This window comes from Strigops habroptila, chromosome Z, assembly GCF_004027225.2.
Source record: "Strigops habroptila isolate Jane chromosome Z, bStrHab1.2.pri, whole genome shotgun sequence".
NCBI lineage: Eukaryota > Metazoa > Chordata > Aves > Psittaciformes > Psittacidae > Strigops > Strigops habroptila.
Window position 1 is genome coordinate 50,356,657 of NC_044302.2, and position 123,821 is coordinate 50,480,477.

A 123,821-nucleotide genomic window follows, 5' to 3' on the forward strand; every position below is an offset into this window, starting at 1 on the left:
TTAGCAGTGCTGATCCTGTCAGAAGAAAAGAAAAGGTGCTTACTAAGGCCAGTGGAAGAGACACAGGGTAGACCAAGAGAAGGCAAGGTAGTGAAATCTCTTCTTTGCATGGAAAACAAATCTGAACGACTAAGGATGAAAAACATCCCCAAAACTGCCAGACACAAGCATCATCCTTGTGCAGCGTCAAGCCTCATGCACTTGCATGTGCAAGAGTGGTGCCATTGGTTGGGAATTGGCTGGGGCTTGGCGGGAGAGGGCTGTCAGAGGAGGACATGGAGGGCTGTTGGGACACAGGGGGTTTAATATGCATTCTTACTGCAAAGGGCTGTGTCAGAGGGAAAGGAGCCCTCCATGGGGTAGCGCATCTGTCCACAACCTCATCAATGCTTCATACTGTCCGTAGGCAAGTATCTGACCTGCCTTGTGCCATCAGGAAGGAGAAGAATATAGCTTTGGGTGGAAAATATTTTTGATTGCAGCAGTCCCTGTGGCACATCTCTTGCACACAGGCAATACACAGATCTGTAGACAGAGCTCTGGGCAAAGGCTGCATGACCCCTCAGTGGCCAACGGACCAGTGGGTGCTGTATTTTTAAGTAGGTCTTTCCCGGCTCAGGCATGTACATCTGCTGTCTGAGATGTCATTCTTTTGCTAGATTGTTTTGACCCATGGACCTTTGCTGCAGTAAATCAGATGATGTGCCTACTCGTTCTTGCTTGGTGTTTCTTAGCAAGCAAACATGGTATGGTGGGTGGATGCAAAGCTAGTTTACATTTTTACGCTAGTTTTACTCCTCTGTAAATCCTACTCAGTAATGACTAATCCCCAAGTTGATTCCCCTTTCCCATTCGGATTATTTTATTTTCACTAGATTTTGGTACTTAATAAAGTTTAACTGTTTAGGGTCTACCTGTTGTGATTTTTCACATGCTATAAGGACAAGTGGCTGGCTCTAAGGCAGTACCCCCATATGCTTCTGTGTAGCAGCAAACCCGATGTCAAGGGCAATAGAGATTATAGGACATAGCCCCTCCAAGAAATCATAAATACTTAAGTAAAATGCACAGAAAGAGCAGATTAGAAAAGAAACTATGGCAAATGCCTACAGGAGTAAGGTGAGACACCAAGAATAGGTGCACTGTCCTGAGGAGCCCACCCATCCTGGGCTATTCATGAAACTTCCCATAGCGGCAGGGACAGCTTGGGCCATGCAACCTCTGCTTACCTGCCATCATCTTTACCAGGAACAACGCTATCCTGGAGCCACTCCCCTGGGCCGAAGCAAGGAGGACACAAGCAAGCTGATGCTATGCTCCTTTATGAGGAGCTGTGCAACTAGTTCATTCCTGCTGGGCTCAGGTCACTCTGTCTGGAGCAGCTCAAAAAAGGGCAGCAACAGATGCCCTGAGAAGCTGGTGGCCCTCAAAGAAACTGGAGAGCCTTGCAGCCACATCAAGGAGCACAGCGTGAGAAGACTCACCCTCTAACAAACAGCCCCACTGGCTGGCAGGGGTGCTGGGCCAGCTACCTCCTCAGCTCGGCCCTTGCCCCAGGGATCGGCTTGCCTCTCTGGTGTTGGGCGAAGCTGCTCTGCGGTGCTGAGGGTGCAGCAGGGCAGGTCCTGCCTTTCTGTGGCTTCCCTTCATCAGCTTGCCAGCACTGGGACCCATCGCCCAGGCTGCAGCTGCACCCTGGGCTTGCTTTTTTCGCTGTCTCACACACCTCATGGGATCAGCATGGGCCTCTGTTAGGACCTGATCTCGCCACCATTCGCTAGGCAACATACCTTCCTGGGGCTGTCCTTCTAGGCATTTCCTGGAACAGGGGATGGTCCCCTGGCTCCCTCTGTCCCTCCCTCTGCTCCAAAGGGTAAAGATCAGCCTACTTCCTTCTCCTGTTCCTGGCAGCAGAACACCAGCAATTTCCTGCCTTATGAGGAGATGTTTGGCCTCTGCCACATTGCTCCAGATTTACCATGGTGTCTGCAGTGCCCCTGCAAATCAGTGAGAGCAGCATCCCACTGCAGAGCAGGAGGTAGGACAGGGAAGGGTCTGCTGGGACTGGGCTAGCGTGGCTACTTCTGCTGCTGATCTAACATCTAAAAGTAGTGCTATCAATAGCATGTTTCTTCTGAGCAAGGTGAAATGAATCAACAGCAAAGAGCGGAATCCAGGAAGGGGTCTGCCTAGGAGCCCGGAGTGGGAAGTTCATGGGATTTCCAGAGAAGCAGCTTTGCCAGCACCATGTTGCCAGTCTCTGTGGTTTTAATCATGTGTCTTATATGTTGTGGGTTGGGTTTTTTTTGTAGGGCTCTTGCAATTGCAATAAAATTACTGAGTTCTCTTTTCTTTTCATACTGAGACAATCCTTGCTTGTGGGAGCTGTGAACAAAACCATGAGAACAAGAACCCCAGGGGCTCAAAATACCTGTATGTAAATAAAGGGTAACGCCACAGAGATTATGTTCAAAGCAATGCCTTGTTTTTCATCAAGAAAAGACTTGCACCCGTCAACCTCGGCGACAGAGAAAACCAGTCTCTCCACCCATGACTGAAACTGTGTGCAATAGCTCCTTAGTACACAGGTTCTTCTCCAGCCTCCCAGGTGCAAATACAGCCCTGTCTAACAGGAGGTTTGCTTTGATGCCGTGCTTCTTGTCTTCATTCTCCACTTGCAGTTATCAAACCAGGAGGCATTGCTGAAAGAACTTATAGGCATAAGCCAAAAGGTTGCTGAACTTCAGGTCCTTCATCCTTCTTGGGGAAAGGCAGCAGACCCAGGGTGCCCAGCTCCTTGTGTGTGGAGGAGGCAGAACCACAGAGCTGTACCACTGAGCTGTACTGAACTGTCTTCTTCAGGTTGCTCCATGAGGAATTTAACCATTTAAACAGACACATTTCTACATTCCTTCCTGATGCATGGCCTATGAGGTGCAAAACAGGTTGCCTGGAAGGGATACTCAGGTGCGAACTGTTGTCATATACAAGCGATTCATCAAAATTTGCTTTGTGATCTTTACCGTGGTCATTATGCTCCCCAGTAAGAGAGTGGAAGGGGAATGAGCAAAGCTACAAAAACCTGCAAGGAAAAGAGAAATGAGATTAGAACAGCTTCATGTTGGTTGGTTGGATGCTGAGGATCCTCAATGGGATGAAAACATAAACCATAAACTGTCATAAACCAGCACACTGATGAGGCTTATTATAATAGCTATTTTGGGTCATCCTGCATTAAATTGAATATCATGGCCCTTGTTACAGCCCAGGCACAAAGGCAACTGCACCAGGCAACCTGATGAAGAAGGCAGTAAAGGCAAAAGTGTGACCTTTGGAGAGTAAGGAGATGTCACATAGGGTGATAGGAGGCCTTGCCCTGAAAAAGGTGATTTACTCAGGAGTGCTGGCACTGCCCTGTGTAAAGTGCAGCATGGATTATCTTCAGATTCTTCTGCCTCCCCATCTCGGTAAAAGAAGAAATAATTTTCCAGAATAAAGGCAGAAAGGGGGAGAGGGGAGAAAACAATTCTCGCCTGCGAAGCAGAACATATGCTACAGTGAAACTGAACAGCTTTCCATGCAACAGATTCTAGCCAAGCTATTAGTAACACCTGATACACCCATGGTTCCCCATCAGCTACCTGCCAGCAACGAGCAATTGACTCAATATTATCAATTATGTTCCTTTCCCCCCCTCTTTCCCTCCCACCAATTAAGCATCTGTTAGTCATGAGAAATAATCCTCCTCTTGGAAAACATGGGACAAACAATGAGTTTTTGTAATAAAATAAAATATTATTGTAAATAATAATTAAGGTGTTCTGAAATAAGGTGGAGCCATATCATTACCCCAGGGATAACACTGCTATTCAGCAAAACTCCCAGGGAAAGGTAAGCTAGCCAGGTCTGCCGTCTGATGTATACAGGTGACGTGTGTCAGAAACATCAGCAGCAAGACAGGTTTGGTCAGATCAGGAGTTCTCTGGTCCCATGTCTATTAAGGCCTGGACCAGCTGCCTTGAAAGTAGCCACCTTTCCATTCATCTGCCCCTTCCCCAGTCAGGGCTAGCTGTGCAGACACCAGTCCCTGACTTCAGAAGCATCCCAGCGAGGTTCCATCAATGCACCAGATAATATCTTCTTCCAATCCACTTCAGCAAGTCTCTTCTAATCTGTATCTAATTTCCTGCAATTTGAGATCACTGTTACTTCCTTCAGTCATATCTAATGCAGGGAATAGAATCCTCTTTCAACATATTTAAAGACTCGTGTCTTCCTCATGTCTCTCTCTTCCCTTGGAGAGGGATGTTTTATAAAAGCAAGTCATGGTAAGATAAGGGGTAATGGTTTTAAACTAAAAGAGCGTAGATTTAGATTAGACATTAGGAAGAAATTCTTTACTGTGAGCTTGGTGAGGCCCTGGCACAGGTTGCCCAGAGAAGCTGCGGCTGCCCCATCCCTGGCAGTGTTCAGGACCAGGCTGGATGGAGCTTGGAGCAACCTGGTCTAGTGGAAGGTGTCCCTGCCCATGGCAGGGGGTTGGAATTAGATGAGCCTTAAGGTCCTTTCCAACCCAAACCAGTCTATGATTCTGTGATTCCTCTGTCTACCCTGTAGACAAAATACCAGTCTCTCCAACCTTTCCTCCTAGATGTATTTTCTAGAGATTTCATCATTCTTGTGCCTTTGACCTATTACCAGCATAAACATAGAGAGCAAGATATTTAGCTGTCCTCATACAAGGCCGTACAGTACCAGTAAGAGTAGATCAGACAATTAGGAATTTTCGTTAAGAGGACCCTTTTTGTTCCCCCCACACTCCATGCACCCTTTGATTTAATCTAGTCAACTAACACTGGAGTACTCATGGCAAGATCTAGAGATTACCTGGGCATGGAAGAAATGTAGCTATGATAGACTTTTATACAGATACTGAAGTGACAAACATCTTTCTTACCCAAGGCAATGTGGTACAGAGCGGCGGAACACAAAGAAGTTGTAGTGTAGGAAACTCAATGCTAACCTTCTGCTTGTCACGTTTTGTGGGTTTATTTATTTAGCTTATTACTTAGATTGACTTCTCACTCCCTGAATGAACAAAATCCATGGCTTACAGAAAGCACCTCTACAAAACACAGTGTGTAATGGTGTGCTGTCCACATGGGAACAGCACCTGCAGCGCTATCTCTGCCCTAAACACCTGCAGGTCCCTGAGCTGAGGGAATCATAGATGGAATGAAATTTAGCAGTTCCTTCCCCAGGTCAAAACCCCAGTGCCGCAACAGGGAAAAGGACAACACACTGGGATGCTACACCTCAAAGAAACTGCACCTCAAGCCCTGTGTTCAGCTCTGAGTCCCTCACTACAAGAGAGACATTCAGGTCCTGGAGCAGGGCCAGAGAAGGGCAACGGAGCTGGTGAAGGGCCTGGAGCACAAGTGTGATGAGGAACGGCTGAGGGACCTGGGGGTGTTTAGTCTGGAGAAGAGAAGGCTCAAGGGGGGACTGCCTGAAAGGAGGATGGAGCAAGGAGGTGGCTGGCCTCTTCTCCCAAGTAACAAGCGATAGGACAAGAGGAAACGGCCGCAAGCTGCACCAGGGGAGGGTTAGATTGGATGTTAGGAAAAATTTCTTCACAGAGAGGGTGCTCAGGCATTGGAACATGCTGCCCAGGACAGCGGTGGAATCACCATCCCTAGAAGTGTTCAAAAACCATGTAGATGAGGCCCTCAGTGACATGGTTTAGTGGTGGCCTTGGCAGTCCTGGAGTAATGGTTGGACTTGGTGATTTTAAAGGACTTTTCCAACCTACTTGATTTTATGATTGTATGAAATGGAAATAATGAGACTTACTGCTCTGTTTCATTTGAACAAACATTTCCACTACTGGTGACTAACAGGCAGTTGTCCATTTGGTTGGTGGCTAGAAGCAGAAAACCAGCCTACACCTGCAACTGTACAACCTTCTAGAACAGCCATCTACTCTGGCAGGTTTGGCTGAGGGACTCTTTAGTGTTTAACTGAGCTTCCCACAGCAAGCACAGAGGCATCAAATGGAAGGGCAAGTGTGTACCCATCAAACTTTAAACCATATTTAATAGCTTCTTACCAAATATGTAATTACATGTTTTTCCCTAAACACTGGAACCATGTTTCAAAGCAGGCTACAAAGTTCACCTCTGCATCCAGAAGACTTTGGCCCAACTTGACACTGGACTTCCAAGCTAAGACTTGTTGGTCATTTCTTAGCAGAATGGATCATGCCTTCCTGATGCCCAGAGGGGTTTCATGGCATGAATCAGGAAAAGCACAGGATTGTAGCACAGGCCAGTCACATCCAGTTCTTCCCTGCCCCACCCCAACCTTTATCCTTCCTGTAAATTTACAGAGATTATGTGCTGTTTCCTTCAACTTGCTTCACTAACTGAATCTAATCCATCTGCTTCTCTTTGCTTGGAGGATTGATATGTGGAGGTGCTAATTAATCATCTGTACTGCTTTATCATCCTGAAAACTTAGTGCCCACGGATCTGAAGGTACTGATTGGACTGCTCAGGTAAAAAACATCTAATGTACAATATACTTTTGGGACTAAGATCTCAGATCCTTGTAATGTAAACCTTATAATGACAATAACGATGGTGAAAACCACTGAGTTACCTCTGAATATCCTGTCCACAGACAACATTGATCAAGGCTGCAGAAGAGCTACCACCAACTTTAGCCCAGGGAAGGGGGATAAGGGGGATTTAAACACTTACTCATCCAGAAAATCAATAAAAAAAGTAAACAGAATCTTTTACTTTAATAGCAATTTATTATAATTAAAAGTAACAAGTAGGTTTAAATCCCTTTGTCTTAAAAGTCTAGTGTAACACACAGGTCACTGCTACAGTTCTATGAAACCTATGGCAAAATTGTATCCCCAAATCACACCATTCTGCTTCATCCTCACAGACGTCAGTGGTGTGGGACACAAACAACACAGAGAGAGATCACTCTATACAGCACTTGTCATAAAGATAAGGATGACCATTAGGCCTCGAAATGCTACAAGTTATTCTGTAAGAGCTATTAAGTATAACTTAAATTTTCTCCTTTGTTAATATTGCTGGAAAAAATAAAATAATTCACACAGGTTTTGGTGAAGCCGTAAGAATATTTTAAGAACTGTATTACCCCCTGTATGTCTTCTTTGCTGCTGAAGATTTCTTTTCTTTTTTCTTTTCTCCCCCTTAATGACACGGCTGCCCCAATCCAGGCGACAAATCTGCAGTGATGTTTGCAGTCACTCTCCACACAGCATGACACATTTCCTTCACATTCTGAAGCCAGTGCTCAGCTCTAGCACTTAACCTTTAACAGTACTGCCACAACAACCTGGCAGCAGACTGTTCAGGAATACTACATGCTCATGTACTAATCTCCAGCTTCTTGGGAGCTCTAGAGCTTAAGTTAAGCTCCAGCTAAGTACTCAAGATAGCTAACTTACTAGCTAGCTCAGATTTGTGTAAAGCAGCAGCAGCCAGATGCTGCAGGGCAGATGCATCTTCACATCACAGCTGTTCACAACAAGCCCTGAGCAAGTCATAATACTGTTCATCAGTGGCTTGGAGGACCAAAAAAAAAAGTCTCCACAAGCAAGCACACATACTGCTGAAAAGGAAGAATGTTCCTAATTTTGTCAAGCATTTAATGTGTTGAATTAAAGCTTACAATGTTAGTCGATATTCAAGAGTAAGCAGAAGCCCATGAGTGAAACCTTTCTGGCTAGCACAAATGTAGTGAAGGAAGAAACAGAACACAGGTAAACTTTAAAAAGCACGTAGAAGTCACTCAGATGTGGCTTGTACATGCTTCCAGGTACACAAGAAGGTTTGTTCTTCAGGAGCAGACCCCTTAGGCAGATATATCTGCATGAACTTCACAGTAGCACATGGAATTGGGAAGCTCAGTGAAAGCAAATCAGTAAGCAGTTTCACATACATCTATATCCACTCTGGACTTGGAGAGTCATGGAAAAAAACATAAACACAATCACAGGATAAACATATGGAGGAGGTACTAGATCGACAAACTCCATGAACAGACTCCAGTTGTTCTTCAACAGCAGTTCACACTCTTATCTAAGCAGACATACAAGTTAAACTCCAGGAGAAAAGGTGGTGTTAAATTTACTCAATCGAAACTTTTTTTAGAGTTTGCTGTCAGCTGGATATCTTGGGGAATAAAAACCAAAACCAAAACAATGCTTACAGCAAAACTGCAAAATCCTGTCATACCTAACATCCTGAACTATTATGTTGCTTTGTGAATGTATCTAACAGTTTATGAATATCCACACTTACTCAATAATACCTTAATGACTTTTAACTGAGTTAACCACTAAACCATCACCATACAATAACAACCCCAACACAAAAGGAAAAGCTCAACTAAGATGCTTAAGAACAGATAGTTTGCCAAACCAAATAGTATTTGCTTCCAAAAAATGCCATTTTCTGTCTTGCTCTCCTCCTCCCACCCTTGTTTCACTTCCTGTTTCTCCTCTTGCCCATCTCTAGCAACCAGCCACAAGGAAAAAATCAGCTTTCCAGTTCACTTGTAAAATGTCTTTGGATTTTCAAAAGCAAATTTTCAAATCAAGAGTCAGTGAATTTACCTTTAAACTAATGTAAATTAAAACACTGACACTGAAGGACATTCTCCAACACCAGCCTCAACACCCAGCCAGTGACACTGACATCTCAGGTGTCAGTGCTATCATCTTCCTGCACAGGCCTAGGTGTGAGAAGCTGTGGAAAGATGCCCACATGGGCAAACACAGAAGTTGTGAAAAGGTCCCTTTCATTGTAAGTCTCATCTCATGCATGTAAACACACAAAGAATCAACTGTCTAATCACTGTCTTTCAAGTACACAGGAAGTTCAAATAAAATGGCTATTATCATTCCTCTAACTAAAAAGTACATAGATCTATCATGTCTTTGACTTTTCTACTGGTATTAATTTTTTAAAATGGAAATACTTTCAAATTACTTCTGTAGCTATGATAGCCTATATTCAAATTCATCATGAAAAATAAAGATCAACTTTAAGGATAATTAATAACCTGTTATTTTTTAAAATATTTCCAGGATTTTTTTGTGGTCCCTTATCACAGACCATTTTCAAGGTAATTCAGAACCCACTCTACCCACATCCAAGTCAACCAACGAACCAACCAAACAAGGAAACCCCAACTGAAAACCAATCACCCCAATGTCTAAGTTGTTTAATACTTGTATTGCAGAATGTACATTCAGGTAAAGTTCTGTAGTGTAAACATACAGTTCTGACTTCTTTTCTTCAACCACTATCTAAAATTTGAGGGTTCTTTCTATTAGCTAAATGCTTAAATGCAACTACAGGGATGCAAACTCTCACTTCAGATACACTGCTCTGACCCAAAGCAGCATAAACCCTCTGCTTCCAAGATACGTACCTACCACATAAAGAAGCCTGAAGACTAAAATCATGCTCCCATTTAAAAACAGAGCACTAACCAGTGCATAATATTGGTTACTCTATCTAGATCAAATACTGTGTGTATTCCCAAATATAAAAATAAAATTGTACAAATTGCATGCAACTGTACACAGTGCAGTTCAAGCAATACTGAGGCATTCTCCTTGTTTTTGTGAAGCATGTAGACAATAACAAACTGCAGGGTGGTAATTGTAATGCAGTCCTTGGGTTTCTTTTTCCACAGAGACGTACAAAGCTACTGTTATTTTAAAAGATTCTAGCTCACAACAGGGAGACTTTAAAAACTTCAGCTGTGACAACTGTACTGTGAAGAATTCCTGGATTTCCTTATACATCTCTGCATTACCTAAACAGACTTTTCATTAGTTCTAGTCCTTTACTAGAACTCCTTTTTCACAAACCACACACCAAAAGAGGTGTTTTCTCCTTTGATTACATACAATTGTTAATCAGGTGGAAGTAGAGGAAGGCAGCTTATTATATTATAAATCTAACCTCATCTTATGAAGCGTATGTAATACACATAATTAAAGGGTCCAGTTAAGCATTACCACCTACTAACCCTTCGTATTTGTATAAGATGACCAGCTACGAAGTTATAACTACTGAAACTGTACACAGGCGCCTTGGTATACCGTACTTATGTTACATCCCACAATTGCCTCTGCTTTTGGGTAACTTTCCGTTTCATCTATTCAGCCGCTGTGTTACCACTTCCCGGTACATGATAGAGATATATATCAGCAGAAGAAAAATGACAAAGAAATCATCCAAGAAGCCCAGAATTCCAAAGAGAGCTTCAGGAAGAAAATCCAGAGGTGAAGCCAGGTAGAGCAAGGCTCCAAGCAAGCAGAGGAATATTCTGATGCGAAACATCCAGAAGAGACCCCCAACGGAAAACATCTCTCTGAAAGCATGCCGCAATAAAGTGGGCAGATCCATAATTCTTTCCATAATCTATGAAGAGAGAAACCAAAAGTTAGCATTTTGCTTTAACAGCAGATCCATGCTAAATTTGTCTTCTTTTAGTCTGAATTTTCTATTACCACATTACAGCTTTGGAATCTGTTATTTTGTAAGAATTCAAAAAAAAAAAACCAAAACCAAACAGTAAGACAAGACTTCCTGGATTTAGTTTTGCTGGGTAAAAAGTGAGATTTAGAATACATATGTTTTCAAGAAACAGTCAAATTGTGTTATTCTATACCATAAAACATACGTTTAACTCACTGCAAAATACATTGGTATCTATTAAAAAGGAAAAGCAGTGATTACTAGAGTAGACTAAATGACTGACAAAGTGAGAACAGGTTAACTGGAGTGAAATATTGATCATAATAGAAGACAATTAGGGATTGGAAGAAAAAAATAATAGGCAAAGTACAATAAGTGGCAGTTCTTTAGAAACTGACTCCCTCTCCCCTGGCCTATAAGCAGTGATTCACATAACTTTCCAAAAGATGGATCAGGCTTCAAAGTAAATTAAAGAACTTTTAAATGAATCTATCCCTGCCTTCTTTCCATTTTTCTACTATGATTCTGTCATCTGACTACTCAGTAGAAAATATTCACGTTTTTGTTGTGTGACTTTTTTTAATGCTGGTTCCTTTGCCTACTGTACACGGGTTTCTACACAGAGCCATGAATTAAAAAGAGTTATTGGCAAGGCTGCAAAAGTTCTCTAGAAAGGAATTTTTTATGCGGTTAAGGCAATACACCATGTATAAATCAAAGACAATTTATCTAGTCTGATTAGGGCTTTAATGCAGACTTCTGGCATGAGCTCAGGCAGGTCACTGGGGACTAGACAGAGGCCACAGAGAGGTCTAATGGAGCCTGAAAGGTAGTTTGAAACTATTCTGGATCAAAAGTATAACTGTTTTGTGGTTTAGAACATGAAAAAAAAAAAAAAAATAAATCTTGTCTTGCACCTCTTTTGTCTCTTTGGATTATAGATTTTTCTTGCTAATATTTTGTTACTATATCCAAATTCAGTGAACAAAGACAAGCAGGGAAGTTACTAGTATGCGAGTGCATGCATTCACCTTGCAAATCAGAACATGCACACAGAAGACAGGCTCACAAGGCTGACTTTCTAAAGTTCATAGAACTTCAACCATCTCGCTCGGCTATTTATAAAAAAAAATATCCTGTTTTCTTCACTGAGGGAACAGAACAAAAGACTGTAAAATGTGAGGAAGAGCAGAACTTCAGATTCTTCTAATTGATGTAAAGAGCGCAATCAAGTGAATATTCTTTCTTGCATGCCATGTATTTCATTAAGTATTTTTACTGACTAATCCTTTCAAAGTTATAATTAAAAGATATCTTAACACATAAATTGAGAACTCAAGGCTTATTAGAAGTTCTCACTTACAACAAAAATGCAAGTTTCCATACTTTTTCACATGGGTCATGAGTTTGCCTTAACTATATAAATATGAATATCCATAGTCCCTAAGTATCGTGAAATGAAAAGTCATAATGTTGGTGGGCGGGGAGAGGAGAAAAAGAAATCACAAAAAAACCTGTTAAACTTCCCTGAAATCACTGACTTCCACCTAAGTTTACCCCAAACTTACAGATCTGGGCTGTCCTGAGAACCTCCGATTGTAATCGTTAACATCTTGAAATACTTGGGCTGCATCCTGCTGATCTTCACTGAAGAGCGGTAAAAACAATGTTACCTAGGCACAGCAGGAAGATTTTATTACATGTGCAATTGTCTTTTAAATGCAGACATTGTAAACTACCAATGAAAACACTAATCTTCAGTTAACAACACAGTTGTTTAGTTGAATATTTAGTAGCAAAATAAAATGCAAAAGACTAACATAGATACTGCTGCTAAGTTTTAACAAACTAATTGCTTGCAACTCTCTACAGAATATTAATTTTTTTTTAAAAAGATTGTTAAAAACAAGCATAAGAACCCTCTTTCTAAGACAGGATTACGGGAATTCTTATAAACACCTAAGTTTTTTCTGCTTCAGAAGTGGGATAGATGATTTGGGTAAAAAGGTTAATTTACCAAATTAATCTAGTTTTGTTTCTTAAACTGAAAATCTAATAAAGAAACTAATGACGCCATTCTTCTTCTATCTTTAGAATGGCCTTGCATTTCAGCACACAAGCAGCAAAACTCATACTTTTCCACATGGGCATTCATACCAAGACCAATGAGAATGAGAAAGAATAATAACCAGAAAAAGATTTTAACCTTCAGCTCTTCTGTAAGCACAGAGAATTCTTCTATGTTCTTGAGCTAACTTTCATGCAAACATAGAAAAACATGTACAGTCATATTCACATATATCTTATGTTACCTTTCTGTATAGGAGTTTCTGAAAACGCTTGTATTTGGAAGCAATGTTCAGGTATCAAATGCAGATTATCATAGGAAACAGTTTAAATTTTTACAATCTTCAAAAAGCCTGGCCTCTAAATATTTATATCTGTGCAACAGTCACATTTAGCAAACGACAGCATGGGCAGATCTACATTCACCTCTTAGCCCCACCTTCTGCCTTCATCAAACCTTCTGTATGACTCATGTTGTTCATGTGTACATACTTCCATCCCCTATTTATAAATCAGACTTGACTTTTCCTATGTCACAGAGTGAGAATGAATGCATAACTGTGCCACAGTACCATCCAATTTACCTGTTATTCAGAGGAAGGTAGAAGAATATCTATATAAGGACACACACACACACAAAAAAAATCCATTATTTTCCCCTTTTCCATCTTCATCATCTTTATTTTTTGTGTCCCTCACCTCACTGGCTACATTCCAAACCTACTCATTCATCCTGTAGTCATACCTATCTTTTCTTTCTCTGTGTTCTTACAGTCATTTGTCCTGCTGATACACACAACTAAAGCAGGATATAATGTATGGGTAAGGGCATCAGGCATGTTATATAATTCATCAGAAGGTACTAGCTCTGTAGTTGTGCAGTTAAAATAAAGACGTACTTTATTTTTTATATATATACTGTATCTTTTGTTAAAAGATACAATATAAGACTCAGAGATCCTATGTGTTAATGAGTTGCAGGGACATATTTCAAACTGACAGTGTAAGTAAGCTGCGTAGGAAGTTAATGCTTGCTCTACAAAGCTCATATTAATAATACATACAAACTAAAAATAGGGACAAAATAAGAAATTGACATGGGTAGGGTTTTTTGCTGGGGAGAGAAGGAAGGGAGAGGGTACTTCTGAGAAACCAGTAGTATACTGCCTATGGCAGTCTTCCACAACAGCCAGGTCTTTCAGATGCAAGTTCTGGTGAAGAAGTTATGTAACATTCAACACAGAAAGCAGGAAGAATCATAGTTAAGATCCTATGATTTTATATTTTCATATATTCCTTTACAGAAAAATGGCTGAGTTATCAGTGCTGCTCACTTTTGTGGGAACAATCTGCATTTTTTAAGCCATTTAAACCAATCTGCATTTAAGCCATATAAGCAAAGTGTTATAAAAAAAAATAATGTCCACCATTTGTCTCACATGTCCATATTCTTGCAGCTTTTCAGCCTTCTGTCAGTCTCCCTATTGCAGTTCACATGTAAGTGCTGTTTTGGTAAGCTATACTAAATAGCCAAACTATCAGGTTCATTATTACTTAAAATATTACCGTTTGTCTGCAGATTGGGCAACGGATGGCACCAAGCCATGAGCCATACCTCCAGTAGGCAATAATGCAGGAACCTGAAGAAGGTAAGTTACAGACATTTAAACTTCTGACTTGAAACATCCACTGCTTGAAATAGCATGCTACACGCAAAGGAAAAAACCAGAAGTGTATAAGCAGTTAGGTTAAAGCTATCTTTGCTGGTATAATTTTGTATATAGCATTCACTGAAGATACCAACAACCAATATGTTCAAATTGAGTGCTGTTAATGAGAAAAATCCTGAATAGGTTCAATTGCATTATTAATTTTAAGGTAGTATTTCCTGAAAAGACAGAAAACTTCTTAATCATTAACTGAAGAAGCAAATAATTAAAAATTTTACAAGTTTAAAATTTAGAAGTCACAAGAATATCAAGAGACGTAAAATTTATCATAAAAAACTGGCTTTTATATTATAGGAGTTTTAACAGATGAAGGAATATATAAAAATCCTAATACTTCAACTGTTTTCCAAATTTGTAAGTTCTTTTGCGTAAATGACTAGGCATGCTATGCATTATATACTCCGTAAAACCAGATGAGCGCAGTTGAAGAATCCTCCTGGGAACACGAAGAAGAGGCAGCAAAATGCTACACAGGGCATTTATATATAAATTTGAATAGCAGGGCCTCAAAGAAAGAGGCAAACACTTTAAGCATTGTGAACTTAGTCTTAATTCTTCAGGACTTTCAAGAAAAAAAACCCAACACTCAGAGATAAAGATAACACCAAGCAGAATTTTTTACTCTTTCTACACCATTTCTTTTAAATTGTGCATTTCCAAATATTTTTCAGCGTCTCCATTTTTTTACTAACTGGAAATAAATTACAGTCTCTGCCCTTGACAACTTTACATTAACTGTGGGTTCAATCCTGTGCTGCACAGAAAAACGTGCAGCACATTCTCAAACTCAGTGTTTATTCACAAATGTATTTTCTCAACAATTTATGTAAAAATTATTTCTAATGCACATTAGAACATAAGCAGTTAAAATCTAACGAAACTTTGCTACAGTGACTATAGTAGTGCTAAAAGTTCGTATTTCTGTTCTGGTTTTATCTTTGCTGCTTGGTTGTTTTTTGTTTTGTTTTTCTTGCTTACCACAGAAAAGATGTCCACAGTTTGTTTCTATAGGAAATGTAGCCTGCTGTAAACATACTGGACAGGACATATCTGTATAGAAGCGAAGCCTATCATCAGCAGAAGCATCCTGCTGGAACAGAACAGAAATGCAGTGTTAGAGATACTATTTTTATACAAGTCTACGGGGTTAAAAAAAAAAAAAAAAAAATAAATCTAGCGTTCATTCACTAGAAGTCAAACAATCAAATGCAAAACTATGTGAAAGAAAAATGTTTAAATCAAAAAATCAAACATACTTATAAGTAAAAACCAATACACTAAGGAAGTTCTTCTTGTGACAAGCCCATTATTTTCCCTTCATCTGTTCTGTAAGTGTGTGCTTCAATTTAGTTAAAGACCACAAAGAAAGAACCTCCTTGGTCCTTCACATTACATTAGGTTAGACATGCTGACACATCTGAACACAACTCAGATTCAGACTTTTACTTCGTTATCCCAAATAGTTCTGTCCAGAACCAGGTAACTGAACTGCATTGCTACCAGTTGCAATATTCAGTGTTCCCAAGCTCAAGGACAGACATCAGCTTGTGTGTGTCAAGGCCATGAAATGTATTTTCTCCCAATTTTGCCATATTTATCTTCCACATAAATATGCACTGTAGTTAAAAATCTGTCATTATTTCAAGAAGTATTATGATGAAAGACTCTCCTCAATACTCTCCAAAAATATGGCTTGTCAGTCTTGGGCTGGGACTCAGCAAGTTCCAGTAACCTGGCCTAGACACCCATCCTCTCCTCTACATGTCAGAACTGGATGCAATCATAGAAGGGTTGAGGTTTGAAGGACCTTTGAAAATCATGTAGTCCAACTCCTCTGCCATGGGCAGGGACACGTGTCACTAGCTCAGGCTCTTCAAAGTCCCATCCAACCTGACTTTCAGTTTAAAACCATTGCCCCTTGTCCCGTCAGTAAACGCTTTGGTAAAAGTTTCCCTCTGCCAATCTTTGTTCACTGGCTCTTATTGCTGTGCCATTGGTCTGCTACACACAGGTTATCAGTGTAAACATCTAACCCCTGTCTTGTGGCAGCAAGCTGTGCTCCAGATTTCCTTTCCTTTACCACTAAGGTCCCAGGAACATTGAAGAAGCGCACAGCATAATCTAACATACTCCACCTTGTGGCAAAAACTTGCCTGCAAAAAGAGCCAGCCAAATATTTAATTTTAATTACTTAATCATTAAAAAAGCCTACGTTATTTCATTACTTGATAGAGTTCAAAGATGCATCTGTACAGTAAGTAAGCTTCCACAACTTTCAAGACTAGCTTCTTCCAGAACCTCACAGAAGTCTACACTACCCGAAATGAGATAGTTAAATGACGCCAACATTTGGCACACCTGCTCTGTTTGAAGCTGCTGACGAAGAGCTCGCACTAGCTCTTGATTTTCTGGATGTATGTTCTGATGTTCATTTCTACGAAAGGAAATACAAGCAATAAGAAAAACTGAACACTGTGACCCAACATTGAAAAATAGTTGATTGGGGAGAAAAAAAAAAAAAAGGAACTTGAACAAAGGGCAAAAGTCATTTTTTCCTGCTATAAAAGATTGTAAAGGAAGTACACAAATAATTAAGGAAATAGGACATGTATTCTAAATCATGAAGTTACTCCGGACATTTAAAGCTGTACAGCAGCAAGATTTTTCGGAGAGACTCCATAATCAATCATTAAATCATGTTTAAACTGGATTTTCACTTGAAACAAAATCAAGCTATTATCATGCAAAAAATCACATTGCCTAAAAGTTTTATATTTATCATGTATAAATATTTTTCATTTTTGCCTCCACTGCTAGGTTTTGAATTGTTGGTCTACTCATAAATTTCTTAAGTTTTTCAGTCATTGCCTAAGTTATAGTATTGAAAAATCTTAATTATTTCATCTGCTACATGAAAGATTCAGACATAGATTTTACATAAGAAGGGGTAGGCAAACTCTTAGATTTAGAATGCTGAATTTATGTAACTATCAGCAGACTGGATATAAAAAGAAATCACTCCTTTTAAATCACTCTTTAAAAAGACTCTATGGGCTCTGCAACTCTACCATGAAGAAAACTCCAGGTTAGAGGTGCCAAGGCGAATCATAGGGAAGGGACTCACTGAAGAAAGAAGGCTGCATATATTACATGCTTGAAATTCAAAAGCACAATGGGAACAGAATTAGAATTAAAAATTATGGTAACAACATTAAGAGGTGTTGAGTTATAATAAATATGAGTCAACAGCATCATATTCAAAACTCTGAATCTTTATGCTTTATTTTTCATACGGATTTCAAAGGTGATACATTCTCCTCAGCACTGTTGAGGTCTCAGCTGGATTCTGTTTCCCATTTTGGGCTAAATGCATAAAAACATGTAGAGAAGTTGGAGGAAGTTCAGAAGAGAATAAAAGCCACTGCCCACATTTTTTAAACATTACAGAAAGAGTGAAGAAATGTCAGTTCATATAAAGACTGCTCATGGAGAGAAAAGGGGAGAGGATAAGGCTTTCATTCTATAAATATGAGCAATTATTTCCCACAGTTATCTAAGGTTGGTGGAAAAACATTTCTAACCGCTAAGTGCACAAAATCAGGAAAAGTTACCTCAGGGTATTATGATCTAACTTTGACTGAAAGTTAAATCAAAAACCAGGTTGCACTGCTTCCAGGGATGATCTAGAAAAGTTGATCCTCTGTCAGAGCTGAGGGCTGGACTGGATGAATTTTTAGGATATTTTCTGGCTGCAGTTCTATTTACATAATTTCCTCAGTGGCTCTGGCAGCTTCTGCAATATCTTCCTTCATTTGATGTGGGCAGTCATAATACCGCCTAACTGCTACCTTTAACTTTTTGTGTCCTTCATTCTTTCTTCAGAGGAACAGACAAACCCCATATTTCTCATGCTAATAATTACATGTTTATCTGCAAAAAGTAAATTTATTTAAAACTAATGTGGGTGACATATATGGAAGTTACATGATGGGAATCTTACATTAAAACCCTTCCTGCCCATCTTGTGTCTCCATGAGTCAGACTTTGTGGATGTTGTCTGTCATACATGTTATATGTATGAAAGTATTTTCCTGTTCAGATATTACAAATGAGCATATTTTTCACCTTCAGTTTGCCAGGACTTTAATATATATTGAAATTCAATCAAAATCACACACAAATAGAAGGTGTGAATTATAAGCCAGTTTATCCTGATTCCTCCACAAACAACTTATTGCAAATTTTCTGCTAAAGTGTTCATTTTATACTACATTGAATATATAAGAAAATTTGTAGAGCTGTAGAGGTACAGTATGTACAACATCTGTCACTTATGCATAAGATGCTGAGGTAGGGAACACTGTGGGGTGTCCAGGAGGGGACAGACATAGGCGAAGACATATCAAATTCATAACTTCTGTCATTTAGTTAGTGTGAGAAAATAAATAAATTTAAAACAGTATGGTTCTATGTAATTAAAGGCATTATCAATGCCAGAAAGAAATAAAGTTATATGTGGAGTCTTTCAGTTTCCCCATTTTTGAGGGTTAGCACTTAAGGGGAAAAAAAGGACTTAATCTTTCCATGAAGTGGAAAAATGTAGTATGTATCACAAAGACCTCCACCAATCTATAATTACCAGGAGGAAGGCTGCCTACAAATTCAGTGTGCAGCCTCAGACAGGGAAGGTGAAAGACAGTACTTATGGGGACTGGTGTATTACTGTGCAGTGATGACCATTGTTAATTTCTAAGGATTAAGATCTCAATTCTGCTGAAAGTACCAATTTAATCTTATAATCAAACCATTTGATGGGATAGAAAAATAAGAGAAAAAGTTTTAAACCTGCAGATTAATAAACATGGGTTAGGTAAGTAATCTGGGACAAGTAGGGAATCTCCGATACAAAACACTGGAGAGACAAGCTCCCTTTAATTTGATTGATAAACTAAATTTTCACAGTCTCATTGGTAATGTGACAACCTACCCACAAGTTTAAAAGATGATGGGAAAAGCTAGCTGCATTTTATCAAAATTTATAACTGAAAGACACACAGGCTTCGCAAAAGTACCTTATAGTGACTGAACTAAACATCTGCAACTTGGTATATATGTTAATTACTCCTAATAAGTTTTCCCAGCAAAAGCACAGAGACCTGCAGCTCATGCCCTGATGTGATGCTTCATTGAGTTCTCCCTGCTGGAAACAAGTACAGCAGCCACATCCCTTAACGGTTCTTCCCACATTTCACTTCTGTCCCCTAAAATCCACTGCAACCTACACTCCTTGCTGCTACTTTAAGTTTTCATTCAGTTGCTACAACCTTATTCATTACCCTAAGCCTTCTTTCATGTGTTTTTACCCAGGACCTATGCCTACCCCACTGAAGTATTTCAGATGTCACATACTGAAGTATGGGTGGTAAAGAGATTGGGGTAATGGGCACAGTGTAAGGAATACACAGACCACTGTATTGCCTAACATAACTAGAGAAGAAAAAGAAAATGCAAGTTACAAATGCTAAAAATGTCAATATAAGGGGTAGAGGAATTGTAAGAGAGCAGAGCGAAAAAAAAAAAGGCATTCTTGAAGCCATCTGAATAACTGAAACAGCGTTGGAAAGAAAAGCAAGGTGAAGAGCATACGCTTCTCTTAGATTCCTTTGATATCTCCTGGTCCTGAACAGCAGCACAGCCCTGCAGTCCAACCAAGCATTCACACTCTGATTTCTTTTGTAGCTTGCTCTCAAATGCTTCCTACTTGGCTAATACTTCTGATATGGACAGATACTCCTTAGTAAATTCTATAATATAAGTGCATTGTTAAAATTGAGTTCCCTTAGTTGTTAAAATTCTTCTGTGTTCAGAAGTCTACAGACATCCATTAAAAAAAAAAAAAAAAAAATGAAGAGCCAATCTGAAGGCCAGACTTATTCTCCCAAAATACATAAGCTAAGGAATCTGTCAAGTTGAAAGGAAAAAGTCTGAAATGAAAAACAAGCTTTGATTACTTGATCATTACAGTTACTGAATTCTGACCTTAACATTTTGCTTTATGGAAAGCATATTATAGCCCACTGTTTTCCAGCATATTCATTTATAAATGAATCAGACAATTTATTCATGTTTGGGATTTTGCTGGGGTCTTTTCTATGGAAGAAGGCTGAAACTAGAACATACGTTGGCGGATTATATCCAATCTTAATTGTGGAGTTATTACTGACAAATCTGTCCTTTGTAACCAAACATGACAGACACACCAGCCATACAGACTGTAAATTCAGCCATCTTCAGTCTTAAGGAATGGTGAACATTATTCAGTTTGATCATCTGAAGAGTTAAACTTCACTTTGAGAAATGCATCATTTCGTTCTAACTGAATTAAATAATGAAACTCTGCCAAGCAATTAAACAGAGTAAGTGATCAATCATTTCCTTAATATCAAAAATCACAGTTGTTTTATATAACAATGCAAAAAATCGTTGAGAAAGTTAGAATTTTACAAATGCAGATATGTTGATTAATTCCTGTCAACATAATCTCACCTTAAAAGCGTATATACCAGAGCAGCAATGAAAGTGAAACTGAGCACAACTGCCACCAGTACCTGGTCACTTATTCCTTCTATAACTGAATCATTATCTAGCTTCAAACTCTGAACTTCTGCTTGGTGACTGGCCATCACAGCTCTAAAATGTAAAAAGAAATATATACATGTATATATATATTAAAACATACATACGCTCACATGCATTTTAAACATAGTTCCAAATAATATGCATACACATCTATTCATACAAACAATAAATTCCTAAAGCAACATAGTCGTCACTGCTGGGGGAAAAAATGGTAAAAGAAGAAGGAACAGATGCATTTTTACCAAACACTGAGCTTGCTGCAGAGGACTGCAAAACATTTATCTGGCCCAGTATCATACAAGTCTTAGATGACTGTGCTGTGATCTAAAGACTTTTTTTTTAACCTTAGTCAGATTCTTTACCTGGGAAACTTTACCAGATAACTCCCCCAGGAATAGGTTATTGCTGAATAAGACATATTCTAAGGGCAGCTCATTTTCAAAAAGCATAATTACTCTGCATTATCAAGGATTTTAGCCATTATACAACACATGATTTCTGCTAAGCTGAGAAAATGTAGAAACCTAATTTTCACCACTTCTGTGAAGGAAGAACCAAGGACATTTGGGGGTTAGCTGTTTTATAGAGTGTTAAGCATCCATTTGGATACAGAGGAATGACCAGATGCACTATTTTATGTGCCTTTTCTATGCATTACCATCCTACGGCTGGAAACATGAGAAAAACTTGACAGAAAAAAGAGTCTTATCAGGCTTCCCTAATTAGACTGGTTTGTTTTATATTCATTTCACATATGCAACAATCAGAATGCTTTGCCAATGCTAAGATTTATTAATCTCCAGCATTAATCTACAGCTGGAGACAAACAAAATAAAACAGTTTCCAACACTGCTAAATCACTCCTGTTGCAATCAGGAAGTGAAATGAACTACAGCTGTGAATATTACGAAACCAGGAGAGTGAAGCTAACTCTGGTAAATGACCAAAAAGTCATATTGAAACTGTGTCCTTACACAATTAAAGTACTTTTCATACAAAGCTGAGATAAAATCTCAGTATCAATTTATGAGGTCAGGTAAGACATGTATCACTTACTTTACATCCTAGTCCAGTGTGTGTGCATAAGCTTGCAAGCTTTCATCAGTGTTTCTCTCTGCTTCACAGCTCACGTGTCATTTTTTAATTTGAACGTTGCTGTCTAGAAAACATCACCAGACACTGTCTGGCCTTGAATTAATTGCAAAACTGAAATGGAATACAGGTCATCAGGATTTTAGTGGATACCTGTAATGACTACCCTGGCAAGATTTCAATATGCTAGTCTACTGCAAACATAGAAGTGTCATCTTTTTGTCATCTTTTCCATATGATAGTTATTCTCACTCTCCAGATCTCTTCTTGTATGAGCTGTGGAGCTTTTTCCAAACTTCCTCACATTTGTGGGAGCCACCCTCTAAAGCAGCAATGCAAGAGAAGCTGGTATATTCTAATATTACTGTAAAAAAGGATAAGTAAGTACTGTAAGAGCCAAGAAACCTCATGGAGAACAAACGGTAGATTCCTTTAATTGTTGTTGTATTTTTGGGCTTCCATGATGAAAATAAAAATGAAATAATGAAGCATACGTGAAGTGAAACAAACGAAGTTATCCTAAGTGTCCCAGTTTGAACTGAGACTAGTACTTCTGTAAGTATAGCCATAATTTTTGCTAATCACATCTTTCCACAAGCAACTGTGTCGTAGTCTAACTACTGAAATGACAATTAATATTTGGAAAGAGTAAATTCTCTCGAAGGTGAAATACCAGTGACTCATCAAGAGCCCTGTTTAAAGTAGGTCAATATTGACACAGGTTTCATAGATACTCATCTGTACATGTTCATATATAATGAAAAAAAGACCAGATCTTTGTGGAAAGGTCTTACATAGGAACTAGAGCTCATGCAAGCAGTTGCAGCATTTGTCTGGGTAGCTAGTTACACAATTACATTGCTATAGTTAAATCCATGAGGTTAAGGTGTTGTGCAGGTTTTCTGAGCAGCAGTTCCCTGATATTGCGGATCTGGACTGGTAGGTGTGCTCAACATTCCCAACACATATACTTGATTTCTTTGCATATCCAATACCAAAGATGCATCTCTTTTTTACAATATGTCATTCTGGGACTCTCAGTCTGCACAACTGTATCTCAGGCAGTGTGCTTGTATCTTCAACTTCTACATTTTCTCTCCTTAAGTACCATCATCTGCCCACTAATTTCTGCTGGGTCACACTGTCATTTCTGGGTTCACCACTCAGAAAAAAACAAGAAGAAAATGGCAAGGAACTGGTATGTGACAATTCCTCCATTGTCCTAACACTGTCAGCTGTGTTAGAATAGATCAACATGCTAATAACAACTATATCCCATTAAGTACTATGCAGGTCTTTTTAGGGTTTTGTTGGGTTTTGGTTGGTTTGGTTTGGCTTCGTTGGTTGGGTTTTTTTGGGTTTTGGGTTTTTTGGTGGGGTTTTTTTTTTCTTTTTTTCAGAAATACCCACTGTGGTAGAGACATACAGATGATTTAACTGCATGTTTGCAAGGCAAGTGTATCTCTGCCTGTATTCACTGATACCTGAAAGGCGAGCTGTGTCACTGCTTATTTGGTGCACTCTGAAGCCAACACATGAATTGTCAGTATCACACAAAGATAACTCAATTTCCTTGAACAGCCTTCAAGACATCCACTCTTTCCCTCTCTGCAAGTTCCTTGCAGCAACACTCTTAATCCTTATCCACCTACAATCAATAGCACTCACTACATCTGCTCACGCACTCTTCTTGAAATAGCATACTATGGCGCCAAGCTTAGCAGCAGAATAAGAAATGCACAGATGCTCACCTTCCCTTCCTTCCCGCACATAACCCCAGTTACTTGTATCTACTTTGCACCCTGACTTGCCACACATGACTTTCTCAATAACCATTTTCACACAAACTTAGTGTCCAGAAGAAATTCATGCAGTCTTTCTGGCTATATAAAATGCCACTCCTCAAACACTTTGACTTCTCTTAGGTAGCAATACTGCCAAGGTGTGCAGAGGGGGGAGTGGAATCCCTGCCTCAGTCCCTCTCCCAGCTGCTTTTATTACTAAATTCTAGAGAAGACAGGCTACCAATGCTTAAGGCTCACATGTTTTAACTTACTTGCTGCTTCTGTACAGCCAACAAGTACTAAGCATATTCCCCTCATTACCTCTAGCACTTTTTCTGAATTGCACAGACCATTGCACAGGAGGACTGACATGAATGGTGTAGGCTAGGAAATACAAACAGAAGGGTTTCACTTCAAAAGATCAATACATACTTTTTCAGAATAGTCATTCAAGCCTCAGTAGAGGCAGCTGCAATCTCCTCCTACTCTTGTCTCTGGGTTAGCATGTGAAAAAAGCAATAGCTACAAGAACATTGCTAAAATACACTATTTGACGATTGGCTGAAAGAGAAGTAATTTTCTGATCTCAAGTCTGTTTTGAATATTTTCAAGCAAAATAGCTAGAACTGCAAGCTTGCGCTTCATATTTCTTCGGGTGCAACCACAACAGCCCATGAACACATCTGCAGTTGTTTGAATAAACCAGATAACAGTTCTCAAATAGCTGCTAAGAAATCTTGCTTCCCGCTGCATGTGTTTAGCAGGGTGCTATTCCAGCTGGCACCATTAATAAGCAAGGTATAGTAGACTTAATTCTTAAAGGATGTAATGAAGACCTTTCAGCCTTCAGAGACAACCAGTATTGACAAGGACTAAGTGTATGTCAGAAAAGACTTCTAGAACCAGACTTTACCACAGACATCTCATCTCTCCTAAAATAATAATCAGTAATAATTTGATGTGGTTTGTATTAAATTCAACCTTTTTATGTTGATCTATTACATTTGTCTGGTTATGCAAAAAATAAGAGTTATTTCATCAAATTTTTCACCATATAACCCTTTTCAGAGCAGCATCCTATACCACAAACTTTTCAGACATTAAATAATTTTTTCTTCTCTGTAGATTTATGCTACTTCTGTTTCTTTATACAATTGCAAAGAAGGTTTGGTTTTTTTGGTTTTTTTTTAATGCTGCCTCTCTATTTTGTTATACAAGAAGTTAATTCTTGCCTACGCTAGCTCTCAGAAAAGTACCAAATTAATAGAATGACTTCCAGGAAAAAAAAGGCAGTAAGTGAAAATATAAATGAAATTTAATAATAGAAATTAAATTTAAAAATCTTAGATTTTTAGAATTCATTTTTGGTTATACTTAGCCATTTAACAGGGATAGGTTTCTTAAACAAAAGCATAACCCCACCCTGTGTTTCAATTAGGGGATGAAAACCAAACCACACCTAACAATACTCACATGAAAATTGGAATTTTTACAATCAACCTCTGCATGTTAAAAGTATCAGTTATAAAGTTTAAAAATCCAACAAAAATGTTGGGCCTTCCTCCTGCATTAAAAGAAACAACAAAAGAGCTCCAAACTTAGTTTCCAGCTTCATTTCATCTCATCGTCAAACTACCGGTACTTGCTTCAAGTAAAACAATGCAAGTGCAAAGCGAGGGGAAAAAGGACAAGTAGGTACTCCTCCATTTCCCTTGGGCTAGCTAAGCTACAGCTGGACTTTGCAGCACAGTATTTACGCTGGGATCAGGTTTATCTGCATTAGAATTCTTGATAGCTGCAGAACGTAAACAACCTCAGGCTGAATTGTCCACAGAATGCTTGGAACATTCCTCCCTCTATGGCTAACTATGAACAATGTGTGCAGGATTATGCAAAAAAAGAACTGAGCAATAATGCATTTAGAATGTCTTTTATTCTTGGAAACTCATACAGATCACATTGAAATGTGACGGCATGAGGACATACGCTAGTGTGGATGTATTATTTCTTCATTTTTTCAGCTTTGAAAAGTATTATGAAGACTTTCAATGTTCAACATAAAGCACAGCTAGAATAATACCTCATGCTTTTGTGAAATAAAGAGATGAAAAACAATCCAGTGTTTGCCATGATATAGTAAACACTTGTTGGCAGCTATCCAGCAACAGAACATCCCCTTAAGTCTTCTGAAAGATTTAAACTTTTCCAATTTTATCAGGGAAGTATCACATGCTAATATACTCTCAAAACCACAGAAATTTCAGGACCCACTGCCAAAGGAATATACAGGCATAGAGAAAAAGAAGAGGCTCTCCTCAGGCCTGAGCAGTAAACAATGAGATAAAACACAGGCAATACTGCTGAGATACACAAATTAATCACTAAGAGCAACATTTTATTGACTTTGAGAGCATGGCACAATTTGTTCAACATCTGACAGATACGTTGGATAACAATGTGTCCTTTCAGGGATGGGCTGTGAGTGAACTGGATGAGAACGACGTTTGCATTTTTGTGGAGTTGTTTGTTTTGCAGTGGGTGGTTTTGTTTTGGTTAACTTAATTTTTGCGTATTTTCTTCTTGATGCAGTACTGGCAACCACCCTCAGGGGTTGAAAAAAAATATAATATGAAGTCAACGGTGGTGGACCACCGGGCAAGTGAGAAGCTGTAATTCCTTTTGCCAGTTGTCTTTCATTAACAGAAACATTAACCCCTCCTTAAATATGCTGCTTAATTTGTAGAGATCACTGTCTTTTCCAGGATAAGCTAATTCCTCTCCAACTAGTAAAATACTGTGAGTCACATTTTTTTAAGATGAAAAAGGCTTTAACTCCTCAAAATTTTCTTCTGCGGTAAAAGGAACAATAAAATTTGGTTTCAAGAAAAAACTGTATCAACAGATTTCTAATAATATTGACCTGGTTTAGATAACTTTTAAGAATTTAAGCATACTAAAATGGAGCATATTTGCTCTGTAACCCACCCTCTCCATCTATATCAGCTTATACTGAAATACCTAAGGCATAGAAAATTTAGTGATTTTTCTTTCATTTAAGAGAAAAACAGACAAAAATTTCCAAAATAAAGACAAACTCATATAGAGAGCAATAATTGAAACCTCTCTCATCAGAAGTTATCCAATTACTTCCTACTTCAGGTTAGCAGCAGGTTGGGGCCACTGTGGTTGTGAGTGGGAATTTGCAAATGGATTTGACCCAGCAAACTGGATCCTACAGTTATTTCAGCTCTCCCTCATGAGAAGCTCACAGGTATGTCTAGACTGCATTCAGAATGAGTTACCAACAGCAGGCATTAAGCGTGCATGATACGCAGTAAACGTATAACTAGCCGAAATCCTAAATCAGCTACATCCTGAGCTGATACATTTTATCCAGGTACTTCAGTGTACTAAAGGTGGATTTTGGAAAAGCAGTGTAGACATATGTCACATAATAAAACAGAAATAAGGAAAATTACAGATAGTGTACTCAGAAAAAGTGGTTTGGAGGAAACAGGGTTTATTAGTTTCTCATTTTTGTGTCTTATTTGAATAAAGCATACACAATAATTTCTAGTATTAAGTATCTCCATATGTTTTAAAAATCAGGAGATCACCCAAAGAGGACGTTTACTAAGGGAACTAAAAATCAAGTATAGCAACATACAAATTGACAAGCTATATTCTGTGAGAAGGTTGTTAAAGATGACTTCGGATAATCTTACTAGGATTTAACGCAATCTGTTAATACAGCATTATTATGAGTTAGCAGCAACTTTGAAGCCACAAATCAGCTCAGCTGCTACAGCAAAGTTATAGCCAAACTCAGCAGTACCATATTCAGTCATCTCTTCACCATAAGCCACTTTTGCTTTGAGGACTATGTGGACTACATTTACGTGTGTGCATGCTCTTTGCAAAAAACAAAGGAAAAAGCATAAAGGGTCTTGCCGAAACAGGAGAGAGGACAATTTCAGTAGGCAAATAATAATTTTGTTCAATACACCTTAAGAACTAACCAACTGAGGCACTTGCCTGGTAAGGTGGGACTCTGCAAGGTCTGAGGTCAGCAGTCTTTGGGGCACATTTTTTCCTAAAGAGGAAAAAAAAAAAAAAAGGGTATATCATCTACTTTTGCTGGTGGAATCATGCTTTGAAGTTAACAATACTACAGATGCAAACTTCAGATGCCATTTGGTAAGGGAAAATAATGCCAAATTAATACACTATGCTACTGGGAAAACATTTTTCTCATGAGCCTGAAACTATGTTGATCGCTTGAAGCAAAAGACAAATTCAGCGGTCTGTATAGCATTACTATTTGGAATGTCTGCCTGGGTGATGCATGACCTGTGTAAAACAATCCCCAAGAAAGTCTTCCACTGCTCTATAAGGCTAAAACATACTGAAAAGCATAGAGTTCTAATAAAAAATAGAGGGTAGAACTGAATTCATATGCAGATAGGAATGTGAGAGAGAACTGACCTTCAGTTTGGGTATTTGACTTTTCTGATCAGACAGGAAGAGAAAGGAAATACTGTCACTTAATTATAATAATGTTTACTGAAATACAGTAATACCTCAGCAAAGAATGAGGAGGCTTTAAATCTCTTAAGCACTCAAGATTTCTGTATTGTAGAAAACAATGCTTCTGAATATAACCTTACACCTAAACTAGGCAGCAAGAGGGAAAGCATTACTGTGTTCATATCAACAAAATACAGAATGTAAGCCACACGTACGACAACAGGCAAGTGGGAAATGGGTACATGAAAGAAGATGCAGCAGAAAACCGCAAACACTGAAACACACCTCTGGAAGCATTGTTTGTCAAAGTACTAAGCATATAGCTTAAAGTACACATTAAAACTTGGAAGCGAAAGTTACAATTGTACAGCTTATATAGCTTTTTAAAACTTTTTAACTCATTCCCGAATGTGAAAGCTACCCTTAAACAGAGAGACCTAATCCATGGCTTAAACATTAAATGAGCAGGTTATACAATGAGATCAGTGAGGAGGTACTTTACTGGGGAAACCTGAGAATTTTCATAGCCTTTACAATATACTTTTAATTTGAAACCAACTGACATAAAGGAACACTCAGATTTTGCCAATGCTACCAGCTTACAAAATGGGAGAATTGTCATAGAACAGGGACAAAGTGATAGTTACTAGATCTGCAACCCTTCCTTTCTTGGTTGTTTATTCAACCCTCAACCCTTACCAGGGCACTGGGTTTGCCATGTCACACATCATGCCAGCTGCTAACTGATAGGGAACTGTACAGCCGATCACGAAGTCCGACATTTCCATTGCAAACTTCAGATGGGCCAAAATTCAACTGACTACTGAGAAGGAGTTTTTTGAACTCTTCAGGCAATCCCTTTGCAGCATAATGGAGAACTGCTCTGGCTGGGGCAGTAAGGATGGAGAGCTGCTCCAGGCATGAAACACACTCTTTGCCTTCAAGATTAAAAATTAATTGAATGACCTGCTGCTATTGCTAAATAAGTAAGTTTATTTTTAGAATAACTAATCTTTACCACAGCAGAGTTTTCATGAGAGGAAGTTAATGTCATTTCTACTCCCAAAAGAGAGGAAAACCTCAGAGAGACTACTCCTTTCACAGGCCAAGTTATATTACTAATTAGCAAGAGAATGTCTGTCCGTGCAGCGTCCTCACAAGCCTACCTTCCCGAAGCCAGGGACAGCCGGGGCCCGGTGTGCTGCTGCGGGTCCCTCCCGGCCCTGCCCAAGACCCCCCCGCCCAGCTCCTACCCGCCACCGGCCGCGGACATGCACACACGCAGACCCGGCGCGGACACCGCGCGCGGCTGTGGCTCCCCGGCACGCCTCGGGGGCCCGGCGGCATACGAGGCCTGCAGCGGACCGGTCCGCGCCGCGCCGCAGAGCCGGTCTCCGCTCACTGCCACTCGCGGCAGTGGAGTCGAATACCGCCGGGCCGGGCCGGGCCGGGCCCGGCGCGGTGTCCGCGGCAGATACCGAGCGCGCCGCTCACACCTCCCAGGGCCGGCGCCCCTCGCCCCCTCCCGCCAGTTGTAAGAGCTCGGTGGGACGAGAGCCCCCCCGGGCCGGGCGGGCCGCGCCCCCACCGCCGCCCCTTCCCTTCCGCGCCGCGGGCTGAGGCTCGGCCCCGCGCGGCGGTACCTCAGCACTCCCGGCGCGCGCCGCGCCCGCCGCCGACCGCAGCCCCGCCCCCCGCCGCACCCCCCCCTCCGCCAGCGCCGCGCCGCGTCGCGTCTCGCCGAGTCTCCCCCGCCCCCGTGCGGCGGCCGCACGGCGCAGGCGCGCGCGGGACGTTGACTGTCAGGTCGCTCTGACGTGTCGACGCCGCGGCCCGGCCCGGGACAGGGCAGAACAGGGCGGGAGGGAGGGGGCGCGGCGGTACCGACCCGTCAGCGGCCGTCACCCCCCTTCGGCTGCGCCCCGCCATGTTCAACGTGGAGAGCCTGGAGCGGGCCGAGCTCGGGGAGAGCCTCCTCACCTGGGTGAGTGCCGCGGCCGCCGGGCCCCCGCCCGCGGCCGGGCCGGTGGGAGGGACACGGCTCCGTGCGTCGCCCTCCCTTGCCCGTCCCGTCTCCCGCACCTGGCCCCGTGCCGCGGCCCTGCTCCCGCGGGAGCGGCCGGCCTCGCTGCGCCTCCCCGGCCCGGGCCGCGCCCTGGCGCTCGGGCCAGCTCCAGCCCGGCCGGGGTCGGCGGAGCTCCGGCGGACCCGCCCCGCCGTATCTGGCCGCGTTCAGGGTGTGGGGGGCTGCCCGGGGCGGCGGGACGGTATCTTCCGCCGCCGCCTTGGCTCTGCCCCCGCGTCGAGGGAACAAAGGAACCCGCGGCCGGCACGGTGGGGGGGCCGGGGCCTGCGGCGGCGCGGCGGGGGAAAGCGCACCCAGGTGCGTCCCCCGCCACCCTCGTCGTGCGCCCGGTCTCGGTGCAGCCCGCGGCTCCGATCCCCCACCGTGCCCTGGTGTGCCTCCGATGTGTCAGTGCCGTGTTTCTCTAACCTGCCTGCTGCGCCCGACAGGCTCACTGACCGGAAACTTTCTTTTGTTTCTTTCTTGTCTGTTTCTTTCCCGGTATTTTTAAGTGGTGCTCGAGCCTCAAGAGACAAAATTCACATGTGAAGTTGAAGATAATACACTATCAACCTAAGAGTTACCCTTTCCGTTTTAATGCTCAGAACTTTGTCCATAAACATCTTGAGGTTGTGCTGTCATTTACAGAGCTGCCAAAATGTTGTGGACATGGAACCTGTAATTTGAGCAGAGAATGTAACGTACCCGTGAAACTTGTAGTTCTGTAGCAGCTGATCTCTTGGTACCATTTGATTTGGTTTGGGGACTGTTTGGTGGTGTTTTCTTTCTCCTTCCATAAACAGAATTGTCAAGGAAATACCCCGTATATAAAACTCTGGGGTACAACTGATTATTGAAGAGAAACGGAAATTTTCTCTTTTAGACATTTAGTCTATGCAAGGCCGGAGCTAGCTAAAGCTATGATGGTAATCGGTAAGTTACTGGGGAATGACAGGTTAGGTTTCTCTGTGAAAGTCACAAGGGGATGAGTAAGGAAAATTCAGTGATTGCTAGAGGTGAGCAGGTGGTGGCTCTGGAAAGTGCAGAAGGTGGAGGTTTTGGGGAAGAGTGTGCTTCAGTGCTTCATACAGGTCTGGAATAAGTAACCCAGTTTCTCTTTCCTTCACATTCCTGCCAATCTTTGCACCTTTGTTGCAGTTGGCTGCTTGTCCTGCTTTTAGTTTCACCTGCTTTCTTTTTCAGGTGTTGGGAATGAAAGTCACCTTACTGACAGAATTCCAGAGGAAGTTGATGTGTGTGAATCCTGGCAAAGAAAGGCTGAGAGGCCCAGTGCTGGGAGAAAGAGGAAGGTTTACTGGTGGGGGTGGGGAAGTGATGGGGGAAGATCTGTTGCTTGTATGCTGCTAATTTCCATATGCTTTTGTTCTAGTTGTCTTAGTTATGCTCCTCTTATGCTCTCTGGCAGTTGTGCCAATGGGGGAAGCATAAGGTTGTAGCTTACCTAGCAAGTAGTTGCAGTCCCCAGGCATTCCTAGCTCCTCGGATTTCCAAGTAACCAACAGATTAGCTCTTTCTTTTGTGGTGAGACTACTTTATTCACATGTAAGCTGCTGCAGAATGAAAGAGATGGAATTTTCTTTTGTATGGTATTGGCCTGTGACTTGAGCGATTGAACTGTTGATCCTACCCAGTATCCAATTGCAGGTTGGACAAAATTGTCAATGACTTGAGAATTTTTTGTTGAAGTCTAATATCTGTGCAGAACTCCGTGTTAAGTCTGACAAGAAATGTAAAACTAAAAATATTCCAATATTCTTAAGTATGCTTTTCAGGTTTGGTTTTGAGGGGTTAATATTTCAATAAAGTTGCTTTTTCGAACTTCATATGGTTAAGGTGATTACTAGCTAGCAAGGAGAATCACACAATGTGTCCAGAAGGCAGTGGCTACTTCCCTGGTCCGCAAAAGAATTCTTTTTACAGCCAAATATAGTACAAATCAGTGGTTTATATATGTTCAAAATGATCATTTTATCAACTTCCAGTATTCAAATGTGGTGGAAGTCGGGTTAGTCTTCCTAGAAAAGAGGAGTCTCCAGTTCTTGTTTGTGGAGATAAAGAGAACAAGTTTATCCACATGAAGTCTATTCAGTGTTAGTGAAGATCTTCACTGATTTTCTTGCAACAACAACAAAGCAGTGGAAAGAACTAGTGATTTTTTGTTTTGTTTTTTCCTTGCCAAGTTTGAGGTTGGTAGTTGAGTCAGTTGATTTGTTGAGTGGCAAACTTTACTGTTACCCTTGAAAATAATTTGAATTTTCTTAGAAAAGCTAAACCGTTGAAAAAAAAATCACATTGGAACAAAAAGCTGTGCTGGAAAAGTAGAAATGGAAAGCTTAGAAAGAGAAATCACAGCAACAGAGAAAGGTCTCGTGGCGCTGGCCGTATGTAGGAATTATTACTCAGTCATATGGTAATGTTTGAGCAGTAGTTAGTATTTATAATCTTCAGTCCTGAAACTGTACCTATCTGGTCGAGTCTTGTCCTATCTGTAGTAATGGTCCATGCGGATCCCTTCACATTTCTAACCTTTACACCCCCTCAGATACTGACCTAATCAAGAAACTGGCTGTTTCTTTTTTTTTTTTTCTTTCTGTTTAGCGGAAACATTAGTAAATCTTTCTTAAACAGCATTAGAGTTAGTCAACATGTTTTTTAGATGAATGTGTGGAGTTACTGGTTATTTTTACAGTTTCAGTATATCTCTGTGAATGTGGCTTTGAAACAGACTCAGTAAAAGAATGAAGAAAGGTGGTTTCAGTTTATTCCAGGATACATGGAACTTGCAAAAGAGGCAATGAAGTTTTTCAGTCCTCAGTGAAATTGTATAAACAAGATGCCTTTTTGCCTGGCTTTCTCTGGTCTCATAATGATTCTGGGTAAACCGTTCATTTAGATGGGAGCATAGAGCTATCTTAATTGCAGTTTATGCATACCTGGGACGGTCAGTCTTTTCCATTATGCCAGAGAAGCTGGCTATTCTTAAGAACTGGTTTAACCTCCCAGATTGCTTGCTTCACATTCATATGGAAGTACTTCAACTGGTTTGTCTGTGGTGTAAGTAGGGTAGATAAGGCTTTCCACAAATCTGAGAACCTGTTCAGCCTAAACTGAATGTTTGCTTGGGTGGATGCAGGGTGTGATGAAACTGTTCCTCCCTCTGCAAACTCATTATTTTAATGAATGAGAATATCCCTCAAGCCTTTTACCTTGCATTCCTATCCTGGTATCTTTAAGCTGGAGCATACTGCTTACCTGTGAATATGTTCTGTTTTATTCTTTAGCAATTTCACCAACACCTCCATTTTTGGTGTTACGCTGCAGTTTGGGGTTTAATTCTCAGGGTTTTTACCTCTTTGAGAACATTATCAAATGTGTTCCTAAATAACTTTTGTTCAGGATTTTAAGCAGCTGTGAGACCTTTTGCTTCCTACCACTTCAGCCCATGACCATGATGTTATTTTGAGGCAGCCAGGGTAGTGGCAGCTCAAAGGGAGCTGAGCGAAGGACTGGAGCCCAACTACTGACATCTCAAAGTTGATATTCATACTTTAGCAGAGTTTGCAGCCTACTGTAATTGCAGAACTATTACTCTACCAGAAATCTCCCAGAAGCCTCTGTGAGACTATTCTAGGCACTGTGGTGTAGCTATCCAAACTGCACTGCAGCTAAAGCAGTTTAGAAAAATCTGGCTGTGAGGTAGACCTGCAATGATACTAAAATTGTTTCAGCATATCTCATACAGATTCACAACATCTTTTCTTTTTAAAATTTATGACTGGTCCACATATGAACACACTGATTTTTATTATTTTTTTTTAATTTATTTTTTCTCTTTGTGTGTAGTGTCAGGAGTGCTTTTAACTCAGATACATTACTGAGTCATTTCTTAAAACACAGAGAACTGACAAATGTGCATGTGGCAGTTAAGCTTTAGTATGTCTGTAGCTGAAATCAGTGTTGCGGCTACAGGCTTTTGCTATGTAATCTGTGAAATTTTCTTTTTAACATAGAGCTAAGTTGTGATGCTCAAAAAATGAAAAGGTTGCTTAGCATTGGTGTGTAAATAGCAGGATTCCTCAAAGAGGTCACTGCTGTCTGGTTATATGTAGCAGATTGCTGTGGAGATGTCATGAACTTTCTTTCATTCATTATGATAAATATCTCTTATTTTGCCATGTACTGCCTCCACTGAGCTGCATCTTGCCTGTTTTCTTTCTCTTCCAACCCTCAAGGCCAAATATAGTTTCTGTGGTAGACATATTGAAACTTTTATGAGTGAGAATTTTGTAAACACTGTACAAGGCTGTTGTTTTGGCACCCTCCATTTTAAAAGCACTTTGGCTGTTTATGTGGCTTTTCTTGGTTTTGGCCGAAAAGTCTTCCTAGTACACAGTGTATCTCTGTGGTGGCTTGTCCCACACTGGAAGGATTTGCCTTTGTTATTTGAAATATAGAGACTGTGTGAGCAAGTGCTGCTTGTAAATGCTTTGTAGGCACCCTCCTTGGAGAGAATAATATCTGCTGGAATTTACTAGGAAAGCTGTATTTTCCCTTACTGTCCAATTGCCTCCTTTTTAGACTAAGTTGTCTTGATTCTTATGCATTTATGGTTTTAAGTGCTCTTCTGGTTTCTTGTACGTGCCAGGATTGTAGGAGACTTGCTAAGCCTGTTTAAATTCTTTCTTCTTTCAATCCTTGATCACTGACCACAAAGTTGTAGGGTTTCATTTTCTTCTGATGATATCATTGCATCACCCTCTCTTACCTTTTGAAGAAAACATCAAATTTCAAGACTGGTTGATTATACTGGTGATGGCAGCAGGTCATGAAGATAGTTCTGCTTGAACATGTTTCGGTTCAGACAGATGGGGGAAAAACACTGAGCTTGCCAGCATGGTGCGTGTGTTGAGGTGTCTGGCAGACCACAGCCCCTGTATGTGCTGCACCTATTGGCAGAGCAGTAGATTGGGCAACCATTTCTATTTTAATGATCACTCACTAGCATGGTAAAGAATTTGTTGCTCCATCCTTTTAAGGGTAGTTGTCTAAGTGAGTGATACTCTGAGCTTATCATCCACTATGTTTGAAAGAGCTGGGGTGTCTAGCACTATTACTAGATTATAGGATATTTTTTTTTTTGACCTATTACTGAGAGGTCAAGCATAGGCAGAAGTACTTCTCTTAAAGATTTTATTGTAGAACAAGTGCTATGAGGCTGAGAATATATGAATGTGATAATTAAAGACAATAAGGTACAGTTTGTATTCTCCTTCACCCCCTTCTTTTAAGTCAACACCAGGAAGGAAGGCTGAACACAGAATTTGGAGGTTGTCAGGGTTTCAGCTCAGGAAAAGCGTTTTCCTCTTCCACAGGGCTCCAGCACCAGAAAATGATTCTGTTTTGTACTGGCCCAGGAAGAACTGAAAGGCAACTGAGGGGGATGTGTCTGAGGTCAGCAGCAACTGGGAGGATCAAACCCCACGCTCTCCTACCAGTACACAGCAGGGTTTTTCCTATAGCACAGGCTGCAGGCATTTTTCTTTGTATGTGCGTTTTGACAGTGTTAATTTTCATTCTTTGGGGCCTTGTCCCAAATTCTGCCTTTTAAAAATGTACTGTTATCTGAAGAGATGCTCTGTGTATCAGTGGTACGTTTATAACAATTGCTAGTTCACTGAACAAAAACCAGTTAGATGTGATTCAGTGTGTCCTCAATTTCAGCTCCCAGTTCTGCCTCCTCATTTTTTGGGGGGAGATTGCGAGATGTTGCTTGAAGAAGAAACAGATTTTACTGCTAGGAACTGTGAACCTGAAACAGTATAAAGGAAACAACTCTTCTGTTAGCTTGTTAATCTGAAGGTGGGAGGTGAGGATAGAAACCTGTTTCTATCTTCTGTTTGAAATACTTACACTGATTTCAAAGAGGTGAAGTCAAATTGTGAATTTTGCACAACTATTTTTGTCTTTCTTATTGTGAGTCCATTTTGAGGCTCTTGAACTGGAAGATAATGTTCTGACATTCTATTCTTCCCTGACCATCAAAAGTCTTTGCTGCAATATGTTTGACTTCTGTAGAGCAATTGCAGACTTTCAAGTTGTGGAGCAGGTGGGGGAGAGAAGAGGGGCCCAAGACTCAATTGCACTTACTGCTGTCTGCTTTCTTGGCTGAGCTGAGGGTTCTTGAGTACTGTGATAGTTTAGAAAGACTTAACTAACTTGGGTTTGCCTCCAGCTTCAGAGCCTAAGTTTGGGGTTGCTTAATCAATTTAATTTGCGAGTTCTAGTAATTAATTAAAAAAAAAAATACAAAAAAAACCCCAAACAAACAAACAAAACCAACCTAACGAAAACCCCAAAACAACACAAAACCTAAACCAATGAGGCTATTGGCCACACAGCAACTAACAGTTCATAAGGTTAAGGCAGGAACATGTGCCTGGAAGAGAGGGTAAGAGGGTAGTAAGTAGTGTCCTTCTTGTGGCTTTTGTTGCCAACAGCCTGGTGGGTCCTACCACACAGGAAAGGGAAAAGGATTAACTCCTTCCCTAACTTACTGGTGGTAGTGGTTTCCTCCCCTGCAGAGTATGCATATGCCGTTTTCCTGGCTGCCTGGCTTTGCCATAATATGACTTAGTCATTCCAGAGAGTTACTTACTACTTCTCAGTTGGATCAATGGACAAGAGGCAACATGGAAAGGAGGAGAAGAGTTTTGGTGGAGGAAAAAGCTCTCTAAGGTTAAAGGCAGGGGGTGGAAAATCCAGCCAGCATTCCACTCCTGCATGTGGCAGGCAAAAGCTTCTGAATGAATACAAAGCTGGAGTTGTGTTTCAGTGGACTAGCTGGGGCCACGAAGGGATGGCCGCTTTTCAAAGGGGACATACAGGAAATGTTTTTGGAGTGGTGCATGTAATGGAGCAAGTATTGCACAAAAAGAGGCATTAAATCTGATAATGATGTGCTTCAGTCCTAGAATTCATAGGGCTCTTTCACGCCTTTTAGCTGCAAGCTTCTTTGCAAGTGTACATTACAATGGAAGTGTCATGCTTTGTGTCTTCATCGGAAGTCTTGTTGACTGTTCAGGGCTAAATTTCTTAGGGTAGCTAAGTTCGGATACTTAACCTAAACAGCAAGTGGGTTCACACCACACACGATGAATGTTTGGGGGGCATTAGAGCTGGAAATAAGCATTCGTATTTTATTCATTGCAGAGTTGCCAGGTATTAAATGGGGTATAGCCTTTCCTACATTCCTGGATTACATACGATAAACCTTTGAGTGAACTTGTTTGCCATGGCAGCAAGGTATCCATTGTTTTATTTTAGGATAGGGGCAAATAGAAACAAGTTTGTGTTTAACTGCAGCAGACATTATGGTTGGTTTATCAATTCTACTGCCCCTTTGGGGATTAGAAAAATTAAAAATTCAGGACTTGATCACCCTGGAATGATTTAGCTGATTTTATTTTATGGACAATGTCAAAAAGATGGCAACCTATTCTGTGGTGGCTCCTGCCTTTCTTAAGGAATCATGGAATTTGGTGAGCTTCCCAAAAGCCTTCTGCAAACCTCCACAGTCTCCATGAAGTTCAGGAAAATGTGTGCTGAAATACAAATCCTGGAAATGGAGATGACTTGAACTGCAAGATATGCTAAATTTAGCAGTGTGCTGTACATCTGTGTTACCAGTTCTAGAATCTGCTAAGTCTGAAATTTCTTAGTCTGATGGAAACTTAATGCCAACTCTCTTTGAATCCTATCTTGTAGCTGCTGAGTCTTACTCTTGTGATTCTGTGAAAGACTGTGTTTCCACACTGATGATAAAGTTTGTGCAGATGATATTTCAGTAGAACTTAGTGCTCTTGGATTCATCTTCTGTGCCTTTGGGGGAGACTTCTTTATTCTACCTGTCAACGGAGACAGTACTTTTCATCTAAATTATAGCTTCAAGAGGGTGGAGTTGTGGGCTTAAAATAGCTATTTTTTTTCCCCTGTATTTTACAAGGGAAAAGCTGCCATCTATATTAAGTTTTTTTGTTTTTGTTTAAGTAATATTTGAAACCTGTGTAAATTTGGACTGCTCATATGCAAAGTTTTTCTGGCTAACTACTAGCCAAGAGGTTAATGGACTCGGCTTTGCCTTATATCATCAAATAGAAGCTATGCCTTGCTGCCTGTCCTTTATCTTGGTATGGATCAATTTAGGCACATTTGCATGGTGCTGTTCAGGTTTGTAGTAGCCTACCAGTCTTCATTAAGGATAAAAAGAATTTTGGTCTTGTTCATTGAGCACTGTTCTGCTATTTGTATGTAACACCTACTTTCAGAGTACAGTTCCATTATCTTCCCTTGGTGAAACTTCATGCCTCCCAGTTCTATGAGTTGTATTATCATCTAGGCTTCTGTAAGTCAGAGTGTGGAAGACAGAAGATACCCTACACTTCCTGTGTTTAATGTGACATCACTTTGATTGTGTTATTTTGTCAACTCTAGGTAGTAAGATGGAAATTTTTGCACTCTGATCGGCAGAGGAAGCCAGTGGTTCACCTTCTGTAAACTCTGCCATTTATGTTTTCTTCCATGAGACGATGTTTCTAGCCTTAAAAGGCACTTTTTTTGGGTTTCTAAAATTCATTGGTGCTTGGTAGAGTGTGAGTGTACGTATCCTATAACTAAGGGTGTATTGAGGTAATGTTTGGCAGTTTTGCACTTGTTGATAGCTTTTATTTTGAGGAAAGAAGAGAAAGCATCAGTGGTAAATAGTACTTCTTAAAAGTACTTAAAAGTACTTAAAACGTGATTAAGTAGATGAAAGCTTGGAAAGAACTGTTGGTTTACGGTGCTGTGTTAGGCCTTCCTATTACATATCATAATTTCATTTCATCTCCATCACAAATACTGTGTAGTGTTTTTCGTCAGCTGGCTCATCTGGTTTTCAACTGAACACAGAAATACATTCAGTATTTTCCTCAGGAGTTGGTGGACTAGCTTGTCTTCTCATTGACGATTCTGAAATGGTTAAATCAAACACCATTCAGACTTGAGACTGTTCATTGTATCCTAATAATGTGTCGGACACTTCAGTTAGCAATAGTTTTGTGACAATGACAACATAGTGCAGTACTGACTGGTTTATGCAGTCATGGCGTCTCATCTCACAGTAAGTAAGTAAGCTTTAGTCAGGGTATCTCTTTTACTTTCTGCACTGTGTTTCTGCAAAGGAAATATTTAATCTTCGTAAAACTTAATCTATGAATGAAATACTTTGATTGAGATCTTTTGTGACTTTGACCCATTCAGGTATTGGGGGTTGAACACAATTTATATAAAATGAGAAGGAAATTAACAAAAATAACTTTCAACTCTTTCTTCCTGAATGAATCACCGCCCTAACCAGTAAGACTTTGCCATTTCATTGTTTTGGATAGTTGAGTACCTAACGTTACGGTTGAATTGCAAACTAACTCTTGAGACTTCAGTAAAAAAACACTGACAACCTAAAACTCAGTGAACACATCCCAGAGTTCAAATCCTGGAATAAAACTGTTGCTTGCTGGAGAGCCTGGATCCCCTTTGTTTGTTTCATGCATTTTGCTGCTGTCTTGAAAAGCATGAAAAAATAGCTTATGGCATGACTATCCAAGCAGAAGATAGCAACAGGGAAGGAGAAAAATGGGTGCAAAAACCTTAAAGTTGTCCAGAAGCACAGGATCTGGTTATAGGATAGGAATCCCAGTTCTCCTTATAACAGATGTGGCTCAATACAAGAATTTGGCATCTGAGGAAGAACAACTTTCTGTATCACATAATTAACCTACCATCCTGAAAAAAAATTAGTGGTCTGGTTTCCTCCAGGACTGAGACAGAGGAAATCTGGTCTAGTGGGATTTTTGTGGATCTCCTAGGTAATATTCGGTGAATGTATGAGGACAGAAGTATCCAACCCTCCTTAATCTCCGCTACTTTGCTCTTTCAGGTGTCCTTAGATAATGGCTTGAGTAGTGATTAACGTCCAGCCCAGTGAAGCTGGTTCATTTCTTGTTCTTACTCCTTTTAGCCACTTCTCCGTCTTAGCTGTGTGATCTGTTTCTTCTATGGTGATACAGTATTGTTCTAGGCTCTCTACATGGCACCTAGCTGTAACCTTGCAAAGTCAGTTCCAAAAATGTAGAGAAATAATAGGTAAACAATTATAAAGGATCATTTATATGTTAGGGAGTACTTTGCTCTGATGAACAACTAATTGGAAGCTGGGAACTACCTTTGTTGTGTTTGCGCATAACGTAACCAGTCACAGAGTGTTTTATCTGCTAAGAACCTCTAATAAGGATTTCAGGTATTATTACAAAGAACACATGAAAGGTCTGTTATTCAACTACACTAGCAATAAAAACCAAGCTATGTATATAATCACTGTACCAAGATCAGGTCTTTCATTGACTTTTAGTGTTGAGAAGGGAAAGGTGCTGGAGAGCTTGCTTTGGCCAGGAAGGTGGTTGGATGTTTGGTGGTGGTGGTGGGTGTTGGGTTTTTTTGATTGGTTTGGGTTTTGTTTGTTTTTTGTTGTTTTGTTTTCCTGCAGCTTCATGGGGTGCTAGATTCTCTATCATTCTTGTGGGCTTTCTCTGCAACCTCTCCAACAGGCTCTCCTGTGCTGAGGACACCAGAACTGCACAAAGTATTGCAGGTGGGGTCTCACGAGAGCAGAGTAGAGGGGTAGAATCGCCTCCCTTGACCTGCTGGTCACACTCCTTTTGATACAGCCGGGCATATAGTTGGCCTTCTGGGCTGCAAGTCTGCTGCACACTTCTGGGTCATGCCCAGCTTTTCATCCACCAGTACCCCCAAGCCCTCCTCCACCCAGCTGCTCTCAATCCCTTCATCCCTAGCCTGTGTTTGTACTGGGGGTTGTCCCAGTCCATGTGCAGGCCCTTGCACTTGGCATTGTTGAACCTCATGGAGTTCACATGAGCCCACTTCTCAAGCTTGTCCAGGTCCCTCTGAATGGCATACTACCCCATACTATCAGGCATGATGGAAAGGCTCCATATAGTGGTACAAGAAGGGAAAAAAAAAAAAAAGTAATCATAAGAGGGAACTGCAATTAATTTACAGCTTTGGAAACTAACAATGGGAACCATATTGCAAACATTTAAGAATTAGGAGCAATTGCAGCAGGATGAGAGAGAAGTCTTCCAGGAGGAAACACATCACAACGCACAGGAAGGGCAGTGTTTTAACAGCTGTTACTGAATAGCTGTTTAGAGGCACACATGCAAAAATATTTGCTGCTTTGTCTCCATAGCTGGACTCTGCTTCTGCATTGCTACATTCTTATCATTCCTCTCCCTTCTGGAAAATGAACTGTACTGTTTTTTAGGGTGGTTTAGCATTTTGTAGAACTATCTGAGAATGATATAGGAGTTTACTTTGACATAAATATATGAAGGAATTTTTTTGGAAGAAAGTTGTGTACTTTCTTTGAAGGATTTGAAAATGATACGGTTCCTTTGTTTTGAGAACTGAATAAATGTTTTGTAGCATGAATTTGACACCTTAATTGAAATATTATGCTATGTATTCCTTTCCTATGCAAGCGAAGACATTTTTTACAAAATTTAAATGTATGTGAAGAAAGAGGTCATATAGCTAGTTTTAGTCTTTCTTCCTGTTCTTTGTCATCTAACCGTGAAAACCATTATTGTCCTTAATGGCAATCTTACATGTGTGAATGTGGAGAAAAGAACTGTTAGACTGGTTACCTGAGTCTCAATGACAGATTTGACCTTTTTTTGTGTATAAAATATTGGGGAAGTATGATGATAAAATTAGGTACAAAACAGCAGAGATGCATCTTGGTTTTCTGTATTGTGGAAATAGGCTTAACAAGCTTTTATCTTCTGTCAGTGCAGTTGTGTCTCCTGCATACACTTTGATTTGTCCAGGAGGTGTTTCATGTATCAAGATACAAAATTAACTTCAAAACCTGCAGACTAGCACTGTGTGTAAAAACCTCACTGATGACTGTATTGCTTATTTGAAAAGAGCATTTCATTTTGCCCACTTTTGAAAAATCATAGCGGTATTAGTTCTTACTTTGACTTTTTTGGCTGTTGTGCAGCAAAGTGAATTAAACTTTATTTAAAGGTGCAGTATGCAAATTAGAAACAAATTTTCATTGTCAGTGCTTGTGAATTTTCTCCTTATAACATCTTGAACTTCTTCAATGATAACCATACATGATGTCATTGCAGCTTTTTTTGCTAGAAAGTAGTATTTCCTGTTTAATGTGTTACTGAGTTTGTGGATTCAGACTCAGAATTCTCTCTGTATTCCTTCAACAGTATTGACACAATTCAGAGTCTGTAGGTAAAGTTTGTTTTCTGCCAAAATAGCAATTTGATGTTATATCCTGTTATGTGGTGTTTTTCATGTGTGGTCTTGTTATTTTCTTCCCCCACCCAGCCACCCACCCTGATTTTCACTTAGTGTCTCTGCAGTGTGTGATGGCTTCTTGATTCTCTGGAGAAGAAGCAAAGAGCTGTGTTTTCTGGGTAGCTCAGATCAACCTATAGGAAAATCTACTGAATCAGGAGTGTAGAAGTTTCTCTGTTTTGTATGCCACATAGTAATTTGTTATCGTACTCTTGGAAGATGGGCATCATTCATGACTCTTTGTCAGTTACTGTTGACTGACGAAGACAGTTGACAGTGTTGATGGCATGTTTACTCTTGAACTTGATCAGCAAACATGCTCTGAGAGCTCATTTTTTGGCTCTCCATGGACATCATTGCTGTTTGTTCCCCGACAGAATGCTAGGTTTTTTCTTCCAGAGTGAAGGGAAGAAAGAACATCGACCTAGATGCTTTTTCTCCAAATTAATGTTAAATGGCGTTGTTAGCTTGCTTACTTGACATTCCATGACAGAGTTTCATGTTACTTCTAAAATCTAAAGGTATTACGGGAATATGGATATTGTGCTCTTGATTTTTTTGAGAGCCTTCTCAAAAAAGGGGTGCAGAATTTCCCGCTGTCACATGAATTGTCTTTTATTGCAAAATAGGTATCTAGAGGGCATTTATTGCAAAATGGCTTGGACCAACATTCGTGTTTCAAATGCCCCTAAAGCATGGTTTTATGCTATGTTCACTAGAAAATGGTTGATATCTAACATTTATGTAGCCTGAAGGTGCAAGTTCTCTTTTAGGCTTTCTTTTCTCTGGTGCATGAGAGTAGTGCTTCCTACAAATAAGCCCAGGCTTTCCCGTATGGTGTCTGCAGAGACCATTAGGCAGATACCCTTCAAATGGCAGGTCACCAAAACTATTTTCACAAAATTGATCTTTAAAAATCCTTTAAAAATAATGTTCATTAGAAGTAAATAATGAAATAACTTAGACCAGTTGAAAAGATTGTGCTGAAGCAGAAAGGCTTTTTTCCCCACATCAAGGGAAGAAGGTAGAAAAGAGCTTTGCCTTGTACATTTGTACATTTGTTGATATGGTAGGGGGAGGGTTTCAGATAGCCTCTATACTATACACATGGAAATGGAGTTGATGAACAGAAATCTTACAAGAATTGTGTGTATCGGTGGTTTTTTATTAAAAGATTATTCTTGCTCCTGTGTTACCTATAATATTACACAGCGTCCTGAGAAAATCAACCTTAGTGTGTTCAATGTGCGGTCTGTGGAGAGGAATTTGTTATAAACTAACTCGTCTTTAGTCATAAGTAGTTCTGTCATCATATGGCTTGATCCAATGGTCCTTGCCATTCTTCTTCAGAATAACAGTATTTTTGATGCCTGCTTCCATCTGAAGACCAGAGGCTTGCCATTATATGGACCTTACTGTTTGATACTGTGTTAGTAGAACACCTTGAAATATTCATAACACTAGTAGTGCATAGACCTGTTAGGGTTTAGCAGCATTGTGCTCTTCTTTTACACCTAGTAGTAGGGAATAGTTAAGTTTGAAGAATATGTGTCTCTCTGTGTTTGATCTTCTGATTGTGGGGAGCCTATGAGAGTTTCATATTACTTCTAAAAGCTGAAGTAGCATAATTTCTTATGTATGTTCATTGAGAAAGTGTACTCGAATATATGCTCCAGAAGTGTTTAAATGAGAGAACAGAAGTGATTTTCCAAATTAGAAAATGCTGTGGAGAATTTGCCTTTTGGAGAATGTACTGCTGTTATTGTAGCATTTGTTATTTGTTTTCAAGTTTGTGAAAACGAAGATGCTAAGCCCTGTCAATAGTGCATTTTTTTGATTGCTATTAAATATAAAGCGTCTTAATTCCTAACATGTACACTAAATGTGGAGGCTTACTCTGTTCTATTTGCTACTTGGTAGCATTTTAGGTTTTTGTTTTTAATATTGAAAATCCTTTTACTTTGAAGTAGAAGATAACCTTTCCCTTTCTCCTACAGATCCAGACATTTAATGTAGAAGCACCATGCCAGACCGTGGAAGATTTAACGAATGGGGTTGTGATGGCCCAGGTTCTTCAAAAAATGTAAGAAATTGTTTATTTAGTTAATTAAATACTTTATCTATAATTCTTTCTATATTTAAGTGTATTTTAGTTTAAACTTGGTATTCCATGAAGATGTAGTTTTCCTATGCTTAGACAGCACTTTAATATGGAACATGACTGGTATGATTTTTTTCTCTATAGCTTTCAGATAAGTATATTAAATGCAAAGAAAAAAGTTTTATGGAGGTATTTATTCAAGTGTGAGCTTATTGGAAAGTAAGATGGATTAAAAGTAAGATTGCAAATTCAAACTTTTTTGAAAAGTTGGAACCAGTACAAGGTAAGGTATTGGCTTTGATCATTGTTTGAAACTACAGTCAGTGTATCAGTAATGTTAGAATTAGTTTCAGGCAAGAAAACTTCTGTGATAAACAGAATGGAACTGTCATATTCAGTTGTTTGCAAAGATATTACATTCCTGAAAATAAATGAAGGAATAATAGCTGTTAGTCTAGATAATGTTTTTGTTCTTTTAAACTTTAAGATGAAATAGGATAAAATGCATTAGTTCAACATCTCAGTGTAACCTAGGATGTTTCTGGGAACTACAGATATGCTCCTCAAATTAACGATATGCAGAATTGCCTATTACCACAGAAACACAACTTCTTCTCATTCATTAGAAACTTAAGCAGCATTTACCAAAGTCAGCAGTCCAAATTGAGCATGCCAGTTCCCGCAGACCTATTAAAAAAACCTAAACAATATGATGTTTTCTGTGTAATTTGTTGGAAATGAAGACTGGACATGTACAGAATAGATATGAACAGCTTTCTGTTAGAGTTCTTCTAGTTTGCATCAAAGAATCATGGAATAGTTAAGGTTGAAAATCACCTATGCAGTGTTTAATTCAACTCACCTGCTCAAAGCAGAGTCTGCCAGATCAAGTGGCCCCAGGGTTGTGTCCAGTCAGATTTTGAGTGTATGGAAGGATGGAGACTTCACAGCCCTTCTTGGCTACCTGTTCTAATACTCAATTGCCATCACAGTTTTAAAACAAAGGCAAAACCACCACCACAATGCACCATGTCCCCTGTGACTCACCTCCCAACGCCCCCCACCCAATCAAAAAAAAAAAAAAAAAAAAAAAAAAAAGGAAAAAAGCTGGGGCATTTTTTTCTTTATATTCAGTTTCGGCTTTCTGCCTCTAGTTTATTCACTGGACACCACTGAGAGGGTTATGTAAGGGTATAAAGAAGAAGGGGGACCATCAGGTATTTATACACAGGATTGGCAAGATCCTACTGAGCCTTCTCTTCTTCAGGCTAAACAGATACAGCTTGCTCAGCTTCACCTCACATGACAGATGCTCTAGCCTGTTAATCATCTTAGTTGCCCTTTGCTGAGCTTCCCTGTATGTCTAGGTCTCCCTCATACTGGGGAGCAACACTTCAGATGTGGTCTCACCAGAGCTGAGTTCTGGTTTCACCTCGATTGGCCTGCTGGCAATACTCTTCCCAGCGCAGTCCAGGATGTTGGCTGCCTTTGCTACAAGACACATCACTGGAATGTGTTCAGCTTGTTTTATACCAAGCTTTCTCTCTGCAAAGCTGTTTTCCAACCAGTTGCCCCCAGTATATACTGGTGCAGGGAACTTGCACTTACTTTTGCTGAAATGCGTAAGGTTCATGCGCTGTCAGCCCACTTCTCCAGTCTGTCAAGGTTTTTCTAAATAGCAGTACAACTATCAGGTGTATCAAAGACTCCTTCCAGTTTTGTATTGTCTGAAAACTTGCACTCTATTCCATCATCTAGGTCACTATTAAAGACATTTAATAGTATTGAACCCTTGGATATGCTGCTGGTGCACTGAACTTTATGCTGCTGCTCGTAACCGTTTGAGCCTGGCAGTTCAGCCATTTTTTAACCCACCTCACTATCCACTTATGCAGGCTATGCTTCATCAGTTTGTCAATGATGATGTTATCCTGACCAGGTGGTCTGTAGCTGGCACCTATAACAATGTCGCTTATGTTGGTCTGCCTGGTCATCCTGGCCATAATCTCTCAGCTGGTTCATAATCCATCCCAAGGCAGAGCACATGCATTCCTGCTGTTGTCTCACTCAAAAGCATGTCCTAGTCACTGCCTTCCCAGCCTGTTTGTCCTAAAGATCCTGTATTCATTCATGGCAGCAGCCATGTCATGTATGCCATCCTACCACATCTTCTTGATCCCAGTGAAGAAGTTACAAGATCCTGTGGCCTTGTAAGTAAACACTCCTGTTTTTTCTCCGTGCTACATGCATTAAGTGCACAGGCACATTACATGTGCATCCAGTCTTTTTGATTCCCTAGAATGAGAGCTTTCCCTGTAATGTTTTTCTGTAGGCCTTTTCTTGTTTATGTGTGTATGCTTGGGATGACCCCCTTTCAACCCTGTTTTGTTGACTATAAGATATCTCATGTTCACATTGTCCCACACCCTTTGCTTGACAACAAAGTCCACTATTTTGTCATTTGATGTTTGGTTGTATTTTTCCTCCTCCATTGTTCCTTGTTTAAAACTTCTTCCCAGGTGTGCCAGCCTGTTAGCGAAGATGCTTCTGCCCACCATAGTCAAGTGGATCCCACCTCTTCCAAGCATTCCTCAATTCTCAAAGAGGGTTCTGTGGTCATAGAAACCAAAACCCTGCTGCCAGCACCACTTCATAGCTGGTTGCTGGCCTGCAGGATATGTCCTGTTCTCAAGCCCTTCCCACTAACTGGTGCAACTGGGGAGAACACCACTTAGGCCTTGACCCCAGCTTCCAGAGCCATGTAATCACACTTGGTAACTTCCAGGTCTCTGTAGGTGTATAGCTGGTGCCCAGGTGGAAGAGCAGAAGAAGTAATAGCCTGAGGAGTGGACAAGCTTTGCCAGTCTTTCAACAATGCCATGAATTCAAACACCTAGCAAGCAGCAACCCTTCTTAGATGATGAGTCAGGCAGAAGATGAGGGTCCTCCATCCCTTGCTAACACTTGCCACTTCCCTCTTTTGCTACTGCCTGACTCAGGTTTACCAAACACAGATAATACATTTGACAGAGCTCCTAGCCCCTTGACTGCTGTCAGGCCACTGAATTTGTTCTGTAGTTGCAAATCCTCAGGTGGATCAGGAGCCTTCCTCCTAATGAAAGAGCAAGCTGTCAGTTCACAGGAAGAAAAAAGGGGGATCATAACTTGATGTAGTCAAGTATTTCAAGGGAACACTTTAGAGCATGTGGAAAGGTAAGATCTGGAGCATAGACTCATAAAGGCGTAAAGCAGAGAACAGTCTTTCTTTCCTATGTGAAATTTCAAAGAAGATGTAAATGCTGCAAAGTTTAATTTTCTGCACTTTTCCTTTTGCGAGGAAGATGAGGCATCACTTACAAGAATCATGCAATTTTTACGTATTTTTTCATCAAACAAACCAAATTTCAAGTCAGTTTCAATGTCAGCAGTCTTCTTGCTTCAGAGTAATTGAAGCAGTCTTTCTACTGTTTTAACGTATTTTGCTGGTACACAAAAGATGACACAACACACCTCCCCTCCCCCTGCAGAAATGGATTTTCCAACCCAGCATTTAAATCAGCTCACTTATAAGTTTTCTGAAGTCTGAACATCAAGTTTACAAGTCTGAAGGTAAATACAACATAAATTCTATACTGTTCCTTTTTTAGGATTGGAAAAATAACGTTCTTTTTATACTTGCTGGAGTATAAAAGGTGGTGACCATTTAAATTGTGTTTTCAGTTATAGTAAGTCAGGATTTCAGCGTAATCATCTGTGAATCTGTTTCAGAGTACATAGAAAAAGTGCAATAGTGACATGCATTTAGAAACAATGAAATAGTAACATATTTAATATGGGTATTCATCTTTTAACTACTGTCTGTAGTTCTTCCATAGGGCACAGGTTCCACTTAATGATGGACCAACAGTTGATAGCCATATATATTCTTGATTGACTAGTTCAAAGACTAATCAGAACTTGGGTCTAAAACATAACATACAAACCAAAATGAAACTTCAGTGTCGAAGGCCCCTCAATGACCTTACTGACTTGTACTACCATTACTTGAAGTACTGCCTTTCTCCCTGCCGTGGTGTTAAGAAAGGGAAACAGCTCTGAGATACCGTTTTCAGTTGATGAACTGATACTTTAATAAGAGGTGTACAATACAAATAACTGCATTTCTGTAGCATGATTTTAAAATATTTCCTGTAGAATTTGCCATGCTGGCACTGAATGTGGGAGTTCTTTAGTTTACCCAGTTTTTATGTAAAGATGTAAGTAATTTTAAAGTTCTTTCTGTATGCCCAGGTAATAATTTGAACCTGACAAAATTAGTATTTGGCTGTCTTACTCTGATAGTTGTGCTTCAGATTTACTATTTTGCATGCTTGTGCAATTGAGTATATTGATTCTCATGCAGAGATTTAGCGATAATATTGCTAAATCTTGACTGCATTCTGTTGAGATAAACTTTGAATTGCAGCAGCAAGCTGATCTTGGGTTGAAAAACGGGAATGATAACGTGAATAATTATTTTGAACAATATTATTGCAATACAGGGATCAGCATTTTTATAGTTGACTAGAAAACTGATCAGGAGCATGTTGACAAGACCATTTTAAGTATTTTTTTCTTGAAAACAAAAATGCATTCCACACTAGCAGTGAAATTTTCTTTTTGTCCTTCAGACAGATACCACAGGAAGAATATTTAAGTCAGGCACCTGGGAATGTTAAATGATGTGAAGCAAGTCTGGAGCAGGCATTTCGAGTCTGTCCTCCTTTTTATATTATGAGCACTGGCGCCTTCTCTGTCCCAAGAAATATAACTACATTAAAGAAAATTTTTGCAGGTATAGAAATATGTAAGAGCAAGATAACTGGGTGCTCCAGATTATTTGGAAATGTCATGCAGTGATGTTAAGTAGCAAAGAGCAAGCACAGCCTGAAAGCACCAAGTCAACTGCAAAAGGTGACATTTGCCATGAGAACTTGAACAGTTGTAGCTTTGACATGAAGTCTTCAAAGGGTGAATTTATTGTCTTGACTGGAGACAGAAAGCTTAGATGCTGTTACTCATATTCCACTGAGAAGGATACACTACGATTTCTGTAATGCGTGTTCTTTGAAATTTGGGTATCTTTCAGTATAGTTGCCTCCTGTTAGGGTTCTTCATCAATGTGTGTCCTTTGAGGCTAGTAGTACTAAAAGGTTAATTACATAAAGGTAGGAGGGGAGAATTCTGATAACTTTTGGGTGCATCAGGACTTCTACTATAGTAAATTAATGTTTAAAAAACAGCTGAAAGAGCAAATTAATACATCCAGTGAGAGTTAAAAAAAAAAAAAAAGAGAAGAAAAAAGGAGTACTTTATGAATGAAGAAAGTGCAGTCAGTGAAGAACTCAAAGGTAAAGCATTGATGAAAATTGAATGATGTTGGGGTGATGTGGTGAACTGGATGTATTTCCATAGGGGAGTAAGGGTAACGTTCCTTGAAACAAATGAAGTTTAAAAGCCTGAACTCTCTATTCTTTATATTCTTTTTAACTTCCACCTTCATAGAAAGAGTCCATTGGTACTTAAGAGGTCCAGCAACAGTAGAAACAAGATGAAATTAAGATGGTAATTTGTCATGAGAAACAGTTTCAAAGAGATTCCTAGTTCAGGAAATTAGTTGCTTTAGATATACAGAAAATTTGTACCACACAGAACTGTAGGATTTGCTGTCAGTAAAAGAAAAAAAGGAATAATGTTGCTTATTCATCAGCTGATTTAAAAAAACAGCTTTGCCTTTTATCAAGTGTTCAGAAGGCGCCAGCAGCTCCTTCCATTGTTCTCAATTGTTTGTACATTGTTCTCAACACTTTTTGCACTCAAGGTAGCAATAGCTCATTTGTAACTACAGGCGATTCATCAAAAGTAACAACTAGTGTAGCAGAATTTTCTGTAATAAAACTGCTAGAAAAGGCTCTGAGCAGAAAACGGTACAAAGGGAAATACTGACACCTTCAGAAGCTTTGTATTGATGTAGTGTGTGGTATAAAATGGCAGAAATGTAACCAAGCTATAAGCATTTTGCTTATAGATTCAGTTGTTAATAAACAGTGTTGATAAATCCCTGAAAGACGCTTTCTTTTTACCATAAAAACGTGTATCTTCAAATTTCAAGATAAAGTGCTATTGAATGGGATTCTCCAGTATCAACTGTATTATCTTGGAGGTAGAAATTCAGCCTCTGCTTTAGTTTATATTTTTATATATATGTGTGTGGGGGGGTTTTTTTTTTTTTTGCCTTCTGTGAGATTGACAGTTCATTTGTGTTAGATTTGAAAGTTACTAGTCCCTCTGACTAGAATTGGTATGAAATAAAGTAAGATAAGATGCCTGTACACAATCAGTGTTGATTATTTTGGAATGTTATCCTCCTGGAGTAAAGATTGGAAGTAAAAGAAAATGTTTAAACTGTCTATGAGTAGACTGTCTGCCTAAAATCATACAGCTTATGCTGTGTAGAGCAGATAGAAGTGCCACAGCTTGCTTCTGTGTTACATCCTCTTTTTCCGTTTTGTTTTGTTTTTTTTTTGGTAGCCTTCGCTGAAGTCACTGTTGGTTTCACTGTCCATTGGTATTCCTAGAACAGCATAATTCACTGGTTTGTGCTACAATTTTAAATTTTCCTTTCATCCTACTCCAGAGACTATTTAGTAAAAGGTGTCCCACTTGTTTTATTTCTTTCTTCATCTGTCATACTGGCCTTGGTAAATGTAAGAGATGGTATATATTTTCATCCGTCATCTGTGCATTGTGCCTCACTTAATGAATTATTCATTTGTTATATTATACATTGCAGCAGGCTGTGTATGTTTTGACACATGCAGAACACAAAAGCTGTGCTTTTGTATAGCACTGGGGGAGAGAAATTTTTGTAAACAGACGTTTCTCAGAGCAGCTTACTGTAGCACTGTTAAAATGAGTAATAATCATGAGTTATACTACATGCTCTGTGGGTTGCTTTTCTTCAGAAGAATATTTTTGTCTCTTGGCATCTATGATGTGGAGAGATGATCGCTTAAATAAAGGAAAATTTGCATACAAAATAAGATGGAGATGGTATAAGTGAGCACTGCTGAAAACAACATCACATGAAGTGATAACAACCTTAACAACAGCGTAAGTATCTTGTGCTCTGAAAAAAAGTCCCAGTTATCTGCAGTACTATTCAGATGCTAGGCAGCAATCAAGTGATATACAAATACTTTTATAATTCTGCAAGAGATTGTCCGAGTTTGGATTTAGGCTCAGGAACTTACTGAATTAAAAATGCTTGGTTCAAACAAGTCATCTCATGGTAATGATGACGCTCCAATCAGTTTTCTGCTGCCCTTGCCTGGCACAGTACCCCTTGAAAATAAACTGCTAGGTTTTGTAGTCACAGCTGCTCAGTTCTTCGCCACACATTTTCGTATTTGCTTAAGTCATGCTATTTGAAACGGTGTTAATGACAGCATCTTTCTTAAAGACATGGACAAAGGGAGTTGAAGAACCCTGAATGTGATAGAATCATGATTCCCAAAGATTCAGCAGAGGGAGACTTGTTCGCAGCGGCGGCTGTGGATGACCTAATGTCTGGAAGCCCATTTTAAAAAGTGTTTGTATAAATTCTGGTGGAAAAATCTGTCATTTCATATTTGATTTCCATTAGTTTGATAGATAGAGAAAGAATTGCTCTTGGTATTAATTCTGAACCATGATCGGACTTTGGAGGACAGAAATGAAATTATAACAGGAATGATTCTGAAGTGTTTTATGGCTGAGAAGAGGATGATCATTTGCATGATGTAATACCCAACCTGTTGCTTTTCTGCTGCTTGTATTGCTGGTACAGTGGGTTGTTTTGTTGGGTTTTTTATTTTGCAATATGCTACTAATTACTGTGTAATCAGCATGGAGGTGCTGTAAAGAGAATTGTTAGTACAATTCTGATCACTGTTACGTGTTGATGATTGAGTGGATTGCTTATCAGCTATGGGACCCTTGGATACTTCCATGAGATTTGTATACTTCAACAGGAGAAAACCAAATGAGATCTGTTGGGAAAGGACTACAAAACTAAGTTTAGTTTTAATTCTCCGGGACCTTCCCGATATGTGTCTGATGACACATAAAGGTTTAGGTAGCCCGAGACTTACATCAAGACAGTGAAGGCCGGTTGCTGGTCCATGTGCTGCTTTTATTGCAGTAGTAGCTGAGAAAAGCTGCTTACTTGCTATTGAAGTACAGGCTTCCAAAGTGGAGTGAGTTGGAGCTGACTCTGAAATCTTGTTGGTTTTCCTCAGCTGGTGCCCTTATTGTTGAAAGTTGGGTATGCAATATTAGCCATCCAGCCATTCCAAATATAATTCTGCTTGTGGTCAGCTGTTGTTTATGCTTACTCATGTTGCTGTTAGACTCATGATTTGCAATGAAAATGCTAAGTCAAGATTTGGTATTGTCATGGCACTGCAGCCTTGAAGCAGCTGAAGATGTTAGTGATCAAGTACAATCCTTAAAAAGATAAGATATAGTCCTTAAGATAGTCCCACTGATCATTTTTTCTGGTGAAGCACAGGTGATTAGGCATACCTGCTTCCTTACTTGACTGCATAAATACTTCGTAGTTGTGAATTTGTTGCAAGCAAGGCTCTCACTTGGCTGTTGGCAATTCCTATAAGACCCATTTGAAAGATACTAGGGTGCTTTTTGAGCTCCACACCTCAGATAGAATCAACTGTGGCTACATGGGGCTTGGACTCTTGTTTTTTTCGTTACTATCCAGATGATTTTGTTGTGATTAAGTTTGGCAAATTAAGACTTTTTGTAAGGAGTGCCATTTGTTTCACATAAACTTGAGCCTTCATCTCCAGTAGATCTTACATATATTTGAATCAAATTTCTTTCTTAGGTTTACCTGTATTCTTAGAGCAGAGAGGGCATTTGAAAGCTATTTGAAAACATCCGTTTCAAAGTCAGATAAAACTCTGGATAAGAGATGCTTTTTCTGTTTCATAGTTTAAGATTCTGTCGTCTGTGCTAGAACTGTACTGTTTTTGAATAGGAGTAATTTGGAGTCATCAACTTAACTAGTAATTAAAGCTGTTCTTCCAGCTATATGTTTGCGGATGCCATGTCAGAGGAAACGAAATACGCTGTAATCTTCACCAGAATCTGTAACAGAATGTGTAAAAATAACTATTTGAATGTCAGTAGAGAAACATTGCTGTTTGTGATCTCTCTCCATTGCTGCGTATTGTATCATGGGCTGCTTGCAGACCTTGATATATTGTGAAGAAGACACTGGGGGAGATGGAGTCTGTTCTCTAATATAAATACTGATAAAATTGCTGGTTTACAGCATGCATGATACAGATGTCATTTCAATCTCCACACACATTCATAGTTTTCTTGAGCTTTTGCCAAAAAATCTCGTAGCATCTTGCCCTTAAATGAAGTGCTCAATCCAGAACCCTTCTATCTGTAGAGGATACAGCAGAGAATCTAATAGTACTTGGTGGCAAATGCAGCAGTGTAAGTCAAAAAATTAGAATGTTTCACATGAAACTCTATGATCCTATAATTCTGTGACCTGTCACACTGACTCTTAAGAGACTTATGATTGCAAAAAAGAAACTTTTGGGTTTGGTGTTTTTGGGGTTTTTTTGTTGCTTTTTCCTTCCCCCGATTATATTAACTTTAAATGTTGTATGTAATATAAGCTTTTCCTTATATTATGTTAACCTACTCTTTTAAAACCAGTTATTTGTAGTGCATTCTCTCTCCTTAGTTCCAGTCATAGCATGTGCAAATTTCTGTATGATGTAAGGAAAATTTGACTTAAGTGAACAGTAGAAAATGTTAGCCTTTTAGATCATTTTGGAACTTGGGGGCAAAAGAGTCTTGGGAGTTGCCTTGAAGAAGCAACTTACGGAAGGTGCTTGTGAGAAAAAGGAAGAGAGGGAAGAAGTTCCTGGAAATAGAAGTACACTCTACAAGAAGTAGGTGTTATTCATTGCCTCATCAAAAGTGCAGAAGATAGAAAAAAATTGTCTAGGGTTACCATGTAAAGAGATTTGAAAAAACTGACAGTGTTTAGTAGATGAAATAATAGTAAAGTGTGTTCTCAGTAGTAAATACTTTAGTGATACTTGATAATTCTCCTTACTGTATAAAACCAACATACATATTGTTCATTCTCAAGCTTCGCATTTAGTAGTAGTTATATAAGCTGTGTATAGCAGTAGGGATCAATACTGTGTAGAAAAGTAATTTTTGTAATGCATTCAAGTAATTCAAGCAAATATCACTCCAGCACCAGCTGCTAAATTAGAGGAAGAGAAACTTAGGGGGGGGAAACAGCAAAATGCATTCCAAGTACAGCAGCTTCCTCCAAAGTATTAGGTACTCATGGCGCAGTAATGAAGCTGCACTGTCAGCAGGGTGCAAGGCCTTAGAAAAGTGAGTAATAACAGCATTCTGAATTACTATATACAGGCCATGTGTAGGATATAGAGGTAGTCATCTAACCTCAGCCTGAGATAGGAGCTTGATCACCATGGCATCATCACAGTTTCTGTAACCTGTTTTTAATGAATACTGTACTTTTTTTGTGTGTATGTTTCAGAGATCCAGCTTACTTTGATGAAAATTGGCTGAACAGGATCAAAACAGAAGTAGGAGATAACTGGAGGCTAAAGGTATTTGACTTTGCTTGTCTGCAAATCTGTATTTCAGTTCTTAGTAAAATGTAACCTAAATATTAGCATATTTCTAGATTATGACCTTGCTTTATAGTGCAGCGTATTGAATTTTAGACCATTTTAATTACTTATGGTTTTTATGTTTTTATAGTCCTGTACAGTTTAGTGAAAAAGATCTTTTGAGTTTGTAAATTGGTTTCAATATTTAAAAAGAAAATATTAAAATAAATTTTGTGCATTCATTACTTCTCTTTGTTTGTCAAATGTTGAGTGAAAGGGTTTTTTAAATGAAAAAGAAAGTAGCATTAAAGCAGCTTTGAGAAGCAGTTGCATAAAAATGGTAGAATAATAAGCAATTTATTTAAATAAAAATGGTAAAGTGTTTTTTCCTATTACTTGCTCAGTAGTTGTGCAGAGCTGACATTTGGGAGAGGAAGTTGTATTTTTGCTGTGTTGTTTGTACTCAGCATGTTTTTTAACCGCAGTCTATTTGCTGGGTCATTTGTTATCACTTGGTATTCTAGTACTTTCTCTGCAAACCTTAAGTTTTTTTAAATAGAATTTACAATGCTGTGGCTGAAGAACATAGTTGTACATGCAGATTTAAATGTAGTTTCTGACCAGTTTTGTTCAGAGAATAATATATGTAACTTTATAAATTGCCATTTCCAGCCTGACTCCTTGGGAAAACAAAATAGTGGTTTGTCTGTTAATTCATGTTTCCTATAAAACTATTTTGTTCTGGCCACCAAAACCTCTTCTGAACATCTTGGGGAAGGGCTACAACTGTGAAATGCTCTAGTAATTACAGGCTCATCAACATCACTGTCTGAATAGAAAGGACACACAAGTAAGTGCCACCTGAAACAAGGATGGATCATGCTGCTGCTATGTATGTTTTGACTAGGCTAGCAGACCTGTCAGTGTGGTCTCTGCTGCCTGGCCAGCTGGTTGCATGCCTTGGCTGCTTTAGAATGTTTTATCTTCTGGGGCTGCCAGCAAAAATGTGGGTACATTGATGAGGTTATATTGACTGGCTACTCAATAAAAGATGTCATCCCTAAAAAATAAAATCTTTAGTTCTGCTGCTTGAGACCAGTTAACTTCAATGAGCTTTTCAAAGCAACATATGGAATTGCAAGTGAACAGCTGGATATGTTTTATTTTTCTCTAAAATATTCCTGTTGCTTTTCTCTAAGGGATATTGAATTTAACAGCCGTTAAATTTGCAGAACAACAAATTGAGAACTGTTTGCTTTACTAGCACTGCAGCTGATTGAAAGCAGAGCAGTAGCTTCTGTATCTTTCATATGGAGCTTGAGGAATAATTTTTTTTATGTCTCCCACCAGTTGGCAAATACTAAGGTTTAGCAGGTGTGAATAAAAAAAAAATTGAAAAAAGCTAAAAAGCTGAGCAATCTGGTAGCTTCCTCATGAGATTGAGGTTGGAAAAACATCAGGTCGATTTTCAGTTTCTTGCTGATGTCACTCTTCCCCCCCCCCCCCCGATGTAAATGACAACATAAGACTTTATTTTTTTTAAATTTGTGTATAAATTTTTTATATACCACTTTCCCTTTTATGAAGAATACTAAAAGGCACAAATGTGATATTTTTAACTCTTGCTGTGTAACCAGGAAAGTAATCCTATACTATCCAACTGTTCCTCTTCTTCATATGTGAGTTAACACTATTAGTATTCTAGTTGTTCAAATCTCTTATCAGCCAATCGGTTTGTAGGAATGCTTTCAATTGGTGCATTTCTATTGTTTTGGTACTGGATTTAAAATGTAAAAAATGTACTCGTCCATAATTAGGATATAGATTTTCCTTCATATTTTAAGAAGTACCATGAGAAATTGTTACTGGGTTATCTCACTACCTCACAAGTCATGCTAATGAGCTAAATTACATTCTTGTTGCTAAACATGGTTGCCCTTTGCCTCTAATATCATATGGTGTAGTATTCACCACTTATGCAAGCTTTTGGTGTTATGAACCACATAAAAGAGCCAATCTAGTAGGGGAAGTTAAGAAAAAACAAACCAAAATGTAATGTGCAAGTAGTTCTATTTTGTGGAACAATGGTTAGGAGGGCCTGGTAGAGGTTAGTTTAGGCCTGATCCAGCCTTCCTAACCGCTGCTGAAAGAGATACTCAGAAAATCGTGCAGTTGTTAACTTTGAATTGGATGGTGTCCTGTTTATTCCTCTTTATTGGAATAAACAATTTTTTTTTCTTCAGCAGTTCACTTACTGACAACTGCAGGAATGCAGTTTTACGAAAAATATTTTTCATGTTACTGTACGAGTTTAAAACAAATATATAAATTTACAGGGATGTTTGTTCTTGGTTTCAGGGCAGGTCGTCTTGACTTGAGAGATTGAGCAACGCACAGGATAGAAAAAGGGAAATATTAGAACTCGGGGGACTTGGAAAGTGGGAAGCATTCAGCAAACATTCTGTGTTACAGCTGGCCAGATCTTTGTTGTGTTTACTGAAGAAACGTGTTTTTACTTTTTTGATGTTAAAATTTCTGGGGCATAGCGTACATCCATTTACAGAGAAGTTTGTTTTCCCTTCAACAAAAACCCCTACTCTCAATGCTGCCTTAACTGCAATTTTATGGTTGGGGGGAAAAAAGGGGGGCAAAGACATACCCATTTCCTGATGTACAACTGCACATTTTTATAGTCAGAGTTCAAACTGTGTACACACTAGTGCCAAAGAAGATAAAATGGCCTTTATTGAATCAAAAATGGGAGATGGCATACAAAATAATTCTGTTGCCAGAATTCTGCGGGAATGAAATTCCCTGATCAGGAAACAAGATTAGTACAGGAATACTAGTAATAGAACAAAAATTTGAACAGTTAAGGATTTTGAAATACACATGTCAATTCTGGCAGTTACAGAATAAGTTGTTGACTGTCTGAGTGATGGTATAAAAATAGGTTTTTTTTTTCCCCTTGCGTTCAGTATAGTCATACCTACCTTGGGAAAGGAAGGAAATATATTGTCAGCTTGATTTCTGGCTTTTTTTTTTTTCTGGACTTCTTGCTTTGGTATTCAGACTACAGTCTCAGTTTTAAGTACAGTTTTATTGATGTTTATGGTAGGAAGCTGTTCCATTTTGTTCCATGACTGAACAGGACATTCAAACAATAGGAGCCACTAGACTCTCTGCAACTAGTACAGTTTGAATGCTTTGTGTTTGGTACAATATTGCAAAATAGAATAACCACTGAAATTAGAGCATAGACTACTTAGTGCTGTAATCTGAGTAAACAAACATGATTTTTGAGAATTAATTTTGACTCCCTGCAGTAGTACAGGTATGTTTGTTCTGAATTCCTTCACGGTACAAGCTGGGTTGACTTGTTGAATAGTGGAAGCTAGTTTTCAGTGTGCAGTATCTTTCTGCTACTTTCTTGTTCCTTTGCAAGTGAAAGGAGCACTTATTCATAAGCAGCCTTTTAGAGAGTTGTTTTTGGTTTGGTTTGGGTTTGTTTGGTTGTTGGGGTTTTTTTTTGTTTGTGTTCGGTGGTGGGGTTTTTTTTTTGGTTTGGTTTTGTTTTTGTTGTGGGGGGTTTTTTGTGTTCTTTTTGTTTTTTTTCTAATAAGGGTGGGAGCTTGTCATATAGATGTTTTTCTGCAAGTGAGAAGCAGAGATTATACGTGTGTTGTAAGCCAGCATTCATTTCTGTAAAAAAGATAATTAGAAACTGATACATTTCATTCTGCTTCTGTATACCTTTAATTCCTAAGTCAACAATGTCTCCAAATACAAGTTTGATGTGAGAATGCTCTCTGTGTTCAGAGCACACTTAATTTATATTTTTTTTCCTTGTGATTTAACTTAAAGAATTTTCTGCATCTGTTCATTTAGGGATTTATTTTTGCAGAAGACAGGTTGGAAGGTTGGAAAGGGTTAACCCCCAAAGCTAGTGGTATAACCTTTCTCTAGGGTCCATTTATAATTGGTGAAGAAAGAGGTTCCCACAGAATGCAGTTTAGAGCAGAAACCCAATGTGTGTGGTGGGAACAATGCATGCACACTCTTCCTCCCTTCCCGGCCCCTGCTTTTAAGTGCAGCTGGAAAGAATATGTACCTTAATGAAATACCTGAAGCTGATTGATTAAGAATTCTCTCACCACTTGCAAGTTTGCCCTGGCAACACTTCCAGAAGCTATAAGGTTCTTAATTATAATTTGTGTGAAGGGAAATAGATCTGTATGTAATTATCCAGGGAAGATAACTACTGAACAGCATGTCAGAACATTGGGGTTCCCATTCAGACATGTCAGGACCTGAAATGTACAAGGATGAGTCAATTTATACAGAGTCTTCAGCACAGACAGGATTTCAGTCATACATGTGATATAAGGATAAATGCAAAATTGGGGACTGGCTGTCATAATGTGTGAGAGAAAACAAGAGGTTAGATAATCCATGTTCTCTTTTTGACAGCAATCAGAAGCTTAAGGGCATCTCAACTCCCCACTTCATCAGGCTTTCCTTTTGTTGCTCAAGTATATTTATAAAAAATGAAATCTAGACAGACTACCCTTACAGACCCTCAGTTTGCAACCAGTGAGTAAATTGTAATTAAATACAAACAGAGATTTCATATGACGGGGCGGGGGGGGGAACAACAGGAGAAAAGATCAAAGTCGTATGGTGTTGACAGATCATGTGTTGCCTTCAGTAACCCAGGGCACATCATGTCTCCTTTCATTCCAGTCAGTTTATCAAGTTAATGCTGTGTAATAAGGGTCAGTCTTATACTGAACAGTGTGTGTTAACTATGTAGTACTGTACTACAGCCAAGATGGTTGTAAACTGAGAGGGTAATGGTCATTCAACATAAGGAACATCCACACAGCTCTATATGGATATTAGTGAAATTTAGGTGTTCAAAGAATGAATGATAACATGCAGGTTCCCTTTGTGCATGCATTAGTTGAAAGCAGATGTCCTCCCCTTGGTAATGTGAGATTGGGGAAATAAACCATGAAATGAGAGATGGAAAAGAGGTTGAAAATGAATAGAGATTCATCTATTCTAGAAATATTTAGTAATACATCTATTGTGAGTTGTAACAGCTTTTGAAGTGAAATAAAGCATAGTTGCCACTATTTCTGCCCCCCCTTGTCCCCTCTGTAAGTTTTCTGTCTCATCTGACAAAGGTCTGGGTGCAGGGAATGGATGTGGAAGGGATTGGGAAGAGAGTGTTTCTTGTTTTTAAGAGAAAGAAGGAAATCAGGTTGCTGATGCAAATGAATAAGCATCCCGTGTGATCATGGGCTGATCTCCAAAGGATGGTACAGTGATTTATAGTCATGATTAATACTGGAAATTCTATCTGTTGTGTTCTATCATTGTGGTTCTGAGTTACCAGTTGGGCTTAAACCATGACAATGATTTAATGCTCTTTCTTAACCAGTTATAGTTAGATTTTGAACAACCATCACTTGCTGTGATTTAGAATTCTGATGTAATTTGTTGTCTTCAACACTTTCTTGTGCTGTTCTTAATTTTCATTTGTCTAAAGTCATCCTTTTAAGAACTTATGCTATAACCTGGCAAATGTTGTTGGACTTACTGAATTGAATCTCAAAATAGAAAACATTTGTAGTAGCTTCCCCATGATGATTCTCTGCCAGTGGCAGTAGAACCATCTAAGTGTACTCACTGCAGATGAGCTAAAGAAAAAAATCAAGAACCCTCTGAATAATACTGAAGATCATTGAGTTTAAACCAGTCTATAAAGAAGCTGATTTAGCCTTACAATTTTCTGATTGTGTGCCAAATAAAAAGATGGTACAGTTAACTCTTGAAAGCAAGTTATCTTAGTATTGCTGTTTGGAATAAAACATTACACGTTTGCTGTTTGGAATAAAACAGCAGTACTAAGTGGAATAAATTAGGACCTTAAAGACAAGATTTTTGTAAATTTTTTTTTCAGTTTGTTTGCTGTTTTCTTTTTCCAAGGATGCTGCCCTATATGTTAATTTTGATGGCACATTTTGATCAATATTGATTTTGTTCCAGCATCTCAAATCTAACTAAGCTTTGTAAAAGTTTTATGGAGGAATATGACTCTTCGTGTTTAGAGGATTTTAATTCAAACAATGCTTACAAGGGAAGGGGAAAGGAGGTGTTTTGTAGGTGGGTATCTTCCACTTTATTTCTCATTTTTGGGGATTATCTTCAAGTTCAAGGTTTCTCACAATATTCTCATCGGTAAACTGGATTTAAATTCTGCAACATGGCCTTTGCATTTCTGTGGCACTTTCCGCAGCAGACTCAGGTAAACTGCAAACCGGAAGATTTTAATGAATCAAGTTTGAAAATTACATTCCAATCAGTTCAGTATTCTTTGTGGTGATTTGACATCAAAATAAAATTATTTACATTTCTTTAAATTCTTAAGTCTGTTGCAGACTTTGGTTATGATTGTGCATAGCCTTTGAGTGGTGGTGGCTATTGCTTTTGGGCAGAGGTGTAATGTGTAATATTACAGAAATAGCATGTGTTTTGGAGTAGAAGGTGTAAACCTCAAACTAATTACTATGCTGTTATGGGAGGGACAGTATATGTTATATATGTGCTATTATGTAGCATCTCCATCTCTCATTCTAGGTTGTCAGAATATTTGATGTGTCACTTTTTAAGTCCAGGTGAATTTTTGTTTCTTGTATGACTTAAAGTTCAGTGATTATGAAGATAGTCAGGATGTTCTTATACCTTAATAAGAGGTCAGCTTTTCCCACTTGTTTCCAAAAGGGAGTGGATTAATAGGAATGAGAAAATCAGATCAGTATGACTTTGGATTTCATGGCTAAATCTTTTAGTGTGTGTGTAGCCTAAACTTCTTGAGTTTCTCTTAGAAAAGAGACCGCATCATGCTTTCACCACCTCCTTTTGTCCAGTGGCTGTTTTGAGTTTCACCCTGGATTTCAGTATCATGTTTCCTAACTGTTTTCTGAAGTGTTTCCTGAGATTTTTTGGAAGATTCATTACTTCTGTCAGTGGACAGAATCTCCCAGCTAGGTATTTTTGGAATGTAATTGAGACTATAGAAGTTACTGTGGGCTTTAAAGACAGTTAGGACTTGAGAGTTTTTGCTCTCCCTTCATTATAGTTCCACATTTTGCTGCTGTGGCTGTTGTAGCAGCAGCGCTTTGTGAATCCTAATTCATTCAGGTTCAATCTTTGCAGAACCTGTTTATAGACTTCATAGAATGATGATATCATAGGTTGGAAAGGACCCTTAATTTCATAGTAAATAAGGACCCTTAAGAGTCCAACCATTAACTTTAACAATACTAAGTCTGTTACTGTAAACCATGTCCCAAAATGCCAAATCTAAATGTCTTTTGCAGCCTGTTCCAGTGCTTGATAACCTTTTCAGTGAAGAAATTTTTCCCAGTATCCAATCTAAATCTTCCCTGGCAGAGCTCAAGGCGATTTCCTTGTGTCCTATTGTATGCTACTTGGAAAAAGAGACCAAACCCACGTTGCTACAATCTTCTTTCAGGTAGCTGTAGAGCGTGAATAAGATCTCTCCTCAGCCTCTGTTTCTCCAGACTAAACAAGCCCAGTTTCCTCGGCTACTCCTCTGTCTCAGGAGATAATAGTGCAATTGCTACTGTTATCTACGTTCCTTGCTTAAATACTTGGTCATTAATTGGTGGGAATCTGTAACTAGTTACTTTCAGCAAAAGATGATTTGTTTTCCTAAATATCACTTATGGAATCTGTTGGGCATTTTTATAATTTTAAAAGCACTCTCTCTCTCAGAGACTTGATGTAAATAGATTTTCGCCAGAAGGAGAGCAGTACTCAATACTAGAGAAGTGTGGCATAGATTTCATACAGCAGGAGGCACCTAATGGATGGCATTGGTTATGCAAGTGAACAGAAACTGTCTTTGTATAGCAGTGAAAGCATCACTGAGAAATGTGAATTTTGCCCTGATACTCTAAGACAGACATTCAGTTGTAAAGAACTGGGGGTGAGGGTGGCATGACACAGGGACAGGCACAAACAAAAACGAAAGAGCGAAGAGGAATAATTAATGAGAAGGTTAATAAATTAAGCTTACATAGGCTGGGAATAAAGGAGGATGTTGAGCAATAGCTGGTATTGGTTTGGGAGAAGAGGTTCATCTCTGCAAAAAGTAGATCACTAGGATACTTTAAGAAAAGAAAGGAGGAAAAGAATGTTTTAACTTCTAGTATAAAAATAATCCTAAGATATATAAGTACTCCAAAAAGATTCATGTTTAGAGTCTGATCTAAAGCCTATCCAAGACAATGTGATGTTTTTCATAAATTTAAATGGGTTCTGTCAATTAACAGAGATTTGTAATCAGGTCTGGAGTCTGATCATAAGGGACCATCTCATAACTTTGATGATTCTAATTAAACTGCCCAAACAGAAAGTTTCATTGTGCAAATAGGTGTATGATTCTTTTGTATGATTCTTCTGTGATTGCCTACTTTTTGATCATTTCTCTGTAATTTATTCCATGCATTTATCGTATTTCCTTCTTCTTCCTGTCAAATAGGTAAGCAACCTGAAGAAAATTTTGAAAGGAATATTGGATTACAACCATGAGGTAAGAACCATTTTAGGTAATCTACATCTAAATTCCTTTTTAGTTATGTAGCTAACCCGTTTAACGTAGATTATATTCTGCTGATTAAATTATGACTTTTTCTTGCAAAGTATTTGGCATACGGAGTGTTTCGTGGCCTATTCTCAAGTGTTAGCCTTCTGTAGAACTTCTCACCTACTTTATTGAATACTCAGAGCTTCCAGAGGAGTCTGATGTGCAAATTCTGTCATACAAATAGTAGAGGTCTTTGCTGACTACATTCCAATGATGGATCTATGTTTGATTTTCATCTCTCTCTCCCCGACTCCAGCTAAAGACTGCTGCTCTCCTTTTTTTTACCTTGAGAGACTAAAGAGCGTTTTTAGCCTTTCCCCACATTAAAATTTTCAATGAAATGTTTTAATCCTGAGATATTGAAGTCTGCCCTTGGCATTCCCTCTTAGACTATTGAGCAAACTCAGAATTGAACCACTCTGGAGGAGATACAATACAGTATTTTTTTCAGTGATGAATCTTCAGCTGAAATATGCTTTTAGTTTCAGTGATGTTTTGAGGCAAATTGATCTGTACAGGCTGCAGCATAAAATCCATAATATGTATGTTCTGGACATTGCCTGTTTCAAAATACTAGCTTGTCATAAATACTTTGGAGAGGCAGGTGTTTGTTAACAAACTGAAGTCTTCAAAAAGGAATAGATTTTTAGAAAGAAAAAGTTAAACTCATAAGCTGAAATAAATTTTGAAAATTGATGGTAAAGCAAGATGGTTATAATTGACATTCTAGAAAGAAAAAAGTGAGGTTTTTTTATTATAGAAAATTAGTATTTTTATGACAAAGTGATGCCAGCCTCTTTTCGGCTATTTAGTATGTATGCTGATTAAGTTTCTGTGGTGAAAACTTTACTACTAAGCAAAATTTGAGCTGTTTCAAGCTGATTAAGTTCTGCAAAGACAATGCACATTTGTAAGTTTGACTGGATGTTGATTTGGGTTTTGTTTTTGTTTTTTTTTCTGTTGAGGCAATGCTTGTGGTGATAATGGGGATGACCTGGATTCTGCTATGAATCTTGGTTATGTTTTCCTCAACCTCATTCCCTCTCCTAGCAGTCATCTTCTACAGAAATATAGATGTGAATGTATATGGATTTTACCTGATGTAGCTAAAAGCCTTTGAAAAGTGCATATGCTAATTTCGTTAATCTTCAGAAATTTCTGTTGCATTCAGGAGAACAGTTTTTCAATAGCTGTCCTACGTTGCTGTCTTTGTCAATTATAGTATGGTAGAACAAGAAGATAAAGTTATCTATTTATAGCTTGCACACTTTGTTATGCCCCAATAATCTTGCTACAGAACTCTAAGCTCTGGAATTGAAACTAACATTTTTTTTTTTTAAAGGTCTTTCATATTTATTTTTTTTAAAAGGAAGATCATGCTCTTTTTCATCTCAAGATATTTATTGCAGAGTCTATAGTTTTCATATTTCTTTTTTTTTTTTTGTTGAACTAAAATTATATCTTTTATTTACTTCAAAATCCTCAATTTCAAAATCCTTCACATCCTTGGCTTCTTCATAGTGCCTGCTGATATGCCTCTTCCCTTCAGCTTTCTTTAACAGCAATTATATTATCAGTAACTATGAAGTATTATTAATTTAAATCTGGCATTGATTTTGAAAGAAATTCAGCAACTACAGCATATATAAACATCAGATTTGTATAATTCAAAGAATATTGTGGTTTACTGTATTATAGCAGTATATATACAATGGTAGTGTTTTCCATTGTGCTTGATGCATTCATACTCTCATTAGAATGACCTAAAGGAAGTCTATTCCAACAAGAATGAATCTGGGTCCTTTAAAGTATACAGAGATTTTTAGTAGGGTTGGTGGTCAGTTGGAAAGCTGTTAAAAAAATAATGCTGCAATAGAAAAAACAGTAACTAAAACAAGAACAAACTCAACTACAACAATTCCATAAAGCCCAACCCTGGAAAACTTTTGAATGGCTTGATTTCCATGTATTCTTCATATACCTCAGTTAAGTGTTTTTCACAAATATCTTTACCTAATTTACTGTTTTTCTTGAGTATTAACATGAAAAAGGGCTTCCAGCAAACAAATGACTGATTGCCTCCACAGTCTTTGTTTCTTTACTGCACCCTGCTTAAGAAGTGACAGTTTCTCTTTATCTGCAATTAATGTGTCAGAGCTGTGTTTAATTCCATATTTCATATTCATATTTTCAGCCCCCTGAAAGCTCTTTATGAACAATTTGGCAGAATTGTTTAATTCCTTCTACTGACAATCATTAATGTAAATCCTTCTTAATTATAAATAAGATTACATTAATTGTAAGTCACATGGGGGATTTTTTTGTTTTGTTTTGTGTGGTCTTTGGTTTTGGGTTGGGTTTTTTTTTCCCTGCATGTGGGCTGTTTAATTATGTATTGTACTACTATGTCAAGTTCTCTTCCATGGAACTAGCTTTTATAGCTCTGAGACTTGCTACATATCCTTAAATTTTCTAAAAGTGTGAGGCCAAGTAATTGAGTTTTTAATGTCTTATTTTTGTCATCCATCAGTGCTAGACACATGTATTGTGCAAGTGCAATATTTCAATCTGTCTTTTTAGTGGTAAGAAATGTGAGACTTATGTATAATATTTTGTGCATCATAATGTGTTTTTAGGTGATAGATTTCTTTTTAATGGAATGCTTTAAAAAAAATCTGATTATCCATGTGCTGTTGATCACCATGGAAGCCTGCCTTTGTTACCTTTCTTTTCTGAAGAAAAGAATCTTGCTAAGTTTGAAACTAATAGATGCTCATTAGTTGAAACAGTTGGGTTTGTGTTCTCCCAAATATTAGTCCTGTCAAGCAGCATGGTTTAATATTTAGATGTTAGGTATTAGGCAGTTTTAAAGGTGGATTGAAAACTCTGTTAAAGTATGAGCGAACTGCTCTTGTTGCTTCTGAATCATCTTTGTATTTTGAAGTTTATGTATGTATATGTGTAGTGATACAGTCATGTATGTACTGGGTTTTTACACAGATTCTAGGGCAACAGATTAATGACTTCACCCTTCCTGATGTTAACCTGATCGGAGAGCATGCTGATGCTGCGGAGCTTGGAAGAATGCTTCAGCTTATTTTGGGATGCGCTGTGAATTGTGAACAGAAGCAAGGTATTAAATTTTGAAAGCATGTTTTCTCCCAGCCAGTGAATGAAAATCCAGGTCGTTGTGTGAATACTTAGGGGAAAAATTATATCTCTCAGGTTGCTGTCAGAGACAAATGTATTTTTTTCAGTGGTGACATTATTTTGTCCTACATTTAATAACTGTTGTTTTGTTGTAAGCTTCACTACTTTTGGAGTCTCAAACTGTGCAACTGGTTTTGCTTCCAATGTACATATTTTCAGTTTTTGTTTGCTGAACCATCAGTATGACTGAGGATTGGTCTGAAGATGTGATCTAGGTTGTTGTAGTTTCTGAGACTTTTGCATGGGATTGACAAATAAGAAAGAGTAATGTTGGCAACCATGCCCTCTGGGCAGCAGCTGAAGACCAAGCATGCTACCTTAAAGGAATCCAAAATATCAGTCGAGGCATCTGTTAGGCGATTGAATCCCACTTCAGCAGTCACTGAAAAGAGACTTCTACCTCTCTTGACTCCCATGGCACTCACTGTCTTTCTGACCCGCCCAGGTAAAACAGGGACCCATTTATTTTTCCTGCAGGTGCCACAGCGAATGTGATGAACAATGGAGATGCTTGTTGAAGTGTCCCAAATCTCCTGCCCTAAAGTTGCCTTGGGTGCAGCTTATCTTATAGTTACCCAGTTGCCCTAAATTACAGGGCAGGTAACCTAAATTCAAGCCAGGTTAAGGTAACAAAGCAACTACAGCTATTTATTCTTAACATTTAAAACAGGAAGCATAGTAACATGTTTATAAAATACATGTGTAGGTAAATAAAACCCTGCTTACTCTATTTACATTAAAGTCACATCAAATATCTGTCCGTTCCTAATTTAACTCATTTTGGTTTCCTTTCTGTCAAAATGACAACCAGAGTTCCAGGCCTTTTGTCTTCTCTTGCATGGCCCATTTTAGCTTTTATAGCTAGTTTCCCCTTTTCAGTTTTCTCAGGAATGAAAAAGTAAAAGGGACTTATTTGTGATACAGCACAGAAATAAGAACAGAAACCAAGAACGTATAAAAAAATACCTTGAATTGAGGATGCCGTAGGAAGGCAGGACATTATTGTTAAACTTACGGAAAAGGACAGCCTATGCGTGGATTGTGTACTTGTATAGCCTGAATAGTTTGGGAACAAGGTGAGAAAATGAGTTATAAGTAGTTATTTCAGAAGTGTGAGATGCCAGGAGGAAAAAAATGGATGACAATCATGCACTTTTTTTCATTGATGCAAAGTTCCAATGAGCCTGGATTTATGCCGAATAGACTTCTGATAAATTCTTAACTAAGTTTGTTGGGGTGGGATTTGACTGATGGTTATGCCTTTCAGTGTCATCTGTGACACATCATTTTGTAGGAAGGATGCAGCTTCTGACCTCATGATCTGTGTGACTTGAGTTTCAATAGTAACATTTCAGAATGCTCTTATTTTCAGAGTACATCCAGACCATAATGATGATGGAAGAATCGGTTCAACACGTTGTCATGACAGCCATTCAAGAGGTATGCTCGGATGCCTACAGAGTATAAAAGTTCAGCCTTTCAGCCTGCTTTTTTACACTGTGGAAAAACTTAGTTGGAAGTAAAGAAAATAATGGGCATAGATTTTGCCATTTTACATTTAAAGAAAAAAAAATTTAATTTTGCTTAGAAAAGCTTGCTTTATGTCAAGGAACTTTGATTGAATGTCCCACTTTTCTTTAAATCTAGAAGATTGAAACTTCTAGATATTTTTGTTACTGAGTTTCCTTTCCTTTACCTTTCCCACCCTGTGACTCCTGAAGTGCACTAGACTGCTCTTATTATACGAGTAACTAAATACTCTAGAATTTCTTCAAAATTTGTACCTTGAAATTGCAAAACTCCATGAACTGTTAATTTTATTTACTTTTTTTTTTTTCTGGACAAGTGAAAAGAAGGAGAAATGGATGGAATTCTTTTATCAGCTGTACTTTTATGAGCAGGCTAATGAAGTTATTTGTGCTAATATTTTTTTTCAAGTTAGTAAGTATACTGCAGTGTATTTTGTAAAAGTGCTGTTCAGTAGTAAATCAAAACCACCGTGAAAATTAAACCACTACAGCTATGAAGTCCCCGTGTGACTTTTTAGGAGGTCGAAGTGCCTATAAGTGCCTATAAGTCTTCATAGGTGAAGGTTTGCTGCAGGGCAGGCAACTGAAGGAAAGCAGGAAATCTGTGTAATCCCATTTCTTTGGACCTGAAGAAGACAAACTAAAGCCCACATTGACCACTAGAGCAATTTCACTCTTCTGTAATGTCTGAATATAAAGGTGCCCATGAGCCTGCATGGACCTCATCCCTTGTTATCGCTTTGACCAGTGCTGTATCCTTGCAGTTGTACATGCTGTGGTCTGTGTGGACTGCTATCTATCACACTGGAGAGAGGACTTTTGAAATGAGCATTGAAAGAATCCTTATGCTGAGTCATTTCCAGTCAATGCTGCAAGCACCAGTTTGCTTGAGTTTTGGGATATTTTACTTTAGCATTCTTCCTAACTAATACAATGCTGTGATGGATTTTCATAATGTAGTCTTTTATTAAACCCAACTTTCAGCATCACTTTTTTCTGTCCTGGCTTAAAATAGAAAACCTTCTCTTATCCTTCCTCTTTTTGTTGAAAATCTCCTGGTTTATTTTTTTGTGAAAACCTCCTTCATTTCATAAAATATCCAGATCTGAAGCAGCCCACAATTTTCGATATTTAATGAGTAGGCATTGACTTGTTTAGTGTTTGTGCCCTTTCTCAGAGCTGAGGAGTAGAAGTGGGGAGAAATCAAGATGGGGGTATGTTCATCTGAAGCAGATTTTTGAAACTCAGTGAATCAAAAAGCTTACTATTCAGGTACTGATGCAGTTCTGAGTGATTTTAATGCTACCTTCCACGCTGCTTAGAAATCCAATGCATTCCAAACCAAATGAGGAGCATCTTGGGTGCTTAACAAAGAGGTCAGAAAGTGTCTCAAACTTGTAGAGCGGGACCTACCTCCATTATTTTTCAGTGATCTTGTAAGTCTGCAGAGGTCCCAGTTAACTGGAGGCTGGCAAAGGTCCCAATTTTCAAGAAGGAAAAAAAGGAAGACCCTAGTAATTACAGGCCTGTCTCACTTCAGTGCCTGGCAAAATTACGGAGAAGGTTATTCTGGGATTTACTGAAAAACATGAGAGAGTCAAGCAGTCATTGGTCCTAGCCAACAGGGGTTCATGAGGAAAAAGTTCTGCTTAACTAACTTAATTTCCTTTTTTGACAGGGTCACCCATCTAGTTGACCAAGGGAAGCCAGTAGATGTGGGTGGTTTTGGATTTTAGCAAAGGTTTTGATACTGTCTCTCACAGTATCCTTCTGGACAAAATGTCCATCATACATTTAGATGAGTCCATAATGCGTAGGGGTGAGCATTTACTGGTGAGTTGGGCTCAAAGAGTTATAATAAATGGTGTTTACATCAGGCTGGTGGCCATCAGCAATGGTGCTCCACAGGAGTGATTTTAGGGTCACTGCTGTTTAATGTTTTACTAAATAATCTGGACACAGGAATCAAATTTACAATCAAATTAAGGCAGTTTGCTGGTGATACTAACCTAAGAGCAGCTGTGCACTCCCTCAAGGGCAGAGCGACCTTACAGAGTGATCTAGATAGTCTTAGGAGTTGGGCAATCACCACTGTATGAAATTTAACAGGAGCAAGTGCTGGATTCTCCACTTCAGATGAGGTAATCCTTATACATACAGAGGATGAGAAGCTGGAGAGCAGCCCTGCAGAAGGAGGTCCAGGGGTTTGGGTTAATGGCAAGTTGAATGAGTCAGCAGTGTGCCCTGGTAGCCAAACAGGCCAACTGTGTCCTGGGGTGCATCAAGCACAGCATAGCTAGCTGGTTGAGGGAGGTGACTGTCCCACACTGCCCTGGTGCAGCCCCACCTTGAGTACTGGGTGCAGGTTTGGGCACTGCAGTATAAGAAGGACATCAAACTATTAGTGTCTCCAGAGGAGAAGTGACCAAGATAGTGGAAGATTTCGAGGGCTTATGAGGAACAGAGGTCACTTGGTTTTGTTCAGCTTGGAGAAGAGAAGGCAAAGAGTGACCTCATGGGAGGCAGTAGAGTGGGGAGGTGCTTATCTATGGTGATTGTAACAGAACACAAGGAAATGGAATGAAGCTGCATCAGGGGAAGATCAGATTGAACATTAGAAAAGGTTTCTCAGCAGGAGGGTGGTTGGTCACTGGAACAGGCTCCCCAGGGAAGCGATTCATGGCAACAAGCTTGTCAGAGTGCAAGGAGCATCTGGACGATGCTCTCATTCATATGGTTTAGTTTTAGTTAGTCCTGCAAGGAAGTGATTCCTGGCAACAAGCTTGTCAGAGTTCAAGGAGCATCTGGACGATGCTCTTTGTCATATAGTTTAGTTTTAGTGAGGCCTGTAAGGAGCAGGGAATTGGACTCTGATCCTTATGGGTCCCTTCCAACTCAAGATATTCTGTGATTCTAACAAGAGTTCAGATCGAGAGCTGCACCTGCAGTCTGTGATTTTGAGGGGTGAAACTTCACTGCATTTAAGGAGGTTTTTCTAGGACTCAGAGCAGCTCTCAGAATCCAAGTGGCTTGAACTAAGCAATATGTAGGAGACATCAAATAAAGTGCCTAAGAAAGTAGCTGTGTATGTGTATTTGAAAAGTTGATATGTCACCTAATCCAAACATTTCAAAGCATTTGATATGCAGGTACTCTTTCTTCAAAATTAGGTATGTAAGAAGACCTCTCTAAGCTTTACTGAGGTATTATATAATTCATTTTCCTGTTTCAGCAAAGCACATATAAGTGCTTTTTGATACTTCTCTTGTTTTCATAAATCATCTTATTCATGAAAGTATTTCATGATGTACAGAAGAACAAGCCTCTGCCCTGTTTTCTCTGGGTTTTTTTTTTTTACGTGAATAAGCTGGGTTTTAAATGGAAGGAGAAGCATATTATGTGTTAAATTTTATTTGGCTATTTTGGTTTTTTTCATACCTTGTTACTTCAGCATTTCCTTTCTCCACTGATTTAAATCTTTAAAATTTTAATAATAAAACATGCCTTATGCTCCATAAAGGTTTTATAAATTGAAAAATGCTTTTAGTTTATTTTTTCAGTACAGTCAAATTGATCTGGTGTGTTGCCACCACCTAGATTCTTAGATTCTTCTAATCTGCAGGTGTGCATTTCTAAATGCAAGCTGCGCACAAGACAGAGGAAGACCAAGAATGATACAGCTATCAAAAATATTGCAGAAAAATATTACATAATTATAAATTATGTATTGTGTTGTATATTGTGTAGTATATTCCAGTATTCTGTTTATATCATTATAATCTATTATTACTTGCAATTGATATATTACTATGTATATTATAAGATATATTTTTAATTTTGTAATTTGCAATTTTGTTTTTAAAAGCCAAAGCTTTCTCCTTATGGAAATTATTTTAGCTATTAGGTATTTCTCTTTCCTTTCCTTTCTTTGACATCTTTGGCAAATTCTGCTGTCATTTTCCCAAGTCTTTTCTTTGCGGTGCCAAGTTCATCATTGATGAAAGTGGTAGCTGGGGAAATTGCCTTCATCAAAGGTCAAAACTTGCCTGGGGTGCAAAGCAAAAGGTACTTCCTGTCTGGATTAATACCAACTGTGTTACTTCCGCAAAGTAGAAACTGTTTGTGTTTGGCTTTTTCCCCTCCCTGTATTTTGTCATGACTGTTTAAAGGTTCATCTTGTCTGAAGTAAAAGTGTTTTTTGAATATCTGGCAGATGATAGAAAAATATTTCATTGGGTCTGCTAGTAGTAGTGAAGGAAGAAGAATGTCCAGCTGCATTAAAGGATTACACTGTGTCATACACAGCCTCGTCTCTTAAAAAGCAAACAAATCAAAAGATGTTTTAGAAAAGAAAAACAACCTTCTGAATACAGAAGCTGGATTTTCACATTGTTTTATGGGCACTTAAATGAGGTTAAACAGTATTAGTAACTGTAGAAGCAGCATTTCAGATAAAACAAATGTTTTGAACTTCTAACATCATTGACTAAGTGGTGCAGCTGCATTTGCCAAATCATGCAAATCATGTGTAGAGAGAAAAAAAGGCATTCATAATTCAGGTTATTCATGCATGCAGATTTTGTGATAGTTTTACCGCTTCCCTAATCTTTATGTATCCATGACAACACAACTTGTTCACATTTCACAAGCAAAGCAGTTAAAAGTGAAGGCTTTAATAATATAAAATTAGCAGATCTACAAGTATTTTTTAAGACATCATACCAAAGCTATGAGCATGAAAATGTATAGATGTAAAGGTTAACAGGCAGTAACAACTGCTTTTCAAAATTATACAAAGAATTATAAAATCTATTGTGTTGTTCAGGTTATTGTACCATTTAAAATCCAGTCTGACCTTCACCACAGAATAAGCTCTTTTGATTTTAAATGACATTTTATTATTTCAACAAATACTTGTGCTGTTTGAAATCTTAATTCTAAATATGCAAATAAACCAGAAAAAGAGCAAGGAAGTAAATGCTAGTTGCTTGCTTTCACTGTGGGGAGCTCTTAAAAAGACTTTTCCTTCTCCTGTAGAGGCCTAATGCAATTGCTTGATTTTGCAGGCACTTTATGGATTTCCCTTTTTTTAATCAATTCACTTGTGAAATCTCTGCACATCATCATCCATTAAAGGTACATGTGAAGACAGGTGATAATATTTGTCTGAACATGAGCTTGTAAGTGAAGGAGAGAGAGCTGAACACAGACATTTGCTTACATAAACCATTTTCCTCTCCAGGTTGTGGGAAGATGTGTAGGGAAAAGATGGAGGCACTCCTTCACTCTGATATCCTCCCTTTTCACCCCGCTTCTTAACTTCGGGTTGTTGTTAACTTATCAGAAGTTGTATTTCTGTATTACTTCTAAGTAATCTGGCAGTCTTGTTCCTTTTCCTTGTCTGGTCATGCTACTGGATGCAGCACAATCCCACCATCTCACAGGCCATAAGATTGCAAGATGCTTCTTGTTGCATTGAGTCAGACTGTGGCTCTTGGCCTCAATGCCTCATGCATACATCCCATGACATTCCTAATGCACCTGATGGAGTTAAATTCACAAATTCTATGTAACATTCATGTTACACCCACACTATGTATCTCCCCCACTTAATCATTCTCCCAGCTAATGTCCTCTTTTCTGGACATTTCTGCTAAGATTCTCAAGGATAGGAATTTTTGAGATAGTTGGCAAAACCCACTGAAGAATAAAGGGATTATATTATTTGCCTCGTCCTGCTTTCTTTATGGTAATCCACAAAAAGTGGCAACACCACAGTGGCCTCTAGGGGGTTGTGCAGCCTCTTGTATTCCTACTACAGTAAGTCTTGGCAGGTCTGTTAAGATCGGTTTCTGGAGAGGAAGTTGTGCTATGGCCACAAAGGGATAGTGGCTGTCAGGGATATATTGTTGAACACCCTTGCAGCCTGGGACCTGCCAGCTGGAAAGTCTGGCTTAGTGAGTGCAATTTTTTTAGTGTCTTAAGTGTGTTTGTGAACAGTGTTGTGGGATATATAATAGGGACAAGAGTTCAGTATTTGGTTGATAGGGATATCCCCTCTAGTCATCTGGAAAAGCATTTAAACAGTATTATTAAAATGGCGTATGTACAGACATTACAGAGCAGAGAGGGATTGGACATTCTTGTTTTGGGTGGCAAAACAACAAATCAGCTTAGAAAACATGGCCCTAAATTAAATACAAGTTTGTAACATCACTATAATATGGTAATGAGAAAGACGTGTTTGCAGGGGACAGTTCTGAGGTTAGAGGTTTTCTTATTACTATTACAGAGAATCAGGGCTTGATGGAGTGCTTCATTTCAGTGTAGTTTGGCATTGTAAAGACGCAGACAAAATGGGAGGAATTCAGTTAGCAACAAACATCATCAGGGTCTGAGAAGGACTGTTGAGGACAGATAGATGAGTTTAAGAATGTGATATGCAGCTAAATCGCAGTTAGGGAGATGGAGAAGGGGAAACATTAGTGGATAAATATTTGAGTGATGTAAATGTCAGGTTTTCTCTTGTACACAGTTGTATAAACAGAAAGAATGGAGAAGAAATGAAAGCTCTGTGCTGCATGACCAAGGAACTTTGCCAATAAAAAGTAATGCAAAAGCACTGATTCCTGAAAGAAAAAGGAAGCTCTATCTCTGGAGAAAGTAACCAGGCTGGAGAGGAGGCCTTAAGGAAGAATTTTTGTCCTGGTTTTAGTTAGAGTAGGGTCGTCTTGATTGTAACTTTCATGAGCTGTGTCACTGGAGAACTCGTAGAACATTTTGTCTTTGGACACGATGACAGAAACCATCAGAGTGGTTTTGTAATGCTGCCTTTTGAGTTAGTTACAATATATTTCTTATTTGGAAGACTTTGTGTCTTACAACTTTCAGTAGTAATTTTACCTATGTTTTCTGGAGGTGGCTGGGAGGAGGTCTTTGGGCTACAACTTCTTGTTACATTAGATTTAACTTCTAACTGCCTGTGTAGCTAATCAGTGGGTTACTGAACGAAAACTTCCTTTCTTATGAGCTTTTTCTCTTTAAGTAAGCACATCAGTCAATACGGGAGGCTTTTGTTTGTTTTTTAAAAGTCATGGCTGAAAGTAATGTTTGCTAGACTAAAATTATTCCTTGCTATTCCTGCAATCAAATAGGTTAGTGTAAAACGAATAGTAATACTTATTTCAGGAATATGCTCTAGAGACTTTCTTTTTAAATTTGCAAATTACAGACAACTCCAGAGCAGGAATTTTAATTATCTTTGTTTTACACAATTAGCTGAGATAGGTACGTCGCCAACTTCAGCTGAATAAATAAATAAGTTGGTGTGAACTTCCAACTAATCAAAAAATGAAAACCACTGGCAGAGAACAATTAAAGGCAGGTCTTGCATGGTGTGTTGATAGTACTGTCATTCAAATGCCACCTCAATAAAATGCTTAGCAGAGCGTATTATAGGTTTCATCATAGGTAAACAATGTGTGGTGTTAGAAGAAAAAGAGATGATGTAAGATTTCTTTTATAGTGCTTTAAGTATTATAAATTCTGAAGATTTCTTTCTGTAATTGTTTCTGAATGCCATATAAAAATGAAGTTAAAAACTTCCAAATGAAGTCAAATTGAAGCTCCCAAAAGTTAAAATCAGCTTCTTTCATTACAGCTTAGCTTTTAAAATAAAAGTGAATCCTTGCTTTTTCTAATCCACTGTAATCTAATTGCAGTTGATGAGTAAAGAGTCTCCAGTCTCTGTTGGAAATGATGCTTACGTTGACCTTGATCGGCAGGTATCTAAGACTAGATGTTTTATTTTCCTTCAATCGTAGCACGTTAGTGACTAGTCATTTTGCTTTATTAAGAAGTCTTTTTTTTCTTTAATTGTGGGAAATTCAAATAAGAATTGGAAAACTAAATTTCAGTGTGTCAAGTCCTTTTGCTTTATAAATTGTGTTTAACCATTTTGTGTATTTAAAGGAGAGAAAAACTCAATTTGGAAAACAAGTTTAGCTGTATGACATAGTATTGCAAAACTGCAGACCAGTGCAAGTCTTTGGGTATTGAGGAAAAAAAAGGATTTTAAAAAAAAAAAAAAAGGTAATATTTAAATATAACTTTTTTTGCCAATTCCTACTTCTAAAGTCAGTTAAAAAACCCAAACCAAACCAAAAAACCCAAACCAAAACCAAACAAAAAACCCCAAACACACGAAAAAAAAACCCCAAACCCAACAACAACAAAAAACCCACCACCAACATGTAGATGGGGCTCAAAAATCCTTAAAGCAGTCCTGGGAACTCTTACAATATGTAAGAGAAGTTTTCGGAGAGACTCCTTCCTTGTGTGATATATCTAAAGAATATGCAAAATAAACTGTGGGTTTTTTACTAGATTAACCCATAGTAACACTGTCCTACTTTCTCAGTCTTTTTTCTAATTGAGAAGTAGTACTGTACACTGATGTTCCCTGTCTTCCTCCATCATGCATTCTCTGTGGAAGTATGTAAATTCTGACAGATGGAATTAATTTTTCAACGTCAACAGGCCCTTGACAAATAAACTTGAAGAAATAAGATGCCATGATGCTGGTTGAGAAAGCCCATCTAAGGTTCATCATAGATAATAATATAGCTCTATATACAGAATATGTATGCACCTGTTTTATTAGGTGAATTTTCTTGTAGCTATGTTTTTTTATATTAACTGCATTCATATGCAGACTTGCAAGATCTATATCTTTGAACATAAAGCCTTTGAAGAGAAGCATTTTAATATTTCCCACTGGTTAGAAGATTCAGTGCCCTTTTTCAGAAGGGTAGGATTCTCCCTTGCCATATTAATTGTATTCCTATTGTGCAGTAAGTGTAGCTTCCAGTGACTAGAGATTTTACCCTGTCCACCTCCTGTATTCCACCTCGCAGTCCTTTTTATATTTGAAGTGTAGATTGAAAACTGAAATTATGCACTCTTTGCATCCGTAAAGAAAAGTGGTATTGACAGTTCTTTCAGTGTACACAATTGATGAGTTCTTCAGACACAATTTCTTCAGGGATTTTTGACTCGATTTGTAGAATAGATGTTACGATTCTAATGTATTTTTGTAAGACCAAATAATTACTTTTAAGTATGTTTACTTTTTAGTGTCACACAAACTAAAGAGTAATTATACCTGCTTCTTTGTTTCTTTCTAAGAACGGAATTGCCTCAGTTTTCAAAAAAGTTAATATATTACCTAAACACAAAAATAATTTTATAGCCATGTAGTTCAGAATATTTTTATACGCTTCACAGAGAGTGATGAAAATATAAATGTTTGTTGTTTATGGTAGCTGAAGAAAACCACAGAAGAATTAAATGAAGCACTAGCCACAAAAGAAGAAATTGCCCAGAGATGTCATGAGTTAGATATGCAGGTAAGTTTGCTATATTGTAGATGTTGATTTTGAAGTGGGAAAGAGATGTGTTAATTTTTAGGCAGATGAAAACAAGAAGTGTAATGTGGAAACAAAAATTTTTAAAGGGCAATGAAAATTGCACAGAAATTATGTTGCTGTACTTATGCTGGCAGAGAGAATTTCATTGTTTTCTTCCCTTGATGCAATGTTGCCAGTATTAAGGTGATTCATACTGACAAACCTTTTTTTCATCCAGTTAAGAAGGGGTTGGGTTGTGTGGTTCAGCTCTTGCTTTAGTGAACTAATTGAGGTTATGCTGCTGTAACAGTTACAGTTAAGTGTTAAATCACAATCAGAAGTTACTGTAGCCTATCAGCTGTCTATGGATTTAGAGTAAGCTTTACTGTAAATCCGGCGTACCTTATTCAGAAGACATGAGGAGTGTAAAGTGGGAGCCCTGAAAGGCACTGCCATTGTAATCCTACTTTGGAATATCATTCAGGCTTTTGCCAAGCAGTTCAGTAGCTGCTAGAATTGACAAAGTTGATTTATGTGTCATGGTTGATTTTGGTGTATTTGATGATTCAAGCTCTTATTGAAGCATTTCCTTCTGTCAGGATGTTCGCATTCCCTCTCTTTCCCTCTTCCTCCTGCCTGTTATTTAATAAAACATGAAGCCATGTTCAGCTGCTGTTTGAGTTGCAGCACTTTGGATTGTTTGCACTACTGTCTGGTTTTGTAATGTTGACTGAAACATGAGTCGTCTTTGGGACTGCTTGCAATTGGCCACTGTTGTTTGTTTGTTTTTGAATAAATAAATCTTGGCAAAGCCACACCTTGGATGTGCAGACTTGAATATTCTGTGTGATTAATAGGCATTGTTTCTCTTGGAAATTAGTTTTAAAAGCCTTACTGTGGAGAGCTAGTTTTATTTGTTTGTTGGGAAAGAATGCAGACTTTATTATAATGAAGTTACTTTATACTCTAACTAAGACTTTTTCTTTAGAAGCTTGTGTGAAATACAGTTAAGAATAGTTACATTTTCTGTGTCATATCACATAGCAAGTGAATACCTATTAATGTACAGTATATTCTTGTGAAGTGTGATTACTGAAGCCAGTGATCTTCTATTTGTGCGTTGTGTTGATACTTTATTATGCACAAACAGAAAAAAATTGTTCTCTATAACTGGATAGCTCAGTTACTCCAGTTTATGCTTTTACTACAACAGGTTGCAGCCCTCCAAGAGGAGAAGAGCAGCTTGCTTGCTGAGAACCAGATTTTGATGGAACGTTTAAATCAATCTGACTCTATTGAAGATCCCAACAGCCCTGCAGGTCGTAGGCACTTGCAGCTGCAGACTCAACTTGAACAACTCCAGGAGGAAACATTCAGGTAGAAAAGCTATGCTTGGCTGGATTGTTTGTAGCTGGCAACAGATATAATTTATATACTTCTGTTTCTCCTGGCAATTCTGAATTAATAGGTGGTATAATCACAGTAGTAAAGTTTTTTACTACTAAAGTGATGTACATGTTAAGATTTACCTCTTTACAAGCTCCAGTATAAAAAAAATGCATAATTTCTTAATGCTGAAATGCTGTATAGTGTCACTCTCTACTCTTTGAAGTTGTTTTGAATTGTGTGCAATCCTTTCACCCATGTTTTTCAGAATCGGTGAGAATGAGAAGTAGTATGCTTTCCTCTATGTAAGTTATTGTGATTGTATTTTTAAGGTGTAGGAATTCTTAGCTGAAAGTTTGCTTTGGGCAGTACTACAGGTGGTATTGTTATACAGCAAAGTGTGTCCTTCTCTGAGTTTGAAAACAAATTGCTTCATATCTGAAAAATGGAGATTATCTGCAAGTGAGCTCTGCTCTTCATTTGCATTTCCTCAGCACTTGGAAATACGGTTCTTCTTTAAATATCCTTCCTAGTCCTTTTAACTGTTGATTTCAGGCTGTGTAAACCTATTCTGTTGAAAAAAAGCTGGTCTACTTCACCATCTTCGTTTCATTCTTTTTGCTGTACTTTCCCTATCCTTTGTGAATGAAACCATGATATTTATTTGCACTGCCAGTTTTTCTTCTCTTTGTCCTCTTCTGGTTGCCCTTTGCTAATTTGTATGGGTTGGGTTTTTTTGGGTTTTTTTGGGTTTGTTTTTTGGTTTTTTTTTTTTTTTTGCCTGTTTTGCCCTTTTTCCACTTCATCTTGCTAAGCCTCTTTTTCCCTGGGGGTTCAGGCATACCCTCTTCCTTCAGTTTCCTGAAAAATGCTCAGTGTTTCTCTTTCACAGCAGCTAGTGCCTGGTTTTCTTCTTTCTATACATCTACCATGTAAAGGAATATGTACTGATGTCTCTCTAGTGTCTCCTTTTATCTCTCCTTATTCATCCTCATGCTCTGGAATGATTCCAACTGAGTCTGTTATCACTTGCAGTTTGAACAGGTTTTCTCCCCATATCTAGTATCTGCACTGCCTGCTACTCTAGTTGCAGGTACTGAAGATCTTTCTAAACCCTTTTCACATGTGAGATTCATTTTCCAAACTCCTTACCTCCTTCCCCTGCCTTCATAGCATGTGGTTTCTAATGGCAATTTATATATATTCCTTCTCCAGCTCTGCCTGACCAAACAGGACATCTGTACAGCGTAACTGATGCCCAGTGTGGTACAACAGTTTTTCTCCCAGTCTTGCCTTTTTATGTCCTTTGACAGTTCTGGTCTATGATAATCCAAATCTTTGTTGTGTCTGGTTTAGATTACCTACTTCTTTAGATGACCCATGACCTGTATCTCTTGTCTTTTTTCTTGTAGATTCTTTTTTGATTCCTTGAATTAATGGATAGAATTTAATTTTATTTTTTTTCATGCCCATACCTCCTTTTCTGGATGTTTTTTATTTTCATTTCAGATAAGCATCACAATAGGACTTCATGTTCCAGGTTGTTTCTCTTACATTGGTTCAAAATGCTTTGACAAAGCTTCTCTTAGTTACACCCTTTGTTCACTTCCATTTTAATGTAGCTTTGCCTGTGTATGCTGTATGTAAGTAGTTCACTCCAGAAACTTTGGTCTGAGTTCTTTACATGTTAACAAGATAACTAAATGTATGACTTGGTTCTTCAGAGGTACTGGCCATGCAAAGGTGCTTTATAAGTAAGTAGGTAAATAAATAAAACCACCTTGATGAGAGCTCTACAGTACTTAGAACATCTGACAATTGGGTTAATATTGCTGAAGGTGTGTAGGATTTGAGCAGCTAAACGAAATCTTAGGATAAAGATGCCATGCTCAAACTCTATGCTTCAAGATAAAAAAGGTGGTAATTTTTGCTTGAGCTCCATTGTGAACAATTACTGTGACAGGAAAAACCTCAGGATTTGTATTTCTGACAACATACATTACCTTGTGATCTTCCACATAGAAAGACTGATATCAACTTCAAAGCATCAAAAAAGTCAGTCTGGTTCTACATTTTTGAATAAGCACATAGGGCTGCTGTTCTCCTTCACTGCACCAGAAGGCCTTTTCATGTGTTTTTAGAGAGGATGCTGAGGAAAGGTAACTGTGGCTGAAGCTGAGAAATTTTCTGTTTTACTTAATTTCTACAGATTAGAAGCTGCCAAAGATGACTATCGAATACGCTGTGAAGAACTAGAAAAAGAAATTGCTGAATTGAGGCAACAAACAGAAGAGCTTACTACATTGGCAGAGGAGGCTCAGTCCTTGAAGGATGAGATAGATGTACTAAGGTAAACTCTGTTCCATTAGCCCTTTTTTTTTTTAACTAACTTCTAATCCATATAATTCGTGTACTTAGTCCTCATTAGTTCTTGTTTAAATAATTTTAGTATTAAATATAAACATTTTCTCAATATCAAAGTTATTTTGGATCCTCCAGTTAATTACATAGACCACGACACAATTCCACTCAAGTAAATTAGTTATTATCTACCTGATCAATAAACTATTAATAAATTTAGCAATCCTACATCATCTTATTGTCACAAGTCACTCGCTGGTCTTTTTAGTATTTTCTGCTCACCTTCATCATGACTTGGTATCTCTTCTTATGGGGGAACTGGATACTTTCCCTTCCTGAGTTTGCATTATTTGGACGTTGGGTGGCGCTTTTGGTTCATCGTATAGTGCGAAATATGAACACTATCTGTTACAGCATTCTTTACCACTGGATTTTATGACAACTACCAAATCATGACAACTACCACCCAAAGTTGTCATGATTTGATGATGCTAGGGGTTTACAGGGTGCAGCGGGCCCTTTTACTATGGAACGTAATTCTTCACTAGTGGCATCTTGCTGCCATGGGTTATTCGGAACAATTATCCATTACCACCTGTATCACTCCTTCTGGCAAGTCTAGCAAGGTGTATTTTAATATTGCCTTTTCTAATTCACCAGCAGCTTTCTACCAAAGCTATCTGTGAGTGATAGTGTCTAAAAGTACCCCCATCAATAGCTCTTTGAGTTGACAAGTATCTATGGGAGGGAAGCATACAATTTAAAAGTGTAAACATTAGTAACAGGAGGATATGATTGCTTTCTTCTTCTTGCCATGATGTCTCAGGATGTGTTCTGCATTAAGGCAAAGTATGAGGAAGCTTCAGGACACTTAATTTTGTCAGTTTTCAGAGTACAAATTTGATAAAAGTCTGTTTCTCCAGGCATTCTTCTGATAAAGTAGCCAAGTTAGAAAGCCAGGTAGAGTCATACAAAAAGAAATTGGAAGACCTGGGTGATCTGCGACGGCAAGTGAAACTCTTAGAGGAGAAGAATACAATGTACATGCAAAATACCGTGAGCCTGGAAGAAGAACTAAGGAAAGCCAATGCAGCACGTAGTCAGCTGGAAACATACAAAAGACAGGTGAGAACACACTGTCAATACAACAGTTCTCTGTATTGTTCAATACTGGCTAATACCTCAAAGTAAAAAAGAACTTATCAACAACCAGCCCTTGTGTTTAGAAGACTTCCATGTTTTGTAGGTACTACCTTTGTCCTTCTTCACTGCAATTACTATCATTATTTCAAATTTACATTAGTTTGCCAATAAGCAGTATTTCTTACTTTTAAAAAATCAACAGATTTTTTTTCTCAAATTGTTCCTAATTCGTATTCAGTAGCGAGGCGTGAATTAGAGCTGCCTCATTCAGAAAAAGTGTCCACTTTTCACTTACAAACTTCCAGCAGTGAGGAATGCGCCACAGATGAGGTAAGTTATTCATGTTGGCTAAGTAACCTCTTTTTGAGGTTCTAGTTTTTCTGAATTTGTCCAGTTAAGACGAGAGAAGGATGCATATCATCCCTGTTGTTTATATGCACGCGTTGGAGTACAACATGTGCCACCAGCATGCTCTCTGAATCGCATCTGTTTATTCTCCTGCTTATCAAAGTGCCATTTGATCCTGTTTCAGTAAAGGCAGAAGGTGTGCTTAATTTTCTCTCTGCTTCTACACTACACTGACATGACATCATTCTGGGATTCTTGTTACAGGGCCAGAGAGAGCATGGTTCATTAAAAAGTAGCACTGCCTGCTCTGTATTTCTGCCTGCAAATAAGCATGAATGGTCGTGTCACAGGGGTCCCTATATGTCAGCTTACAGCAGAATAAAAATACAGAAACAACCACTAACAACATTGCAAGCCCAGCAGCAATGGCCATATGTGTCCCTAAGACTCAATAGCTTTTTTTTCCTGCATCTGGACATTTTCATTAAGACAATTCCCTTCGGCATCTACGGACTAATTGTAACAGTCAAAATGATTCCACCAGCAAAAAACAACTTGGTCAAGAAAAATGCTGAAATAACAGACAATGAAAGGGAAAAGTAAATATAGAAATCAATGGCCTTTCACATGTGACTAGTATCATGTTTACTGGCAACAAGTATTTCACTCCATTGAACAGCTAAGCATGTGAAACAGTTGTGTAACCTTGACATCTGCATCTGGTCATCCTTATTTCACCAACAATAAGGATTTTGGAAGGGGAAGTCCCATCATTTGTGCTGCAAAAATATTCCTCCTTTTCTTGATCACTCTCTGTGTTTACTAGGTAGAATTTAATGTCTGAGGAGTTGTTGATTTGTACAAAACTATTCTGCTGGCTGAGACTGCAATAAACCCTGAGGTGTCTTGTGGCACAGTGCCTCAAAATGAACACAGTGTCTTTGCCTTTGGTGTCTGTAAGGCTGGACGTCTTATCCTTGAGACCACCTGTGAATCATGAGCTTTCATAAAATTAATTTCTGGGAATCCTAAACTGTGCTGTAAGAATTAAGCCAGGTATAAGGATTCTGGTGTTAAGTCACTGCTGGGCGCTAGCGTGCCCTTGTTGTGGAAGTGTGTGAAGGATCCCACCCCACTCATGATGATGCCATCAGAGGAGTTATTTGATTGGCTTAAAATCTTTGTGCTGTGCAAAGGAAAGTACTTGGTTTAAACTCTTGTAGTGATCTTCATGGGAATCACATCTTCACCCCACCAGCAGTTTCTGTGAGATGAGGTTGTTGGTGCTAGGAGATGTAATAGCATTTATTTATTCATTCAAGATTTTTTGTTCACTATTCTAAAAGCAAGTACAAGTATTTTCTAAGAAACTTTTTATTGCAGGATGGAGAATTGAAATATGAAGATTCCAGGATTATTTTTTTTTCTGTAATATTAATTCAGCCCCTTTGTGCATGTGCATTCTGATAAATTTTTGACAGTATGTCTTGCTTTTCTTTGCTGCAGGATTCCTGCTTTACTCATTCCACACGTCAGATAATGCTCAGTAAATGTGATGGCAGTTCATTTTTATTTTTTTTTAGTCTTCTGCATTATCGTGTAGCTGTATATCTCTATACACTCACAAGTCCTGATTCCAGACAATTTATTTCCTGCTCTGTTTTTCTACATACCATTACCATAGCATGAGTGATTGCGAACATTAATGCATTTGTAGTTATTGATAGCCCCAGTGATGGATGTCACATCTGAGAAACAAAATATTTGCATATCTAATATTTTGATGTGTATGTATATTTTTTTTTTAAATCTGATCATCTTAGAAACGGCAGGTCTGTGCTTTTTTTGCAGCCTTTAATTTAAGAAGAACAATAGCAGTCCTTCTCTAATACTTAAGATCATGCAGATTTTTAGAGCTAGTAGTTATTTTGCAATAGCTATACACTATTTGAAATAAAAGGTAGTGAGAACCACTAGGCAGTCTTAATGTAGGTATAGCTACTGCTTTGCTTCACAATTTAAGATAATCACTTTCTCCGTAATCTAAAAGCCATGAAAAAGCCTTCTTATGATTTGCTTCAGAAGCAGCTGTATGTCTTTAGCTGAGTCTTCATTCAGCTTTTGTGTTTGCGGGTCAGTCTTTATTCAGCTTACTTGCTTCCATGCTCTCTGCATTATGAGTTTTACTAATGTGCTAGGAATGAGTCTTTGCTAGTAGAAGCTGAGAGTTTTGAAAAGGAAAGACTTCACTGATGTGCTTCTTATCCATTGATCGTTTCTGCTCAGTTTTCAGATTTCTGCTCATTTAATTTTAAAAGCTCTTTAGTGATCTATAGTTGAAAGAATAAATATGGTGTTGTTAGCAATGTTTCCTTCTGAAGTAAAGAAAACTGTTACTAAGGCTATGGCTGAATCTTTATACTAGTGTATTAAAAGTGATTGAACACATCTCAGGTTAAGAAACAATACCTGACTGTGTAAACTGGTGGCTGAATTCTGAGTGAGGCTTGTGAAATAGTTAACAAAAAGTGTAGATAATTTGCTTTCTTCAGAATATTTTTCTTTTTTCTGGGCTTCTCAGAACGCAGGAGGACTTTTCTACTTTTCCTAAGCTCTTTGATCCATAGAACCATATAGTTTTTTTCTGTAAAACATGCTTGGACTTAAAATCTTGGATTTAGATGTACTGAAAATACTTCACAGCTTTTGCTTCTTTTGCTTGTGCTAAGACCTAATATTTGAATGCTGTTGGGTTTGCTGAACACAGAACACATGACGAAAGGAGTTTTTAGTATGTCCTATAGATTAACTATTTCAGTTGTTTACAACATGACTTGTGGTGCATGGTAATTGGCTACTTTGTCTTCTGTATTTTGTTTTAATATTAATATTTGCAGACAAATTATTGATTCTTGTTCTCACAGGCAGTTGAACTACAAAACAGGTTATCTGAAGAATCCAAGAAAGCTGATAAATTAGATTATGAATGCAAACGACTGAAAGAAAAAGTAGACAGCCTCCAAAAAGAAAAAGATGTAAGTGCCAAGGTGTTATTTTTCTGGTAGTAGCGATAGCAACTTTGTGTGCTTTATAACACAGAGATATGTAATTACAGTTAGCTATTTACAGCTAACTTTCTAAATTAGGAAGTCTTGACCGAAAATTTTCTAATGTTTGTGTACAAGATCCTTTTTAAACCTAAGAACTGTACAGCATGGAATAACACGACTGTACAAAAACTTATGCACAGATTTTTAAGAGGAACAGCCTTCATATTTGGGGTCTGAAGTTGTTTCTTGAACATTTACCATGAGAAAGTTAATAAACACTGAGGGTAATTGTAATGCATTCTGAGAAACTATTTGAAGTAGGGTTTCTGCAGTATCATGCTAGAACTAAACTCCTGTTGCATTTTTCTAAAGCATTCTTTGAGAGGTACATCAGCATGCTTCTCTTTGTGGAGTCATGACTACTGCAGCAAAAGGCTTAGGAGTCATGTAGAGGGACATGTCGTTTGTGGCAGTCTTGCCTTTTATGACAGCTCCTTCCTGATCTATTTTGTACTGCCAACATGGAATGCACAGGGTGGATACCAGTCTATTCCTTCCTCTCTATCATTTGCTGCTGGTGATTCTGCAATTAATTGCTGTGTCCTCTCTGGCCAAGACCGATCCTTCAGACTTCTCTTGCATACTATTGTTTCTCACCAGTTTATTTCAGCTTCTTTCTTAAGAATGTGTACGCAAGTGCCTTAAACAGCCTCAAACCAAGGCCTGCGCTTGAGTTAGCAATTGAGTTACCTTGTTTTAAATATAAGTCCATTTGCCCATCAGTCAGAATCTCTATAGGCTTTTCCCTCAATGGTCATATTTCCTGTCCAATTCTTTCAAAAATTTCCAGCCCCTGCACTTGCATAGCAATTGAACTGAAAGTTTTCAGTCATTTTCTGTTCGTAGTTCTTTGATTTCCATATTCTTATTAAATTCTCAAACTATTGTGGACACCTGTCCTTGGTATCACTTCCATCTGTCCTTCAGTTCAGATTGGAATGCCCATGGTAACTGTATTTGTACTGTGCTTTGGCTTTCTTTCCTGCTCTTTATTTAAAAATTGTTTTTCCAGTTTTGTTATGTTTAACAATGGTAAGGTTTTTTCTGTGGCTTATGCATTGCTTGGTGGACCATTTCATCTTGCACAAAGGATCTGAATTGCAGGCCATTGTCATATGGTTTTCCATTTTACCCCTGACAAATAGCATTTTGGGGGATGGATGTTTTTTAGTACATTCTTTTGAATGGATATGCACCTGTGAGAAGTAGATTATAGCTGAATTCTCTCAACATTTGAATTAGTGATTCATTACCTATGTTACCTACTCTTTCTGTTCCCTGTTGTCACATAGGTATCAGTAAGGTTGTCCACCATAGGTCACAAGCTATGTAGTGGTATCTTGTCAGTTGCATTTTGCCTACAGTTGCTGAAATTGTTTTTTTTTCTCCTTTATGTTGTGGCAAAGTTCAGTATCTTCAGCTATGTAGCTTGGAATTTTACCTCTGTGGTGGTGTTGTATGATAAGTACTAAGGCAATTTGATGAGTTGACTTTGTCTGCAGTGTACAAAAGAAGCCTAGAGTTTTTTCTAGTCATTAAAATATTCTGGCATTTTATTGGTGTTCTCTGACTGACTGTAGCAGACAGTGGAATTCCTGCTATCAGCAGCTGATTGAGAGCACTTGTCTGTGTGGCTTTTCTTCTGTAGTATTTACGGTAAAAAAATTCACCTGTGGGGTTTGTGAAATGACTCTCAGTGCTAACAGAATATACACTTTATTCAGATTGTTCTGACAGTTGCACCAGAGTTTACCTTGCAGGATTCAGAAATACAGCAGGAGCTGTGTCACACCTCACCAAAATGTTCTTTGGCTGTGATTCCAAGTCATGGATCCATTTGGACTGAATTATAAAATACATCCAAATCAAACTGTTAATAGGAGGCAATGCAAGGAGCTGTCAGCTGACACAACTCCATATCTACACAGACCCAAGGTCTGCCCTGGACCTTGTAGTAGTACTGGACATGTCTGGTTTTGGAGCAGACTACAACCATAGTTGCCATTTTCTCCTGTAATTTTTGAGTTTTGGCAAAAACTTGGTGCTACCTGTAGATTCTCAAATTTTTTTGCTAAAAGGAAACTTGTGACAAATTGATGGAGTATTTACCTGATGCTGCTGAAGACCCCATCTGTCTAGACCCCAAAGTGGTCGAGCTCTGGTCTCCAGTTATCTTTTGACGGAGCTTTAAGCAACTAGTTTTCTTCCATAACTAAGATGGCTGGTGAATTGCAAAGGCAGTTGACACACAGGAGGAGGGGCATAGGGAAATGCTGCTCACACTTTCATTGTAGAAAGACAAACAAAATGAAGTTAATGCAGTTTGTTTGTTATGTTGACTGTGTGCTCACGTGCTTTTTATTTCACTCCTGGCTAAACCTTTGTTTCTTGGTCAGGGAAAATCTGATGAAGGGAAAGGACAATGACTGGATAGCCCCAGTAGATGCTATTTACAACCTGGTACCAGAACTTTGTGTCACTAGTATCTTGATTTTCCAAGCTTATACCCTGATATTTTTACCTCCACAAGCTTAATACAGAGCAGCAACCCTTCTCAAAAAAAAACCCCAGTGTTCTTGTGGAGTATATAATTTTTATGGGTTTTTTGTTATGAAATACAGAGATGCCTTAATTTGAAAATTGTCTCTACAGTTGCATTAGATTTGTTTTAAAGTGTTAAAGGCTGTGCCTTTTGGTAACTTGTGTACTGTTAAAGATGGATTTGTAGTGCCAAGATTGATACTCATTCTCTTTCCAATTATTCAGAGATTAAGAACAGAAAGGGATTCTTTGAAAGAAACTATTGAAGAGCTTAGATGTGTCCAAGCTCAGGAAGGTCAACTCACCACTACAGGTAAAGGACAAATAAGGAGATTAAGTGCATCTTTTCTGAAATTTATGGGACTCCCTTGGAGTCGTGTAAATACCCTGGGGAGTATTGAATGTGCTTTTGTTAAGCAGTGAAAAGCTGCTTGAGTTATGAATAACTTTATAAACATTTGAAAACTTTAAATGTTATTTCAGTCAATGAGAAATTTTGGTCTCCTCCCCAGTGGAGAAATAAATTTCTAAATGTATTTCTGATTTCTGTGTAGTTACATAATCTTCTTTAAAGATATAATAAGTTCTCTCTCGTGTGTGTGAAGTTTTGTGTGCTGCAATTTATTGCTATGTGTAATGTTGCACAGCTTTGTAGTTCTTAGATAAGCTAATGGGCAGAAAATACACAAAATTACTTTATCAGAATGAAAGAAGGCAGTAATGATTATTCTTCTAATGAAATAGTGCTTGTCCATCTGTCTTGCTGTAGCCTGACTTTGTGTCATTTTTCCACTGTCTAGCATTACTCTAAAACTGTAAGCTTCTAGAACAATGTCTACTTTGGTCTGTTAAAAGAAGTTACTGGTCTGCTTGCTAAATTTTTTACTTTCCTAACCAGGACTGATGCCTCTGGAAAGACAAGAGCCTTCAGACAGTTTAGCAGCAGAAATCATTACTCCTGAAATAAAGTAAGCTAATGTGTGCTATGTTTTACTAACCTCTACAATGTACATCCATAGATGATTGGTTAGTTTTCAGTGTTAGAAAGTTTCCATGATTAATGTTTGGGGTTTTTCTCTCCTTTTTGATTACTGCACAACAGGATCTGCTATGCTTAAGACAAAATTCCATTGACCTCTCTTTGGGTTTGTACTGTCCTCAAAAAAAAAAAAAAGGAGGGGGGGGTTGGAAACCAAAAAAACCCCTTTGTCCTCACATTGTGTCTCTTCTTGTCCTGCAGAGAGTTCGAATAATGGCAGCTTATACGTGCATTAACAGGCAGAAATGTTTGTAACAAGAACTTGGTGTTGTACAAGGGAAAAAAATACTAAAATTGTGAAAGGAAGAGTAGATTATAAATGCCATTTTGTATCATGGCAAATGTTTACTATCTATTAAAAGGAAGAACAGCAGTGGCAGAGCTGAAAATCATTGTATCTTAAGATGCTGCATGCTGTGTTTAGCCTTGCTAGTATGCTAAAAGATTTTAAGATAGCCACATCTCAGAAAACTGTTAGCACTTCAGGAAATCTTTTCTTTTAGCTCTAGCAATACTGATTTTAACACTTGGAGAGCTCAATATGGGTCAAAGCTTATGTTGAGTAGTAAAATAATATCCTTCTAGAAAGCTATTGATAGAAAAGATTTGCTTTTCTTGTGGGTACTCAACCCCAGTGAGCTGGAAGACAGCAAGGGGGAGCAGAACGAAGCCCCCATAATCCAAGGGGAAATGATGAGCAACCTTCCTGACCATTTAGACACACATGTCTCTATGGGCCTGGATGGGATCCCCCCACGAATACTGAGGAAGCTGGTGGAAGTGCTCACCCAGCCACTTTCCAGTATTTATCAGCAGTCCTGGCTAACCAGGAAGGTCCCAGTGACTGGAGGTTAGCAAATAGGATGCCCATCTATAAGAAGGGCTGGAAGGAGGAATCGAGGAACTTACAGGCCTGTCAGTCTGACCTCGGTGCTGGGGAAGATTATGGAGCAGATCATTCTGAGTGCCATCACGTGGCACATTCAGGCCCAGTCAGCATGGGTTCATAAAAGGCAGGTCCTGCTTGGCTAGCCTTATCTCCTTATATGAAAAGGTGACCTGCTTAGTGGATGAGTGAAAGGCTGTGGATGGCTTTCTACCTGGACTTTAGTAAAGCCTGTGATACCATTTCCCATAGCATCTCCTGAGGAAACTCCTGCTCATGGCTTGGATGGAGGATAGGAAGGCTCTGCAGGAAGATCTGGACAGGCTGGATTGATGGGCCAAGGCCAGTTGTATGAGGTTCAACAAGGCTCAGTGCTGGGTCCTGCAGTTGGGCCACAACAACCCCATGCAACACTACAGGCTTGAGGAAGAGTGGCTGGAAAGCTGCTCAGTGGAAAAGGACCTGGGGGTGCTGATTGATGGCTGAACAAGCTTGTGCCCAAGCAGCCGAGAAGGCCAGGGGCATCCTGGCCTGTATCAGCAACAGTGTGCTAGCAGGGCCAGGGCAGGGATCATCCCTCTGTACTGGGCACTGGTGAGGCTGCACCTCGAGTCCTGTGTTCAGTGCTGGGCCCCTCACTACAAGAGAGACACTGAGGTGCTGGAGCGGGTCCAGAGAAGGGCAAAGGAGCTGGTGAAGGGTCTGGAGCTCAAGTCTGATGAGGATCAGCTGAGGGACCTGGGGGTGTTTAGTCTGGAGAAGAGAAGGCTCAGGGGGGACCTTATCGCTCTCTACAACTGCCTGAAAGGAGGTTGTAGTGAGGTGGGGGTCAGTCTCTTCTCCAGAGTAACACTTGGCAGGACAGGAGGAAACAGCCTCAGGTTGCACCAGGGGAGCTTTAGGTCGTATGTTGCAAACATTTCTTCCCCAAAATAGTTGTCGAGCAGCCTGCCCATGGAAGTGATCGAGTCACCATCCCTGGAGGTGTTCAAAAGACATCTAGACATGGCACTTAGGGACATGGTTTAGTGGTGGACTTGATATTGTTAGGTTAATGTTTGGACTCAATGATCTTAAAGGTCTTTTCAAACCTAAATGATTCTGTGATTCTATGAAAACAGACCAACAGGGTAGAACTGACTTCCACAGGTTCATGCAGTAGTTTAGTGACACTTGAGATTATAACTTTCCTTAATACTTGGCAGCAACCTTTGCGTTCTTCACATTCTACCTATAAATCTGTCCAGCCTGTGTGATATTTCCAGTGTGAAATCTAATAGGGGCATTCAGGCAGCATCCTTGTGTTGTGCTTTCTACAATTACAACTCATTTAATTGAGTTTGTAGTTAAGGGTTTGAAGACAAGATTGTTGTTTCACTTGTCTCCCTTAAATAGGTAAAGATAATCTGTATGTTATATTTACACCGTCTGTGGTAAACTGTTTTCTTCTTTATAGAGATTGACAAACTGTTTTCTACAAAATCGTATTTTATGTGTTTAGGGAAAAACTCATTCGCCTTCAGCATGAGAACAAGATGTTAAAATTGAACCAAGAAGGTTCTGACAATGAAAAGATAGCCTTGTTGCAGAGCCTTCTTGATGATGCAAACTTGCGGAAGAATGAATTGGAAACAGAAAACAGGTAAGAAGTTTTGTCTTCCGTTTCTTGACTTTTCTAACAATTGATAATTCTAACAATATACTTTTGATTGTGCTGTGTCCAGTGCTGGCCTCTCCAGTACAAGAAAGACTTACTGGAGTCAATCCAGTGAAATACCACAAGGATGTAATTAGAGGACTACAGCATCTTCCATGTAAGGAGAGTCTGAGAGATAGAGACTATGTAGTCTGGAAGACAGAAGGCTCAGGGTGGACCTTATCAGTGTTTATAAATATCTGATGGAAGGGTCTAAAGGAGATTGAACTAGACTCTACTCAGGGACGCCCAGTAACTAGGCAAAAGGCAGTGGATAGAAATTAAAACATTAAATTTCATCTAAATGTAAGAACATTGTTACAGTGGGGGTTGCTGTACACTGGAATAGGTTGCCCGGAGAGGTTGTCTCCATCTTTGGAGATATTTAAAACAGAACAGAACATATTCCTGGGCAACCTGCCGTAGCTGACCTTACTAGATTAAGCCAATAAGCATACAGACATCTATGGGATCAGACATCCTGCATCTGAGCGTGCAAAGTTAGCTCGCTGATATTGTTGTGAGGCTGCTCTACATCTGAGCTTTGAATCTGCTTTTTGTCTCATCTCCCCCAATCTTCCCCTTTGGTTGGGGGAGGTTCCTGAAGCCTGGGACAGTAAATATTACACTTGGCTAACAAATCTCTGTATAGTTCTCTGGACTTTCTTTCTTGCTATTCTTGAAGCTAAGTGACAGTTCCTGGCTGGGAATAGTAGGCTGGGGAGCAGCTCTGCAGCAAAAGCCCTAGTGTTCCAGTGGACAGCAAAGGATGATGTGTTGGCTGGGGAACTTGCAGCTGACTGTGACCTGGGCTGTCCTCACCAGGGATCAGGCAGTCAGTCTGGGAAAATGATCTTTCACTTCTTGTCAGTACTTACAAAATCACATCTGGGCATAGCATATAATTTTGGATTCCCCAGTACAAGAAATAAGATGGGTGTGCTGGAGTGCTGTGGAATGCTGCTAAGGTGAGGGACACTGGAGTATGTGATATGTGGTATAAAACTGAGAACTGGGTTTGTTCAGGCCAAAGAAAAGGTGGCATAGAGGAGCTAATACTGTGATCTGCGTCTGCCTCATGGAAGGGTGTCAAGACAACAGAGATGGGTTGTTGTCAGAGTTTGACAGTGGAAGGACAAGAGGCAGCAGACAAATATGGAGTATGTGCCTGAGCTCTAGAATAGAGGCCCAAAGAGATTGTCAGATCTCCACCCTTAAAGGTGTCCAAATACGGGCTAGACGTGGTTCCCATAAATCTGCTGTAAGTGCACCTGCTTTAAGGAGGAGGTTGGATTTAGGCAACCTCTGGAGATCACTTCCAACAAGGTTTATAGGATTCTCTTGACTCTGTAAAAGCAGTAAACTAGTAGCTCTCACAGTAAAACTGGTTGTTAGCAATTCTTGTTTCATGTAACTAGAAATGATTTTTTAATACATGCATTTATGTTGTCTTGGAAGAGTATCAGATTGTTCTGGATGACTACAGGCTATAACCTCTGGAAATGCTGTATGCTCTAACTACTGTTGTGAATTTTCTGCATCTCTTGTGTAAATGACCTGAAAACACTGGATACTAAAAATCTCAGGCTTCCTCTTGCAGTTGTTTGGGGTTTTTTCTGAAAACACAAAATACTATCTTTTTCCTAGATTGGTAAATCAGAGACTTATAGAAGTGCAGTCCCAGGTTGAAGAGCTACAAAAATCCTTGCAGGATCAAGGTTCAAAAGCTGAAGATGTAAGTAGAAATGTACAGCAAACTTACATTCAACTAGTTACCGAAACTTTTTTTGAGACTTTCACCTTTTTGTAAATAATTATGTAAAAGAAATATGCAAATGGAGACTTGTGATAGTTTTCCATATTGATTCATATGGTCCTATCATGAAATTGTGCTTCTCTAAATAAGATGTGAGACCTAGTAAGACATTTGTCTAGAACAGAAAGCTGTCCTATGTAGGTGTCAAATATATTTTATTTGATTGTGTCTGTTCTGATAGTAAATTTAGCATTAAAATTACTTATTTAGAATAGAGAGTTTTGCAGGGAGTTAAGGAAATGTTAATTCTCCACATCTTAGTAAAGTATCTGAAGCTATTTTTGGTTTCATTTTCTTAAAAGTTAAGGCCTTTCCTGTCAGTGGAAGCTCTGTAACTGTGGATATAAATGTATCTTGTAATGCAGGAAGCTAGGCAGGCCAAAACTAAACTAAAAGTCAAATAATTAGGCCCTCAACATAATGCAGCATTTTCTGTTTCTGTGTATGGAGTTAACATTGCTTTTAATGTAAGAGTACACATCGTGGCAGTTAGTGTGGAAAACAACTTTCAGTCTTCCACTCAAAAATCGTGTTTGCTATCTCCTGTGTTTGAGAGAAGAAGCTCTAGAACTTTCTTGAAAGCAGTGATTTGCTGGACTGTACATGCACAGTGTATGCTTACAATCTCAGTGTATCGTGTAGCTAATTGGCAACAAGTTGTAATGTGTTGCTTTCTATTTTTGTGGGTTTGTTTTTAACTAATTTATATAAACGAGTGAAAGTTTTTACTAGCTGCTTATTTTTGAGTATCTTTAATTTAGCTTATCCTTTAAATTTTCAGAATAAACTGTATTAAAATAAAACATCTAGTCGAGTTCAAATAAGATTATTTTTCTTAAAATAAATTTTAGAACGCATTTTAAAATAGGTCCATACTTATTGTGTGATTCTGAGATATTCTTTGTTGTCTTAGCTATTGGCCAAAATCAGATTTTTCAGAGTGAACAAGAATATGAAAAAAATACTCTCAGATACTGAAAGTTGTAAATTATCCCTGCCTAATTGAATTCAGCTTTATTTACTGCAATTTTAATTGTGTCCCTTTTTGAGGCTCTGGTTTGGACAGTAATTTAGGACATGTCTGCAGCACACTTACAGGACTGCTTGCAGCCTATGTAGGCATCATCTGAGATGATTCTATTAACTGCAAAACACTATTGCAACACTACAGTACAACCTGCTGTGTTTTCCAGGCAGCCTGTGTCAATTCAGAGCTGGCAAGTTCACAATGCAGTTGTTGCATTCCTGGCTTATGTGTAGGTCTGACCATGTCAGCGGTGATTTATAGGCATGATCACATGGCCTGTTTAGTTCAGTGTGTAGGATTTCATTTACTGTTGAAGAAGCAAGGGTGTAGACTCAGCAGAGTATTGAGGCTGCAAGAATCTCTGAAGGTATTGACACCTCATCCAATCTCCTACACAAAGCAGAGGAAACCTCAAAGTCAAACCCAGCTGCTCAGGGAGATGGAATTTGTGCTGGGACCACCTGAGTTATTCTTGAGATACCCTTACAGAAAGAGTAATTCTTCAGAAGTGTGAGAAAAAGGGTAGAAAGACATGGATACAGTGGATGCAGCATTTTCAGCGTGTTTCCTCTGTTCTTCACTACTTTTCTGCAACTATGCACTGAAATCCATATTTTTGTGTACTTATACTGTAATTGTGGTCAACCCAGAAAACCTGATGGTTTTCACTCCAGAAATGTATGATGAGGGCTTGGGGTTGGGTTTTTGTTTTGGTTTTTTTGCTTGTTTGTTTTTTTTGTTGTTGTTGGGGTTTTGGGGGGTTGGATTTTTTGGTTTGGATTTTTTTGGGGGGTAGTTTGGTTTTGGTTTTGTGGTTGGTTTGTGGTTTTTTTTTTTTTTTAAAAAAGCTTTTTTTTATTTTAAAAGTTGAAGTAGTTTTTAGGCTTGACCAAAAAGTGGTAAAAGCACTATAGTAACCCAGGGAAGTATCATTGCAATAATACGTGCTGCTTGCCAAGGTTCACATGGGGAAGAAGATTTGATTTTGTATTGAAGTGCAGTGGAAGATTAATGTTAGAAATGTATCGGTGCCTAATATATACATTAGACCTGTAATGGGCACTGATGCATCCTGTTGGGATGCCTGATTAGTCCATCCTGCTTGTTGCCTTGCTACCCAGAGACAGGCCTCCTTACCCCAGTCTTCCAAACTACAGAACCAACTCAGATGTGCCTGGTCAGAATAGCAGGTTTGATATATTGTCCTTCAGCATGCAGTGGTTATGTGTAGCCTCAACAGGTACCCAAGGACAGCTTCAACTACATCATTTGCATGCCTTATTATCGCTCTCTTATGTCATACTTGTTCTCCCTTTCTCTGCCCTAATCCCCTCCTGTATAAACAACCTGCCTTTAGTTACTTCTACCCCACTGGGCCTAGCTTTGCTAAATCCATACTGCATCTGGTGTTTCTCATACTGTTATACATGCAATCTTGCCCTTACATGCTGTTACTGGTGCAGTTACTAAGTCCTCCTGACTTGGCACCTCCTTAAAAAGTCCCCAAAACTGATACCTGTGAAGTTCAGGCACTTTGCTCATTTGGTGAAACACTGGAACAGGTTGCCCAGGGAGGTGGTAGATGCCCCATCCCTTGAAACATTCAAGGTCAGATTGGAGGGGGCTCTGAGCAACCCGATCTAGTTGAAGATGTCCCTGCTCATTGCTGGGGGCTGGACTATACGACCTTCAAGGGTCCCTTCCAACCCAAACTGTTCTATGATTCTGTGATTACTTTTAGCACCTGTGAAATCTGACCATCCCTCATAGTGCTGTTAATAACTTATGTCATCTTCTCACAGTGTTACTAGTCTCATCAAGTGATTTTCTCAAGTCATGTGCCATAGTTTCCCTCACCCTACTGAATTAGCTTATCCTCAAGCCAGAGCCATCTGCCTGTGACCTTAGCATGCAGAACAAACCCAAACTTGTTCCTCAAAAAAGGGACAGACCTGTTCTTTTGGCTTGTTTAAGCATGAAAGAAATTTCCAGCAAAAAGACATTTCTATGGTTTTTTTGATGTAAGAGAAAGATAGCAATTAAATATCAGAGAGGATACCTGGTTTTTTTTTTAAACCACATCATAATAAGCATTTTTTCTAGTGTTTTGTAAGTGGAACTTGTTAGCAGTCAGAGGAAAAAGCAAAATAGCAGTGTATGTTTGCTGATATTTACAATTTTGTTATAGAAATGTTCTTGTATAATGAACAGATAAAATTTGAATGAAGTTAAATGTAAAACCAGCTAGCAATTGGATAAAGCTTGGTTTTTTTAATTGAGATTTTTTTTTTTAAGAGACTGGTCATCCTATGAGAGAACATCAGAACAACAATTATAGTGATGACTTGTTAGGATCAGAGGATTTGGATATGTGACATTGAAGCTGACAGAGACTTAAAAAAAAAAAAAAAGTAATGTTTGCACATTCTTAGAGTAATTTATTTGAATTTACCTTGTTGTAAGAATATACGGGATCTTTGTGTGGCTAAAATCACACATTTTACTTTTTATTCTTAATCTTGTGTCTTTAGTAAATAACTCTGGGTAAACTCAATCCTGCTTCTTTGAACTATGTGTTCTGTTTATCGTTGTTAGTTTCTTGCTTGCGAGAACATGTGATCTGTCTAGATGGGAGAGGGGTTGCTCCCACAACAATGCTGGTACTCTGCAAATAGTATATATAAAAATATACCAGTGGAATCAATGTTGACAAGCAGTTGAGTCTGTTCCAAACCTGGATGCAATATCAGGATCGCAAAAGAAAAGCTGGGTTCAGTTTTTATTTTCTTACCTTGGGAAAATGGGCACTGCTGCCAACTTTTCCTTTTCTTGTCCAAACCAACCAACAGTCCCCTAAATGATCAGACATAAGTGATGGTGCCAGTTTAAATGCTTTGTGACCAAGAAAGACACATACAAGCATTTATTGTTACAGAAGAGATGATGTTTCTGCAGTTGTTCAGAGGACTGGAAAAGAAAAAAACCCAAATGGTCAAACTCTGCAGATCCTTACCTGCTGCAAATTTCTGACTTTGAAATCAATAGTGTTATGATGGCTGGTTTGGTTTTTTTCGGGCTCTCCCCCTTTCTTACAGTGCAATAATGAAATCCAGCCTTGAAATAATGAAAAAGCATGACCCAAGAATGTGATTGAAGACAACATTTTGAAGTATTTACACTACAACAAAGCTAAAAGCTTTTTTTTGGTACACACGGTAGTTGTCTCTGTTGGCCAGGTGTCAAAACCTAGTTGAAAGAACATTGGAGAAAAAGCAGTGAAATAATTTTGTTGATGATTTTATCTTAGATTTTGATGGCGTCCTGGGCCATCTGTCACATGCTAGCCCTCCAATGTGATAAACCAAAAAGGCAGTTTCTGATTTAAATATTTTACATTTGTCTTGCATTCAATCACTGTGGCAATAACACAATTCAGAATCACTCCATAAAAACATATGCATCTCTTAATTTTGGTTGTAGCCCAATAGAATGCGTATTTTTCTCCTGGTTTGTTACTTGTATCATTTTTGTTTTAAAAGTACTTCCAAAATGGCAGTTGCTCTCCTTTGAAATTCTGATTTAAACACAATGATTTACAAATGTGCTTCTTTACTATTTTTATATTTTTGTTTTTAGTGGTATGTTTTAGAAAATGGTACAGAATGAAACTGCTGATGAGAACAGAGGAGAAAAATCAGCATGTGTGGAAAAAATGCATAGCTATAACTTTCTGTTCATGACTTTCTAAATAGTTTCTTCTGTTTGCTGCTGTTTTGCTTTATACTAATGTCATCTCTGTTTCTTGGCATGGGCTTCTGCTCAAGGCTATTGTGAGTATGGCTTTCTATTTACTTAACACTACTTTCAGTTTATAGACTTTTACTGGGTTCGTTTTTTTGAAAGATACTCGCTGTCTGTGAAGTGAGTTTAAAATTAAAATAAAATTTACTTTGAGGGTTTTATTCAAAGAGCTTATCTAAATGTGATTTAACCAGAAAGTGGAACACTGTAAGTTGTATAATAATGTTTACATGTCTGTAATCAATAAGGATGAGAAACAGAAAAAGGGCAAAATGTTTGCTATACTCCAGTCAGAAACACTCTACTCCCTCTAGTTTCTATGGGGGTGGGAATTTACTTCAACCAATTTGGTACTTGTCTTCATACAAATTGCATTGCAGTATTGGTAGGACGGCTCTTGCAAATTTTGCTGCACTTCCCAATTTCAGGTTAATTTATTAAGTCTAATAACAAAAGTACAGAAGAAACTAGAACAACTGCCATAGAGTTTTGTCATTTAGGTATCTTGTTTGTATCAATCTAGTTCCTTGGGAACATTTCCTGGGAAAACATTTGTAAAGTTGTAAAGCTCTCTAATTTCAGGGAATTCACGCAGCTGTGGAAAGGAGGATTGCTACCACAGAGGATGGCTTTACAGTTATGATCTAAAACTAAGTCAAGTAAAAAGTTGGATTTTGGTTAGAGTGTCAAAGTCATGTATTTTAGAATGATTTTGAAATCGTGTAAAAGCTCTACAATATATTAAAGTAAAACATTTCTTTTTCTGTTCTAGTCAATTCTTCTGAAGAAGAAACTTGAAGAACATCTGTAAGTATTTTGTTTGCCTGTTTTGTTTGCCATTTGAAATCATGTCTTTTCCATATGGCAAGGCAGGCAGACAGTCATTAATCAGGCATCTGGAAAATACACAAGTAAGAGAAAATAGATAACACAGGAATGTTTGGGAATCTGCTGTTCAGATACTCTTTTCATTTCTTAGAAAACCTTTGCAAAAGCAATAAGAGCAATGAAATAAACATCATTTTATAGTGGTTAGAAAAATTTGTTTAATCTTCCTTAAGATTTGTAAATCTTTACTGAAGGGGAGTAAGTAATTTTGTTCTGAGGAAAGCATGTTAATGTAAACAAAATTATTTTGTTTACTTTTTAATATACATTATGGCATAAAATGTAACATTTTACGAAATGTTATCATTTTGTTCAGCTATTTCTGCACCTCTATTACTTCCTTAAAATGCAGAAAGATGTTTGCTTTTTAAAAAAAAATAAAAAAAGTAGTTTCTGTTGCCTTTGGGTTTAGCTGTTCTTTCTCAGTGTAATCTCAATTACAAATATTCATTCTAGGCATGCATTGTGCAATTAAATGTATATGTTAATTGTACAATGTAAGTTTTAAAATTAAGTTTATAATTACTGAGAGTGAAGATGTTTATTGTTACAGTTCTTTGTACAACATAATGTTTTTCAGCCTATTTGTCAAATATTTCCACAGCCATATTTTTCTCATATGGCCCATGAGAAAAATCAACTGTGCCCTCAGAAATATATCACTATCTGAAGATTTTTTTGTACCACTTACCGTTCATTCAAGCACAGTAGTAATATTGGGAAAACAATATGTGCTTTCATGTTTTGTAACAGTGAGAAGCTCCATGAAGCTAACAATGAGCTACAGAAGAAACGAGCTATTATTGAAGATTTGGAACCAAGATGCAATAATAGTTGTGAGTTACCTGTGCAATCCATTTCTTTTCTTTAAAATATTTTGCATATATAAAGTCTTTATCTAAAATACCTAAAGGAGGTGCAAGATAACCAAAAAGTACATTTTAAATGCCAGTGATATGTACATTGTTAATTTTTCTAGAAGCTATGGTGACCAAAAAGATGCTTCTAACACTTGAAATGCAGGGTATAACATTTTAGAGACCACTGTAGTAAGAAACCACAGTACTCATAGAAATACTGAGTCAGTTTCATAACTGTCATTGAACATCAGCTGTTCACAACTGCATGTCTCCTAAGACCTAATTTAGTAGATCCTTGCTGCCATCACCAGGTTATTTTTACTCCCAATATATATTTCTTCAATGTTTTTTCAGAATTGTGTTGTAATTTGAGAGAATTTTCAGATACTGGTCAAGTGTAGGATATATGTCATATTGCTCAGATGGTATCAAGAACCCAGCATCCAGTTGTTTTTTAGCATAGTAATGCTACATTTTTCCTAAGAAGTATTGAAAAATGTAGATTTTATTTTTTTTTTCCCCCAAGCCTACTTATTATAGAACAAAGCCTTAAAAAATTGCAACCAATGTCAGCGTTTCTGGTTTGTGCCCAAACTATTTTATTTATGAAGAGATTGAGGAAGGTAGAAATATCTGTTCAGTATACATTACATACATTCTGTGCCCAAAAAGACTTCTCATTTGTGTTGAGCTAAAACTGCAGAATATATTATAAAGTCCACATCTTGGGAAATGTTAGAACACTTGGAAATGAGGTCCGAGGACTTCATGAGTAGCTAAGAAACACGTAATCCTATCATACGCGGTAAGCTTCACTGTGAGCACAGTAGCAGTCCTATGACTTGCTTGCTTCTGAACACCAGGGCACATTGAGGCTTCTGTACTTAGCTTACTGAAATTGCAAGTTGCTTTTTAAAAATCTACATCTGAACTTTGTCTTGGTAAAATAAAAATAGTTGTACCTTCTTCCTTTCTTTCCCTGCTCAGGAAATGTATTTGAATTATTCTTTCAGGTTCTTTTAATTATTGTGGACATAGCCAAAATGCTTGCGCATTGTACAAGAATCATGGCAGGCTTTGAAAAATGTACTCTTGCAAGTCTGGGAGACCGTCTGCTATTGGTCTTCTTACTGAGCAGTGAAAATTTTACTTGGTCCTGTTGCCAGCTTAGTGTTTTCTGAGTGCTTAGAAAGAAAACTGTAGGAAAACCATGAAAGAACATTTCAAAATGAGGCTGCAAAACAAATGGGCTGAAGGTTACCAATTATTCAACATTGTTTGAGAACCAGACATCAATGTTATATGCAATTTGATCCAGGATGATGCAATTTTTTTTCTTTTTAATTTTTTTTTTTTCCTGAGATCTGAGGAGATGTACAGAAGATGTATAAGCAATAGTGATTTGACATATTCTTGTATCAACTCAGAAAAAGCTGTGCAATGAACTTGTCCTACTGGTCTGCATTGCTGCTTAAGAAAATGTGGGGAGGGAAAGTAAATTGAGTATACTTGTGTCACAAGTCTGATAAATTGTGTCCAGTGTTACAGTTCAGCAGATTTAAGCAAGAGTTGTACCTGTTAAGAATTATTCCTTTTACATAAAACAAGAAAACTTGTATTCATCTGAGTTACGATATCAAGATCTTATGGAGTTTATAATTCATTGGTAAACTCATTTTATAAGTGTGTTCAGTGATGGGATTGATTGATGATTCCATTTCTCTTTTTTTTTAATACATGTATCTTTTAAAAAGGGCAAAATTTTTGTACAAAACAGCCATCTCATGAGATTATATAGAATACACATTTTGAATGTGATTCTAAGCTATTTAGTAACTAAAACTATGGTTCCTTATGTTGGCTTTTCTTAACTGAAATAAATTTTAGCTGTGCTTTCAATGTGTGTTGAAAAACATGAAAATAATATAATTATGTTATTTTCCAATGTGTGCATCTCTTGGCATTAAGCTCTCAAAATTGAAGAATTACAAGAAGCTTTACGGAAAAAAGATGAGGAAATGAAGCAAATGGAAGAGCGATACAAAAAGTATTTGGAAAAGGCCAAAAGTGTAAGTACAAGTATTCCATGTTAATGATCCCTCTCTGACAGACTGCACCATGCGTCCACTGTGAGGGAGTAAATATAAAGGAGGTATCCGTATACACGCTAGCAAGCAAAAGAGAAGGAAGGAGCAGTGAGTTCTTTGTATCTTCTTACTGTTACAGTACCTAACACAGATTAATTCTGCAGATGTTACCCTGGTTTGTGTTCATGACTGTTACCTATCTGTAAGCCCTTCTGATGACTCTGTACGAATGTCTACCCACTGCTACAGATTTTTGAGTCACCCAGACAAACCTTGTTAAGCATGCTTTCATATTGGCTGATGACAAGGAGAGGGTGTTAAACCCTTTCTAAATGCTGTGATAACCTATTTCTTTGCGTAAATTCTTCCAGACTTCTGATGCTGAGTGACAAGTGTATAGATCAGCTAAAGCAGTGTCCGTACTAGGGCTGGTGGTGTAGAAATAAATAGCTGTGCTGTAGTTTTGAATTGGAGAACCACTCCTGAAACACCTCAAGGGAAGGAAGCTCTTTGAGCAAGAGTACTGTTTAGTTGGCATTTGTGTTGGGACTTTTGGGGACTTCTGACACAGTTGTCATTAAGAGTTCTACCTCTTTGTACACAAATATAGCTTAGTAACACCAAGTACAGTCACAGCTGGACCAACAAACTCTGGTTTTGTCAGTTTGGCAGACAGGTAAAAGGAAGTCTGGGGTCCTTGCCTTCACGGGGGGATGGATCTGTTTGTGTGTGTTTCCAGATAGTATAGGCTTCTTGTGGTGCTCAGTCAGTAATGTCTCTCTTACCTGAGGCAGATAGATTGAAACACTTTTTTTCATTAATATAGTTTTTAACTACTTGAGATTTCATCAGGTCCTAATTGCTCACATAAACTGCTTATTCCTTTTGAGGGGCTCAGAATTTACAGGCAGAGGTCATTACGCATGTGCCAAAGCCTTCTTTACCAATTTAAATTTGATTTTGCTTTCTTAGTTCATCTTTCAACTGTGATTTCTGTTCATGTTCTGGTTTAACCATCTGGTTTAGAAAATATTTTAATATGGGCTCTTTTATTGATAGTTTTCCAAGTAAAGTGATCCTTTTAACTGAAACACCTATGAGAGCTGTTCCATTTCTCTGATGACATTCAGCATTCTCTTTGCATTTACTGACTAATATATGCTTCTGTTGAGAAGGTTGCTAGTACTTCAGTGTGATACCCAGGATGTGGTTATACTACCAGCTTTGAAACAGCAATATTGTGGTCTCAATCATAGTCCCATTTCTTCTTTTGCTATACATCGATATTTTATTTGAGTTTCTAAGCTACTTTCTACTAAAGGCTTAGGAATCTAAGCGTTTTGCTGGATTTATTACTGGTTTAGCCCTGTGTTTGCTAGCACTCATGATGCCTATGACGGATGCCTCATACAAACATAACCAGGTGTCCCTGCATCATATTAGTAACATAATGATCACACATGTGCCATTTCTAGAATGCTATCTAGAAATGACAGCACCTGGCACTCCAGGTAGGTGATCGTGGCATCTTTCCATAAGGACTGAAGTGGACCTTGCTCAAGTAGAAGGAATTCACAGGTAAGTAAACATTAGCTATAAAGCGATAAACCTTTGAGAACATGTTTCTACCACCATGGCCCCAAGGTCGTGCAGGTAGAGATACTGAGGTACTGGGATACTGAACCTCTTGGTTGCCACTTTTGCCTATCGGTAGTTTTGTTTCACAATCCTGTAAAAGAGAGCCCAGTTCAGATTCTCTTAACATACCATGGCTGATGTTCAGAGGCAGAGCCTGTCGTGCTGCCTGTCAAGATTATTTTTCTGGAGTCAGCCTCTGCAAAACTACACATCCCTCTGTTTAACATTTTGGAGTGTCATTTCTTAAACATTAACGTGGTTTAAGTCACTTTTCTTAACCTGGCTTAAAAGGTTGTAATTCCTTGATGTCTTTCTCTTCAATTAGATTGCTTTTGCATCTTAAAACCAAACTGGTTTTCTTTTACAGGTCATCCGTACTTTAGATCCTAAGCAGAACCAGGGTGCAGCTCCCGAGATTCAGGCTCTGAAAAATCAATTGCAGGAGCGGGATAGAATGTTTCATTCACTGGAGGTAGTAATCCTCATGTTTCCTGGTAGTTGCTTATTTCCTCATTGTGTTTTGGATATAGACTAATAATTTTATTATACTTTGGTTTTAAATGTATCCCTTTTTAATGTTTGTTTTATAGAAAGAATACGAAAAGACAAAAAGTCAAAGAGAAATGGAGGAGAAATTTATTGTTAGTGCCTGGTACAATATGGTAAGAATCTACCAAACCTTTTATTTTTTATTTTTTTTTATCTCCCCCCCCCCCCCCCCCCCCCCCCCCCGAAGTTCAGGGAATAAATTATTAATATTAGTTGTTTCTGTATTGTTTACAACAGCATTCGTTTTAGGTTCTTTTGTTTGAAAAGCATTTTCCAACACAGAGGCACAGAAACAAATGCTTTTTAATAATTTTATGCTATATGGGAGAATGTTCCTATGATAACCTTGGGGTGAATAAAGAAGAACGTGGTTGTTATTTTCAATTTTAAAACCAGAAATGGCACTTCCTGGAGGGAAAGATACCTCAGATTGCTATTTTGTAATTCCAGCCCTTCACTTACACTGGCTTTAACAGTGCTCAAGTTCACTTTCTTCTTTGATTCTCCACTCTCCAATCTTCTCGTTCTCTCTAATGTAGGGGCACAAGAAAAGCAATGCGGCTTACTCACTATAGTAAGTGCTCTGAAAAACAACCTCTTTAGCTTGGCTGCAAATTTAGAACCATGCAAAGGAAGAGCATGGGGCAAGACCCTCACTTGAGTTATTTAAATAATAAGAAAGTGATCTGTGCAGCCATACAGCTTTTGCTGGGCCTGTATGCTGGCAGATTTTTCGCCTTCGGCAAACGTGTTCAAGACTTCTCTTTGGCAGAGTGTGTCTGCATTGAAACTGCTCTTCAGATAAAAGGAATCCTGTGTAATGTTGATGTTTCATTCTGCTTGATCATAGAGTGCAAATTCCTCCTCTGTCTTCCATTGGAAGAGTTTCCTTCTTGCTATTCTGTGTTGTTATGTCCATGAATAGTAAGCCAAAAATGGTCCTTGAGCAGAGTGTTTGAATCCTTTAAATATTGAAGGCATTTTCAAGAGAATAACGTCTGTGACCAATTTCATAACATTAGTCTCACTGGCAAGCAAAAGACAAGGGTAAGCTAAGAGCTGTGGTTCAATGGCCTGTCATGAACTCTCAAGATAAGCACTGGTAATTTTGGCTGTGTCTTTCTTTCTCTAATTGGCCTCTGCTTTTGTACACACCTACACAGCCCGTCACAGCTTCTCTGAATTCCTTCTTGCATTTATTTCTGCTGAAAACATACTTTATCTCAAGATGTGCTCCTGCCATATGAGCTGGTATTTTCATAGAGGGTGACAATACTTTAATTATTTTCAGAAGAAAAGTACTCTTCTATGTTGAAGATGGGCAGGGTGGGAAGGGGAAGCACTTTGGAAAAGACTCATCTATTTATTATGTGTTTATGTGGAGATGTGTGTGTTCAGAGCTGGGGCAGTGGGGGACCTGCTTCTCAACATTTAGTCCAAACTGTAAGGGGTGGCAGTGTGGCAGAAGAAAAAGGCACACAGAGAATCAGGAAGAATATCTTAGCTTTATCCTTGAAAATATGATGCTTTGTGTTTGAAATTCAACACAGCTTTAGTCAATGTTGGTGAAGAAGGACATAATAAAATGTAAATGAGTAAAGTTGTTCAGTGTTATGTGTTGGTGTTCATTGAGAAGTTTCTCTTTGTTTATAGGGGATGACTCTGCACAAAAAAGCAGCAGAAGACAGACTGGCTAGCACAGGCTCAGGACAGTCCTTCCTGGCTAGACAAAGGCAAGCCACGAGCACAAGGAGATCTTACCCTGGTCATGTCCAGCCAGCAACAGCAAGGTAGAGATGCCTTGCCCTTTGAAAGAAAACTGCCCTGTGATCCAGGCCACTTCTGTTGCAAGTGACAACATTCAAGAAAAGTCAACCAGCATCCTTTCTCTTTCTTCCTTGTTACTGCTATTATTTTACACTTCAGGAAAGGGCTTTATTATGGTTTCTTATTGTTCTGTAATGCCCTTTGCGTATATTTTTTGGAGTCCACCTCTCTCTTTCTCTTTGCATTTTTCGAATGTGCCAAAGTTTTGAAAACATCTAGAGGAGTGCTGTATAGTAACAGAGTCTTACTGATATGAAGCATGGTCTCTTAGGAAAAGCCTCATACTGGCTGTGTAACAATATAAACTTCCTCTCACAGTTGATATATTTGTGCCTATAAGGTTGTTATGCTTTATAAGACTGTCTTTGTTCAAAGGGAATTCGGCTTTTTGTTTCATGTGCTAACCTGTTGCTTCAGAAAAAATGCTGATAACTCATTACAGAAATGCAAAATTCATATATAATGTTATTGTGAAAAACTTACCAATGGCAAAAAGAAATGGGGGGGGGAGTATGTGTGGGGTTTAGTTTTGTTTGTTTACTTGTCTTGTTTGGGGGGGTTTTGTCTTGTTTGGGTGGTTTTTGTCTTGTTTGTTTTTTCATTTTGGGATTTTTGGGGGTGCTTTTTGAGTGGGGTTTTTTTAATCTCCTACATACAAGACTTGCACTTATTCTTGGCATTTAATAGGGAAGCAGGATGATTTTTTTTTTTTTTTCAGGGTATTACCTACTGGTGTTACCTCTTTTGCTGACAGAGCTGAATATTTTCAAATGGTTTGTTTCCGCTTCTTGGTCAAGTGTAAGCTTAAATACATACTAGAAAAAGATTGAGAAATGTTTAGAATGCTCTGATATGCTACTGTATCATCCATTAAAAAGGACATTTGTTTCAAAATTTTATAATTATGGATGAACAGTACATAACAGATCAAGGCCCTGATTGATATTGTTGATGTTAATGTATTCCAGTTGTCATCCTCTGCTAAAAGACTTGCTTTTAATATACTGATTCAGGGTATAATTGTATTAGTTGCCTTATTAATGGTACCAGTGCCTTCAGGTGAGTTTGTTGCTGACTTTGTTGGAAACTGGCTGTTTTGTTGTACTGCCTTTTTAGCATGTAGCTGATTAATTGTATGCCATTTGTTGTAGCACTTTCATGTTGATCAGTGGGGTGGATGGTAAACCATACTATTAATTTAGGTTCTGCTCCTATGAAGTTCTACTTTTTCGCTGACTAATTCTTTACTTTCCCTGTCATTTTTGTCAAAGAATTGACACACAGGACCTGATTATTGGTTGACAATTCCATATGCATACATCTTGTGGTGATTCAGTTTTAAACATTTTTCATTTAGAGACTGTTTGGACCCTCATATACATGCAGTCTGATTTAAAGATTCTTTTACCTTATTTTAATGCTCTCCCAAGTAAAAACATCTTTCATAAATCCCTTTAGAGAGAAGGCATACTTGAATTTATTAATCATCTGAAGGTCGATGTCTGGGCTATGCTTGCCAGGTTAGATAAAACAATGAAAGTTTCTTCTTCTGTGCAGAAAGGTAACGATGTAAAGTCTAGGACAATTGTCTAGGACAATTTCTGTACTCAGTGAGGTGATAATCGTGTTGCCTTTTACTGACATACGGAGTGCTGAAGGGACAAGAATTCAGATGTCTTGTCTAACAAGATGACCACGGTTTGTGGGGTGTCTTTTACTGATCTTATGGTGCAATACATTCTAGTCATTTGAAGAACCCTTTTTACTACGTGGCATGTGTGAACAGGAGCAAATAAAATCACTTCTGAGGAAATTTGATGTTCTTGTTTGAGATTACAGCATTTTATGTCACCAAGAAAAAGAACCTGAGAATACCTAAAGCTCCATTTTTATATTAATCTGGCTGACCCTGTTACCAAACTGCCAAAGCGTATTTGTGAAAGCAAAGAATACTAGCACCTTAGTGGCAAGTTTTATTTCTTAATTTTGTCTAGTAATTGTGCAGGTCTGAAATAACTTGAACACAATCTGCACACTGGAATAAAAGTACTTGCCTTTATTATTTCAGCCTTTGTTTTGTTGTTTTGCCTCCAAAGCTTTGATGACAGGCAAATACCAGTGACGGTTCGGAGATGAACAAATGCTGATTAGAAGCCTCATTTTTATCTTTTACTTTCCTATCTCTCAAGGCTTCTTCACTTCTTGATGGTTGTTAGCTTTTATCTTCTACTTTGTGGTTCTGGTTGGTCTTTCCTTGTCCCTTGAAATAAGACATTGAAGTGTTCTCTGTAATTCCTTTCAAGAATATATAGTTTCATTTTATTGCATCAAAGAGCAAAACAAGACTAATATTGAGTCTGTACTTTACTGTTGCTGATAGTAATTGTTAGACAAGATAGAACAAGCATTTTGTCTTCTGAGAATTCTCAAACTTGTGGAAATTCTGATATTTGCCAGAATGTGTGTTGAATATAAAAATCTAAAAATATACTGCAATCTTACAGAAATATCCACTGTAGCTATCCAGTTCCAGTAAGTCATTTGTTCTGTCTTCTAATGGTAAACACCAGGAACTTCATTCCTTGTTCTTGAGCATTTAACTTCTTTTATTTACTGGATACATAATTTCTTAATCTTTGGGTGTGGATGAATGGAGTTGGTGAAATCATTAAGCCTTCTCTCTCACAAGAACAGTTTCTTTACAGGAAGGGTTAAGCTTCATTATTTTCCTTGCTTGTTATATAGCTTTCGAAGTAGTGTGGTAGTAAGAAAAAGAAGGGGCTCAGAGTGTGACTTCAGGGAATAAGCACATGTATAGATGAGCTACCAGTGAATGCTGGCTATTTGTCTTATCTTCAGTAATAAAAGAATGCAAGCAAAAAAAAACAACAAACCCAACCCTGTAAGACAGAATTCCCTCAGTGCATTACATACTTCTAAAACGCTTTTAGGAACACTTTTTCAGGGGCAATAAAGACTATTTACATCAAAGTTGCAGTGGTAATTATTGAACCAATGCTGTAGCCTGTCCTGATACACTAAAAAAAAAACACCCTAGAACCTTCAGACTGAGGTTAAAGAGCAAAGGTTCTCCAGGGCAGTGATGAAACAGCTGAAGAGTTCATGAGAGTACATTCCTGAGCACTGTGCCAAGGATCTGCCACGAAAAGTATTTCTGACAGATTTTAATTATTGCCAGTAAAAGATAACAGTTAAGGGGACAAATATTTTCATTATTCAGAGCAGAAGCTTAGCTTCAGGTCTTAAAGGATATGTGTGCAGTCCAGTTTGTATACTTCTGTGGAGAGTTAAGTTGTTAGCATATGTGATCAGACATTACAGAAAAGAATATTCAAGTTCCCTATTTTCTTTGTAGGTAGCACTAACCACTTGGATTGTAACGTGTATTTTCCAAATGCTGTAAAAACTGAGGTAATCTAGTTTCCACCCACAGTGAGAAGGAAAATAAACAACTAGAGCACACAGCTTTATATATTGTAAAATGAAATAAATACATAATGGCTACAAAATGCTTTTCATTATCTTTCTTGGAAATAAGCAAATGGCAATCTTTAACCTGTTCTGATGTCATTTGAGATAGCAGTAATGCTTCAGCAAGTTTTCTGTGGCTTTCTATTCCTGGTAAGGAGCATCAGCAGTTTTACATTCATTGTGTCTAAAAAAATTAACAGTGAATATTCCTATTACTGCTTTATGTTGATCTTAAATAGTGATGAGCCAGCTGTCAAGAAAATTTAAGAGGATTTGGCAGCTTGGGTAAGATCCTCAGTATTTTGATATGTGCAGGTAGCTTTTGCTTCTCCTCAGTTCCCTGGTATATGAAACTATCCACTTAACAGCTTCAGAAATGATTTTTTAGTGGATTTAATTGTCTACATTTTTCTGTAGGTTTGGTATTTGGAAAATAGTTTAATGTTACCACTTGATTTTCTTTTAGTGATTTGGAGGAAGACTGTCCTGAATGTGGCTAATTTTTCTTTTACTTATGAAGCGAAACAGTACCTGAATTTTATTTATTTTATAGAGATTTTTATTCTTGCCCAACATTTTGACTTTTTGCAAGGATTGATGAGGGAGGTATTTTTTGCACTCAAAGTCAGCTATGCAGTACTGACTTCTTATGGGTTTTTGCACATGTGTTTTAGGTAGAATGTGGACTGTGTGTTTTGCAGTAATATTGTGTTGATAAACTTCAGTATCTCCAAATGAAGTTCAGCAAATTTTGCAGGCATTTTCCTCACCAGGATTGTACAAATAACTAGCTAAAAGGGGTTACTCTGTCAAGAAATACTTTAAAGTGGTATTTTTTCCTGTAGCCAAGTAGTCATACTTCAGAGGTGTCACCTACAGAGTAGTTTAATAGCTGGATTATGACTGAAATGTCATCTCAGGAAGTCAAGCACTTACAAAGAAACTTTTTCAGAAACCCTTTCTTTGAACAACTGTTATTAGCTGGTGCTTCGAGTATGACGCATTTAGCATTATATTAAAATGAAGGAGTGAATTGATAAAACAATGTAAATGTAAAGATAGGTAAGCAAGAAATTCAGTGAATGAGGCTTTTTAACTTTACAAACTGCACACAGCCCAGACACGTGTCCCCTCCCAAATCTGAGCAGTCCAGCTCCCTTCTGTATTGGCATGGGCACTGTGTTTCCACTTTGTGCCTTGCGTTGGGAGAAAGAAGTGAAATCTTGTGTTATCTCGTAGGTTGGTGTAGGAGCAAGTAACAAATCTCACTTTTGCTCAGAACATCTCCACAAGCCAAATCTTGTGGCTTGTGGCAGATACCAGATTCTAGGTAGGATCCTAGCCATACCTCCAGTTTGCACTTTCAAGGAATCAAGAAAGTGTCCTCAAATGACTGATTGCATTCCCTTGCTGCTGTGATCTTTCTTCCCTCGGGAAGCCCAGTGAAGCAGCAGCTTGTCAGTGACTCTGCAGGTTGTAGGTGAAAATAAGGGATGATTTCTTCAGTTTGAAGATTGGAGACAGGTGCAAGTAATTATTTAAGTGCAAAAATCTGAAGAGCAGTATCTTTCACCATTTTGCATTTTGGTGTTTATTTAAAAACAATAGAACCTGAGCTTTTCGAGCTGTTTGGGTTTTTTGTTTCGTTAATTAATTTTGAATTGCAGTTGATTAAGTGTTAGAGGCTTTACCTATGTGAATAAGGCAAAAGCTATCATTATCAGCCAAGGCAACCTCAGACTTCTGGCAATCCGAACATCTTGACTCTGCTGCCAGCTTCACTGCACAGTATTCGAGGACTTACCTAGTTTTGTCCTCTGTTTTTGCTTGACTTTACTTTTGTAGATTCATTGAAGCACTGGGACACAAAATGCATTTTTTAAATGTATCAGCTCACTGAATTAGGTAGTGAGTGAATGTTGATTGAGGAGCTCTAGAAAACTTAACAAACCATACAGTCTCATGGGGCATTGATGCAATGGCGTATAGCCAAGGCAGCTTCTCAGACAAATTGTTCTGGTGTCAGATCAGTAGGAGCTCATGATAACTGCTGTGCAATTGAAGTCCTAATCTGTTAGTTGCTGAGGGATGGTCTTACTGTTAACTGTAATACAACCAAGATTCTAACCTTCACTTTTAGGCCTTGCGGAAGTAATGCAGGACTGTCCTGAAGATCTCTGCATTCTCTGTGTTAGTTGGCTTTGGTGGCAAATCAGTAATTTCCTCTGCTGCTGTTTGCTGTGTGCTGTGTGTATAACGTAATTCAGAGAAGTGCATATCCTTCAGTTGTCTTTGCACTGTGTGTCGGCACCAGACTGAAATCAGGTTCCATTTGTCAGATAAAAATTTCTTGCTGCTCTCTTGTTGCTTTGGATCTCAGAAATTGATCCATACAGCATGAAAATACTGCTTATAGAGGGAAATCCAGGCAAGCTGGGAAGGCTTTCCTGTCTAGTGGTGGCTTTATTCATTGCTTCACTTTAGAGAGGTCCTGTATTATCAGATGAAGTCAGAGTATCACATCTCAGACAGGGGAACATGGTTTTTTTAATGTTACTTGCAAAAGCAAGTATTTCCACAGGTATAGGATAACTTATTCTGCAAATGAAACTGGAATCCCTAATGGTTATCCCCAACTTTGGGAAGAGGAAATCAACACGAAGGCCAGTTCTTAACATGTTAACATGCTTGTTTTGTTAGCATGATCATGAAAAGTGAGCAGAATTTTAAGAGGAAATCCCAAGTGGTGTAATATTTATGGGCTTATGAAATAGTTGTTGTGAGACCATCAGATTTTTTATTTGGATTTGCATATAGCCTTCATTATGTCATTTTAAATTATAAATTATATATAGAGATTATAGTTCTCACAAAAGATTAGTAGGCAAGAGAGGAAACCTATTTCCTGGAGGTATCTGTGATTTCAAGAGAGATTTTAAAGCTTTTATTTAGCAGTATCAGTGAAATCTTGGAATAGTTATAAGCTGAATATTAGAAGGCCACAGTTCTTGGAATTTATACTCTGCTTTTTATTCTGTAGTTGTAAGAGTTATAAAAATGCAAAGTGGTGTTAATACAGCTTTGGAAGATGGTATGTTGAAAGGCTCCTCTCAAAAATCTAAAGCAAGCACCACGAAGAAGACAACGTAGAAGAAGACATATGTCTTCTTCCACGAAGAAGTCAGAGAATAGATGCAGAAAGAAAAACAAACTTCAGCAGTAGAAGCCAGTGAGTAATGAATTTAGGAAATCTGCAGGAAGAAAAATCTGGAGTCAGTTATTTCAAAACAGAATCTTGGCAGAAATATTTAGTGTTAGTGTTAGACTTGAAAATGAGTAGACTCTGATAGCTTTGGTGATTATGTTACAGAATCCTGCTTACAGACAGCAGATTGTTGACTACAGAAAGCCTGGACCACTTTAGGGCCAAATGTAGTCTGAACAGGAAAAAAGTAGTTGCTCAGAGAGGTCATGTGGCTGGGTTTGGTTTGGGAGTTTTTGCATCAGATCTGACTTGCCTGAGCAGTTGTGTTGGTAGGTACCTCCAGAGCTGGCTTTCACAGGTTAGTGAAAAAGGCTGACATTCTTTCCGAAGCTTCGATGTGCTGGAGTTGTCCCAATCACTTCTGTGTGTTGAAAAAACACAACAGGACAGCAAGAAGTTAAGGAAGATTTTAAAGGATGGATAACCACTTGTTAGTGGTTAGACATCCGTCTGCCACATCCGTCTACTTGTAATGAAGTAGAGCTAATGGGATGAGGCACTGAATATTGAAGCGAAACACCTCACCAGGAAATAATCCCCCAAGCTAGCAACAAGCCTTCACTTATAGCTGGAATATTTTGGACTGGCAAGGGAAGGAAATAAGAGAATGTCGCTCCTCTATAGAGACATCATCTGCTGCATACACTGCCTCTTTCTGAAGATGCTGCAGGAGTAATGACAGGTTGTGCTGAGTGAATTTAACCTCACATCTCACATCTCTGTTGTCTCCTGAAGTGTTGCTGCCTCAATACGTAGCTTTCAAATATATTGATTAATTTTGAGGAGTTCTCCAAGAGAAAGAAAGTGACAGATAATTTTTTTAGAACAAGAAAGAAAAAGGGCATCCCTGAAAGAGAATATACTTTACTGAGTTTAGAAGATCTCTCAAAAGTACTGTTAACTCAAAGAGAAACCTACAATGTCATTTCTGTTTATGTGCAACAGGACACGTGAAGTGCTATTAAATAAAAAGTGTGAACTAAGTAATAGCCAGGTGAGACTAAAGGAGAAGACTCTGTATTCATTTATGCACAGTAGGATACATGCTTACGTAGCTTGAACTTTTAATTTTTTATAGACTAACTACAGTAATCTTCATATTATTAATCATGAACTCTGTAACTTTATGCTCCCAAGCAGTGCCAAGCAGGCTTAACAGACAGTGATTACTCACAATACACCTTTGCAGTCTGCTTTGAATGTGTTAATTCTTAAAATTTTTATTCCATTTGATTTATATCTATGTGTTTCTATGGGGGGGTTCAGCTATGGTTAGTATTCTGGGTTGGTGAATCAGAAGGAGAAAAAGAGGGATACACAAGCTTCATACTTGCAGCAGAAAGATATTTTGCAATAAGTCCTTGAGTTTAGTTATAAATATTCTTCCTTGTCTATTTAACCTCATTTTCCTGTCACAGAACCTATTCTTAGAATCGTTTTTGACCAGTGCAATACTAGGGAGAAGTGGGGAGAGAAACAGTTTGCACGCTTTGAATTCAGTCTGGTGAAGCTATTTTCCCCTTTATACTGTCACAGCGAATGCAGTGTGAAAATGAGAACGAGCAGACTGTGCTGTGCCTTGCTGTGTGGGGTTACTTGTGTTAATTGGGGAAGCTGAAAGCACCGTAGCTGTGTTAGTAAAGCATTCCGTTTCAGTTGCATTGGCCAAGAAAGAAGGTGCATCAAAACAGATGGAGCAATATGCCAACCTCTCCACTTCTCTTCCAAACTTGTATTCACTTCCACAGCATTGTGGCATGCTCCGTGGGCTGCTCAGTGGCTCCTACTCAGCTTATTTTAACAAGAACACGTATCATTTTCCTGCAATTCAAACCTGTATTTGCATGCATGAACAGAACTTGCTGGTGTAGGGCGGCAGTGGTGCTCTTGTAACATCACATGCAGGATGAGCTTTGATGAAATACAGACACTTAAAAACTTCAGTGGTGCTCAAAGGCTCAGGCAGGGTCATTACAGCCCTGATTGCCTTTTAGTATCTAATCACACGCAGTATTGGGCAGGCACCTTTGACTTTATATTACTTTGGTTTTTTAACTGTTGTACTTGCAGACAGCAGGAGTGCCTGAGACTTCTTCATCGCTGTGTAAACCTAGTTTCCATAGCCGTGTTAGCTGAGAATGGTGCCCTGAAGGACTTTAATCAGAATTGTTTAAATTTGTCTGAATTGTGTCTACATTTACATATTGTTGAAGGCTGTTTTGTTGTTCTTTCCAATCATTAGCAACCTGTTAATTTGAAGAGTTGCTTTGGCAATGTTTTTCTCCATGAATTTGCCAACTATAAGTAGAGACAGCCTTACTGAACTGCTCTGAAAATTCCTGTTTTCTCTGTTTTTTTTTTTTTTAACAGTAATACCTTACCTGCTTTTTAACTTTCTTCTTTATTCTTTTATTTGCAGTGATGTGGTTGCATGACCTGCAGCATTATTATAACAGGGACTGTTCAGTGCATGACTTGCTTTTCTGTCCAGACTGCATAACCAAAACTTAACCAGTTCTACACTTAAGACTCATGGCCATCTGATTTCAGAGGGAGATCTACTTGCAGAGAAGCTTATCATCCTGGGGAGTGGCTTTCCCATTTCCCACTTCCATTTACTCTTTCTCTTCACAAAAAGTCTCCTATGAGGCTAGAAGAGAGGAAATTCAGAACTCAACAGGAGGCATTCTGCAAACTGACAGAGCATTGTCAGCTCTCCATTTTACTTCTGCCTGCCCACTTTATTGAATTCTGATTAACAGTATTAACACACAGAATTCCTGCAACAGTTTCGTATACTGAACTACAAAAATCTAGTCTTAATATTCCTAAAAATGCCTTTTGGTTACTGTTAAAATTTCAAAGCGCCTGCACCCTTAAAGGATCCACTTTGAGTCTTTACATAATTAAAGTAAAGCGAAGGAGGTGTTTTACCGGGAGAAATTACTAATGAATTGCTGCTTGGCCATCCCATCTTCCTTAGAAAACGAGGCAAGGTTCATCTGCAGATCTCCGAGCCAGGCAAACTCCCTGGGCGATATTTTGTTCACAGACACTGCCTGCTTCCTCACTATGTATATACACAGTAGTTTGTGGCTGTTGTATTTTTCTCTCTACATTTTTGCCGTGTTGTCAGTTTCTTTCAGAAACTTCTTTTTCTTTTCAGTCTGTGTACAATTGTTAAAACAATCTGAAGAAAGAACTGAATGGAGATAAGTACGAAAGCCGCCTACACTTGCAGTATTATGCAGACTCTCCTTGCCAGTTTATAATTATTTGGATCTTGTATCTTTCACCTGTACTATTTTTCTTTATTTCTTCTTATCGCAGTCTTAGCTATTTGATTTCCAATTGCACTAGCTTGTCTTTTTCTTTGTATTATGAATATGCCATATGTAGACAGTGTAACTCAAAATGCTTTGTACTGCCTATATTAATTTAAAAAGCTGCTTATTTAATATTCTTAAATATCTGCACATTTGTACTACTGTATCTTTGTTTTGTATTGGGCATCCAGTACTGGCAAGATTCAGAAGACGAGGGAGTGCTGTAGTGTTGTATGTTAAGAGGTTTATTGTGTAGGAGTTAGTCTGTAATGAATGGATGAGGGGGCTTTTAAGCCATAGGACTTGCCAGAAAATCTAAAGCCTGAATGATGAGTACTGCAAGTGGTTTGGTTTAAATCCAGTTCTAGAGAAACCCCATTCTTGCTCACTTGGATCTTAATCCTGCAAAAACATAAACACATACATACTCTGCTTGTTCTGCTTATTCAGGCAGTAGCACAACCACCAGCCCTGTTTCCACGAGCACCCCCATGCTGAGAAGCGTGTCTGCAGGTCTCTGCAGTCGCTTCTAGGCACAGGACACAGTGCAAGCCTCATCCCTGGCCCATCAAGGGAGATCCTGGGCTGAGCTGTGTGTTCAACCCTCGGGGTCCTGATGCCCTCTGCGCCACCAGCATTGTGCAGAATGACTTGGGGAAAGACAGGTCATGTCCCCTACGGCAGGGACTGTGCTACCCGGCACAGGGAAGGGCAGGGGGGAATGGGCTTCAGGCACACCATGCAAGAGAGGTGGGGAATAAGCATTAAGATCCCAGTGAGAAGTGTGTGGCATGTTCTCTTCTGGATCCCACACCAGACAGGGGAGCCAGTGGCTGCCAGGTGCTGTGGCTGACAGTGGTCCGGAAAGACTTCCGGAGGGGGATATGTCTCCCAGTCCGCCAGGACCTGGGACAGTGAAGTCTGATGTGGACAGTGGGATTGAGTGCGCCCTCAGCAAGTTTGCCGATGACACCAAGCTGTGTGGTTCGGTTGATACACTGGAGGGAAGGGATGCCATCCAGAGGGACCTTGACACGCTTGTGAGGTGGGCCGATGCCAACCTTATGAAGTTTAACCAAGCCAAGTGCAAGGTCCTACACCTGGGTCGGGGCAACCCCAGGCACTGCTACAGGCTGGGCAGAGAAGAGATTCAGAGCAGCCCTGCAGAAAAGGACTTGGGGGTGTTGGTTGACGAAAAGCTTAACATGAGCCGGCAGTGTGCACTTGCAGCCCAGAAAGCCAACCGTATCCTGGGCTGCATCAAAAGAAGCGTGACCAGCAGGTCGAAGGAGGTGATCCTGCCCCTCTACTCTGCTCTTGTGAGACCCCACTTGGAGTACTGCGTACAGTTCTGGTGTCCTCAACATAAAAAGGACATGAAGCTGTTGGAGCGAGTCCAGAGGAGGGCCACGAGGATGATAAGAGGGCTGGAGCACCTCCCATATGAAGACAGGCTGAGGAAGTTGGGGCTGTTCAGCCTGGAGAAGAGAAGGCTGCGTGGTGACCTCATAGCAGCCTTCCAGTATCTGAAGGGGGTCTACAAGGATGCTGGGGAGGGACTCTCCCTTAGGGACTGTAGTGGTAGGACAAGGGGTAATGGGTTCAAACTTAAACAGAGGAAGTTTAGATTAGATATTAGGAAGAAGTTCTTTACAGTGAGGGTGGTGAAGCACTGGAATGGGTTGCCCAGGGAGGTTGTGGATGCTTCATCCCTGGCAGTGTTCAAGGCCAGGTTGGACAGAGCCTTGAGCCACATGGTTTAGGGCAAGGTGTCCCTGCCCATGGCAGGGGGGTTGGAACTAGATGATCTTAAGGTCCTTTCCAACCCTTACGATTCTATGATTCTATGATTCTATGACCTGCGGGCAGGATCTTGGGTTTGGTGCTGACTAGGAGGCTGTTCCTGCAGCAGAGAGGCAGCAGCACTTTCATCAGACTGAGTCCAGCAAAGCGCTGAAGGATTTGTCTTTCCAGGTCCTCGCCACTGACCCCTTTGTTACGTGTTGGGGCAAGTGGAAGAACTCCTCTCTGTTGGGTGTTATGGCACAGATTGTTTCTCATTTCCAAGTGCTGCTTGGTCCAGGGCCGCACCAGCCCCAGGCCAGGCTGGGTGCAGGCCCCGGGTCGGCGCCGTGCAAGGCGGGAGGGGATGGCTGTTTTCATGCACCCGCCTGCACGAGCATCCCGATGAAGCCGAGCAGTACCTCATTTCTCCAAGTGCTCTGTGCAAATTAGAGACTAGATATCAGTTGTTCTTGAGCCTGAAGACATTTGTATGTAAGTGTGTTTAGCTTGACTGAAGTTGTCTGAGTTCACTCAAGCAACAGAGGTGCTGGGTACAGTCAGCAGCTTTCAGCGAGTGAGCTGGCCACTTGGGTTAGATGAGCCGAGCATCTCTGTCGCAAAGTGATCGCGAGCTCACAACTCAGAGGTGATCTCCAGCATGTCTCTGATATACTAACTTTGTTTGTGCTGCATAGAAAACTCTTTTACTTTCTTAATAGCAGCTTGTTTGACAGTCCCGAATTAAGTGTTGACCAATTATCAAAATAACTGTTTGTGAAGTTGCCAGTGATATATTTTCTGTAAACGAATTGATTCCTAGAGGAGTGTCAAAACATTACTTTCCCATTTCAGTTCATCCATGATTTGTGTAACTACCAGACTGTCATGGTAGCAGCATCAATATACATATCTGTATATAGAAAAAAAAATGTCAGTAATGTTCATTGGAATCAAAAGGTTTGAATATTTTTTCCCAATCAAATCCACTAATGCTTCCAAGGTGACAGAGTGTACAGTTGTTAAACAAGTTGTAAATAAACGCTTATATAAAATGTAAATGCTTGGTTTTCCTTCACTTGGTTATGAACAGAGGCCAATGCGCAGTTCAACCATGGTGTTGTGGGTTTGAGCCTGCAAGTGCTGTTCTGCTCTGTGAGCTGCTGGGGGCTGTTAGGGGCTGCTGCAGCCAGTCAGTCCATGGTAACAGGGTCCTCTGTGGAATGGGAATAGCACAGATAATACAAACCTTGCCTTTCAATGGACTTACTTAGGATCACTCGGGATGCACTACAGAATAGATGGGGGGGGAAATGGTCTCTCTACCATGCACACCTACACCTGGGCTGCTTCAGTGCCACTGGTCTGTCTCATTCTGGGATACACAGGTGGCACCTTGGGCACGCAGAGGATGGTGGGTGCTGTGCTGGAAAGCATCCCACCGGAGCGCCCATCACAGCAGGGACTGCCCGGCACGGTTTGCATCTCAAAGCCAAGGCTAAATGTCTGAAGTAATGAGTTTCCCTTGCTGATAGAAGTTTCACTACCTGTGTCCAAGGTGGGGATGGGATGGGACATTGCTGATATGGAGAGAAACAATTGTCCTTCCTCCTGTTGCTGGTTTGAAAGAGAGCTCTTGAAACACACTCCAAGTCTATCTCGAGAGGAAACATTGCTTATTCTGCACAGGGTGCTCATTGGTGCATTTCCACAAATCAAGCACACCCGGTGCCAGCTGCTCTGTTAGATTTATACACAAAAGTTACAAGGTTGTATATGGCCACTTATGACTGTTGTAATCTACAGTCCTTGGCTCTTAGAGTCTCTGTTTAAAGACACAGTATAGTTTTATTTTACTACATGTGTTCCGTAAGTAAGGGTCTGTATGGGCAAAGGTCTCTTATCTCAAGGAGGTAGGATTTTTAGTACTATAATGAAGGCAGTCCACTTCAGGACACCTTTAAAGTTAGTTTCATTGCTAACTTCTTGCTAGCAGGATGTATGATGTCCTTTGTCTGAGGATGTTCTTATCCTGTGGGGCTCTTTGTTCATTTAGTCACTAGGAACTGAAGACAAGACAGTTCTTATAGACCTTGACATAGTGTCTGCTGGGGTAAATCACTCTTCCTGCTGCAAATCCATCATCACTCTCTGCAAGAATCAGCCCCTTTGGCACCAGGGATGGGGGGAGGAGGACGCCGTGTTGGACATCATTGTCAGTTGTGAAAGGGAGCAACAGCCCGCAGGAGGTGAGATAGATACTGCAGCCACGATCTGTGGTGCTGGGGCTGAGCGGGAAGACCCTGCTGCAGCCTTGCAGAGGCTGCTCTGTAGGACAAGGAGAGCAAAGCGGGAGGATCCCCCTCCATGGGCTGCAGCACCACTGTGGCAGCAGCGGGAGGCCCGGGGGGCCGGGGTGAGGTTTTCATGGGCTATGGGGACTGTTGAGCCCCACAGGCTGTGGCCAGCTCTCTCCTGAGCCCCAGAGAGCGTAAAGTGGAGGCAGGAGTTGTGGGGTCTCAGCTCCAGCTGGTAGTGATTCACTCTGGGCCTTTACCACCCCCAATCCCACCCCATTGCTCCTCTTCACCTTGGTCATTACTTAAGCATCTCCTGCCTCTGACCATAACTCCCCCTGCCCCCACCAGCCTCTCCCTCCTTTTGCTGTGCTTTCTTTTCCTTCCCAAGCTCCCTCTCCCACCGACCAGTGCACTGAGACCCACACAAGCAACCCCTGTTCCTGCCTCACCCTCCCTTCCCTGTCCTTCAGGCTCCCCCACAACACCTCCCAAGCCTACAGTCACCTCCCTACAGCATTTACCCTTCCCCATGTCCCACAGGGTGTACGGGAACTGAGCCTCCCTCACTCCACTACAGTTACCAGCCCAACAGGGAGGACAGAGCGCTGTACATCATTGTCTTCTGCTGGTGCCTCTCCTGCAAACCCCGCAGCTGCAGCGGCCCCAGTTCCTGTAGCCTCAGTGTGATTACAGGAGGCACGAGCCATTGCTGTGTTAGGACACGGTGGAAGCACAGGCCCTTTTACATCTTTTTTCCCCACAAGCAGCTCTGAGCACTGTGCTGTGCACATAAATACCTAAAAGTTACTCTTTGTGCACACAGGCCGGTGCGATACAGCAGAGCCCAGCGCATTTGTATCCACATAGAGCACTCTACAAGCACAAACGGGTAGCGCTGTTGTAGGGAAGGCTGCGGGAGCTGGTGTGCAGGGCCGCAGTGCCACTGCCCTTCGGCGCGGGGGCCAGCTTGGCGGCGGGGGCTCCGGCGGTGCCAGGCACACACGCACTGCGCCTCTGCCCCAGGAGCTGAACAGATGAAACGGCTTCAAGGCAGCCTGGCTGTTTGGCGCCACAGGCTGGTGCGGAGGTGAAGGTGAGGTAGGTCAAGGAAGAGGAAAGGAAGATTAAGTGATCCAATGGGAAAACCTGACATACCAACTGTACCTACTGCTTCCCCATTTTGGGACTTCGGAAAGCCCCAGGAGGCAATAGAACATCTCTGCCATCAGGGAGTGTGAGCTGGTACCAGAGAACAGCCCCTGCTCCTTCCCAACAGACAGGTACCTCAGAACATTTAGGTATTTAATTTCTGGGCCAAGCTCCACCATCCACAGCCCCCTGCGACCACAGCTCCAGGCCAAAAACCTTTCCTGAGGCAAGGGCAGAGGAAGGAAAAACTCCCATCCCAGCCACAACCAACCCCAACCCCACAAACAGCCCAGGGAACCAATGAAGGCAGTGGTAACTGCAAGTAAAACACGAGGAGGATCAATTTAAAACGCATTGTTGTTGCTGTTTGTCATCACACCACCTTGCGAGAGCCTCCTTGGGTCAGTCATTCAAACAAAAACAAATAGCAGACCCCTGACTAACACAGGTCACAAACAGAAGGTGGTGCAATTCCCAGTTAGTTTTCCACAGTCTGTCTGGGGGGGTTGTTCCTTTCAAAACAAGTCTGCATATGCCTTCAACTGCTGTAAGACACTGGTTCTAAAGATGGGTCCTTCTGCCCCTCCTCTCCCCCAAAAGCGCCCTGGCAGCTCATCCTTGCTCACACAATGCTGACACCGAGGAAAGCTGGCAGCCACCAGCAACAATGGGGTGCAGCGTGCCAGCAGCACCAGCCAGAATACGCAGCCATGAACCTGCACATCCTACATCCCCACCAGAACCTCTGTGCGGGCTCCCACTGGCTGCACCGGTAGGTTACAGACACGCACTGGTTTCTATGCTGGCTTGATGCAAGTTTCACAGCACTCCAAGAACTGTGGAAGTCCCAGCAAAGGGCCACAAGGATTATCAGGGGACTGGAGCATCTCTTCTGAGGAGAGATTGCAGGAGCTGGGCCTGTTTAGTCTAGAGAAGAGAAGACTGACAGGGGATCTCATTAATG

The 123,821-nt window shown here is 39.2% G+C and overlaps 2 protein-coding genes and 2 long non-coding RNA genes across 19 annotated transcripts; 2 read left to right on the top strand and 2 right to left on the bottom strand.

The window, feature by feature from the left end:
* Positions 1 to 834: 834 nt before the first annotated feature.
* On the bottom strand, positions 835 to 6,705 carry LOC115600971. The gene is made up of 2 exons (XR_003989203.1): positions 6,661 to 6,705; positions 835 to 2,927 (listed from the first exon to the last, which is right to left on the bottom strand). It is a non-coding gene; the product is annotated as an uncharacterized LOC115600971 (long non-coding RNA).
* Positions 6,706 to 6,911: 206 nt separating this feature from the next.
* RNF170 (ring finger protein 170) lies at positions 6,912 to 30,463 on the bottom strand. 10 transcript variants are annotated; one of them, XM_030470468.1, is made up of 9 exons: positions 30,361 to 30,463; positions 27,860 to 27,946; positions 22,034 to 22,183; positions 20,885 to 21,028; positions 16,697 to 16,772; positions 15,317 to 15,425; positions 14,175 to 14,248; positions 12,110 to 12,214; positions 6,912 to 10,484 (listed from the first exon to the last, which is right to left on the bottom strand). In XM_030470468.1, the coding sequence occupies exons 4-9, from the start codon at positions 21,019 to 21,021 to the stop codon at positions 10,215 to 10,217; spliced, it is 771 nt and encodes a 256-aa protein (XP_030326328.1). In that variant the 5' UTR covers positions 21,022 to 21,028; positions 22,034 to 22,183; positions 27,860 to 27,946; positions 30,361 to 30,463; the 3' UTR covers positions 6,912 to 10,214. The 10 variants fall into 10 exon arrangements, with proteins under 10 accessions (XP_030326328.1, XP_030326329.1, XP_030326326.1 ...); XM_030470469.1 differs by lacking the exon at positions 22,034 to 22,183 and having other exon boundaries at positions 27,873 to 27,946; XM_030470466.1 differs by lacking the exon at positions 22,034 to 22,183.
* HOOK3 (hook microtubule tethering protein 3) lies at positions 30,120 to 120,469 on the top strand. Of its 7 annotated transcripts, none has more exons than XM_030470456.1 (25): positions 30,120 to 30,364; positions 44,896 to 44,981; positions 55,639 to 55,711; positions 64,290 to 64,340; positions 67,395 to 67,527; positions 68,977 to 69,044; positions 73,100 to 73,198; positions 76,855 to 76,917; positions 78,457 to 78,540; positions 79,754 to 79,917; positions 82,136 to 82,276; positions 83,211 to 83,412; positions 86,703 to 86,813; positions 89,655 to 89,742; positions 90,328 to 90,397; positions 92,856 to 92,996; positions 94,698 to 94,785; positions 99,718 to 99,723; positions 100,467 to 100,501; positions 101,336 to 101,418; positions 103,411 to 103,511; positions 105,535 to 105,639; positions 105,758 to 105,829; positions 107,370 to 107,506; positions 116,720 to 120,469. In XM_030470456.1, the coding sequence occupies exons 1-25, from the start codon at positions 30,308 to 30,310 to the stop codon at positions 116,733 to 116,735; spliced, it is 2,274 nt and encodes a 757-aa protein (XP_030326316.1). In that variant the 5' UTR covers positions 30,120 to 30,307; the 3' UTR covers positions 116,736 to 120,469. The 7 variants fall into 7 exon arrangements, with proteins under 7 accessions (XP_030326316.1, XP_030326317.1, XP_030326319.1 ...); XM_030470462.1 differs by lacking the exon at positions 30,120 to 30,364 and adding an exon at positions 31,144 to 31,187; XM_030470457.1 differs by lacking the exon at positions 99,718 to 99,723.
* Positions 94,792 to 98,876, top strand: LOC115600970. The gene is made up of 2 exons (XR_003989202.1): positions 94,792 to 95,203; positions 95,244 to 98,876. It is a non-coding gene; the product is annotated as an uncharacterized LOC115600970 (long non-coding RNA).
* Positions 120,470 to 123,821: the final 3,352 nt, after the last annotated feature.

Bases quoted from the DNA above. Each gene is read 5' to 3' on its own strand.
- RNF170 (XM_030470463.1), bottom strand. From the start codon at position 29,727: ATGCCGCCGGGCCCCCGAGGCGTGCCGGGGAGCCACAGCCGCGCGCGG. The intron at 21,029-27,888 runs GCAAGTGCCTCA...TTTACATTTTAG, and splicing joins GCAGAGTCCCACCTTACCAG to AGCTGTGATGGCCAGTCACC. The intron at 14,249-15,316 runs GTAAGCAAGAAA...TACCTTCTTCAG, and splicing joins CTGTGGACATCTTTTCTGTG to GTTCCTGCATTATTGCCTAC.
- HOOK3 (XM_030470456.1), top strand. From the start codon at position 30,308: ATGTTCAACGTGGAGAGCCTGGAGCGGGCCGAGCTCGGGGAGAGCCTC. The intron at 76,918-78,456 runs GTATCTAAGACT...TGTTTATGGTAG, and splicing joins ACGTTGACCTTGATCGGCAG to CTGAAGAAAACCACAGAAGA. The intron at 103,512-105,534 runs GTAAGTACAAGT...TTTCTTTTACAG, and splicing joins ATTTGGAAAAGGCCAAAAGT to GTCATCCGTACTTTAGATCC.